At 33.5% G+C, this 118,710-nt stretch overlaps 7 protein-coding genes, 2 long non-coding RNA genes and 1 pseudogene across 13 annotated transcripts; 3 read left to right on the top strand and 7 right to left on the bottom strand.

The window, feature by feature from the left end:
• Positions 1-11,250: 11,250 nt before the first annotated feature.
• On the bottom strand, positions 11,251-13,997 carry LOC134251774 (uncharacterized). Its single transcript, XM_062734188.1, has 3 exons — positions 13,293-13,997; positions 12,938-13,066; positions 11,251-11,837 (listed from the first exon to the last, which is right to left on the bottom strand). Exons 1-3 carry the CDS (start codon positions 13,957-13,959, stop codon positions 11,440-11,442), a joined length of 1,194 nt encoding a protein of 397 aa, XP_062590172.1. The 5' UTR covers positions 13,960-13,997; the 3' UTR covers positions 11,251-11,439.
• Positions 13,998-16,518: 2,521 nt separating this feature from the next.
• Positions 16,519-24,788, bottom strand: LOC134251789 (serine/threonine-protein kinase Nek4-like). Its single transcript, XM_062734205.1, has 10 exons — positions 24,538-24,788; positions 21,507-21,785; positions 21,136-21,239; positions 20,754-20,847; positions 20,528-20,635; positions 20,116-20,257; positions 17,976-18,044; positions 17,257-17,323; positions 17,059-17,155; positions 16,519-16,734 (listed from the first exon to the last, which is right to left on the bottom strand). The coding sequence occupies exons 1-10, from the start codon at positions 24,655-24,657 to the stop codon at positions 16,576-16,578; spliced, it is 1,239 nt and encodes a 412-aa protein (XP_062590189.1). The 5' UTR covers positions 24,658-24,788; the 3' UTR covers positions 16,519-16,575.
• Positions 24,789-27,791: 3,003 nt separating this feature from the next.
• LOC134251811 (pyruvate dehydrogenase E1 component subunit beta, mitochondrial-like) lies at positions 27,792-96,108 on the bottom strand. 2 transcript variants are annotated; one of them, XM_062734230.1, is made up of 12 exons: positions 96,104-96,108; positions 36,463-36,519; positions 34,122-34,229; positions 33,766-33,828; positions 33,413-33,448; positions 33,058-33,120; positions 32,616-32,660; positions 31,936-32,113; positions 31,508-31,618; positions 31,176-31,267; positions 29,943-30,084; positions 27,792-28,228 (listed from the first exon to the last, which is right to left on the bottom strand). In XM_062734230.1, the coding sequence occupies exons 3-12, from the start codon at positions 34,227-34,229 to the stop codon at positions 28,080-28,082; spliced, it is 987 nt and encodes a 328-aa protein (XP_062590214.1). In that variant the 5' UTR covers positions 36,463-36,519; positions 96,104-96,108; the 3' UTR covers positions 27,792-28,079. The 2 variants fall into 2 exon arrangements, with proteins under 2 accessions (XP_062590214.1, XP_062590213.1); XM_062734229.1 differs by lacking the exon at positions 96,104-96,108 and adding an exon at positions 36,631-36,747 and having other exon boundaries at positions 36,463-36,525.
• LOC134251824 (solute carrier family 25 member 3-like) lies at positions 40,818-47,923 on the top strand. The gene is made up of 7 exons (XM_062734242.1): positions 40,818-40,885; positions 41,008-41,137; positions 41,512-41,825; positions 43,133-43,314; positions 46,263-46,435; positions 46,888-46,998; positions 47,722-47,923. The coding sequence occupies exons 2-7, from the start codon at positions 41,014-41,016 to the stop codon at positions 47,877-47,879; spliced, it is 1,062 nt and encodes a 353-aa protein (XP_062590226.1). The 5' UTR covers positions 40,818-40,885; positions 41,008-41,013; the 3' UTR covers positions 47,880-47,923.
• Positions 49,265-55,365, bottom strand: LOC134251786 (E3 ubiquitin-protein ligase TRIM45-like). Of its 2 annotated transcripts, none has more exons than XM_062734202.1 (7): positions 55,119-55,365; positions 53,360-53,585; positions 52,745-52,957; positions 51,429-52,399; positions 50,985-51,288; positions 50,563-50,712; positions 49,265-49,480 (listed from the first exon to the last, which is right to left on the bottom strand). In XM_062734202.1, the coding sequence occupies exons 1-7, from the start codon at positions 55,329-55,331 to the stop codon at positions 49,404-49,406; spliced, it is 2,154 nt and encodes a 717-aa protein (XP_062590186.1). In that variant the 5' UTR covers positions 55,332-55,365; the 3' UTR covers positions 49,265-49,403. The 2 variants fall into 2 exon arrangements, with proteins under 2 accessions (XP_062590186.1, XP_062590187.1); XM_062734203.1 differs by lacking the exon at positions 49,265-49,480 and adding an exon at positions 50,425-50,467.
• Positions 59,905-72,161, top strand: LOC134251799 (proteinase-activated receptor 2-like). Of its 3 annotated transcripts, none has more exons than XM_062734220.1 (2): positions 59,905-60,078; positions 70,182-72,161. In XM_062734220.1, exon 2 carries the CDS (start codon positions 70,217-70,219, stop codon positions 71,648-71,650), a length of 1,434 nt encoding a protein of 477 aa, XP_062590204.1. In that variant the 5' UTR covers positions 59,905-60,078; positions 70,182-70,216; the 3' UTR covers positions 71,651-72,161. The 3 variants fall into 3 exon arrangements, with proteins under 3 accessions (XP_062590204.1, XP_062590202.1, XP_062590205.1); XM_062734218.1 differs by lacking the exon at positions 59,905-60,078 and adding an exon at positions 67,898-68,037; XM_062734221.1 differs by lacking the exon at positions 59,905-60,078 and adding an exon at positions 68,543-68,713.
• Positions 69,204-86,589, bottom strand: LOC134251801 (uncharacterized). Its single transcript, XR_009988820.1, has 4 exons — positions 86,516-86,589; positions 85,973-86,141; positions 69,445-69,485; positions 69,204-69,301 (listed from the first exon to the last, which is right to left on the bottom strand). It is a non-coding gene; the product is annotated as an uncharacterized LOC134251801 (long non-coding RNA).
• Positions 73,083-74,234, top strand: LOC134251800 (uncharacterized). The gene is made up of 2 exons (XR_009988819.1): positions 73,083-73,986; positions 74,018-74,234. It is a non-coding gene; the product is annotated as an uncharacterized LOC134251800 (long non-coding RNA).
• Positions 96,109-105,408: 9,300 nt separating the features above from the next.
• Positions 105,409-109,197, bottom strand: LOC134251822 (kelch-like protein 30). The gene is made up of 2 exons (XM_062734241.1): positions 108,897-109,197; positions 105,409-107,055 (listed from the first exon to the last, which is right to left on the bottom strand). The coding sequence occupies exons 1-2, from the start codon at positions 109,101-109,103 to the stop codon at positions 105,523-105,525; spliced, it is 1,740 nt and encodes a 579-aa protein (XP_062590225.1). The 5' UTR covers positions 109,104-109,197; the 3' UTR covers positions 105,409-105,522.
• Positions 109,198-110,825: 1,628 nt separating this feature from the next.
• LOC134251823 (kelch-like protein 24) lies at positions 110,826-115,961 on the bottom strand (annotated as a pseudogene).
• Between the last annotated feature and the right edge of the window lie 2,749 nt (positions 115,962-118,710).

The raw sequence follows: 118,710 nt of genomic DNA, 5'->3' as shown, positions 1-118,710 counted from the left end.
AAAGGCGTTATCAATGTGTTGAAGGGAAAGCTGAAGTCTGTTCATTCAGTGATACACAAAGTCATTTCTTTTTTCTGAAGTATGAGTGTATACGCTCATAATGCTATCGTTAATCATTTAAGTTGAGAGCTCTTCAAAAGTACTTCATATAAACCTTAAATTAATTGCAACATTTCCGATTTAAAATCTGGCGCATTTTAATATAGATAGCAATAATTTAAAATACGTTGATTTTTAAATTCTTTCCACATTGTTTGAGTTTATTGAGAGGGAAAAAAAGCATACAACTTCTCTCTGTATTTTATTGAAATCGTGTCACGCTGTTGGTTACTTTTCCAACGTCACAGGATAACATTATTTTCAATCAATAGAAATTGAATTTACGGGTTACATGCTTTATTTTGATTGAATTGTTGATTTATTCCTACCCGGGTTTTTTTCTGGTCACGTAAGCATGCAAAAATATTTACATTTCCATTTATGTGTCTTTAACATTCCTTACAAATTAGAATTTTGTTCATTTTCTCATTAGGCTGTCACTACTCCATGATTATTTTTGTCGCGCTCAATACGGTTTTATTCATTGGGATTTTGACTGGAAAAATTGCCATATCTGCTGAGTCTTTGAAAATAGGGAAGAATGTTCGGACATCAAAATTTAGAGACAGGGAAATTTCTTTGGCAAAAACGCTCATAGCCATTGTTATCACGGATATGTTTTGTTGGATGCCAGTAAGAATTATTGGTGTATTTTGCCTAAGATTATGTTTTATTGCAATAAAACTAAAACTAAGAATTATTGTTAGAACTTTGATGAATATAACTTAAATTTGAATTTGCAGAACATATAAAAAGTAAATAATATGTAAACGAATGATTACAATGAAGATAAATTCATTTTGTCTTTAAAATGTTAAGTTTTTTATGAACTTTTCGTTTTTCAGGCACATCACTTTCTTTGGAACTGACGTTACCATTGAGGTACTGTACAGCAGGAAATTAACTCGCGGAGTTAATGTTCGCTATATTCGCGGAAAAAGAAATTCCGCGAATTCAACATACAGTGAATAATTCTTTAAAAGTTTTATAAGGATAAATTGAAATTTATAATTTTCTGTGATTAGCTGTAGACTGTCTTTATAATAATGCCAGTGTATGAATCAATTACAAACACGTATAGTTGTTGCTGTTTTTAAAGCTTATTAATTGTTTAATTTATTTCTATAGCTAACGATAAGTTTTGCCATCTATTAGACGGGCGATGTAATCATTTAATAAAACATGCTTGTTTAATCTCACCCGTGCGTATCACTCAGTCATTACCTTTAATCAGGGCATTTACGTTGTAAACAGGGTAACGACAATTATTTCAATTATTAATTTTCAATTATATGAATTAAAATTCAACATTTTGACTACGGTATAAATTTTTTTCTGATTTGGACCTGAAAATAAAAAAAAATAATTTAAATGCGTAACATTAGTTTGACTTCAAATAGGGATCAGTGTCGTGTTTCGATCAAAATCGACTTTTTTGTCCGATATGCGAGATATACTTGTGCAGACTTTCGTAAGATAGAGACGGGAAATATCATTTCAAACAATATATACATACAGAAAAATGATTGCAAGTACTGATTAAGAAATGTTTACGAAATTTATCCTTTCTGCGAATTCAAACGACCGCGATTTGCTGAAAACTGAACAAATCGCGATCTTTTCCGACCGCGATTTTAACCTGCTATACAGTATATGCGTGGATGATTGTTCTCGTATTACCCATTAACTAAGCTCTCAATTCCATTCTTTTAACATTGACATCTGTAGTCAGACGAAAGGCATGCTAAATGAAAATTAACAAAAACCAAAAAAAAAAACTAATAGTTTCTATGAATTTATCCCCTTCAAAATTATTAATGGTCTTTAAAACCTGAAGCGAATATTTGCCCTCTTATCATTGGTATAGAATTTGTTGAAAAGCCTATTCTATTTTACTTTCATACTTGTCATACTTAACTTTAAGCAAATTAATAGTCAATATAGTGGGGGAAAAACAGTGATTTATAGTCTTTTGAACATCAGTGTATAACAACTGTACAAATATGTTTTAGATTTAATTTTAAAAAGATTACACGCCTATATATCATATATAGTTCATGACAATATATTTGTTTTATTTTTTGCTTAATTTCCGATTACATAAGCATTGTTGATTTTAACAAGCTAATTCAGAGAATTCGTGTCCCCCGCTTAGGGAAAAAGTCGGCTCCCCCTGACTGAATTTGTAGAATTATTAAATGTAATGATGATTTTATAACCTCATAAATTTTTCATTTCACATGCTGAATACTATCATTTAGTAAAAAAAAAAGTATTTAAAAAAAAAAAAAAAAAAAAAAAGAACGGTCCGACCGAGATTCGATCCCTGGACCTCTCACATTTGAAGCGAGAGACATAACCATTAGACCACGGAGTCGCTTTATACAGACAGAAGTATATGCAGAACTGAAGTCACATACACGTATACATGTATATTCATGTTTTCATGTTCGGTTTTCTCAAAATTTTACACAATCCATGGTGTTTGATTTATTTAGCCTTTATTAAACAGTTCTAATAGATGTAATAAGAACATAAAGTCCGCCGAGAACCTGTTTTATACGCAATAACTCTCCTCATGCCCCTGCGCTAAAAATAGCGACATGTAATAGTATAAATACTAATAAAACAAACGGGGCGGGGCACTTTGAGAGGGGCGAGAGACGTCCTAGGGAGTTTTGGTATAAAATTACATTGCATCAGCTCAAAATCTTCTTGAAATATCGCCCGGAAATGATAGTGTTACACACAGACAGAATGTATAAATTTACGACCTTAAACTTTGACCTTTTGACCTCAAGATCAATAGGGGTCTTCTTTAGGCCACAGAGAGGTGTTATATAAAATTTCATTGCAATAGCTCAAATGGTTCTAGAGATATCGTGTGGAAACGAAAGTGTTTTAACAGACAGAATTTGCTTATTTATGACCTTGACCTTTGACCTTTTGACCTCAAAATCAATAGGGGTCTTCTTTAGTCCATAGGGAGTTGCTATGCTAAATTTCATAGCAAAAGCTCAAAGGGTTCTCGAGATATCGTGTGGAAATGAAAGCGTTACAGACAGACTGAAAGACGGACGGACGGACGGACAGACGGACGGACGGACGGACGGACAAACCCAAATTAATATCCCCCACTTTTCAAGCGGGGGACAAAAAATATTTTCTTTGTTCTACACGGTGATTTAAGAATGAAAATGATATTCAACAATGCAGGTAATGTCGTCTATATACTGCCATACATATTCTAGGGACAACTTCATATGAAACGATTAACACAGGAAAATATGGTTTTGAGAAAGCAATTGGACACCTTGAAAGTAAGAACAGCTGTACCTAGTTAAACACTGTTGTATGTAACTCCAATATTTCTTGAAAATTGATATTAATTGATGTATTTTTGCATTTTGTTTGTAATTTAAGGAAAAAATCTCTAATATAATAAATTTCTACGTTTTATATGAGAAATTAGACCATTGAAATCTTTTTACAGTAGTATTTTGATTAAAAAAAAAACCTTTTTTAAATTATGTTTCTTTTTATCGTTTTCTTCAATTTAGTTTTTGTTACTTTAATTTTATATACCGTTAATCTTTTATTAGACCTCTTTTGAGATATTTTAAAGGTTAAAATTCGTACGATTGGTAACCGTGATACAGTGCTGTAAAATTTGGAAATAAACTTTGAATATACGATCAATAGTTTCACTTAAAAATGTGCATGTATGAATTGGAGTGTATAAAAATACATGAATCTGAAACCAACAGTAAAGTCTCATATTGTAATTTTGTTAGGGAAAGTCCACATTTCATAGGTACATTATAAATATAACCTATTCACTAAGTTAAACGCATTATCAACATTCCTTGAGAATATGAATTTCAATGACTACGAGCTATTTAAACCTTTAAGAGGAGTTAAATTCTTAAACCTCCAGATTATCAAAACAAGAATAAGATCTGATAATAATAAAAATTTGCACACTTAGGTAATTTTTATATCCTTCTATTGAGCAATGGCGATAATTTTGAAATGAATTCCTGTAGTACATATGAATATGTAATTAAATATTTCAATAATTAACTCTCTTGAAACCGTCAAGTAAGGTTGCTCCTTAATTTTAATTAAATATACATTAATCATTTGCAAAAGCAAAACGAAATCTTACTTTATATAAAAAGTTTTGAAATCTTAATTGATACAGCTACATGTACAATGTATAACCCTCATGCACTATGTATCAATATTTAATAAGCTTTAAATTATCTCAAAAGTTAGAATCGGTTAAATGGGGAAACCAGAGAAAGTGATGATCAGAACACTGTCTGAATGATATCCGCTACGGCGCTACCCCCTTGTCTTTTGACCAACATGATATCAGCTCATTCGTTTTTCATTTTCGCGGAGTTTAGTTAGGGGCCACTCGCACTTTCGCACTCTCACCTTTGCGGTGGAGATGCGAGAGTGCGAAGTTTCAGAGGTAATTGGAGTTAAGATATGACGATGCGACAGTGGAGAAGGCGAAAGTGTGAAGATGCAAAGGCGAAAGTGTGGTAAACTAGTAAACTTATACATACGTTACACTTAACACCATACATGTACTTTTTAAACAAAGGAAAAGATAAAGTTAGAAATTTATAAAATGCAGACAAAATAAATAAACTTCAATACTTCTGCTGCTGTGTGCAACCACTATTTAAATAACGACCACTATTGAAATAATTATATCAATAGTGGTTGAGAGTGCATTTCAATAGCAAACATAGTTAGTAACCACTATTGAAATAATTATTTCAATAGTGGTTGAGAGTGCATTTCAATAGCAAACATAGTTAGTAACCCCTATTGAAATACGACCACTATTGAAATAATTAATTCAATAGTGGGTGAGAGTGCATTTCTATGTAATAACCATAGGTTTCAACCACTATTAAAATAAAAGCACTACTGAAAAAATTATTCTATAGTGGGTGAGAGTGCATTTCAATATGGTAACCATAGGTTTCAACCACTATTAAAATACTAGATGCTGTCATGAAACAGTAATACCCGCACTAAGGTGTTTGCCTCTAAAACACGCTCCTACATATTGGCCGGCTTTCCAAGGAAAAAGTCAAAATAATTCTATAATTTACATAGGCGTCAGAAGCGGGGGGGGGGGGGGGGGCTTGGGCCGGTGCTTTTTTTCCAAACATATACTTAGTATAGATATTTAACATTGCTTCATAGGTTTAGCCCCCCACTTTCCACAGACACATGGCAGTATAGGTAAAAAAAATGGGAAAAAGGTAGTGTATAGAAAACAAAATTTTGGTACTGAAGTTCGAATTCAACCCCCAACCCCCCCCCCCCCCCCCCCCCCCCCCCCCCCCCCCCCCCCCCCCCCCCCCCCCCCCCCCCACCCCCACCCCCCCGAAATAGGATTTTCGTGTTTGGGAAATTGATGTTTTCGTTTTCTTTTCTTTTTTTTTGCTTGTCAGGTTTTTTTTAGAAGGTATAAAAATTTTTTTTTTACACCTAGCCCCCCCACTTTGAATTTGCTTCCGACAACAATGATTTACATGTATTCATCAAACTGAGTATGAAATTCTCAGACCGGCCCTGTGACCTATAACTCAGAACCTCTTATATTTATTTTACATGCTTAATTCATTATATACCAGTTTGAATTCTATTAATGATGTAAATTAGATTTTGATAAATGTTTTGCTCATAATAGGACCTTTTTAAATTTATTACCCCCCCCCCCCCCCGTCGACACCACAATCACACAGCACATACTGTTTGGAATAGGCTAGATGGAAAAGTTTTGTTAAAAAATCGTTTGTTATGAATTAATTTAAAATTTGTTCTTGTACTATACATGTTAACATGTAAATTTCTACATCACATCACGTTGCGTCACCCATTATCATATTTTTAGATTAAACACCATTTGGCACACCTCGGCCGATTCCCACTTCATCTGATAAGGTGACGGAATCGACGAAGGTTTGTCGAATGGAATTAGCACAAATGGCTGCAGTCTGGTGTGCATTGGATTAATTCATTTTGTGTTATAATTGGATTTATATTTCATGAAGTTGACGAGACAAGCATGTATGGCAGTCGGTAAGTACAAGTTTAAGTATAATGGGGAGTAAAATAAACCCAAACGATTAGGTTAAAGTTCAAAAAGGGTCAAAGATCATCGCATGCCACACTAGACGAATTTCATATTGTGAAGTTATCTGCCATTGTCGATGTGACATTCAGTTACTGCCAATACTGGTGCGGATCCAGAATTTTTTTTTCGGGAGTAGGGAGAGGGGTTCACATCTCAGTCAAAAAATTTCCAGCCCAGAATTTCCTGACAAGCAGGAGAAAAAAAAATGAAAACAAATAAACAAAATAAAAACAATGATAGTGTGGTCAATGTTTTCTCAGTTAGGGGGAGGATGTCCAAAGTCATTTTTTATTTGCTTCAGTATATAGTCTTGTTTAAATAACAAAGCAAATTCCAGGGGGGGGGGGGGGGATGGGGGGGGATTCCAATCTCCCTACCCACTCCCTGTCCCTGAAATAACAATCTATTTTGTGATTCCAATTAAATAGTATATTTTTTTCCATTTGACTAATTATACATATTTTGTTTCTTGTGTTTATATTATGTCTGTCTATTTGTCTGCAGAAATTATAACCTTGCCCATAAGTTTTAAGTGGGATGGGCTATACAAATGGCTTCTACATTTTATAGGTTTACTTCTTGTGACAATTAAGACCTTTTATTTGGGTACCATTAATTTTTACCTGAAATCGCTTGACCTAGGATACACATTTTTACAAGAAAAATACCAAACTTTAAACTTGGCCTAAATTTTGATCAACAGGTGCTAGGGCTTTCATGCTTAACATGTGTATTCATTGTGAACTGTCAACAGGTATAAATATGTTTGACCTTGACCCTAGAGTTTGAACCACTTAAGAAAAAATTAACCTTGGCAATTAACTTTTGAACAGGAATTACTAGGGATTTCTTTATTTCACATGTGCATTCCTTGTGACAAGACTTTCTTCTGATACTAACAATTTGAACCCTTTGACCTTGAACTTTGAGTTTGACATATATTTGAGAAACTTCAACCTTCGCCATAGGCTTCCATACAGGGACATCAGTGTTTCACAAACACATCTTGTCTTCATTATTATTTGGTGGTGTCTCCATATGAGGGAAAAATTCCCAAGAGAGATGTATTCACAACAAACAAACAAATTACTAAAGAAAATATAAAACATGAATATGTTGGTCATGCATATCTCTGCATGAAAAAAACAGCTTTTCAAATACTGCAACCATATTCTAACCCTTTCAAAACACTCATTTGAGCTTTTCTGGTTTCCTTAACATGTAACGTCTGTCGTGACGTGTCGTCCATCTGTTTGTCTGAAAACTTTTTACATTTTTAACTTCTCTAGAACCACTGGGCCAATTTTACCCAATTCATATAGAAATATGTATATTTGTAAATGTCAGACTGTCCATCTGTCTCAATAAATTTAACCTTGGTCATCACGGTCATATCTACTGAATATTAAACTTATGTATTAGTATTTACCTGTGAGAATGGCATGGTTTTTTATGCGCCCGGATCGATAGATCCCGGGCGTATATTGTTTTTGTCCTGTCTGTTTGTCTTTTTGTCTGTTTGTCTGTTTATCTGTTTGTCTGTCTGTCTGTTGTCAACTTTAACCTTGGCCATAACTTTTGAACAATAAGAGATAGAGACTTCATATTTGGTATGCATACTCCAGTAATAAAGTCCTTTCAAATGACATCAAGGTCAATGACCTTGTGACCTTGACTGTGACCTATATGCTAAAAATAGCTTTTTCCACTGTTTGTCATAACTTTTTAACCATAGGAGATAAGGACTTCATATTTGGTATGCATACTCCACAAATAGAATCCTTTCAAACAACATCAAGGTCAATGATCTTGCGACCTTGACTGTGACCTATATGCTAAAAATAGCTTTTTACACTTTTTGCCATAACTTTTTAACCATAGGAGATAGGAACTTCATATTTGGTATGCCTACGATATCGATAAAGTCCTTTCAAATGACGGCAAGGTCAATGATCTTGTGATCTTGACTGTGACCTATATGCTAAAAATAGCTCTTTACACTTTTTGCCATAACTTTTGAACCATAGGAGATAGGGACTTCATATTTAGTATGCATACTCCACTGATTAAGTTCTTTCGAATGACACCATGGTCAATGACCTTGTGACCTTGACTGTGATCAATATGCTAAAAATAGATTTTTTGAACTTTGTTGCTGCCGGGCGCATAGTGTTTCACAAACAAATCTTGTTTTTTTTACCTGTGACCTAGAAGTTTGACCTACTTGCAAAAAAATTAAATTGTTATAAATTCATCATTTTGAAAGAGAAAAGTTAGGGCATTCATATCATAATGCAAGTATATTATTACCTGTGATAAGACCTTTCCAAATAAATCATGACTTTTACTCTGTGACCTTGACCTTGAAGAGGTCAAGCCTCTACTTTTCAAAAATGTTGCATTTGCTTATAACTTTTGATTGAGATGAGATATGACTCTCACATTTGACATATACATTAATTACTCATAAGAATTCAAGGTGTTTCCCAGCATGTGATGCTTTTTTTACCCCTTGACGTTCATGTTTTACTTAATTTTCAAAATATTTAACTCTCCTAAAAGATGATTAGGCTTCTGAGTAACATTAAGGAAGACTTCAGGGAAGACAGGGCTTTTTGCACAAAAAACGTCATTTTTTGACCCATATTTGACCCCCCAGGGCAAAATCTTAATTCCAAAACCTTACTGCACATCTACCTGACACCACCAACCATCTCCCAACAGATGATTAGGCTACTGTGTAAAATGTAGGGGAAGTTCAGGGAAGACGGGGCTTTTTGCATAAAAAATGTCATTTTTTTACCCCCATTTGACCCCCCAGGGCAAAATCAAAATTCCGAAACCTTACTGCATATCTACATGACCCCACCAACCATCTCTCAAAAGATGAATAGGCTGCTTAGTAAAATGTAAGAGGAGTTCAGGGAAAACAGGGCTTTTTGTATAAAAAACGTTATTTTTCCACCCCAATTTGACCCCCCGGGGCAAAATCTAAATTCAGAAACCTTACTGCACATCTACAAGACACCACCAACCATCTCCCAAAAGATGATTAGGCTACTGTGTAAAATGTAGAAGGAGTTCAGGGAAGACGGGGCTTTTTGCATAAAAAACATCATTTTTCGACCCCCATTTGACCCCCCGGGGCAAAATCAAAATTCCGAATCCTTACTGCACATCTACGTGACAACACCAATCATCCCCCAAAAGATGATAAGGCTGCTGAGTAAAATGTAAGAGGAGTTCAGGGAAGATGGGGCTTTTTGCATAAAAAACGTCATTTTTCGACCCCCATTTCACCCCCTGGGGCAAAATCAAAATTCCAAAACCTTGCACATCTACATGACACCACCAATCATCCCCCAAAAGGTGATTAGGCTGCTGAGTAAAATGTAGAAGGAGTTCAGGGAAGACGGGACTTTTTGCACAAAAAACGTCATTTTTCGACCCCCATTTGACCCCCGGGGCAAAATCTAAATTCCGAAACCTTACTGCACTTCTACGTGACAACACCAATCATCCCCCAAAAAATGATAAGGCTGCTGAGTAAAATGTAAGAGAAGTTCAGAGAAGACGGGGCTTTTAGCATAAAAAACGTCATTTTTCGACCCCCATTTGACCCCCCAGGGCAAAATCAAAATTCCAAAACCTTACTGCACATCTACATGACCCAACCAACCATCTCCCAAAAGATGATTAGGCTACTGTGTAAAATGTAGAAGGAGTTCAGGGAAGACGGGGCTTTTTGCATAAAAAACATCATTTTTCGACCCCCATTTGACCCCCCGGGGCAAAATCAAAATTCCGAAACCTTACTGCACTTCTACGTGACACCACCAATCATCCCCCAAAAGATGATAAGGCTGCTGAGTAAAATGTAAGAGAAGTTCAGGGAAGATGGGGCTTTTTGCATAAAAAACGTCATTTTTCGACCCCTATTTGACCCCCCGGGGCAAAATCAAAATTCCGAAACCTTATTGCACATCTACATGACACCACCAATCATCCCCCAAAAGGTGATTAGGCTGCTGAGTAAAATGTAGAAGGAGTTCAGGGAAGACGGGACTTTTTGCACAAAAAACGTCATTTTTCGACCCCCATTTGACCCCCCGGGGCAAAATCAAAATTCCGAAACCTTACTGCACATCTACATGACACCACCAACCATCTCCCAAAAGATGATTAAGCTACTGTTTAAAATGTAGGAGGAGTTCAGGGAAGAAAAGTGTGACAGACGGACGGACGGACGGACGGACGGACGGACATGAGTAACAACAATATACCCGAACTTTCTTTAGAAAGTGCGGGTATAACTATCAGTATTCAGAGAAAAGTTTTATTGCATCAGCAACTTTTGAAATAATTATTTCGATATATTTATTGGATTCATTTTTCAAAGCACTATTTAAATCAATGATTTTATCCATTAATAAATCTTTATTTCAAAAGTGAACACTATTTCTATAGTGGTTGCAACCTATGTTTGTTATTGAAATGAATGTCATCAACTATTGAAATAATTATTTCAATAGTGGTCGTATTTTAATAGTGGTTATTACCTATGTTTGTTATTGAAATGCACTCTCAACCACCATTGATATAATTACTGCAATAGTGGTTGTATTTCAATAGTTGTTACTAACTATGTTTGTTATTGAAATGCACTCTCAACCACTATTGATATAATTATTTTAATAGTGGTCGTTATTTCAAAAGTGGTTGCAACACTGCTGTGTCTGGGTTAAGAAATCACATATTTCACTTTCAAAACTCTGATAAATAATAGTTGAATTCTCCTTTCAACATAAAGTATATATCCAACTTTTTAAAACTAATACTAGCGTTTCTCATTAAATTTTTAATCAGAATTGTGACGCCGGAACGGAAAAATTGATTATGATCGAGCAAATTGTTTGTATTTTTAGCAAACACATATTAGTTTACATTTATGAATCATCTTCAATATATAATTTAATTGTTTAAAAAGTTTTATTATAAAAAGGAAAATTTTACAATAGTTGATAAAGAAATATGAAGAATATTATTAGAAACCTTTTTTCCCGCAAGCAAAAAAGACTATTCCCTCATAACTTATATACATTTATACATGTATGGGTACACAAATCAACTATTATAAGAAAAATGTACAATGTATAAAAATTATTTAAAGACAATTACAAAAGAACACCAGAGAAAGTAGTGATTGGTGTATTGTCCGAATAGTATCCAGTGCCAGTGTATCGTTTAATCCACACTGTATCGCCTTGATTGAGATTTACCAGTAACATATTGGTCCCTGTTTGATAAGTCGAGGAACTTTTGGCTTCAGCAGCCGCTGTCACCTTGGTGTTTCCATTTACTGCGATATACAGGTATATATCTTGAGAACCATAACTAATTACGGTTACAAAAAATTGGTACATCCCCGCGACAGGAGCCGTGAAGATCCCGGTGTTCGCATTATAACCTCCTCCACTGTTGGTGATCACTTTTGAGAAGACCAGTACATCACTGGACCAGGAAGAGGATGACGAAGGCATTCCAACAGTAAATCCTACTTTTTTCTTCAAATCTAATCGCATATTAACATATTTTATAGTTCGTTAATAGTATGAAACTTTGGAAGTCTCGTTACATCAAGATTAATGAAGCAAGATTTGGTTAAATAAAATACATATATTATTTATTGGCAGTATAGGTGCAAAATATAGGAATCATCTAAACACAAGAAGTCCTTTTATTTTATTCATTTATCATAAATATACTGATAACTTTGTTAATGATAACTAACTCTGTATTTAACTCACATGAATTCTAATTTAGCGCTGTGTTCTTTCTTTTTCTTTCGATTGTTTTGATTTTTAATGTGATATTAATCCGCATGATGTTAGTGATATAAATTTCCATCTACTTTTTTTGTTTGTAAATATGTCGCCTGCGTTGCGCAGTGGGTAGAGCGCCGCTCTAGAGTCGTGAAGTAAGGAGTCAATCTTGAATAATTACGTCGCGGGTTCGAATCCACTGTGGGGCGTGGAGACCGGTCCTTCGGATGATGCCGTATATAAACCAAGGTCCCGTGTCGCAGTAGGTGCTGACAAGAAAAAGATCCCCCACTGCTCAATGGCCCTAGGTGCCGATAATAGGACAAAATTTGCTGCTCTCCACGGGGAAGTGGTTGTGTCTCCATATGAGTGAAAAATTCTCGAGAGGGACGTTAAACAACACACAAACAAACAAACTAATATTATGTTTTTCTTGAGATTAGTTTACATATTTTTAGAAATATAACTTTTTGGCTATTGTTCATTATCAAATACCGAAACGTCTCCAAAAACTAAATTAAGGATTTCTAGCAAACACGAGGTGATGGTCAAGGACGAAGTGACATCAAATTGTAGGGAAGGCAAATTGGGATTGAAAAATTTGATGAGCAATTCATACAACGCCGAGGTATTGCTCTCAATATAGTCTACCATTGTAATAATGGTCTATTGTAGACAAAAAAGTAAGCTTGACTGAATTTTGTTTTATTTTCCTTACGTAAATTATTTAAGAATTCCGTGACATAATTTTTGGATCATCTTATAATTTTGTATGTTCTCAATGACATCAGTGAAGAAAAACTAAATCTTTTGCAATAAATTTGTTGTTTACTTTTATTTTGATACTCACCACAATGATTGTTTGTCATATTCATTCGGAATACCTCAAGAGAAGACACAGCAGAAGAAAGCTTAAGATTCTCCATCTTTGACTGCATGACATCAGTTCTTAAGGCATTTATTGTTCTGTTTATGTCATCTACAGAAACAAAAACGTAGGATATATAGCATGTATAATGCAATGAAATATAATTTATACTGTTTCCTAATTAAACCGTTATAAATTAGCCAAAATTAATGTTTTAGAGATTGGTTTTCAGTTTGCAAGCAAGTAAGAGGAAGCTTTTCATCATATTATATAGTGAATGAGTACAGACAATAAACAGAGGAAGTGATATTGCTTTGAAATTACTTCAGATTTTTACCTGTCGCCATGATTCTTCCATTTGTAGTCATCAAATCTGCATTCAGATTGGTGATAGATTCATTCAATTTCTCATAATCTTTAGCAGTTTTCTCCTCTATGGCTTTGGTCAAGGTTTTGTCCATTTCAAGTGTGTGTTTGTTCAAATCCAACAAAGTGACAGATAGATAACGAACCTCAGTTTTCATATCTCCTAAAACAGTGGTAATATTTGATTCAAATGTCTGTCTTTTCACCTCCATATTTCTGTCTACAGTTCGCTGAATCTCGAATAATTCTGTCAAATTTTCTTGGACAATTCCGGCGTTTTCTTTTAAGCTGATAATGTCATTGTTTAATTTCTTGTTTTGTTCTTTTAGCGAAGCAACTTCTGTTCTTAGATCCGATATCAAAGATGAGCTTTCTTTTTGAGACTCCTGCAAGGAGATTATAACTTGCTTCATGTCCACCATATCCTTCATCAATGCATGGACGTTTTTCACCAAAGAAATTCGAATAAGAGTTTCTTGGTTAAGCAGTTGTCGGAACACGTCTGTATTTTTGGCATCGACTCTTAATTCTTCCATACTGGTCAAGGTTTGGTTATCGTTGCCCGTGACCACAGATAGACCCTTTACATATACTAATGACATAAAAAGCACAAACGCTGACAAAGTCCTGCAGTCCATGTCGATGTTCAATTGCAAACTAATGTTTGTTGCGTGATGAGAAAACTTTATATTTTGGAGAAGTATGCTCGGATTTTCGTCTTAAAGTGTATGTAATTCAAACTAATCGTGAACCCATTACTCTAAGGTGTACCACAAGAATTTGAAAAACTGTTGGCAAACACTATGTTTTAGAGCAGTTATAGCATCCACTTGCGGTTTATACACTTTTGTTGAAATCTTATCTGTTAAGAAAACATTTTATAAGATCCTTTTTGACAACCTTGTCAATTTTCAAATATTTTACAAGCTTTTTGAAAAACATGGACCGTAAGTAGAATACTCGATTTTTTTTTCTTTATAACATTCCTTTTCAATAATTGAGACCAACATGAAAAACTTTACATTTATCCTGTAGCATTAAGTAGAAATTTTCTATTTTCTACATGTATTAAAAATCCTATTAGTTGCAATACATTTACTTACCAACGATTGGTTGCATTTGATCTCTATAAGATATAATTATAGATTATAATATGTTCTTATCTTGTGCCAAAGGAGCATATGTTCTTAAATAGCTTCTGCTTATAATTAGTATAATCATGAATCTACGAACATGAGAAAGTTTGTAAATGTAAAGTAAAGGAAGAAACCATCTATTAGGAAAAGGTTTCACAATTACCCCCTCTTACCCATGGCAAAGGTTTTTGTCATTGTTGAATTTGCAATACAGGAGCATTGCATTCTAAAAATTGCAAACAATTGTTCATGCTTATTTTATCGATGAAAACATAATTACGTTTAATTTGGGATTGAGAAACGACAAAAGAACCAGCATATATTTAAACTCTCAGATAAGATGAAGCCATTCTGAAATCTAGAGTAAAATTTGAGCAGATGATTTAGGCCCGTGTTGCATTTTCTACAATGCTACTTGGAGGTAACTTTGTAAATATGGTATATTACCAATTCCTAAGGAAAATCTTTATGAATGCACAGATAAACTCTTTGTTACCCATTGCTAGGGAAAATCTTTATAAAGGCACACATAATCTCTTATAGTGTGAGTACACAAATTTTATTGAAACATTTTTCGATGTATCAAGTGAGATACAGGTAAAGATAATAATAGTGTCCATATTTATTTCATAAAAAAACTTAAAAGTGCATAGGAGCGCGTGATAAAACACATATTATGCGAAGCCATTTGCGAAAAAACATCATTTAGTGCAACAATCTGTCATTATCTTCATACGCATCAAAATGAATAATAGATACATTACTTATTATCTTATATTCTTACTTCATTATTACGATTTTTTGATATCTGGATCAAATTTGACACACATATTTTGATATGCATATTTCATATAAAGTATACTGGAATGAATCATTCTCTTATTTCGGGTTCCTTCTGCTGGCCTCTACTCATTGTTATACTCTACATATAAACCATATCTTCTGACATAAAATTACCATGAACATATGAAAAGTAAAAATAGTTAAGAGGTCAAAAGAATTGACTTTATCGTAATCGTTTACATAAAAAGTCAACATGTTAACATAAAAATGTAGTGAATGTATAACCTCGAAGTTAACTGGTGTGGTTATTAATGAGAAATCGTTTCGTCAAAAACAGTGCTATCCATTATAGCTAGACAAAAGATATGATGCTTACATTGTACTTTGAAAGTCGACAGATTGTTAATAAAAAAACTTATGAAACAGATCAACGATAATCTTTTTGAGTTCTAAATAGGTCCTATATAAGGCAAAAGCTGTCCATAGTTATATGTAATTGAAAATATCTTTTATCGCATGCGTGCATAAATTGCTTTTTTAAAAAAAAGTTACAAAAACGATTTTTTTTCAATTAAGGACGAATATTACAACGTCATAATGGCTGCTTTTCCGGTGAAAATTTTATTTGGGCCCTACCATATTAAGAAAGATAACTCTTCAAACCAGATCTTCTGAACCAACATTTTTGAGAATATTTTTTGTAGATTTCTTAATCAAATTTCATTTCAATTTTTCATTTGCATATCATTGATAATCATGTGCATTTTATATCTATAGATTTTGGTACAGTTTTATCTACCAGTTTTCAGGAAATTGAACATGAATGTTAAAAAACACTTTTTTTCAGAAATAATAAAAAATGTATGATGATAAATTTATTTTGTTGTATTTTAATTCTTACATAGTCAACAGGATTGTTTCAAATGAATTGAAAAAGAAATTAAAGATAATAAATTAAAAATAAATTCAAATTAATTTTTAAAAAATTTAAGAATTCGTACATTCTTTACATGAAAGAGGCATTTATATTACAAATATCACTAGATGTGTTATTCTACCTTAAATTTAAGAAAATAGCACATTATTTTGTACCGTGCATGCTCTATCTTTTTTTTTAATAATTTCACCGCATTATGTAGCTCTGGTATTGAATTGTTGATTCTCATCAACTGTATTCAATTATTCTTCAAATGGCGATTTCAATTAGTTAATTAATGATGCCTTGGTCTATTTGAGTTCTCTCCCTTTATGATTTTTTTCACAAAATCATAAATGGAGGTCCATATAATTACATGATCCGATCCTCAGATACTATCACAAATATTTGTCTTCTTTCTAATCCTTTGGAATAATACTTAAGGTTCCAGAAAGTGACATATCAAATTCTGTTGGTCCTTGTGTCTCTCTGATTCCTTTTTCAAAACAGTCCATGGCCGCTATCAAAGGATAAAGCTTAACACATGTAGCATTATCAAAAAGGCGAATTATCTCCTTCTGCAGTAAATTAAACATGTTAAAGGAATTGAATAATGAATTGAATAATAATAAAAAACTGATGATAAAGATAAGTGGTGCAAAGGTTATCTAATCTTAAATTATGGGAATACTATTTTTCTGTGCTCATATGATTGTTGGCAAAAATTTTGATGCAACTCTAAATAGATTGAAAATTTTATAAATGTGGCCTTTTCTCTTCACTTTCAAAAGAAATCAACTAGAAGGACTTAAATGAAAAATCAAGTAGAAAAATAAATAAAGGCTTTCATTTAAAATATAAATGTAGAATCAATAGACTGTTGAATAAAATATTAACAGCACCTGAATATCTTTCTTCTCCGTGCCTTTTCTTTGCATTTTCTTTATTTTTACAAGAATTTCGGGAGCTTGATAGTGGTCAAGATTTTTAATCAGTGTTCTGAAAGATTAAATAATTTCGATGTAAAAGGATTCGAAAAAGGAAATTAAAAAAGTTCATATTTGTGAAATATTTCAGTATGAAATTCCCAAATTCCTTACTTCTGTAGTTTTTCTGACTCCTTTTCCCAAAATTTTCTGTTTTTCTTCTTCATTTTTTCCTCCATTCCTGCAATGAAACAAGATGTGTTTGTGAAACATTGATACCCTCGTTTGAGAGCATACATCGAGAGGTGAACTCTAGAGTCAATGTCAAAATTGTTGGTATAAAAGGGTCTTAATTGTCGCAAGGAATACACCTGTGAAATATAAAAGCCCTAGTACTAACTGTTTTGGCCCAAATTAATCGTTTTAAAACGTGCGTCAAACTCCAAGGTCAAGATTTCAATTTGGTGGTACCTGAAAAAAGGTCTTGTCACAGGAAATACACATGTGAAATATGAAAGCCTTAGCAAAACCAAAGGGTTAATTTTGTATTTTAAAAAAATAAAGTGGTCCTTCGAAACTTAAATAAGTGGTAAATCACAATGTCAGTTTATTTCTTCAATCACAAAATTAAATTTATATGAACACCTGGATTATCCCTCAAATCATGCAATTTTGAGGCCACACAAATACGTAGTTTTACAGTGTTTGCTCGCAGCATTTATGAGCCTTTGTAAATCAGAAGTACACTACTTAATCATATCTTAACAATATTGACTGCTTTTATAATCATTTTTTAAATGAATAAAATTAAAAAAAGACATATACGCTTTTTATACTTTTATAACATAAGATTAAATCAAACAAATATTTTAAAACGAATCTTAATTAGGTACCTTTATAACAGTAAACATTTGAATCCGGAGAAACATTTCCTGTAACCTTCAGAGAAGATGGCTCATTTCCTATAAAAATCATGAAAATTTTATTTAACATAAAAAACAACATTTCATAAGATTCCTAGCTATGAAATATATGCTATTAAGTCTTATTTTAGATAGTACAAATAACTTGTTTTGAAAATTGCTTAGCTTAGTTTATGATTCTTGGCTTACAACTACATTTGTATCAGTTTTCGATACTTATGTTAAACGGTTGTGGAAATAAATTAAGTAATGAACAATTAAATAAGCTGCATTGTCGAAAAAAAATCTTTAATATGCTGCTTAGTTTTGGATATGTACATGTAACTAAGCTACGTTCATTAAGTATATAAGACTGTGGATCAGCAAGAGTATGTTTGTGGCATTGTAAGTTATATTTTTAATAACTTAAGACAGTTCAATTTAGACAATTAGGTAATCTTTAATATGTTTAATTTTTATTTATTACAAATCACAAATACATATTGTAATCCTCCGGTTTATACGCCTGATAGTTACAGTTCTTTTCGTTTTGCATGTCTGTTTATATTGTGTGACGAATATTTTTTTTGTAAGATGTATACTTTTGTAGCGTATGTATGACTATGGGACATAAGGGGTATAGAGCTTATTACGTTTTGATTTGTGTGTATGACTTACGTAGCTAGATTTTTTTGTTTCTATGTGCGCAACTTCATATAAAACATTGTTTTTTTTTTTTAATAATAACGAAAACATATTTAATTTGTCCTCTGTCGTTGTCGTTGTTGGCGTCGTTGTCGTTGTCGTTGTTGTAAACGTGTCACATTTTTATCTTCTTCTCAAGAACCACTGTTCTTTGCTACAAAGTTTTGCATGTCTTATGAATTGGAAAACAATTAATGGCAATATAAAAAAATCTTCTTCTCAAGAACCACTGGGCCAGGAGAGATGAAATTCATGTGGAATCATCCTCATGTAGTGTAGATATTTTTTATGACCCCTGGGGGTGGTGCATTTTACATAGGAATATATAGGAAAAATCTTTAAAAATCTTCTTCTCAAGAACCACTGGGCCAGGAGAGATGATGTGGAATCATCCTTAGGTAGTGTAGATTCAAGTTTGTTCAAATCATGACCCCTGTAGGGTGGGGCCAAAATGGCAGATCAAAGTTTTACATAGGAATATATAGGAAAAATCTTTACAAATCTTCTTCTCAAGAACCACTGGAGACTGGATCAGGAAAGATGAAACTCATATGGAATCATCAACAAGATGTGTAGATTCAATTTTGTTCAAATCATGACCCCCGGGGACAGGGCGGGGCAATAAAGGGCCGATCAAATTTTTACATAGGAATATATAGGAAAAATCTTCTTCCTTGAGACACAATATTTCTTTTAAGTTTGTTCATGTATTTTTTTTTACATAGGAATATCTACTTATAGAATCTTCTTATCAAGTACTTTAATGTCATGCTTAGTGATATTTATAGGGAATCATCCTCAGGTATATATTTTTGTTTAAATTAATTTTTTTTTCTGATCTGATGTGTGCTTTTTCCTAGCCAATTGCTCAGGTGAGTGATGTGGCCCCTGGGCCTCATGTTTTGTCTACATCTGTTGACGGTTTTTTTTTGGTATATACTTTGCCTAAATTAATTACATTTTTGGTAATTAGGTCTGTAACCTATACATTTTTTTTGGATTGTATGTCTTTGATCCAAATTACATTTGATTTGTATGAGTGTGAGTATAAGTAAATTAAATTATCGGTCTGTAAAGTGCATTGCCTCTTACAATGTCCTCGTTTGTTTGTGATGAATATTACATGTAGTTATATTACCTTTTGAATTGTATGTTTGAGACCTATGTTAGTTTTGGGTTTGCATGTCTGTCTGTGTCCTACTTAATTTAATTTTGGCTTGTGTGTTTTTGATATAGATTTTTTCTGGTTTGCATGTTTGTCTACATGTAACTTATACAATTATTACTTTTTGGTTTGTGCGTTTTTTGATATAAATTACCTTTTGGTATGTCTGTCTGTAATCTCCTATTACATTTTATTCATTATGCCTGTGACCTATATTTCTATTACATTTTGTTTTTTATATTTGTGACCTTATAATATTACTTTTTGGTCTATATGTCTGTGGCTCCTGGAGAAACTTGAGGATTTGTTTTATAGTTGGTCGATCTGCGCTCACTTTAGACAGCATCTGCTTGATCAGATTTTCGATGTCTTCATTGTATGAAATAGGCGGACTCTCCGGGAGCTATTCCAATAAATCAAGCATCTGTACAGCAATTTACATCATACCAGTATTTCTAATTTATGGTTTATTGCAATACTTGTCATTAACTCTTCAAGATCTTTTAATTGACTCTCCTCCCTAACTTCTCGTGAAAAACACTCTCATTTTTTGACATGATAAACAGTGAACAATTTATAGAATGCGACCTTACGCTTTTAAAGTATCACACCAGAATAAATAAATAACTGTCAAAGAATGTTAAGGTTTTGACGGTGAGAACTTTCTTTTTACCTTCCCGTTGCATACAGCCTCTTTTAAGGCTTCCATTGTATCGAGATGAAATGCATAATTCCCTGTCGCCATTTCGTAACAGGAGCACCCAAGACTCCAAATGTCTGTCTGTTTAATTTAAATTAATCCATGCTAATTTTTTTTTCTCAAAAACTTATTATACGTTTTCATTTCAAATATTTTTCTTTAAATTACGATATACATGTATTTAAAAACAATGCCACACCTTTTCATCATACGGTTTTTCTTCGAGAATCTCCGGGCTCAGATAATACGGTGTTCCGACTAAAACCGACATCTCAGGACTGTTGCTTATAAGCCTACATAAGTACAAGAATACGGAATTTTCAAATTAGTACAATCCATCTGATAATCCTAAATCTTTCTACATGTACATGAAACGTTGCTCGTTCAAACTTTATTTTCCTTAGCATTTAATTGAAGCTAAATAGTACATCATTCTCGTAGGAGGCCAAAAAATGAAATAATTCATTATTCTCTGTAAACTCTGCTGATTAAATAAATTCCTTTGGAAGTTCATTTTTTTTGTTGGTAGATTTAGCTTTTAATTGCGGTTTCTGACCGTATAGTTTATACGTGTAACTTACTTGGCTACCCCGAAGTCTCCGATTTTGATCACTTTCCTGTCGTCTGTGTACAGCATGTTTTTGGTCTTCAGATCTCGGTGTATGACAGCGTTGTCATGAAGAAACTGTGACATAGAGAAATGGGAGGATAAAGACGTACATATTTTCGAAGGTGCTTGTGATTAAAGCATATTTTTCCTTTCTTTTAAATTCCTTTAATTTAATACTTGAAAGAATATATAACAAACAGGAATTTTCAGTGGCATATAAGCAATCAATGGCATGTATTAATGACATGCACAAAAATACCACCGGCCTGTCGTGCCTGTTTTGAGGGTGCATTCTTCGAAATTAACTACTGTCATAGTTCGATACCTAACCGGTATACGTACCTCTACGCCTTTGGAGATTTGTACTAATGTACTAACGAACTCCTCCTCGTCCATAACCTTGTTATCTTTCTTAAGATTCTGTATGTGTTGATACAAGGTACCCCCGCCGCAGTACTCCATTACTATACATGCTATCTTGTCCACCACTATGTGGTAGTGATAATGTACCACATTTGGGTGGTCCACTTGCTGTAAAATCTCTATTTCTCTGTTGACAAGTTCTCGATGACGGTCTGTGGCATTTTCTAGGCTTAAAAGCTTGGCGGCATAAATTTCGCTCTGTAGTTAAAAAAACAAGATGTGTTTGCGAAACACTGGTGCCCCCGTATTAGATATATATTTTTCAAAGGAAGTTCCTCAAATGTGAGTCTATCAAGGTCAAGGAATGAAAAGCTGTTACTTAAGAGACAGGACTTGTCCTCTATGAATGTACCTGCGAAATATGAAAGTCCTGGCCCAACAGTTCAAAACTTATGGGCAAGGTTAAAGTTTCTCAAAATTTGGTCAATATCAAGGTATAGCAAAAGATCAAAAGGTCAAAATTTTTGGTATCCAAAAGAAGGCCTTAACGCTTGTCACATGGTATATAACTGTGAAATATAAATGCCCAAGTTATGTCAAAAATATCCGAGGAAAGTCTTATCACATTGAATACACATAGAAAAGTTTAAAAGCTCTAGCACCTACTGTTCAAAAAAATACAGGATTTTAAAGTAATGGGTATTTTTTCTAAATTGAATCAAACTCCAAGTTCAAGATCAAAGGGTCAAATATGCTGATACCCCAATAAAGGTCTTTTCCAAGGAATAAACGTTTAGAATATGCGAGCCATAGCTCTAACCAATCAAAGGTTTATTTAACTTAATAAGATTTTTGCAATGTTAATTTTTTACCGAACAAAAAGATAAACAGACAGACAAACAGACAGCAAGAGAGAAAGATGGACAGGGCAAAAATTATATACCCCAAAGTCCCGGATTTCGGGGCATACAAATGCTTTTTATCAAAAGTGGACAACAATGAATCAGATTAGAACTAGCTAACGGAAGATGAGTTATGATATATAGTGCTCATACACGAAAACAAGAGGCCCATGGGCCTTATAGGTCACCTGAGCATCATGCAACAACTTTCCAGTGATTGAATTTGGTTCATGTTTTAAGCTACATGCTATGGCATTCAAAATTTTGAAAGAGGCACCATTGCTCCTCATAAATATACACTTAGCAATTGCTAAGTTTTGTTATTTAATACCCATAGGCAGGGTAGGGAAACAAAAATGCATTTCAATTAATCAGTAATATTCAGCAATAATCAGTAGTGCCCCTACCACACATAAACCCCTGACCCTTGGTCCACACATTGCACAATTTTTAAAAAGGCACCCTTGCTTATCAAATTATTGTTTGATTAATACCAAGGAGCAAATTTCAAACAATTTATTCATTTTCAGTCTATAAGTAGAGCCCCCCATAGTACCCCTGACCCTGGGGCCTTGAAATTCACAATTCTGGAAGAAGGATCCTTGCTCATCATAACTATATGGATAGTTCATCCGCTTAATACCCAGCAGCAGAGAAGAAAATTTTCCAATATTCCAGGTATATTCACTATATAATCATTATACAGCCCCGCCCTAACACCAGAACACCTGAAGGTGGAGCAATGAAATTCAAAACTTTGGTAGAGGCTTTCTTGCTCATTATAACTATGTACTTCGTTAGTTTATTTAATACTTAGGAGCAGCTAGAGAAGAAGATTTTTAAAGAATTAATGTATTTTTCACTATATGATCAATAGAGCCCCGCCCTAACACCAGAACCCCTGACCCTGGGGACATAAAAATTCACAATTTTGGAAGAGGCACTCTTGCTCATAATAACTATGTACTTAGTTAGTTTATTTAATACCTAGGAGCAGAGAAGAAGACTTTCAAAGAATTAATGTATTTTCACTATATGATCAATAGAGCCCTGCCCTAACACCAGAACCCTGATCCTGGGGCCATAAAATTCACAATTTTGGAAGAGGCACTCTTGCTCATCATAACTATGTACTAAGTTTATTTGATACCTAGGAGCAGAGAAGAAGACTTTCAAAGAAATAATGCATTTTCACTATATAATCTATATGGCCCCGCCCTAGCATTAGAACCCCTGACCCTGGGGCAATGAAATTCACAATTTTGGAAGAGACAGCCTTATTCAACATTACTATGCACTTGGTTTGTTTATTTAATGCCCATGAATTTATGATTTTCACTATATAATCTATATGGCCCCGCCCTAAGAATTTCAAATAACTATGAATTTATTTAAAACCCATTCAAAGAAATTATTCATTTTCACTACATAATCTATATAATAGCCCCGCCCTAGCACTATAGCCCCTGACCCTGGGGCCATGAATTTCACAATTTTGGTAGAGACTCAATACTGATTGAAATCATGCCCACAGTTTGACTGCTTGATGTCCAGGAGTAAAGAAGATTTTTAAAGATTGCACTAACTTTAGTGGTTTTGATCCCACCCCCAGGCCCCAGGGGGACATGGACCATGAAATTCACAATTTGTGATCCCCTTCACCAATAGATGCTATGTGTCAAAATTGTTGGAAATTGGTTCAGAGGTTTCAGAGAAGAAGCTGAAAATGTTCAAATGTTAACGCACGACGACGGACGAAAACAGATAACAATAGGTCACCTGAGTTTACTCAGGTGACCTAAAAATTTACGCTTAGATTAAAATATTTAAATAAACCTTCTCAAAATTCTGTAAACAATACACAACCGTTGTGAAATGTGATACACATTGCACAATTATGCTGTGCGTTTCAAAACATAGTTGTTAGAAAGGGTGAACATTCAAGTGTAAAATTAAATGTTTCAGTCCGGTACGTAGTCTGGTTTTCGCCTCCAACACTGCTTTTTTCACAAAACAAAGTGAAAAACGCAGTGGCGGGGCAGGAAACTAGATTATCCAGTAACAGTCCTATTAATCTACACAAACCCATCGTTTTTTTCTGCACTGACCTTGAACCCCGTGGTACCTGCCTCCTTCAGTCGGGCTTTATACACAAACCCAAAACTCCCCTTGCTCACAAACTCAGTAAGTGCACAGTCACCCAACTCCTTCCCTGCTAAGTTTTCCATTATTTTTCAATCTTCACACAAAAAATTGTAATTTTCAAAATCTGGCAAAAAATGATGCAGCTCATTTTCTGATTAAAGTAATTATCTGTTTATTGGGGTACACTTTAAACTTCCTCTTTCGGATTCCTCCTACAGACTACAGACCTTCCAAGTTTAAAATTCTGGTTCGATCTCTATCAATCGTTCTACACAGTATTTTAAATATTTCTTTTAAAAATGTTATAATGGGTTTTGTTTACTATTGTCAAAATGCCAAAAATCACCTGTGGGTTAGAAAGTACATTCAAAAGGAAAAAAACAGGTAACAATTATACAGTATCTCTCTACAAAGTCATCAATACATATTTCACAACGTATCAGATATATTATTTTAGGATTTTAATTTCTGACTGTCTATTTTCCCTTTTTTTTCATATTAGATGGAAAATATTACTTTCATGCTAATTATTTTCAAATATATATATTTATTTATTTATCTCTCATAAATTTTATTTTTCCTACTGGTACTTAATTTTTCTCAGGGGAATTTCCTTTTCAAAAGTGTTAATCTCACCTGAAAGAAATAAAGGTAGAATTTAACTCTATAGGTGGTGGTCTACCATTTGGTATACATGGGTTTGAGCAGTGATCAGGGTTCCTGATCGTGCCGACACCTGTAGTGAAAAGGTGTTTCGTTTTTTTCTGAAGGACCTGCAACTTTCACTTCAACGTGCTGAGCGCTTTGTGAAGGAAAAGTTGCTACTTACTTTTTATCAACTTAGGTCAGTCGCGACGTGATTCGCACAACCGACCTTCGGATCACGGAGAGGGCGCTCAAACCGACTGCGCTACATTGGTTAAAATGTGAAGTGGTTTTGTAATAATGTATGGAAAGATTGATTGTATGTTGTTTAACGTCCCTCTCGAGAATTTTTCACTCATATGGAAACACCTCCAGTTGCCGGTGGGGAGCTACAAATTTTGTTCTATACTCGGCACTTAGGGTCATTGAGCAGTGAGGGATTTTTTTCTTGCCAGCACCTACTGCGACACGGTATCTCGGTTTATACGGTCTCATAGGAAGGACTGGTCTCCACGTCCCACAGTGGGATTCGAACCCGCGACGTAAGGATCAACTCCTTACTTCGCGACTCTAGACGCTCTAACCACTGCGCCACGCAGGCGACTTAATATGAAAAGAAGACAGACAGCTTTGAACACTTTGAACAGAAAATCTCATTTTTTGAACTTTAGTCCTTAACTGAGCTATAAATAAGTCCCTTGTAATTATTTGTTACCGTTTATTATTCCATAAAATGTTGTTTGGTTGTCATTAAAATACAAGCAATTGAAGGAATATACTGTACTCAATAAAGTAACTTAATAAAGTTATAACTATGAAGATTATGCATGTAGTATTATTCTGATAAAAGAATGTGTCCAGCAATTAACATTTATATACTGTAGATAAAGCAAATTTTAGACATCAAAATTAAAAGTGCAGTTCTTGGTTGTTAGAAAACAAAGCACACTATAAATTTAATACTTCTAAATACTAGTAGATTTTGACATGCATGAGGCTACTAGGTAAGATTTTATAAACAAAAAATAAAAAATTTCACCGACAAATTAATGTTGATTACATGTATGCACTTGTCTGAAGATATTTCAGTTGTTCAGTGCAATGATTAAAAATCAAAAGTCAAGCAGAACATGATATTACGTACAGTTACAATAAAACATTTTTACAACTTTAACCTGTTTTCTTGGTTGTTAATTTCTTGTATGCCAAATTTTGGTCTCTGACTTTATGATAATAATACATTGTACATGTACTACTGTGCACATACACTACACACTCAACATTTGCAGAATCTTCATTTTCAACTGATTACTTAATGCAATTATAAACCGAGTCTTGAAAACAACTAATGGTTTCAATAATGTATTATTGTGTACATAAATTAGCAGACATGAAGCAGCTCGATACACACTATAATATGATCACCACTAAAATAAGTACATTAACAGTCAGTCATTCAAACACTTAGATATAAAGTGTTGTTGGTTTCCTTGTGTCAACATATATGTATATATCATATACACAGCAGATCTATCAGCTAATAAAATACAGAGTAGAACTCCTTCATAACAAAACAAATATCCTTGCCCAATATAAATTACATTTTAACCATTTTCCATCACTGACATCTCTATTACCAGGGTTTCATTGAAGTGATCTGACCAGTGACAGTCTACTCCCTTTTTCTTTCATGGTTTTTTTATTATTATTATTGCCTTCTTGGATATCTAAAAGTTTAATCTCGTCATATAAGTTCAAGATAGTGAGATTTGACTATATAGATATACTTTTGCATAGGGATCAAAAGCAAATTGAAAGTGGGGTGGCTCATTGAAAGGGGGTGGGCTAAACCAGTGAAAAAAGGTAAGCCCCAAATTTCACTGCTTATATTATGTATATCGTTAGAAAAAAAAGTGGGGGGAAATGTTAATGCCTATGTATTGGATCTTCTATGAATTTACATGTAAATAAAGTTTATTGCTATGCCAAAAGACTGATCTCCAATGTTTTATACACAAGTGTTGGTCATTATCTCTTACTTTTTGTGTTCTGCTAAATATAACATCAAGATATTCAAAAATTTTACATCAAAGTTGAAACTTCAATATACAAAGAGTTAACCCTGATTTTTATTTAGCATATTAAGATACAAAAGTTCACTTTGTTGAAAACCGGTCAATACTATAAATAAACAATTTGGAAGTAAAAAAAATTGCTTATTCATACACATAGATTGATTGTTGAAATTGAGACTACCAGTATACATATGATTGATGTGCATTGTAGTATATTTAACAAAGAAGCATATTACACTGCAAAATTTATATATAAAAATTTAAAGACCAATAATAACCGGAACATGCATGTGTTTAAAATTCCTAAATCTAGTATATAGCTACAGGTTCTTAAATGCTACTACTAAATCCTGAATTTCAATCCATTTTGATATGCATATTAACTTCTCTGTTAAACCCTGTTTTTTTAAGATCATTCATTTAATGGAGCCTTCTTAAAAATTAGGTTATTCTGATCACATTGCTATGTACATTGCACATTTGCAGTGTAGTATGCTAAGTATTATAAACTTTTATTTCTAATGCGACCTTTGTTTAAAGTATACTTCATTTTAAAATTCTTCATGACAAGCCTTAACAACATATCTTACTTTTGGTAACTAAAAAAATAATCCTAATTTTTATTTTACTACAACATGCTTTAAAAAAATACACAATAAAATAACAGATCCAGACAAAATGTCTAAAGGAAACAAATAATTTATAAAACTGCCATAAACAATACTTTCTATCACAATACAATTTTGAACTTTAACTGTTTGTCCTAGGAAGTCCTTTGAGCTCTGTTAGGAAACGTTGAGCGATTGTTTGACGGTGTTAACGATGTTAAAAACCTGAGGGAAAGAGTTATCTTCTAGTGTTTTTGCATACGGAGTAGGTACATCTGCACCTGTGACTCTCATGACCGGAGCATCCAGATAGTTAAAGGCCGGACCTGAAAGTTAAATGCAAACACACTTAAATTTTCTTCATTGAAAGATTTTACATTATTCCAATATGAAACAATGAATAAATTTAATTTAAAATGAGTTTCATGCATTGGATGATAACAAGTCTAAAACAATGCCATAATGCAAGAACCTTAACAAATTTTAACACCCATATTGTTAATAAATTTCCCAAATTAAGGGGGCTCTCTACAACGTCACAACATGGCGTACTTCCGTAAAAACGCCATTTTGATCCCAAATGATCAGATTCAAATTCACTTAACACCGATAAATCACTGAGTATAACACAACATGCGATACTGTGGATGGAATGTACATTATATTATTTAATTATTAAATAATACATTTACAAACTTATTAGAATAAGATTTTTAGATGAGAAAAAAATGATATAAAACATGGCTTGTCCATATGCTAATTCATCATTACGTGTCAAAACGCCATACATTCAAGAAATTTATTTCTCCAGTAAGCATATATGCTTTTCAGCAAAATATATCCCCCCAAAAATGCAAATTTAATAAGATAAGACATATGTATTATCTTCCCATCGACTAGAGGATACTCTGTTCTCGATTTGTATACACCCGAATGAATGGTTATACCCTGTGAAGTTTCGCATGACCCAAACGTTTGATCACCATTGATTGTCAGCTGTTTACAAGTATGGGAAACATGCAGGTTTTAGACGAAGTGTGCATTTGGTTATAGGAATTTCTTTTACCGCTTTTGGCCATTTACCATCTTAACTTGTTTTGTTATATATAGCACTGAATAAGTAAGTAAATCTACCTTTCTCAATACCATGAATTCACTAAATACATGTCTTTGTCATTGACTGGAAACGCGATGATTTTCGCTTAAACTCATTGAAAAACAATACATGTACAATACGAACTTCTTTCAATGTCCTTGCGTGACATTTGTTTAATACTTGTGCAAGTAGAGTTTATTTGAAGTTTATATAAAAAAAACAGTACCAAGATATTTGAGTCCACTCTTAAAGCGGATCTCTCACACCTGAATTTTTGTGATGTTTATAAATTTTTGACAGTTTTTCAATTTTTTTCAATTTCTTTTTTTCATTGTTTTTACCCTTTGATATTATATATCTTTTCAGATATTGAAGGGGATCCAACCAGCTATTCTCAAGAAAATGCTGTTTTAGTTTTTCTTTTGTCTATTTTTGTAAATTTAAATAAAAATTATGTTGATTTTTTTTTATCTTTGCTGGTTATTATTTCAATATTTTATAACACTAAACTTTGAAGAGAAATTTAAAGCACTGGACTTTTAAAAATATAGATAGGAGGGATTTTAATAAAATAAATAAAATATTTCTAAAAATAAATTGAAGTACTTTGGAACCTTATTTTATCGGATATGGGGCCTATTATTAGAAACAAATGCATGCAACAAAAATCAGTTATACTTTATAGGTGTAGAGAGCCCCCTTAAGCATGATATTAAAGGCATATTGACAGTAAAACATGTTAATAGCAAAGTGAAAGGCACATGCAACTTTGTCCGCTATGAATGAAATTCAATAGATCGTTGAAGATTACAATAGGTTTTAAAAGCACAGGATTGAAAATCACTTTGCTGTTACATTGAATTCAGTATGTGTTTGCTTTAACCGTGTTTTACTGTAAATGTGTCGGAGCATGCCCTAGCAATCTTGAAATTCATTGTCCTTACTTTCTATAATTCTGGCACAGACTTCCGCCCCTATCCCACACTGCGGCCAGCCCCCCTCCACTGTCACCAGGTGGTTGGTTTTGATGACTGACTGGATAATGGGGGCATCATCCATTGGTCTCAGAGTTCTTAGGTTAATTACCTTAAAAAGAAATGTACTTAAAGGTACTTGGACACAGATTTGAAGTTAATTTTTTCTCTATAATATTACCACTTATATATTTTAATAACGTTTCACACAAAAATTAATTAAAAATCTTATTTCATTTATAAGTTAATAAAATTTTTATTTTTTTGGCGGGTTCCATTGACACGTCCTTGTACTTTCACAAATTTTAACTTTATTCTTAATCCTTTGGAAAAATGGCAATCTTGTTGTGTATTAATGAAAAATATTAATACTATAATACAGAAAATTCAGAGTAGACATGTTCGAAAGCAAAACAAACACACAATATATTGTCAGTCTGTGCAGTTGTGGTGAGCAGATTTTGGCGTTTAAACGCACCCGGTGAATCGTAAACATTAAACAATAACAGGCTCTTGCCTTGTTTACAAAAACTGTGTACATAACACGAGTGTGCTCGATTTGCTAAACTCTGTACACAACGGAATGACGATACTTGTGAAAGAGTTTTGCTTTCTAACATTTCTACTCTGAATAAAATTATTTTTCTGGATTTAAGTTTTAATATTTCTCATTAATACACAACAAGATTGCTACTTTTCCTAAGGATTAAGAATAAAGTTAAAATTTGTGAAAGTGCAAGGATGTGTCAATCAAACCCACCAAAAAATTAAAAGTTTTAATATCTTTTTAATGAATTGAGATTTTTAATTGATTTTTGTGTGAAATGCTATTAAAATATATTATTCGTGATATTATACAGAAAAAATTAACTTCAAATCTGTGTCCAAGTACCTTTAAAAGATTTTTTTGCAAACAATTCATCTCATATACATGTAATAGCTATGGGCTTCAAATCTGTAGAAATTATATTAATTGAATTTACAAAAATATGACTCATTTTAAAACTTATCAAGAGATGCTGGGAATGTTTCTAAAATTGACAAGCTTGTCAACATTTTTCAATTCTTCACAATTCAAATCAAAATAATACCTATACATTATTAAGCAATTAAAGATAAGGCTAACAAAGATAAAAGAAAACTGGTGGTCAAGATAATTAAGTACAACTAATCAAAACACTGATAATCAATGTTTAGTCTTACTTCAGCTTCTATTCCGATTCCTGCTAATTCATTGGCTGCCTCTAAACAGTGTCCTACGTATCTAGAGTGTGACACTAGGGTTATGTGTTTTCCTGTCAAGATACACAACTCAATAAATATCTTATTTGGAAAAAAATTAAAATACATGTACAGCCTTTTTCTTCAATTGAATAGCATTCACCACACAAGGTTTTACATTACTAATTTTTAATTCCTGAATTCTTTTCAATGTATATGTAATACCTAAGTTAATATAGTTAGATATCAGAGCAGACATTTCAACATCAGCCTCTTCGAGAAATTTATTAACAAACCCTCTTTGTGAAACCTACCTTCTCTTTCTATTTTACTTTTTCCTATGGGGATGAGAAAATCGGGTGAAAGTGCTTCATCTGAGATTTCAAAGGAGGAACCATACATAATCTCATTCTCCAGACATACCACTGAAATGTCACAAAAAGGTAATTAATTCTCAATAAATAATAATTATATATCATGTATTAAACAATTCCAAAACAATATAAAACAGATCATTTTTTGTTTTATTTCTTTATGATTTAAAATATTTATCGAACCTAAGTAGAATATGTCCCAAAATATATAAAATTGGTGGCGTAAATCAAATTCAAGGTTTTTTACAATGCTTGGATCTGTAGCTCTCTGATTTATCTGTCCAAATTTTCTCAAGCAGAGAGCTACAGTTCTGCAGCTATAAAAACCTGGGTTGGGGTCACAGATGACTGACTTCAGCAGCACTTACCCGGATTGGGGTCACGGATGGCTGACTTGAGCAATCCTCGACAATCCTCTGGACTGAAAGGGGAGACAACTTTCAGTCCCGGGCAGTGACTGTACCACGAGGCGAAACACTGGGAGTGCTGGGCCGCTACCCCAGCAGCTGCACCGTTAGGGCCGCGGAACGTGATCGGAACCGGGACCTAGCGTATAAAAAATATACTTATATAATAAGACTATTCCTTAAATGTACATAATACTGACTATTCCTATTGGGTTTATAGCAAGCTTTCCACTAAAACCTACTCTGAGTAAAATCTGAGGCATCAGACAAACAGACCTACAAAACTATATTACCTCACAGAAAACATAAATGGAGACATCTGTAGATCTTAACATGGAATTCAAATGAATAATTTGATAATGTATTAAAATCAAATTTTGCCAAGTGTTAGTTAACTGATATACTGTTTATATGCATAAAATAGTATTTAAATGATTGATTACTGTTTAACACCGAGTCTGCCATTTTTCAGCCATATTTCAGCTGGAGAATCTTTATCATTGGTTTTGAAAAATTTAAGTGTTTCTGGCTGCCCCCATTGAGCCTACTCTTTTTCAAAAACCAGAGAAAAGATCAAATGATACATAATTGTGTGTTAATACATGAAACACTTATTTTCACTATCTACATTACACACTTACCGTCCCTGCTGACATGTAGAAGGTTTTGGCCGCTGAGTTGATAACCTACAAAATTGGAAAAATTATTATCTAAAATTTGGGCATCAACATGAACCAAATCCTGTTGTAGGTCTGCATCCGGTATCAAAGTTTATCATTACCTGTTGTTCTATAATGAAACACTGAATGGAAATTCTGTTTGTTGATGTCACAGATCTAAATTTCTTTCATGCTTAAATCTCACACTTTATTGTTATCATTACACAAACATACATGTATATCATTATTTGTGGAGTGACATGAGTCCACACATTTCTTCCTTTTAAAAGGGTTTATTAAACAAGAACATTTTTTTTCACAACTTATTCATGCTATTTAATTCTGGAAGTGTTGGATTGGTAGAGAAGTTTTAAAATTATCATGCTGCAAAATTGGATATATGTATATATTTTTTAATACTTACTTGGTCTATAGCTTGCATTGAAAAGTTGAAGGTCATGAATTCACAAATTGGTTTTAGTCCTGCCTGCAAAATTGTATACATACATAAACATACATAACTGAAGATATATTCAAATCACTTGGCATTAAATTTAATCTCCTTTAATGCTTAAAATTGTACATATTTGTGACTTTCATGTCACAAATTTCAGATTTCAAAAGCATATCAAACTGCATGCACTAGTATTTGTCATTTTGAAACTCAACAATTGTGATTATTTTGCAAACAAATAATGTTGAAATATAAAATATACTTTATTGCTAAGAGCTAGGTGAGCAAATTAACCATTTGACAAAATAACAAAAACGTAACATACCATAGCTGCACCAACAGCTAGACCCGCAAATCCCATCTGTTTAGAAAGAAAAATAAACATACATGGGATTAATTCTCTCCTTTTTTTAATGTGAAATGGAAAGTTTTCAAACTTTTTTATATAAAAAATATACATCATTTGATTTACCCATACATGTATCAGAATTTCATTTAATTAAAATTTACTAAAATAAGTTAAGAAAAGGGAAATCTATGAGAATGCCAATGTTACAAATCTAATTATTAATTTTTTCAATTTTTTTTCAAAATGAACATGTTACATTGCAAAGCATTTAGAGATAAATAAGTATAAGAGTTGAAACTGCTGTAAATATTAAATTTTATCATACTTACCTCTGTAATTGGGGTATCTATTATTCTTTTGTCGCCATATTTAGCATGCAGTCCTCTGGAAACCTGAGAAAAAAGGCAATAAAAATTTTAAGAAACAATTTGAAATAATTTTATCAAGAACAGCAAGTTGGATCAAAAAGAAATTAGGTAAAAAATTCTCTTGCAATTTCTTTGCAAAATTTTTGATTTTTGTCTAAATATTCTGTTTAATAAAACTTGATGGACCTTTAATAGTTCAAATTTAGCCCAGAATTAAAGATTTTGAGATCATAATCCAATAAATGATTTTTAAAATATGGAGAGAGACAGAAACAATTATTTTTTTAGTTAAAACATTGTCTTTTGCAGGAACTCACCTTATAGGCGCCATCATAGAGAGCTACTTCCTCCCCCATCAAGAAAACCTTCTCATCCCGAGCTATTTCCTCATCCATGGCGGAATTCAGGGCATCTCGCACCGTCATCTGACAATCATGAACACAAAAACATTTTAATAAAGTTAGAATCTGATAAATGAAAGGAAAATATACACAGGTATGAAAATATTTCACACCTTTTAAATAGTTCACCTGGCTATTAAGAAACAAAAAAAAGAGGATAATCATTATTCTATAGATCATCGGGGTCGCATTAGGCATGTTAGGCAGACATTTATTAGGGATACAATCTTGTGGAGTGAATTGTCATTTTTGAAATTGAGTTTTACAATTTGCACTTGGTTCCAAGCATGTTAAAATAAAGTTTGAAAAAAGTATTTAAATATCAAATATTAGGAATAATTTGCATGACATTGTACATGTATATGGAAGGGAATTACTGCCAAAAGTCTATTTATCGTCCTTTTATTCTTATAATATTCTGCCTACTTCTTTATTTTTTGTTAACATGGTTAGCATGGTTAGTATTGTAATTATATGTCACTTTAATTTTATTGTTCTAATATTCCTCTTTATTACATTTCACTTTGCACCTTGGTAAGATTAGGTTAGCAATTCCAGGCCGGGATTATTCAAGATTTTTTAAGTTTTCTGCCTCAATACTTTATCAATCAAACCCCAATTTTCAAATAATGTTTTCTTTAATATGTTCAGGCATGTAACCAGTGCATGTCATTTCCTTGGAAGGCTGGCTAGATTATATAAGACTTCCCCAGGAAGACTGACAATGTACTATTATATAGCAATACATCCCTAGGAAGACTAGCTATATGGTATGACTTCCATCAGGAAGTTTTGAGCATACATACACAATAGACAATAGATATTTAGAGGATGTGAAAACATTCTTGCACTTTATCTTTTACCCAAAGCACATATAAGAATAGAGGCTAAATGAGTAAAATTTCCCAAATACAGTAATTTTTTTTTACTGAAAAGAGGAAAAATTTTGTTTTATTGTAATACATATATTTCATTGAAAACAACATTTCGTAAAATCACTGGCAAATGGTCAATTTTTCTTCCAATTTAATTATTTATTTCAGTATTTAAACTAGAAAATGTGTAGTATCTTTCTTTAAAAGATCATTACAAATTTAATTTTTTGTAAAAGATAGTTCATCACTTCACATCAGTTCTAAAATTCAAGATCGATGTTAACTAAAGAATTCATTGTGAGTATGTGACTTAAAAATTTATGCCATACTTAAATTACAATATTTTAAATTATCAATGCTGCATGATCAGATAAAAATGTTTAATCAACTACAACTATCAGGTCCAGCACAATCTCTTGATTAAGCTATATAGCTTTAAAAAGCTATATAGCTTTATTAAGCTATTCAAAATAGCTTGATAAAGCTATTTATATGCAATTTTTCACAAAAACGTTCTTTGAAAGAAATAAACAAAAAGTCGCAAATATTTGACTATTCATATATGTACTATGAACTATCAAAAATACAACCTAAATCATACAAAGTTCTTACATTGCTGCTGTTGAATACTTTTAAGCAAAATATGAATTTCCATTGTTTGACTAACTGTGTGTGCGGTGAGGCGTGGGTAAGTATGATTGCTTCTCATTGTGCTGAACTGTTACTAATCAATTATCCTGTTGGCCATAACTGGCCTCCTTTATAATTTCATTCAAGAAATAACTGTGTGGTCACTCATCAATAGCCCCAAAACTTTTAAAACTTTGAGTACAAAGTCTCTCAAGGAGACGCAATTTGGTGAGTGATTTTTACATGCATTGTATTCAGAAGAGTACAAATTTTAATATTTCCACTGCACCAAGGTGCACTTTTTGCACATGTTGAAAAAATAACACATTTGAGAAAAAAGTAAAAATAGCTTAATCAAGCTATTCTGAATAGCTTAATAAAGCTATATAGCTAAATCAAGCTATATAGCTTAATCAAGAGATTGTGCCGGACCTGACTATTTCTTGGATTATCTAGAAATTTGTGATAAAATCTGCCAAGAAATGAAGCCATACCAGTGATTTTACAAAATGTTGTTTTCAATGAAATATATATAGAACAAACAAAATTATCTTCACTTTTGGCACACATCTGTACTTCTCCGAAAAAGGAATATTGTGCCCAACCTGTTTACATGCGATTTTTTGTCTTTTTTATATAAAAAGAAAAATTGTGAAAAGTTGCATGGAAATAGCTAAATAAAGCTACCTGAGGTAAGTTCATGAATCTACGTAGGTAATTCTAGCTATGTAGCTAAATCTAGTGGACATTACCTGCGTCGCTGCCCTTGAGACAGTGGTAGAGAAGTTTCTCTGCACAACACCCCATGATGATTTCTATAAATAAACATCATTCGAATCAATAACAATATTTTAAACATATTCAGCGTTTCACACTCTCAAAAACTCAAGTAATTTGTTTTTATAGCTTAGAAGACTTACTCCGAGCAATCGTGCCACTGCTTTCGACGCCATGTTTGTTTTCTGCAGTCACCTTCACATGACGTGATGCACAAGTTCATGATAAATCGTTAATAATGATTATTTTGATGAACCCAAGCCCATTAAAATTTCAGAATATGATAGGGATAACACTTCATCGATAATTAATAGTTTAAATGTTTCCTATATTTTTCTTATGATATCTAGAATGTTTTCGCAGATTCGTCTGCCTTTTAAGGGTTTATCTCAAAACACAAAAATCACACATACTAGTAGTGACGATAGTAGACATAGCGTTACTTAACACGGACAATTTTTCAAGATATAGATATATAACTTTTTTTCATAGATAGCCTATTTGTAGAAAGATGATAAAAACATAAAAATGGCACTCTGAAAATTTTTATTATTTTTCCTGTAGGAGAAACTGCATATATATATGATATAAACTCAACGGGGGAAGGGGGGGGGGCTTGATCCTGAAAAATTATTTTTGAAGTTTTAAATTAGTTATTAGAAGGACTCATAAGCTAAATAAACAAGCCTAATAGCTATAATCAATGTTTAAATTTTACAGATTTAATTTTAATAGATCACGGATATTTATTTTTATTAATATATTTTATAGATCTATCTATCTTTTTATTTTACATATCTTCTTTAAAAAATCAAAGCTTTTTAAGATATTAAATATTATGAAAATTGAGATATGAGTTGCATGGAAAAAAAGAAAATAAAATGTCTTCAGCACATCGCTTAATCTTCCAGTACCCTGTAGAAACATGGCTTAATTATGAGTGAACAATATATCATTTCATGAGCTTAACGTGCCAATGCTTTTGGAATAATAAATATAAAGGATATTGTTAGGCCATAATAAAAATATTCCTAGATTCTCATCCCCGCCCGCCCCGATTTTATACCCCCGTCTCGATTTTTTTAGTTGGCTCGCGTAGCGAGCTACTCCCTGTCGACATAGCCGTTTCAGAGCTGTAAATTTTTTCACGCATTCATCAAGGTGATCCATACGCCAAATATAATAGTTCTAGCAAAAAATGCTTTGGTTTGATTGATTGAATAAACTTAAGAGGTAAAAACTGTATAAAATTTCATACTGTAACATTATTTATGCCTTCATGCTTTTAAAGAAATTTTTGATTAAATACCTGTACGATGTACAATTACTGCGTATGAATATATGTTCAAGCATGTTAGGCAGAAATCTTCCCATCTGAAGTTTATTTATAATTGACGTCACACAAACACCTGCTGCTCTCATTAGCTGCAGCTAGTTGTTGTTGAAAATCTATTTTTAGAATCCAGATTTGCTGTGGGAATCTTTAACCTAATTATTCCATAACACTGACCACTTCAGCTAGTGTGCTGAAATTCATCTCTGAAAATCAAAATTGGCGTCAAATACATTTATTTATGCATGAAAATATAATATTCAATCTCTTAAGATGCAAAATAAACTGAATATATTAAGGGTGCCCAGATGTATGAAAAAGCTCAATTGACTCGAGCGGTATAGCCTTTCAGGCCTTTGATTTAATTTCTTATACATATGGGCAGAAATATATTCAGTTATTTTACCTTTGAACTTTATTATAGTCTGAAACATAAATAAAGAATATTGCTTTTCCTTTATAATAAATCTTTTTATTCTATATTTTCACTAAAAAATCCCGCGAAAGTCTTTTTGACAGCTGAAAAGATGGTAATTGCTGTAATACATGCGTATATAATTTAAACAAGGGTCACTAGTTGAAAAAGATTGGTGATGATGCGAAGTAAGAGATAATCGAACCTTTACCATGACTTTTATTCGGGTATTGTAGATAAAACTAGGGCTAATTGTAACGGGAACCGTTACAGATGTTCCCCAAACGCTCCCCAACTCCCTTTTGGTGCCATACTCCCTTTAAGCTTCATTAAAAACGACAAACTCTATGCATTTTACGCTTTAACAACGTTTCCCTGAAGTATACCAAATATATTCAAATTTTAGCATTTGCACGCGTGCACATGTAAATGCATGTGCGTATAGACCATATTCTCTTGTCTACACTATCTATATACATTAATATAATAAAATAATAAAGCATTTAATCCAAAAGTATTAAAAAATACGCTTCATCAAGTGTAATTTTGATTTTACCCATCTCGCGTGCATGCACGTGCATGCATGTGCATGATGACCTTACCTTTTTGTAGGAATCGACTATGTCTATCTATGTTCTAAATCCCATCCTGTTTGGTTGAAAATCAAAGGAGTTATACCCATTTAAAGTTTTAGCCAATCAGATTGCAGCGCACGTGCATGCGCGTGTTTTCATGATACCTGCTATATATAATATTGTAGTATATCCTAATGCATGACTATGTTTAAAATTTCAAAGCATTTCGTCAAAAAACAAAAGAGATATTGAAATCTTTGTTTTAGCCAATCAGGCGCACGTGCATGCACGTGAGTTTTTAATTTTTGTCATATTATCTAACTATTAATATATCCTTATAGAATGAGTTTCAAAGCATTTCAATAAAAAATGTAAAAGTTATGGCTTTTTATATCAGTCATTTCACTCATTTCACGCGCACGCACGTGCATGCGTATGCGCGCAAAATGACCTTCGTTGTGCACACCTACACTTGACACCTATTAACCCTAAAAAGGTTTTAACTTAGTTGGGTTGGAACACTACAAAAAAATATCCAGAACAAAGAAGAAAAAAAAGAATAATAATAATAATAATAATAATAATAAGAAACCGAGTAAAAACAATATGTTCCCAAACTCCGTTTGGGGAACATAATTACACCGATTGACCAGGTCAATAAAAAATCTGCAAAACTGAAAAAATAAAAAAATATATAATAAAAGCCGGAATTTTTAAAAAAAAATCGGATAAATCTAGCTATTTATTTATTATGGCCTTAATTACAATTTTATCAAGGATGGATGATTTACTGTTCTTAAGTTTTCTTCAATATTCATATAATTATCCACGGTGTAATGGAGAAGTTCGTGGACTGGCACTATAAATCTATACTACCAGTATTGTATGTAAGGTATACAGCAGAGTTTGTACATTTTTAATTAATTGTCAATGTTTTCTTTAAAAAAATAGAATATGGCTTTAATCGGATTGGTAAAATTATCATGCAGTTATATACATACGCCAAGGCGATATTCTGGATCCACCTTGCTGAGGCGTTTTTGAGTAGTGTCGTGTAATATTGTATAACCTTTTTTGACTTTAAATCTAAAAAAAAAAATAATAGATAAACGACAGTATGCATTTGTTAAAAAAAATAGAATCTTTTCGGCTTTTGTATATTATGAAGTAGAAAAGAATTAATTTTGGAATTTTCCCGTAAAAAATATTGATTTAAAAAAAGACTAAACAAAATTCATGGTATTCAGCAAAACAGAAAAACAAACAAAACAAAATATTGTGTTAAAAATAGAGAGAAATAGGGGAAAATACATGTACATGTATGCTAAAAATATATATGGAAGGGTGTTGAATATTGAAATCGTCAAATGAAATTTTAAAATGAAATATACTCTAAAAAAAAATTGGGAAATGTCAAAATTTTAGATGCCCTAGCTACGGTTTATTTAAAAAAGAGATAAAAAATTATTCTCTTAATGAATTAAAAAAAAAGTTTTCGCTGTAAGTGATAGTGGCATGGGCGTCGGAAGCAAATTGAAAGGGGGGCTAATCCAAAGTGTGTGTGTGTGTGGTGGGAAGGGGGGGGCTAAACTAGTAAGAAAAGGTAAATTCCAATTTTCAATGCCTACAATGTCTACTTTTGCAAAAAAGTAAGCCCCCCGGTTCCGACACCTATAAGTGGTGACAGAATGGTCAGGGGCATCTTCGCTAGTTATGATGGTTACATGTAGGTGTAGTAAGTGTCGAGTGCTTAAAAATTAAAGATTTTCAAGTATACGTGTCCAAAGTTTGACTCTGAAACTTTTGATACAGTCCCCAAAAGCCATGCTGGTGTGCATCATACAGATATAGGAAAAATCTGGGAAAATTATTTCCTTTTGCTATGATATATTACAATTTTTTTAAATTATTCTAAAGACTTTATATTGAAGTATATTTTTCAAAACATTTAATAAATGAAACATTCGTTTGTTTTATGTGACGTCATCATATTTTACCCAATGAAATAAAAGAATCAACGATTTCGCCGCAACTGTTATAACCGACCCTTCGTTTCGACACGCCATTGAAGAAAGGTGACTGTTAGCCGGCTTTGCCTTTTTGAATGAAATATAATGAATGTAAACTGATTCTTATAAATCATTGCATCTATTTTAAAGGACAACTGATTTTTAAATCGTATTTTTATACTTTGCAGGGCATCATGTTCCGTTCTTTGATAGAAACTGCTCGGAATAATCCTCTAGCCAAACCATTTTTCAACGAAGCAAACTGTCAAAGCAAAGGTAGCGATGCTAGTGGGACAGGAATGGCAGCAGCCGCGACAGGTACAAAAATTACGTGTTTGATTGAAACCATGGCGTTTATATATGAATTTTAGACTTTAACGATTTTTTCATTCACAGTTTTCGTGTACAATGGCTCGCGGTCATGTCAAGGACGCTTGTTATGTTAAAGTTTTAAAATGAAAAAATAGGATTAGAAACACTGATCACAACCAAATAAAATTCGTCTCTGAAGCCCCAAACGTTATGTTATTATATTTTTATTTTTCATCAGACAAGCATTTATCTTCAACTTGTCAAAAATGTAAACATTGCCCTTGTTGTAATTTTGATACCAATAAGTCATAAATGCTATACATCTGCGAGAAAAATTCTGAATTATATATATATATGATATATATTGTTTAATGTTTTAGGAGCCGATGAAGTGAGCTGTGAATTTGGATCCAACAAATATTACGCCCTGTGCGGTTTTGGCGGTATTCTCAGTTGCGGTATCACACACACAGCCGTGGTACCCCTCGATCTCGTCAAATGCCGCATCCAGGTCAACCCAGAGAAATACGGTGGCATTGTCAATGGTTTTAGGTTAACAGTCCAGGAAGGTGGTGGACTGAAAGAATTAACCAAAGGATGGGCTCCTACTGCCATTGGTTACTCAGCACAGGGACTTTGCAAGTTTGGTTTCTATGAAGTTTTCAAGATTGTATATGGAAACCTACTAGGAGAGGTAAATTTAAATTTCAAATAGACATTTTTCCTCTTTTGATGAGTAAAAAATTCCCCTGACAATGAAAAAAAGGAGAAAAAGCTCAAATAATTTTTTCCTTCATCAAAAGTGGAAATTTAAAGTAAAAATGTTCAGAAGATGTGTAATATGGTTTTACGTTGCTATTCTATGCACTTTAAATGGTCACTGAAATGATATTCAGTTGGGCCTCCAAACTGTGCCTACTCTGCACCCACTGGGGGTATGGAGTATTTCCTAGCCTATTTGGATGTAATTCCTCGGTTATTTTGGCATTCCTCCTAATTAGAGGAGGAACCCCAGAATTCCTTCAACTTTTTAAATGTCACCTTCTATTTCAATGGCTAGGGACAACCTTGTAAATTGATTTATTATTAAACATGTAACAGGGCTCTCACACCACTTTTTTTGGGGCCTTCATCAAAATTATCGTTTTGGGAAAAGTTGGTAAAATAAAAAAATTTTGCTTTTCTAGCATTTTGTCATCTATTTAACTCTGGTTTTGAACAAACAGTTAAACAGAACAAACATGGCTACGTAGGCTATTTATGAAAGTACATTAGCTTTGTCATAACCATCTTAGAGTGTTGATATTACGGTTGGGCCTCGATCACATGGACAACTTTGCTTACCAATACAGCGCGAGACTGAACATGCAGAAGCGTGGGTAAGTTTCTAGGTGCATGCAGCTTACTAATATTTAAAGGAAATGTCTATTTTTGAAACCAAAATGATGTGTTTGTCGAAACTACATGACAAGATACTCTGCACTCATTATAGTCATAGTTAGTACACATTTTTGTAAAAACAATAACCTGGTTCCTAATTAGAGGCATTTGGCGCGAACTAGTAAAATAGTCATACAGTTTCACTTTCATTTGCAAGTGTGTTTAAATTTTTTTGCGATTAAGTTTCATGGACTTTCATCTTTAAATTAATATTTTGCTATGGACATTGGGAAATTTACACCTTTCTAAAAAAGGTTTTTTTGCATTTATTATTAAACATGTAAACATGTAATAATAATTCATCCTTTGGCATCTTTTGGGCTGCTTAATATTGGCAACAGGAAAGGTTCAGTATGCAAACTTAAATTACCTGAAGAAACACCACGGTTATCATGGTTATAATAATTCACTCTAATGAAAAACCGAGTTTTTTTTTTCTTCAAAAATAATGTAAATGTTAATACTTTAACAAGAAAAATAAAATATTTGAGCTTTCCCTCTTAAACTGCATTTAGATTTTTTTTCGAATATTTGCTAATTATTTTTTTTCTCAATTTTCAGGAAAACGCCTTCTTGTGGAGGACATCTCTGTATCTGGCAGCCAGTGCTTCTGCCGAGTTCTTCGCTGATATCGCTCTCTGTCCCATGGAGGCGGTAAAAGTCAGAATCCAGACACAGCCAGGCTGGTCCTCTACCCTCCGAGAGGGGTTCCCCCGAATCCTCAAAGAGGAGGGAATCAATGGGTAGGTGGAGTAGTCATTTACACAGAAAAGAGAGACCAATGATATTTTCTTTTTCAATTGAGATCTGTTAAATGTACTTCCTATTAATTTGAGGGGGTTTTTTGTGTTTTTTTGTTTTTTTTTTGTTTTTTTTTTTTTTTTTACAATTTATTTAGAGTAATCCAAGTTCTTTATGTTATCCTCTTTATTTTTAATTTAAGAATGTGAAAGAAAAATTTTATGTTACATCTGTAATTAACATGTTATTAGATTTAGAATCAGGTTATTAACAGGGGTGTGCAATTAGCATCGCCCGACGCCCAGGGCTACCGTTTTTGGGGTTGGGCTAGTGATTTTCTGCAAGGAGGTAGCCCGTCGGGCTAGTAAAAATTTTAACTACACATGCAATACATGAAAAGCACAACCGGTATTTTCACTGGTTTTTAGCTCACCTGAGCCAAAGGCTCAAGTGAGCTTTTCTGATCACAATCTGTCCGTTGTCTGTCGTCGTCGTCGTCGTTGTCGTTGTTGTCGTCGTTGTCGTCGTCGTCGTCGTAAACTTTTCACATTTTCATCTTCTTCTCAAGAACCACTGGGCCGATTTCAACCAAACTTGGCACAAAGTATCCTTGGGTAAAGGGGATTCAATTTGTTCAAATGAAGGGCCACGCCCTTTTCCAAGGGGAGATAATCATGAATTTGTTAAAAATTAATGGCATTTTAAAAAAATCTTCTTCTCCAGAACCGCTGGGCCAGGAAAGATAAAACTCATATGGAAGCATCCTCAGGTAGTGTAGATTCAAATTTGTTCAAATCATGACCCCAGGGGCAAGGGTTGGCCGATAGGAATATATAGGAAAAATCTTTAAAAATCTTCTTCTCAAGAACCACTGGGCCAGGAAAGATGAAACTCATGTGAAATCATCCTCAGGTAGTGCAGATTCAAGTTTGTTCAAATCATGACCCCCCGGGACAAGGGTGGGGCCAAAATGGCCGACCCAAGTTTTACATAGGAATATATAGGAAAAATCTTTAAAAATCTTCTTCTCAAGAACCACTGGGCCAGGAAAGATGAAACTAATGTGGAATCATCCTCAGGAAGTGTAGATTCAAGTTTGTTCAAATCATGACCCCCGGGGCAAGGTTGGGTCCAAAATGGCCGACCCTAGTTTAACATAGGAATATATAGGAAAAATCTTTAAAAATCTTCTTCTCAAGAACCACTAGGACAGGAAAGATGAAACTCAAGTGGAATCATGTAGTTTTCAAGTTTCTTCAAATCATGACCCCTGGGGCAAGGGTGGGGCCAAAATGGCCGAGCCAAGTTTTACATAGGAATATAAAGGAAAAATATTTAAAAATCTTCTTCTCAAGAACCACTGGGCCAGGAAAGATGAAACTCATGTGAAATCATCCTCAGGTAGTGTAGATTCAAGTTTGTTCAAATCATGACCCCCGGGGCAAGGGTGGGGCCAAAATGGCCGACCCAAGTTTTACATAGGAATATAAAGGAAAAATCTTTAAAAATCTTCTATTCAAGAACCACTGGGCCAGGAAAAAAAAACTCATGTTGAATCATCCTCAGGTAGTGCAGATTCAAGTTTGTTCAAATCATGACCCCCTGGGCAAGGGTGGGGCCAAAATGGCCGAGCCAAGTTTTATATAGGAATACATAGGAAATATCTCTAAAAATCCTTCTCAAGAACCACTGGGCTAGCTAGGAAAGATGAAACTCATGTGGAATCATCCTCAGGTAGTGTAGATTCAAGTTTGTTCAAATCATGACCCCTGGGGCTAGGGTGGGGCCAAAATGGCTGTCCCAAGTTTTACATAGGGATATATAGGGAAACCTTTTAAAATCTTCTTTTCAAGTACTTCAAAGCTATGATTAGTGATATTTATATGGAATCATCCTCAGGTAGTGTGAATTCTAGTTTGTTCAAATGATGAAGGCCTGGAAAGGGGGGGGGGTAAATAAGCCCGATGTGCTCAGGTGAGCGCTGTGGCCCCTGGGCCTCTTGTTTGCAATTTAATTCCCAACCAGTGAATATTTTCCAGACAACATGCTCCAACTGTCAATAAATCTCAATAATCTTATCTGTTTTGCAGTATTACCTGACTTGTTTACTTCCAAAAACGATCGTTTTTTTTTTTTCTTAATCCGAATTTCCTCTATTCCTTCGTTTATGGTAAATACATGTAGATATTTCATTAAAATATTTACGATCACTCAATCAACTGAAAAATAAGTGTTTTGTGACACATAAAATATATTTCTAGTGTATTTAATGATTAAACATGAAAACAAAATGAATTTAATTTCATTCTAAATGAGCTGCTGCTAGTGCAATGCAAGAAAAAGGGAAGGTAATTTATTCAAATTCATTTTAATTTTCTTTCATGATAATTGAAACATGATTTTAAAATTTAATAGTGAGAATTATACATTAATTTTGAAAAGAATTAACTCAGTACCCTGACTTTTTCAACAGTTAATTTCATTTTATTTAAATTTTTGCCCCTATATTTGGGCTAGTAACTTTTTACTTGGGGCTAGTAACTTTATAGCTGCCACTAGCCCGTGGGCTAGTAATAAATTTTTCTAATTGCACACCCCTGATTAATTTATCCCAGCAATAATCAGTTAAACAAAAACAAAAAATACCACATTTAACATGTCTAAAATAAATGTGTTCAAAGTTTTTATTCATTGGTGCTCTGAACAGTGTACTAGAAGCATCATTTTGATGATAAAAATGAAATGACCAATGCTTTTAGGACATTTTTGACCAAAATGTTGAGCAACTCTTCCAGAACAAAACCATTTGTGATTTAAAAATCGATGAAACGTAGCCATTTAAGGCTTGTTAAGATTTTTGGGGTGTGCAGAAGGCTGCCTTAAACTATACCTATACAAAATATGTCCACATGCATAATGGATGATTTTTTTTTTGCTAATCGGCTTGCAGTTTCTACAAGGGACTGGTTCCATTATGGGCACGACAGATTCCATACACAATGATGAAGTTTGCTTGCTTTGAAAGAACGCTAGAAGCCCTGTATAAATACGTCGTACCAAAAGCACGATCAGATTGCTCCAAGGGCGAGCAACTCTTAGTGACATTCTCAGCTGGTTACATTGGTAAGTTTGTATATATATGGTAGAATTAGAGTTGTCCAATCGCAAGGCTGATAGAAAATTGTTTTATGATCCATAACTTACTAGAAAATGTCAGCCCGATTGATGGTAAAAGGGAAAAAAGTCAGATCTGCAGCTTTATGAAGTTTGGGATACACTGGTTAAATGTCTGACAGGTTTAAAGATTTTGACAACTTTTTATCCATAATCAAGCAGTTGTTGTGTCATTTATCTGCAGAATATGTATGCTGTAGCCTGTTGAGTTAAGATTTATATGGACAAGTCAAATTTCTACTAATGATGGATTTATCAGAGTTGCTCAAAATTCTTTCTTCATATATATGTTTCAATACCTTTAACAACTCTTAAGAAACTCTGCTCCACCATTGATTTGAATTTGTACTTTTTTCAGCTGGTGTATTCTGTTCCATTAATTCTTACCCTAACTTTTACAGCTGGTGTATTTTGTGCCATTGTGTCTCACCCTGCTGACACAATCGTTTCTAAACTGAACAATGACAAAGGAAGCACCTTTGTACAGGCAGCAAAACAACTGGGACTTAGAGGTGAGATATTTTTATGCGCCCGGATCGATAGATCCAGGGCATATATTGTTTTTATCCTGTCTGTCTGTCTGTTTGTTTGTTTGTTTGTTTGTTTGTTTGTCCCGAATTTTAACCTTCACCATAACTTTTGAACTGTGAAAGATAGAGACTTCATATTTGGTATGCATACTCCACTAATTAAGCTCTTTCAAATGATACCAAGGTCAATGACCTTGTGGCCTTGACAGTGGCCTATATGCTAAAAAATAGCTTTTTTCTGCAAACTTTAACCTTCGCCATAACTTTTGAACCATGAAAGATAGAGACTTCATTTTTGGTATGCAATCTCCAATAATCAGGTTCTTCCAAATGACACATAGGTCAATGACCTTGTGACCTTGACTGTGACCTTAATGCTAAAAATAGCTTTTTCCTAACTTTGTTGCTGCCGGGCGCATAGTGTTTCACAAACACGTTTTATTCTGTTTTTTGTGAACGACTTTTTTTATTATCTTCTATGATTTATGATTATTTTTCAGAATAAAAAAAATTATTATAACAAACTCAATTATATGGTACTATCCATCCTTTAAAAAAAAAAGAAAAAATAGTGTAAAATTTAAAAATATTAAGGTTACTGTAAAATAAATGAACAATTCAACAAAATTTGTCATGTCTCACGGAGAAATGCTGCTGAATTGAATAATTATGAAAAAAATAATTGAATTTTATTTTGTTTAACAGGAATGTGGAAGGGACTGGGACCTAGGATTATAATGATCGGAACCTTGACGGCCCTGCAGTGGTTCATCTACGACTCAGTCAAGGTCTACTTCCGTCTGCCCCGCCCACCACCCCCCGAGATGCCCGAGTCTCTGAAGCGCAAGCTCAACGTTCAATAATGACAACCAATTCCTAGGATTTAATTCAATTTAAAAACATTCATTTAAAACAAAAAGCCAGTTTAGCTAAATATATTTTTATCTAGTTTTGAAAAAAGGACAATAATTATTAATGGTACCAAGTATTTACATTGAATGTGAACATTTTCTAGCATTGGCATATAAACATTTGATTTAAATGGGGAATATCATCAACATTTTGCTTGTAGTGGGTTTGCTACATTAAAGAACCTTATTTAAAAGACTTTTTAAAAAGATATTATGGGGAAGTGGTAGAAATTGTGATATTGTGTGGAGTTTATTACTGTCTTCCCCAATGCAGTTTTGTTTATACACAGTATTTTGCCTTAACTTATTTTGTAATAACATAACATGGCAGATCTGTTTTGTAAGAATTTCTCACCACATAACTTTGTTGATGTTTGACAGAGAAAAATAATAAACATCAGAGTGAAATAAAATGGCTTTTGTGTCCTTCATTCTTTGAAAATTTTAGAAGTTTTTGAAATACACACTGCACTAGGATGCACAATTCTGTAAATGCAAAAAATATTTTGGGTATATGCAAAAAAAATATTTTAGGTACATGCAAAAATATTTTAGAAGAAAACGGTTACATATCTAGGTAAAATTTTCTCTTCCACAGTTTCTGTAGATTCATTTGTCTTGCATTTGAGAAACTCCATTATATCTTTTAAGCCAAGAGCTCTTTTTTTCTAGCGGTGTGACGGAAAAGGGCAAGGTGATCCGATTGGAGCTGTCCTATTTTAAAAGGAAGAGCTGAGTGTTTCACAAACACGTGCAAGTACTACAAGTTTGAGCTGTATATAAAATGAATTGATTAACTTCATGAATAGGATATACATTATTATTTGTTTAAAGAAAACAAAACTTCATTGACTTTTTATTTATCGATATTTTTGTCCGTTTGTGTGTTATTTATCTACTAGGTACATGTATTTATTTTCCATCCTTTTGGCATTTTCCAATATTATCAATGACTACAGAGTTATCGCCCGTTGCATATAAAAGGATAATAGTAATATTGAGCATTTTGCTTATTTGTTTTCTCGACATATAGTGACTTAATGAAGAGACCAACTGGAACTAAATTCTTACAAGTTAAAACTCACAGTTGCTTACTCCAATCTCTGAAAATAATATATAACTTCATGAATTATTTTTATTATGAGAGATAAACACATTTCAAAATTTAATGTTCTCTCATTAGAAGAGTTTGTTACATACGAATTCTAGCAGAGAGAAAATGCAGAAAGCTCACAAGCTCATCTAAAACTCATTGAAAAGAATTTTAAAGATTGCAAAACAAAAAAAAAATATTTTTGAAATTTTTTTATTATAATTTTATGATTTGGCAAAGAAAAATTCATACATTTTAGTTTTAAAATTTGATCATTTTTGTATATCTTTATATGTAGCTCTTCTTTTAAAGGAGATCAAAATAGTCTGAAAATGGCTGCCACCCCCAGCCTCTTTAAGCATATTTTAAATGAATTAAGGTGTTCAAACGTCTGTTTCTTCTAAATCCAGGGAGATAACTCTTTCGCCCAGTCCTAGCGGGAAAGTAGAGCGAAGGTTAACTGCAAAGAAAATGCAAAGAAGAAGGGTTAAACTCAACTTATTTTAGCGAACTTGACACATTTCAACACAAGCAAAAGTATTGCAAAAAGTTACGCGAAACTTCTTTTAAGATTCATAAACCCTCTGCTCACTCATATAAAATTTTGCATGAAGCTTCATGATTTTCCAAAAGAAATGTTTTTTATGAGTGAAATACAAACAATTATAGCATAACCTGCGGGAAAAAATTGGACAAAAAAGACTCTCCAGCTTGGCATAATAGACACTTATGTCATTAATTTAAGAGTTATCTCTCTTATCAGAGTATCAATGAACTTTAATAAGGTGCACGTACACGAGGACCAGAATTTGGTCCAATATTTTACATTTTTATGCAAACCGTGTTTGTAAAGTATTACAGTTCTTTAGGCACATACAATGTAATTGTAGAACTTTGTAATTGCAAGATATAGATCTAGCAAATGTTATCCCAAATTTACCCTAGCAATCCCAATCGCCGAATGTTATTTTTCTTATAACAAAAAAGAAATCTCCTAATTCCGACATCATATAGGTAGGAGTGCATTTTTTCCTAGATAAAAAAAAATAACGTCAGATGCGCGTGCCACCAATGCAATATTTGAGCTGAAAGCAGAGTAAGCAGATACACTTTTTAGTTTTTTTTCCTTTCTTGGAAATTAAAGCCATTTCTAAGAGCAGAACTGCACTTTTTGATTATTACTGCTATAAAATTATCAAAATACCACATACTTATTCATGGTTATATACATACGACAGCGCTAATATGAGAGATTGAAAAAGGCAATGTACCAAATTTGTTGGGTTTTTTTCCTTAATTCGTAATAAATACATACACAGTGCATAACGCTTAATAAATATATTTTTATATGAGAAATATTTAAACCCATGCTTGGCTTATACAGCAGAAGTCGCAAATCCCCACTTACCCTCTAACAAGCCATGACACTTTACACTTGAATTCTATTCTGTAACACATATATTGTATTCTGAATAGAAACAATTGTGAATTGACACCATGAATGCTCATCTGACGTCTTTTCTTAATTGGATGATTTCTTACCTCGAGTTCGATCAAAAACTGTGGAAGAGACGAGTTTTTCACCCATGTAAATCTTAAGGATGTGTCGCCCAAGGGAGATAATGTTTACTTTGACGTCAACCATCGCATACTCGTCTTCTCTGGGGGTCACTTCTCCATCAAAAACGTTTCCTGAAGTAGCAAATGCTTTACATTTACTGGGTATTTGGATTATAGCTACAGAAAATGTGAAGCGGTCATTTTTGATTGTCTGTCTGCTTCTATATTTTGATGCCTGTTTGCCTATTTTAATTCATAGTTTATAGTTTTGGGGTTTTTTTCTTTTGCTTGCCAATTCTTTTTTTCAGACGTGTTTCCTTCCAAAAAATTGTTTCTCTTCCCTGAAATTGCTTCTTATAGACCTATTATGTTACTGGAAGTAGATGGAAATATTTTACAAATACCTTCGGAATCCTCTACTGTTGCCTTCATTATAACGGCATCAATTTTGATCGGGAGTCCTCTGTAATCTTGAGGCATCATAGTGAAAACCACCGAGTCGTTCTCCATGAAAGTTTCGTCAACAATCGTAATACATTTCTCCGGAAACACCGAAGAGGTCCAAATACAGGCATTTTTTGCAATGACCTGTTCCACATTTATAGCCAAATCGTCTTCATAGAAACCAAAAGTAGACAGTTCGCGTGGGTGTTGGTCTATAACCTCATCTGAAAGTTTTTGAAGTCTGTTTCTTATTGTTTTCTCCAACTGAAATTAAAATTATTCTTTTTAAATATTCTTCATAACCACGATTGTTTTAAAATACAAGTAACAATTTAAACCTTACATTGAATAATTGGAATAAATGATTATGCGTAAAACTGAAAGGGAAGAAATTTTGTACGAACCTGCATGACAGCGACCGAGTTTGGAGAAATTAAAACAAGGTCCGTTACTTCTTCTGCTTCTTCTATCTGTTTCTTTAACGTACCTAGTTCCAGCTTCTGTTTTTCCAATACCTCTAGCTTTGTACTCACTGCTGTCCTTAATTCAGTTTTTAATTCTTCTTTCATCATTTCAATCATTTTTATCAAACTGTCGAATTTCGAATCAATGTTTTCAACAACTTGATCAGCGTTATCTTCTATATTCTTTTTCTCGGAATCAATTCGTTCGATCGTTGCTACGACGTCATGTCCAATGCTTTCCACATGGTCCATCAGAGCTGCAATATCTTGCCGCTTTTCTTTGACAATATTTTCAACCTTTACGGTTTTGTGCACATCTAGCTCCTCGCACATTTCCAAAGCACACGTTGCACACATCGGTTCTTGGCAAGATTCTGTTGTGCAGTAAAATTTCAAATAATTTTCCGAATGACGTTTACACGTAACATTTCTTTTGAACCCATCTAGATTTTTGGCAAGTTTCATGTCTTCTGTTGATAGTAAAATGTGCTTCTTTGTAGCAGTAACTCTTTTGTGTGCCTCTTCGCATTCAGAGCACAGCCATTCCGCACAATTTGTGCATCTGTGCGTTGCAACCTTATTTGGGCATATGCTACAATACAAATCATGGTTTTCGTCTTTGAGTTTATAATATTCCATCAAATCAAACCTCGTGTCATCTCTTGGACAATCTTTGTCCATGTCCATTACGTCATGTGTTACGTCACAAACTGTACATCTTACTTTATTGCCTATTTTTGTATTTTTTAAACAACGAAAACAAAATGTATGGAGACAAGGTAGAAATCGAGGTTGTTTATTTTCCAGATCGAAGGACTCGGAACATTTTTGACATCGGAGGTACTGCTGAGATTTTTCTGACGTCTGTATATTGTCAAGGACTTTGAAGGACGGATGATGATGAGGTATATCTAAAAATGTAACACATTTCAAGAACTAATTTAAATCTAAAATTAAAAATTAAAGTTATCTCTTTTTTATAATTCTTAACAGTTTAAGAACTAATGATTTCAAATTCTTTATCCAAAAGGAACAGATTCGGGACAGTACTTAAATACTTATCGGCTGTTACAATGTACATGTAGGAACCAGAATGGTAATAAACTATTAAGATCCAGGTAGAATAGTAATAGACTGTTAAGAACCATGCAGAATCTTAAATAGATTTTTTGGGTGTTTATGTGAGTGAAGGTGAAAGGGAGGGTATGTGTGAGGGGGTCGTTAGAAGAGAAGAATATTAACAAATTCATACGAACCTTTACTAGGAATGGTGCTCTTTCGTTTAGGCTTCCAGTTGGGAGAAATAATGTGGGTAAAAACAGCGTGTTCATCCTCCCAGTGTCTTTGACGTCTGTCTACGTTCGTTTCCAAAACGCATTGAAATGGTAAATCAAAATCTATTTCTTTTAGGCTTGACGTCTTAGGAACAAAGATTTTCCCAGTAGTTTCGTATGCAATGAGACGATAATCTTAAATGTAAAAGATAATCCATTGACGTGATTTGTAGGGGGAAATGCATATGGATATAACTTATATAGACTTTTCGATAAAACAAGATACATTTTTTTTTAATAATTTAATTTTAAAATAAAACAAATTGATCATCAATCAAAATCTGATAAATATCAACTGAAAAATAAACTTTATACACTGTATGTAGGTTTCTCATAAGAAAGCTCTGTATACTAATGATAATAATTTGATAACCTTTGTTCTTTTGCAAGTCAAGAGAATTTAATCCAATTGTAACTGAAACCAGTGAGTGTGTACTGAAGAATCGTTGACTATCTTTTGATTCAGATGGTGAAAAACTGTTAAGATTCTATGTTTCTTTGATTTTACTGGATTTTGCCTCAGTAAGTTGTGCTCACCGTTTTCTGGTTGTATATGGCGATGTCTGCAGTCCTCCAGAGTTCTGAAGGAGATTTGTAACAACTCTAAGAACTTTTCACACTGTTCGTCCTCCCTACAGAAATGGACGGTGACGAAGCGCTCCTTAGAGCCGTACCGCCTGGAGAACTCGTACCAGTACTGGTCCTTCCTCGTGTAATGGAGGTTGTCCTCGACTATGTTGTTCAGGTTCAAATCCATCCTGATCTGTAGAGCAAACACACAGAGATGTTCAAGTTTGTTATGATCTGTAGAGCAAATATATACAGAGATGTTCTCAAGTTTGTTCTGATCTGTAGAGCAAATATATACAGAGATGTTCTCAAGTTTGTTCTGACCTGTAGAGCAAATATAGAATGATCAGAGATGTTCAAGTTTGTTCTGACCTGTAGAGCAAATATACAGAGATGTTCAAGTTTGTTCTGATCTGTATAGCGCAAACACAATGAGATCAGATGTTCAAGTTTGTTCTGATCTGTAGATCGAAAATTCAATGAGATGTTCAAGATTGTTGTGGTCTATATAGCAAAAATACAGTGAGATGAGATGTTCAAGATTGTTCTGATTTGTAAAGCAAAAAGTGCAATTCTCAGAGATATTCAAATTGTTCTTATCTTCTGCAAAATTACATTGTTCGGAGATGTTCAAATGTGTTCTATTCTGTATAGCAAAAGTACAATACTCAGAGATGTTCAAGATTGTTCTGATCTGTACTTTCAAAAATACATGGAGAGGTTCAGATACATCGATTTTTATCGGTATTGCAAATACAATGAAATGTTCAATTCATACTAACCTCCTGTAAAAATATAACGAGATTTTCAAGTCCATTTTATCCTTACTGAGCATCATGTAAAATAGGTTTAAATTTATTGTGCATTTATATATGTGGAAAAGCTTTTCGGGGCCCTTGAAATAAAAATATATTTGTATCTTGTACATGTACCTATTTTAAATTGCAGGAACACACTGTGAACCCTTGATCAAGTCTATCCGTATGTATTGCAAAAAATATACATTATGGCAGTCTAACTTCGATATGCAATTCTTATCTACTGGTATCATCGGGAAAAAAATATACTCAGTAATTCTCAAGCCCTATACTCAAGCCCCTATAGTCAATCATGATCTATTAACTGAAATTAACTTTTTATTATACATATGTACATGCACCGTAAATGTAATAGAATACTAGTAAATTACAACAGACGAAATTAACATCTTATCAAATTAAAATCACCTGACTATGTATAAAAGTGGTGTAAACAATTATGACAATATCTATTATCTAAATTACAGAATTTCAATATCTGCATTGATGATAAACAAATTGACGTGAAATGTTTATCATCAGCAACAAAGTGTAAATGTATATACATGTATAAGAACGTATTTATTATTGACAAAATCGGACGTCAACATATTTTTTCGGGTTGAAGAAACTTGATAAAATTTACAGTGCATACTGAAAAGTGTGAAGAAATTGGACACAATTTCACAAATTATTCAAATTCTAGCATATATATCGCATTACGTGTTCTTCATTTCAATAAAGCAGGAAAAAGAATAATTTGTGCACTGAATGTGAAATTTTATACCTGTGTCTTTTATGTATGACACAACAAATAAATATGCAATTTAGAAATATGCACAAATATATAGCATATATGCGAATATTATATTAGATACACGTCGAAATTGGCGTCATTCATTATACATATGAGAAATAATGGACTTGACCTTTTGTTGTCCTGGTAAGTCTAAAATTGACCCTGCTGTTGTGTCCGAACTTCTGGTAGTTTGAATCAGGTAAATGTCACAGTGTCCAAACGAATGCAACTCACATTTGAGTACAGAAACACTCGATTCTGGGAGCGAGGCAGGGATGTAGATTTCACAAGTTGTGGAACAGACGACATTTTCATCTTTGTACACGCCTCCAAATCGGTTCATATCTGACTTGGTAAAGAAAACTACAAAACTATCTACATTACATATATATATGAATTACACATGCATTACATTTTAAAATGATTATCATAGTATATTTTAATATTATTGTCAATGAGTCACAGTACGCTAAAAAGCGCGTGTCAATTGCTCAAAACTGAAACAGTTTATTCTTACCTTAAATATGTTTATGAAACCTTTATGCAGCTAGCTCTGTCCCATGATTTACAGAATCACGCGTGAATGATTTAGCGCTTAGTTGACAAAAACAACGCTGGTGTATTGTTAAAAAATGAACTTTCTCAGATATATTCAGTTCTGATATTCATGACAATGGTTTAGTGATCTAATTTCTTCTCAATTTACTACAGCAAATCAATTTTTGTTGCATGTGTTTTTTAATGCATTTTCCTTATGCTTATTAATCATTATATATTTATACGTGCTGTAATTTTTTAAAATTGTTTTTCCTTATGCTTATTAATTACTGGTATTATTAATTATATGCGACTGAAAAATATGCACATGTGCTTTTTTAAAATGTCGCATGTCAGGTTATGCAATTGAATGTAATGTAACAAGATTCCAGAATAAACGAGGCGGATCAAAGTTTTCATGCTAAGAATTGGAATGTCAATTTTGTTCTCATTAATGTGTATCTATTCCACCCAAATGCTTCTTATAATTGAGCAAATTCAGTTCTTGAATAAAAAAATTACAACTGGACCCGTCCTTCCCCCTTTCATATGAAAATGAGACAACCAAAATTTTTCAGTTTTTCGTTAATTTTAAAGTTTATGTTGAAGCATGATTAGCCTAATTTTTGTTATTTTCGACACATTTTAAAACAAGAGGCCCATGGGCCACATCGCTCACCTGAGAAGCTTTGACCATTCTGTTCTTTACCAGATTTCCCCCTTGTTATACATAATGCATCTCCACCCTACCCCACTGATCTTAATTTAGACATTTTGAATTCTACACTACCCCATGATCCTTCCATGGGCACATATGTTTCAGCTTTTTTGGCCCAGTGGTTCTGGAGAAGAAGATTTTCAAAGATTTTTCCTATATATTTCTATGTAAAACTTTGATTCCCCTATAATGGCCCCGCCCTTCCCCCGGGGGTCATGATTCCTACAATTTAGAATTTACACTACCCTAGAATGCTTCCACATAAGCTTCACTTTTTCTGGCCCAGTGGTTATTGAGAAGAAGATTTTCAAAGATTTTTCCTATATACTTCTATGTAAAAATTTGATACCCCATTGTGGCCCCGCCCTTCCCCCGGGGGTCATGATTCCTACAATTTAGAATTTACACTACCCAAGAATGCTTCCACATAAGCTTCACTTTTTCTGGCCCAGTGGTTCTTGAGAAGAAGATTTTCAAAGATTTTTCCTATATACTTCTATATAAAACTTGGATTCCCCATTGTGGCCCCGCCCTTCCCCCGGGGGTCATTATTTGAACAATTTAGAATCTACATGATACCAGGATGCTTCCACATAAGTTTCAGCATTTCTGGCCCAGTGGTTCTTGAGAAGAAGATTTTCAAAGATTTTTCCTATATATTTCTATGTAAAACTTTGATACCCCATTGTGGCCCCGCCCTTCCCCCGGGGGTCATGATTCCTACAATTTAGAATTTACACTACCCCAAAATGCTTCCACATAAGCTTCACTTTTTCTGGCCCAGTGGTTCTTGATTTTCAAAGATTTTTCCTATATATTTCTATATAAAACTTGATTCCCCATTGTGGCCCCGCCCTTCCCCCGGGGGTCATTATTTGAACAATTTAGAATCTACATTATACCAGGATGCTTCCACATAAGTTTCAGCTTTTCTGGCTAGTGGTTCTTGAGAAGAAGATTTCAAAGATTTTTCCTATATATTTCTATGTAAAAATTTGATACCCCATTGTGGCCCCGCCCTTCCCCCGGGGGTCATGATTCCTACAATTTAGAATTTACACTACACCAGAATGCTTCCACATAAGCTTCACTTTTTCTGGCCCAGTGGTTCTTGAGAAGAAGATTTTCAAAGATTTTTCCTATATACTTCTATATAAAACTTGGATTCCCCATTGTGGCCCCGCCCTTCCCCCGGGGGTCATTATTTGAACAATTTAGAATCTACATGATACCAGGATGCTTCCACATAAGTTTCAGCATTTCTGGCCCAGTGGTTCTTGAGAAGAAGATTTTCAAAGATTTTTCCTATATATTTCTATGTAAAACTTTGATACCCCATTGTGGCCCCGCCCTTCCCCCGGGGGTCATGATTCCTACAATTTAGAATTTACACTACCCCAAAATGCTTCCACATAAGCTTCACTTTTTCTGGCCCAGTGGTTTTTGAGAAGAAGATTTTCAAAGATTTTTCCTATATATTTCTATATAAAACTTGGATTCCCCATTGTGGCCCCGCCCTTCCCCCGGGGGTCATTATTTGAACAATTTAGAATCTACATTATACCAGGATGCTTCCACATAAGTTTCAGCTTTTCTGGCTAGTGGTTCTTGAGAAGAAGATTTCAAAGATTTTTCCTATATATTTCTATGTAAAAATTTGATACCCCATTGTGGCCCCGCCCTTCCCCCGGGGGTCATGATTCCTACAATTTAGAATTTACACTACACCAGAATGCTTCCACATAAGCTTCACTTTTTCTGGCCCAGTGGTTCTTGAGAAAAAGATTTTCAAAGATTTTTCCTATATATTTCTATATAAAACTTGGATTCCCCATTGTGGCCCCGCCCTTCTCCCGGGGGTCATGATGTGAACAATTTAGAATCTTCACTATACCAGGATGCTTCCACATAAGTTTCAGCTTTTCTGGCCGAGTGGTTCTTGAGAAGAAGATTTTCAAAGATTTTTCCTATATATTTCTATATAAAACTTTGATTCCCCATTGTGGCCCCGCCCTTCCCCCGGGGGTCATGATTTGAACAATTTAGAATCTACACTATCCCAGGATGCTTCCACATAAGTTTCAGCTTTACTGGCCCAGTGGTTCTTGAGAAGAAGATTTTTTAATGACCCAACCCTATTTTTCTCTTTTCTTGATTATCTCCCCTTGCGAGGGGATATGTCCCTTCATTTTAACAATTTAAATTCTCCTTCACCCAAGGATGCTTTGTACCAAGTTTGGTCAAAATTGGCCCAGTGGTTCTTGAGAAGAAGTCGAAAATGTGAAAAGTTTACAGACGGACGGACGGACGACGGACAAAATGTGATCAGAAAAGCTCACTTGAGCCTTCGGCTCAGGTGAGCTAAAAAGAAATTGTGCTTTTATACAATTGATTCAAATGGGGGGAAAATGAAAATCGCTATTTAAAGAAGGTTTATTGTTTTTGAAAACACCGTTATGCTATATATTGTAAATAAAAATATGTACATACTACATACACTGAATACTAATGTCAAGTTCTGAATTTTGAATTTACTGGGTGGGAGTAAGTACAAAATTCAGAACATGACACTTTCCCCTTTATTTGTCTCGATATCAGTCAGTAAACTGCAATAAGAATATCACCTGTACAGATTTCTTTAAGCAGTGGCTGTTCCATCAATGAAACAGAGAAAATCGAAATATTCTTCTTGAAAAGGGTCCATGGACTTGCATTAATTGCCATCAAAATGGTATCCTTTGCTTCAGGGACCTGTGGTTGAACACATAATTATTATCCCGGGGCCTCTCAACGAAATTGGTGAGGATATAGAAACGCGCTCGTGTGTAAGGGTGTGAGAGGGAGGGTGTGTGTGTGAGAGGGTGAGGGTGTGTGTGTAAGAGGGTGAGGATGTGTGTGTGTGTGTGTTAGCTTGTCCTTGTGTGAAACGTGACATAAGCATTGTGATCGATGTCAAATTCCTGCCTTGATTGAAGAATATAATAATGTGCTTTTTGCGAAGGGATGCTCTGCTCTACGGTGCTGTGTTTAATTTTTAAGTTTTACCGGGTGTGTTCGATTTGCTAAAGCACAGCACAAAATAGGAACCACTGGTTTGTGGGTTCTGCTTCTTTCTAATTTCTTTCAAAATTTCTTGATTATGGTCTTAATATCTTTTAATAAATATAAATATTAAATTAATACGGCATAGGTTTCTCGCTTTTCTTTGATATAAAATATACTAGCATATTTTTAGTTCGTGGAAGTACGAATAATAACTAATGTCAATAAAACACTCTCGAATTTTTTTTTTATTTTTAAAATTTTATAAGCTTCAGAAATGCTTCCGCAAAAAAGACATACATGGAATTCGACCGGATCTTAAAGATAACAGTATGATAATACAATGCCCATGATGCTGAAAAGCAATTTTATGTTTGACTGCTTGTCTTATAAATCATTTTATCGCAATCAAAATATTCTGACTCTTAAACTTATGAGGTTTCATATGATTCTGGGGCCCGAATTAATTACCAGAAAGCATCATAAAATGACACGTTGTGTTATGTACATGTAGCAATGCATGCGAAGATTGACACGAAAAGTACTCACGTCACGACCACGTTCCGTATCGCGCTCACTTGGCACGGGGGAGTCTGAACACTATTGGGATGGAATTTTGACCTTGAACCCCTCCTTGTTATTCATAAATTGACCGTATTCAGCGCTAGGCCAAGTTATGACTTTCTTTAACCATGCTTATTCATCCTGCACTTGGTATATGAGTGTTTTTCTGAAATTGGGATATTTTTTTATCAGCTTCTTCTTGAAATGTGAATTTTGTGTTGCTGTTACAGTGAGTATTTTCTACTGAACCAAAATAATTATAGGGATTTGCAATTGTAATTTGAATTTTCTTCAAAGTTAAATTCTCTTTTCTAAAATGTTTTAGTATATCTTAAAACACGAGAAAAAAAAAAACAACTAGAAACAAACTTTGCCTTTGGAGGGTTGATATAATGTTTTTGGAAGCAATTTTTCCGATGGTTTTGTTTGCTGTAAAAATGCAATTTTTGAAATGAGATCCGAATTTAATCTAAAATTCTTGCAATATTATTACATTAAAATGATAGGTCTTTAAAGTCTACATTTTGGAGCTTTTACAGAATATACATGGTAATAAGAGGCCCATGGGCCACATCGCTCACCTGAGAAACTTTGGCCATGCTGTTCTTTAACAGATTTCCCCCTTTGTAATACCAATTGTGACCACGCCTTACACCCAGGGGTCATGATTTGGACACTTTAGAATCTACACTACCCAAGATGCTTTCGCATAAGTTTCAGCTTTTCTGGCCCAGTGGTTCTTGAGAAAAAGATTTTTAAAAGTTTTTTCCTATATATTTCTATGTAAAACTTGGATTCCCTATTGTGGCCCCGCCCTACACCCGGGGGTCATGATTTGAACAATTTAGAATCTACATTACCCCAGGATGCTTCCACATAAGTTTCAGCTTTCTGCCCCAGTGGTTCTTGAGAAGAAGGTTTCTAAAGTTTTTTCCTATACATTTCTACATGTATGTAAAACTTGGATTCCCTATTGTGGCCCCGCCCTACCCTCGGGGGTCATGATTTGAATAATTTAGAATTTATACTACTCCAGGATGCTTTCACATAAGTTTCAGCTTTTCTGGCCCTGTGGTTCTTGAGAAGAAGATTTTTAATGACCCCACCCTATTTTTGTATTTTCTCGATTATCTCCCCTTGGAAGAAGACTTTGCCCTTGAGTTTAATAACTTGAATTCCCCTTCACCCAAGAATGATTTGTACCAAGTTTGGTTAAATTGGCCCAGTGGTTCTTGAGAAGAAGTTGAAAATGTGAAAAGTTTACAGACGGATGGACGACGGACAACGGGTGATCAGAAAGGCTCACTTGATTTCTCTCTCTCTCTCTCTCTCTCTCTCTCTCTCTCTCTCTCTCTCTCTCTCTCTCATCAACATTAATTTTTTTTATTTTTTTACTGTTGATACAAATTTCACTGATGTTCGAAATATATTCCAGATTTGAAATCATTTAATGAGGCTGGGGTGTGGCAGCCATTTTCAGACTATTTTTATCTCCTTTAAAAGAAGAGCTCCATATAAAGATATAAAAAATGATCAAATTTTAAAACTAAAATATATGAATTTTTTCTTTGTCAAATGATAGTTGACAGCTTAAGATACCATATGTAAAAAAATAAGTTAAATCTGGTGGTTAATTTATGATTAATTTGTTGACCCCCCAGCCTCCTTAACAAAAATTCTGACTTGACATAAACGATGAAAACTTATTCAAACAGTGTGAGCATGCGCCCCAACCTTATATACACGTACTAAGCACTAGCGTGTATATACTAGTATTACTACATATACAAGTTGATGTTATTAGTTAATCCGCTACAAAACAACATTCACCTTGACTCCGATTAGGGTCTCCATTCACGGGATTTTGTCATGACTGAGAACCAGTGACGTGGTATGTGCTCAATTAAGAACGACACTCCGCCATAAAAATGTTAAAGACCTTCCGGTCATCCAGGAGCCTTTGTCCATATACGCAAATGTTGCTCGCTCGATATGAACATATGTCATATATATATATGGTCGTGTATTATGACGCTGAATATTGACAAAAGATAATGTTTATTATATACTGGGGCGGATATAAATGTATCTGTACATGTATGAAGTTCACAGTTTACATTTGTTTCTCATACTGTACCTTACAGTACCTTCTCATTCTGTATCTTACAGAAAAAAATGGGCAGATAATATCAATAAAATATACTTCACTTCTATTCTGCACAAGAGATCGACGCTGTACTCTATATACACGTTTGTTTGTTACTTTTTAGCTCACCTGAGCCGAAAGCTCAGGTGAGCTTTTCGGATCAAAATTTTTCCGTTGTCTGTCTTTGTCGTTGTTTTTGTCATCGTCGTCGTAAACTTTTCACATTTTCATCTTCTTCTCAAGAACCACTGGGCCAATTAATTTCAAACAAACTTGCCACAAAGTATCTTTGGGTAAAGGGATTCAAGTTTGTTCAAGTGAAGGGCCACGCCCTCTTCCAAGGGGATATAATTATGAATAAGTGAAAAATAAGTGGCATCTTTTAAAAATATTTCTCTCAAGAACCACTGGGCCAGGAAAGGTGAAACTTATGTGGAAACTACCTCTGATAATGTAGATTCAAGTTTGTTCAAATCATGACCCCCAGGGGTAGAGTGGGGCCACATTGTGGGATCAAAGTTGAACATGGGAATACATAGGAAACTTTCTTTAAAAATTTTCTTCTAAAGAACCACTGGGCCAGGAAAGATGAAACTCACGTGGAAGCATCCTCAGGTAGTGTAAATACAAATTTGTTCAAATCAAAACCCCAGGGTAGGGTGGGGCCACAATGGGGGTATCAAAGTTAAACATAGGAAAATCTTTAAAAATCTTCTCGAGAACCACTGGGTCAGTAAAGATGAAACTCATGTGGAAGCATCCTCAGGTAGTGTAGATTCAGATTTGTTCAAATCATGACTCCCTAGGGTAGGGTGGGGCCTAAGTTGGGTATCAAAGTTTAACATAGGAAACATAGGAAAAATATTTAAAATCTTCTCAAGAACAGCGAAGCCATGATTGGTCATAGTAATATGGAAGCATCCACTTGTAGTGAAGATTCATGTTTGTTTAAATCATGACCCCACAATGTGGGATCAAAGTTATACATAGAAATACATAGACAAACAAGCTAATTCAGAGAATTCGTGTCCCCCGCTTAGGGAAAAAGTCGGCTCCCCCTGACTGAATTTGTAGAATTATTAAATGTATACATGTATACTGAAGGAAATAAAATACATGTATGTCAATATGCATATAAAGATTTGATTGCTTATTCTTTATTATGTGTATAGAAGATTTTTTCATATGGAATATTTATCACACTGTAATGATGATTTTATAACCTCATACATTTTTCATTTCACATGCTGAATACTATCATTTAGTAAAAAAAAAAGTATTTAAAAAAAAAAAAAAAAAAAAAAAAGAACGATTCAACCGAGACTCGATCCTGGGACCTCTCACACTTGAAGCGAGAGACATAACCACTAGACCACGGAGTCGCTTTACTCGGAGTGAAGTATATGCAGAACTGAAGTCACATACATGTATATATTCATGTTTTCATGTTCGGTATTCTCAAAATTTTACACAATCCATGGTGTTTGATTTATTTAGCCTTTATTAAACAGTTCTAATAGATGTAATAAGAACATAAAGTCCGCCGAGAACCTGTTTTATACGCAATAACTCTCCTCATGCTCCTGCGCTAAAAATAGCGACATGTAATACTATAAATACTAATAAAACAAACGGGGCGGGGCACTTTGAGAGGGCGAGAGACGTCCTAGGGAGTTTTGGTATAAAATTACATTGCATAAGCTCAAAATCTTCTTGAAATATCGCCCGGAAATGATAGTGTTACACACAGACAGAATGTATAAATTTACGACCTTGAACTTTGACCTTTTGACCTCAAAATCAATAGGGGTCTTCTTTAGGCCACAGGGAGTTGTTATGTAAAATTTCATTGCAATAGCTCAAATGGTTCTAGAGATATCGTGTGGAAACGAAAGTGTTTTAACAGACAGAATTTGCTTATTTATGACCTTGACCTTTGACCTTTTGACCTCAAAATCAATAGGGGTCTTCTTTAGTCCATAGAGAGTTGCTATGCTAAATTTCATTGCAAAAGCTCAAAGGGTTCTTGAGATATCGTGTGGAAACGAAAGCGTTACAGACAGACAGAAAGACGGACGGACGGACGGACGGACCCACGAAATGCAGGTTATGTGACTGACAAATTTATGTGACTTTTTCCAAAAAAATTATGTGGCGCAAAACGTGATACATGGGGTAAGGGAGGTAAATCTCAAAACCTTTTGACGGACGTCCATATACGGACAATATTGTCCGTATTTTTTTATGTGACACTTCTTTAGAATGATTTTTTAAGTCACATAACACTCATTTCTACTAAAAAAAATCAAATTTGTATGTGACAGTCACATAAAACAAAAGAGTCACATAAATCTTAAATGGGCACAAAAACTGTCACTTAACCATTATTTCGTGAGAACGGACGGACGGACAGACGGACGGACGGACGGACGGACAAACCCAAATTAATATCCCCCACTTTTCAAGCGGGGGACAATAATACTAGTAAGTTTGTTCAAATACCCCCTCCTTCCCTGAACCCACTTTTATATTTAAACTTTACAATACTGAAATGATTTTTGCTTTTACCTAGCTATAGTTGCTCAGGTGAGCGATGTGGCCCCTTTGCCTCTTGTTTTAATTTCAAGTGAATTTTTTCGAGAAACTCATGAAACCCCGCCATAAATGGAATAAAATATTGAACGGTGTTGAATAGGCCTATGCCAGATATTTTGCTGATCAGGCCGTGATACGACTAGTATTTTCTGAGAATGGTTAGTCCTTTCGTTAGATGCAGTTTCGTTACATTATAAGCTGCTTCCCCATCTTTGCTTGTTTTACGTTCGATCACTGGCAACTTCTGCCATTTTAAAAAAAATCCATTGAAAAGTAAGAGGAATAGAAAAAGTGCACCCACCCCCCTTACGAAATAGTGTACCTAGGACATAGTATTTTCAAATTTGGTTAGCCCCCCCCCCCCATTCTTTTGTCTTTGTCAAATTCTTTTGAGACCTCACCCCTTCTCCCACATTTTTGAAAAAAGAAGAGTTATTTACAGGCATTTCACTTGTACCATAGATGAAGAGAAATCTGTCCTAATGTCTTGTTCTCCATTTTAACCTTGAAACAAAGTGATAAGGATATCGAACGCGTGCGTGTCTATTCACGAAGAATACTAAATGAAGTAAATACACTGTAAATGCATGCATTATAGATATTGAACTCGTTCATTCATCTTCATGCTTCGGTTTGTATGTTCACCTGTAGAGTAAAAAATAGAACACATAATTTGAGGTTCGCAGGACGAGTACAGGACACAGGAAAAAGATAACACTGTTTAACAAATAGTATACTGCTTATTCGATTATTTGACTATAATATAAACTCGATCACTGCCCCCCCCCCCATTTTTTTTAAGATTTTGATTAAAAAAAAATTATTTTAAACTTTCATTTTTTGTTCTCGTTTCGTTATCTCCGATTTCACATGAATGATTCGTATTAAAATCCCGGAACTAAAATTGGATTAAAAAATTATGTCTAATTGGTCACGTCGGCATAAACTTGTTGTATAGAAACATAAAAAAACACGACCCCGCATAAACAATGTGAGTACTAAAATGAATATCATACAACATCAAAACATACATTCCATCCCCCTTTTTGCTCAGGTTCGCACGTTTGTTTGTTTGTCCCAGCTGTTTATGTGTAATATAATATAATGTTAGTAAACTATTGTTCTTTTGATTCTAATTTGTTTTCAACAGGATATATACACGTCTTGTGTTATTCTATAAACAATCCGATGTTTTATTTTTCCTACGTTTTGGTGACCTTGACGTGTGTTTTTGCTTTCGACCTCTAAGTTTTAGGGATGAATACAGCTTCATAAAAAAAGCTTTGAGTGGGATAGGAAAGGGTCTTCCTATATTAATTGACATCTAGATCTTGGACTGGATTTATCTTGAAATTTGTAACATATTTATTACAAGAAAAAAAAATTAAAAAATTAAATAAAAAAAGAGAAACAAACAAAAAAAAAATACAAAACAAACAAACAAAAACTTCAACATGTATATATTTCCACCATAAAGGCGTAATTAATTTTGGATGTTGATGAGGGGTGGGGGTGGGGGTGGGGGCATAAAGACTCGTGCAACCAGCCTTTATTATTCCAATTATGTTTTTTAAAGAAGGATAAGTGATATTCCCCTTGTATGTCAAGGAATTTTTGATTGGTAATGCCAACCAAAACTGAAAATGTCTGGTTGCCCACCACCACCACACCACCCCAGGTGAATTTGATTCTTATGAGCCTGTTGTCCTAACTTCAGTGGAAAGGCCATTTCCCGAGGAGGGTAATTTATTTGGTCTGTTTGTTTGGTTGTTTTCTATTGGTTTATTACTATCAGACCATACAGTGTTGTGCATGAACACATTTACCGTAAATGTAAATTTATATACGTAAATTTTACATAATATACAGAGTCAAGTTAGGAGTAGTATGTATATAAAATAAAAATATAAAATTAAAAAGTTTTTAACAAACAAAGACTGCAGCTTTATCAGTGAGTCTACATCTAATTTGATGGACATAGGATTATCATATTGATAAGTATTTACATGAAAAAAAACTTTATCAATAAATATGAGGGAAAAAAATGGACAACCATTACATAATGAAAGTCATCTAGAGTTATTTTTTAAAATAATTATTATATAAATTATATATTCATAAAGATCTGTTGATATAAGTTCCATCTAAGTGTACCGGCTTTAAATTAAAGTCTGATTAAAAATTCTAAATTTTCGCTAAAATAATTTTTAAATATTTTGGTAGTTTACTTATAGCTATAAGATACATTATTTTATGGATTTTCTATGATCCTACCAGAATGCTGCACTATCTCTAATTTGAAGGTAAATCATATGGCAAAATATTTTTTTAAATAAATATATGTAGTTTCTTTCCGTTTCAAATGGATATCTACATGTACAAGTTTTTATAATGTTTCTTATCAATAATTCTGAAATGTAAAATTTTTATGCTTTGGCAAACCAACCACCAAAAGCATCATAGGAATTGTCAACATGTACAGTTGTAGATCATTAAATGATTTTATATAATTTATAACTTTTCTATCTATTATAATGGTATCTTATACAGACATGCATTTATTTGATTAGAATATCATATGCATGTGGATTTTTTTTGTGTGTGTTAGTTTTAGTGTGTAATAATTTAAGGCCGTCGGAACAGGGGTGCATGGGGCCGAATGCGATCACACCTTCTGTAAAAGAAATGAATAATTATTGAAAATATAATGTTTGAACATATAGTTTATCATTTAAAGAATTATGTGCCGTTTTATTCTGTTTTATTTTATATTTGAAGTATCATGATAAATAAAATATCGAGCGACGGTCCTAAATGTTACTCGTATATCACATGTTTATCATGTATGTCAGTATAAATTTAAATCTATTTAAAACTGGGTCAACTGGTATATAATAAATACACATAGCAGCTCTGCGTTGGTCTTGCGTCATTCTACAAAAACCGAAACTATTTAGATCTATTCGTTGGTTTAAAGAAAATAAGGAGACATCTTAAATCCATGATTAAGATGCAAAAAGAAAGTACTCTGCTGAATGTTGAAAAGAAAAAGAAAATCTTTAGTATGATCCGCCACCAATGAAAACAAAAGGAAACATGTGGTACTTGGACAAGTGCCAAAACCTCTGCCAACACCAAATACATCCAGTTATTTTATGCCCTTTTTAAATTGATAAATTTAATTTAATGCGTTTTCCTGATGTATTCTTTAATCTTTCTAAACACCAAAGCCTTCAACCAAAAATGTTTTGTTGTTGTTTTTTCAATGTTCATTCATGAAATTTTACGCGCTCCGTCATACGAATAATTTATTTACATGCGCATGCGCATTGCCATGTAGGTCACTATTCCAGCTCAGTATAGTGATGAAAACCTCATTGGGAGTGTAAACATGTTTTTGATCATTTTGGGAATATCATAGGATATTGAGGGAAATTCTGCAGTTATGTAAGTTGCAAACATACATTAGTTATCAGAAACAGTTAAAAGTCCGCGTGGAAACGCGAGGTTTTTCGTATTTTTGTAAAACTATGTACTGTTGTCATGTGTAGTGGATTAAAGGAAAAATAACAACAGTCGTGACCGAGTATTGACCTCGATATGTTTTGTAATCTCATGTTTTACAGGAATTTTCATATGTAACCATAATTTTGTTATTGAAAATCGTTAGCTATGATAAGTAAGGAGTAGTTATGACCATTTTAACATATATTTGCAGAGATTAAAGTTATGTGTATGTGTATATGTATTAATTTTTAAGGTCGCCTAGGATAAACATATTTCGTCTAAATTTGTTTTGTAAAAAAGCTTTCTCTGTCATTAATAAATTAGTTCATGAAAACACCTCAGTAAAGAAGAGACATTGTAAATTTGAGAATAAGAATAGTCTACTTTACCACGCCATACTTTCCTTACGAGAAAAATGTAAACAAAACGGTGACCGACATTCCAGCCTGGAGCTAAACGCATGTAAACAAGCCGTGAGAGGTCTGTTTATTTGGATAGCTTGCGAAATGTCACCACTTGGCTGTGCAAAATATTGTTTTGAATGATTAAGAGTGTTTAACTGTTTAATGGACGTTTAATGGATACTGTGATCGCGGAAGACGCGTTGTGGCTTTTAGTAGGTCGATTTATTAAACCGCATTATTTATAACATTGTAAATATTGTGCATCAGAAGCTATGCATGACGCAGGTGATGTACAATATTATTGATATTTCAAAAATTCATGGGGATAAAGTTTTCAATGAATGTTTTTAAAAAGTATTTTCAACTATATAATAACGACTGAAGAAGGAATGCGCAGCAAGACGAGTTATCTCGGCACATTTCCAGAAAACGTTCCAAATCATATATAGGTCACATGTTTGGGCGGCAACGCAGGCATGTGACGCACTAGTCTGGTACGCGTCTGGATTTCAAGAAGAAAATAGATCAACGAATTAACAATAAATAAATAATAAAAAATGCTTTTTTTCCCATAAATGAAAAAAAAAAAATGAAGTGCGCAAAGGATTTGAAACGAATTACAATATCCGCATATGATCCGGGAGCCCCCCTCCTTTTCAAAACTTAATTCCTCTTTTGTAATCCAAACACTGACCCGTAATTCATATTATTTGAGGTAATTTATTTTTATATTATAGAAAATAAGAAAGTTCAGCATGTTTTTTTTTACGTGGATAACATGTTCAAAATTGTTCCAGCAGCTGAAAAAAAAAATTTTTTATATATATACAAAAAATAAAAATTGTTTTGTTATAAAATAGCTCAACTTGAATAACAGAGATCTGGAAGAAAGCAGGTTAATGTTTTACATATTACAGAAATATAATTAAATACTAATATTTACCATAAATTCTCGAAGTTGTACAACGCAGTTAAAAAGCAAGCCTAAATGAATAAATAAATGAGCATGATGAATAAAATAAATAAATGAATAACAAAATATTAAAAATAATAAAGACTTGTAAATGAATTTATATTTGGGAGAGGCGGGGGGGGGGGGGGGGATAAGTAAGGGTACAAAAGAATTTTGAAAAATATTAACACCACGTAAATAAATAAATTAATAATTGAATGAATACGATGAATAAAATAAATCAATGGATAAAATAAGTAAGTAAATCCTTTAAGATACATGTACATATAAAGGAATAAAAGATATATTTTTTTAATTAGCTCAAAAAAAAAAGAGGGAGATACATATTTGAATCCAAAGTTAGCATTGCTAATCAAGACCGGGTATATCAGTTTAGTAAGAAATTAAAATTGAAAACGAAAAACATAAAAAATTAAGACCGTTTAGAAAATTGAATTGTAACTTAGATATGTCGACTATACGGAAACACTAGCAGTTTGTCAGCACAATTTTGAGAAAGTTTATTAAATACTATGTACAGTGTTAGTATGTAGGGCTTAGAGCCAAGGTAAAAAAAAAATTCCCTCTGGTTTTTAATTTGATTTTTTTTCTGCATATACATTATTTTCTGGACATGTGTTAAGAACATTTTTTTTTGTTTTTTTTTTTGTTTTTTTTTTTACTTTTGCTTGAAATATATATATATTTTACTTTCCTACATTTTTTAGATGAACAGTTTGAAAGAAAAATAAAAACAAAGAAAATGGATGACGAGGATAAGCCGTCTAAAATCACCGTCATTGTCCGGTGTGTCGTCATAGTAATTGCCGCAGTTGTCTGTATCGTTGGTAACGGCATGGTATTAGGAACACTTGTTTTTGTGAAATACCCTAAAATCCCGTTATTTGTGGTCATTGGCTGCTTAGCTCTTGCAGACATTCTGCGCATGGTGTCGGAGGTTCCATTTTACGTCATTCAGTGGACTGATAATGGCGATTTAGTCACCACGGAATATTGTAAAGTTAGTGTGTATGTGAGCGAAGTGAGTATATTTGTGGCAGCTTTCGGGATAGCCTTGTTGAGTATATCACGTCTTCTACTCCTCACCGACAGGGGACATTCTAGGAAGTTTGTCAATCTTACGTACGTAGTCTGTATAGCGCTCTGGATCCTCACATTTCTTGCAAATATTCCAAACATCTTCTCATCGAAAAAAGACGAACTAACGCAAAACTGCGTCGAAGCAAATTCGGACATCGGCGTGAGCGAGGAGGTGAAACTATGGCTGTATGTGACCTTTTCGTTCTTTTTCCAGCTGTTGTTGATATCTTTTATGTACCTCCTCACGTTCTTTTGGTCCAAAAAGTACTTCACCGAGAGTTACTCGAGGAAAGAACGGCGCTTGTCCATGATGGTCAATATCCTGATAGTGACTTTTGCGGTGTTTAAGTTTCCCTTGATCGTTGTGAAGCTCTATGAATTTTACAAGAGCAGAAAAGTCAAGGATTTGATTGACAGGTTTAACAATGGTGAAGTGACTTACGAGGAATTTGAAAAGCATCATGACATTCAAAGCTTTGTCCAAGTGGACGAGGTTACGAGAATTACAGAATGTGTGTCGCTTATAGACTTGGCCATTCGGCCATTCATTTATTACAAACTCTCCTACTATTTCAGTAATAGCTTTGATAAAGTGATCAATTGTAACAAGTACAATCATAATAATGATATTAGGATAGTAGCGCGCAGGCGTCGTAATGACACGGAGAATACAACGTGTACAACGGTTACTATAGATACTGCCCGAACACCGCTCAATGACGATGTTAGCGAGGGCGGGAGTTCGGACAACGCCAGCATTAATAGAAGTCAATTCGATGGCAGCATTACGGAATACCGCTTCGACGGCAGCGTGTTAAACGACGAACTTTATGACGGTAGCAGTTTTTGTGATGAAAGACTATACGACCTAGACACAGAAAAAAGGAAATTCGGTGGTAGCTTTTGTAAGAATGACGTAAGAGTGCAAGAAACCAATTTTCTGTGCAACGACTTTGAAGACGTAAGACAAGTCCACAGTGCTCTAGTTTTATGTATGAATAGACAAGGCGGGACCCAGAATTGTGGTAGTGCCTCTGATGATTTTCAAACAGATTCAGGATCCGCCACAACGGAAAAAGTTGTTTTTGAGTTTTGAAAAAAAAAACATCGATGAAATAGTATTCCTTGCTACATGTTGCTAGAGAAAATTGCATTGTGCATTTAATTTTATATATAGAAACAAGATATTTATGCCAAAATTCTTTCATTTTCAGCTATAGATTTTATGGGTATGTAGTTGTCAATGGAAGTAGTTTGTATTGTAAATACATGTAGGAGGTATAGTCAAAAGGTTAGATTGATGTGGACTATAGATAGTAGAAGTAGGTATAATAAGGCACCATGATGTCGAAAACGGTTATGTGTTGATGGGATTTATATTGTTCAATTATATAATTTATAGTTCACTATTACTGCCTCTGCAATGGTATCTTTGTATATTGTAAAATAAAAATACAAATGTCAAAAAGTTAGAATTTACAGAATTGGAAAAAAAAATCCTGAGGTATTGTTGAATTTTACTTCTTTGAATAATTGAGTGCTGTGGACAATTCATTGAACTATAAAGATCTACATGCCATTTACCAAATACAACAAACTCTTGGATACATTTTTTGGGAGGTGGGGGGGGGGGCATTCAAAACAGGTTAAGGATTTTGATTTATTCCATATTAGAAATGCACAAAACATTCTCCATTGTGAAAAATATCATTTATCTTGACATAAATTTTAAGACTTGAGAGGTTTGTGTATTTTAAGTGTAGAGGGGCATTTCTTATAACACAAGATATTTTTTCCCCTAATGTAAATTTTATGCAAAGAAAATAAACTTAATTCGCTCATTTGGAAGAGGTTGTTTTGATCAATTAAATCATTTCAGAAATATAAAAAAAAAATCAGCTGTTGTAATTTTTTTTTATTTTCAATGTTTTTAACTTATTTTTCTACTGACATCACCTGCTGCTTTTGACGCGATAAAAATTTATTTATTTGCTTTGTGGAGTGTCTACGGGTATACTGTCAAATGAACACGTAGTCATCTGCCTTATTAGTTCAGTGCTGTTAATTAATAAATATAATTATTGTTTAGAAGACAGTAGATTGCATTTGTTTATGTTTTTGTTGTACAGGATCGTGTTATGATATCAATGAAAATGCATTTATCGGGTAACAATTATATTGTCAAATGTTATTGATTTATTATTATGATTATTTGTTAATTATGTCCCATACTGTTTGTGGAGAGAGAGAGAGAGAGAGAGAGAGAGATTTGACTGGTTTGAAACGGTTTTAAATGCAAAATGTTAAAAGTTGTATTCGTTACACATGTATCAGTATAATGCATAAATATAGTTTCCACTAAGGCAACATTTGTTTGAAGGGCATAAGAGGCTAAAATACAAAATATTGATAATATAGAAATGGGTTTGAAAAAAAAACAGGTGGCTTTCATGCAAAAAATTGCATCCCTGGGCATTTTATTAAGGGCATTCACATGGCTATCAAATATTAAATTGCTTGAATTCTGTTATAAGGATTTTATCATAATACAATATATGAGGGATTTTATTTATCACCCTCAAAAGTTTTGAAAATATTTTCAGTGAAATAGAAAAAAAATGATACTTGTTTTTACCAAAATTCATGTCTACAAAATTCTTTTCTACCTCCTTTCTTTTAAAAAGGGAATTCATTATTTACTTTTAACGAATTTTCTGAAAATTGAGAGAAAAGCTATATATTCTATTTTTTCCACCAAAGTGCTCATCACAAGGCATTCGCTACTTTCAGCTTTGTAAATTATTTTTTGTCAGTTGCCCATTATGGGTTCATGACATTTAAATATAAACTAAAGCAGAAACAAGAACATGTTGATTATAACCTGTTATTTTCATTGTGTTACATTTTATTCATACATTGTGTTTATAAAGTTAATCCGTGTTTAAACTGTTCTAAGCATTTTCTGACATCTGAATTTTTAAATAATTATTTCATTTTTGAGGAAAAGAAATGAAGAATGGGATTTACTTAAAGTAAAAGAAATTTTTAGATACTTTTGGATCGTAAATACATAAATGCATATTTATCATGTTTATGTTAAATGTTTTACTTTACTTGAGAATAAGTAATATGAAGAATTTTTGTAGAGCGCACTGGCAATTATACATAAGATTTTCTTAATTTTCCTTTACACTTTGATTTCAAAAAGTAGGTTAAGGAATATTTGAACTCTGTAAATATGTTTATGTCATTAATACTCTTCCCAATCCTTAATTTCCGGCCCAAGGGATAATCCCATAACAAAAGCCAAAGTTGTTTTGAAGGTTGATGTGTTATGTACACACGCATGCGTACTGAAGCTTTCTTTTTTTTCGTATTCCAGTTGAATGACGAATTCGAAGACCTCTGATTATAATTATTTAAAGCTGTTTTGTTTTTAAAAAAAGAGATATATAATGTCTAGTGCTGAATGTATATCATAAATACATGCTTTACCCGTGAAAATTGGTGCCCCTTCCTAAAAATTCATTTTTTTTTCTGTGTAAATAGTATATATACTAGTAATTATGTAATTATTAAAGAAATGTAATTTTTGTCCTAATTGTGGCAATGTTTCGTTAATTTGTATCGTATTTGCTCATCATGCTCATTGTTAAAAATAAATTATTTGTTACCCTCTACATGTGTGTTATTGATTTTTCTGGGTCAAGAAGCGTTTATTACATGTATCAGGTGGATATCTTTTGACTTGTGAACTTTTATCCATTCATATTTGAACGACATAAATACCCGGTATAGGAAAAATTCTTGTATGTATGAAAACTATGTCATTGATCTATTATGTAATATCACGGGAAGAGCCAAAGAAGTAATAATGATATCTGGAGATGATTAAGATGATTTTCTCCCGATGGTTCATGAAATCTCGAATGAAAAAAGGTTTATTTTTGGTACCTTGATTTACTTTACAGTACTATACACTGTATACGTATCCATGAGCATACATCCCTAACTACATTAATTAGGTTAATCTCGTAAGCTTGTGTCTATAATCCTTAATTTTAGTCTTGACTTTTAAAACATCACTTTTTCATCATCGTAATCGAAAACGTGAACTAAAATCCGATCTACACGTATTCTTCTGTAAATTAAAAGTACCGGTTTACATAAGTATCCAGTTTACATAAAGCAAGGATTTTTTTTTGTATTTTTTAGAATCTCAAAATGTGGGAAGAAACTTAATAATAAATTGTCAGTCTTACAAATTACGTCGTATTTGAATCTACTAAACTTTAGGCTCGTATTTTCTTTAAGTAGCAGTGAAACCTCGATCATTAATTTTACGCGGGCTGTTCAATTAATAATGTCCTGAGCTCTATGACACATAATATAGAAATCATATGACATTAAGCTTGACTTCTTTCATGATTGAATCTTTTATGAATTGATAAAAGTTTATTTGACCACTTTTCATCATATAGGCTCACTCTGAGAAGCTGGAAAACAAGGGCTATTCGAGACACTGCATTAAAAATAGAGGTAAAGAATCGGTAAACAAGAGTGAAATTAAACGCTTTATGAAAGCTGCTGTAAAACTCGTTAAGAATCCCAAAGAAATATTCCAAAAAATATGTGAAATTTACAGCAACTAATGTCTGTTTTATAGACACCTAAGCAGGTGGATTTCAATGAACAAAAATGATATAATGGGCATAAAAAAATCAATGGGTACCGTCCTTAGCGACAAATACCAATGTAATGTTTGCGAACATTCAACAAATAATCTCTAATGATGTTTCATTGAATTTAAGATACATAGTAGCGAAATTGATAGGCATCATTTTGGAGGTAGTTTACAAAATTTTAAAGAAACATTTGACATTTAAAAAAAACTTAAAACTCAATGGTCACCCTATTTTTTGAAAAATGGGAGAAAACAACAGCGTGTAAGAATATCTAAACAATTATTTTTAAAAATCCAAAACTGAAGTTATCCATTTTGTTTGAACTTCAAAACAGATAGTGAAACTTGATTTCATTGCTTTAAACCCTCAAAACAAATTTACAATAAGATGCACTTGACAAAAAACAGCCAAGGTCGGAAAAAAGCAAAGAATTTTAAAAGCACAAAAATAGTTTTCTATGTCATTTTCTTAAATATTAGTAGTCGTGTTGTACAAATTCTTATTCGGGGAGGCAGTTCAATTTCTGGAGTCTAGAAAGCAAATTTTTGCCAAAAAAATTAAAGTTTTATGAGAGGTTGGAACCAGAATCAGGAATCCGCTATATAAATTTCGTCATGACAGCATCAAAACCCACAAGCCGTGAAGATTAAAGTAGTTTTGGGGATAATAAGAAAGTTGATGTTTTGTCAAACCAACAATTTTCGCCAGATTTTCATCCTTTTACTAGTTTCTTTTCCAAACTTGAAAAAAAACACCTCTCAGAAAGATTGATTGATTGTATGTTGTTTAACGTCCCTCTCGAGAATTTTTCACTCATATGGAGACGCCACCACTTGCCGGTGGAGGGCTACAAATTTTGTCCTATGCTCGGCACTCAGGGCCTTTGAGCAGTGAGGGATCTTTTTCGTGCCAACACCTACTGCGACACGGGGCCTCGGTTTATACGGTCTCATCCGAAAGACCGGTCTCCACGTCCCGCAGTGGGATTCGAACCCGCGACGTAAGGATTGATTCCTCACTTCACGAATCTCAGAAAGAAGAAACAAGTCAAGAAATTCATAGGGCCAGCCATATTCCACTATACGAAGGACAATACTCAAAAATGTGTTTTAAAAACAATCAGAAAGTGTATAAAAATGTTACGGACATATGTTTCAATTAAAAGGAAATATTTAGGTAAAATCATTAAGGCTAAATTCTTAAAAAAGTGCTTTTTGTTCTTTTCCGAGCACCGAAGACATTATTTATTGAACAGCCCTCGTAGTTTTTAAATACTCTGAAAATTCAATTTAAGGAAAGTGAATTTGATTTAATACTGCATCTATTTTGGATTTCAAACCCTCGTAAAATTCCTCACAAAGATACATTGCAGGATCCAGTAAAGGTCATATCAATATTTACATGTAAGCTCCAACAATAATAGAAACTGCTGTGAACAAGAGACTTAGACATATGCGACATTTCCAAGAGGTCCTTAGTCTAAATCAAGATTTCATTCTCACAAACTAAAAAAAATGTCAATTTAAAATCATACAAAAAATATCCCCAAAAAGAATGACTTTTTGACATTTAACCCAATCACTCCGCACGATAAATTAAAAGAAAAAAGATGCGAGTTTTCTTAACATCACAGTCAGTTGCTTTCTTCAATAAAAATGGAAACCAGAAAAAAAGTTCGTAACTTGTGATTAATTATCCATGATATATATAATTGATGAATTCATAAACAAGTACTCCGGGGTTAGTTTTAATATATTCTCTTCACTGACAATATCTTCTATCATGTATAGATCTTTGTCTTTGTGACAAGATCTGATTCGGAAAATTAAGAGTTGTAACTAGAAGAAACAATTTCTAAATCGGAGCAGGCTACTGAAAATAAGCGGATTTTAAATTTCAACCTGATGCACAATACAAAATAGGAGCAGAGCAAACACGGACCTCCGAAACATCAGGGTTGGGATCAGGTGCCATGGAGGAGTGAGCATCCCCTGCTGACCGGTCACACCCGCCGTGTGCTCCTTGTCATGATCGGGAAATAATGGAAAAAATCCTTCGTCAATTCAATGTATAAATAATTGACTAACAATTAGTGTGAAAAACGACAGTCAGCATTTGACTTAATGATAAATTGTATTTGCTGACAAGGTCATTGTATCGACCATAGAACATACAAAATGATGACTTTAAACGAGACTGCTGATATTCTTGTTTCATCAACTTGCTTGTCAATAATTTACCTCGTTTTAGAAATTGTTCATACGTAAAGCATGCTCTTGCGTATCGAAGAGATATATACACTCCGTAAGTATGCAGTTGATGAAGGTATATTGCTGCATAAGTAAGGGAAGTTGACGATAGAAAAGTTAAAGTCATCACGTTTATCATATAGCTTGGTTGTTAGATTGCCATTAACGTCTTTTTCAAAATATCCAAGTATGAAACAGACTCTGTGGTACATGTATCTTTTATCTCAAGCTCTCCAGGATATATCGTATCGACGTAGGAATGGAAGTTACCATTCTTAATTGGCAATACGTTGTCGATACATCTAAATGTCGAGTTGACCGTCTCGTAATCGATATTTATTAATATCTATTATTATGACCAGAAACAAGATCAAACACCTTAACCCTGCATGAGTCAAAAGGTAAGGAATTTTATTTAAATCAAACACAAAGTTCCAAGGAATGAGAACAAAGAGGGCATTTTCCAAAGTGCAAGTTTCAAATTGATTCATATTAAGAATTTTGTCCAATTTCTCTCAGTATGAGTGAAAAAATAGTTACACGAACAAACAATTTAATGGTATATATCAGTCATGTGTATGCAAATACACAAGTATTTATCCTTTCATCATATTTTACTATATTGGCTCAGTCCGAGGAAACGATGTGATTTTCTTTCCATGTTGCAATACAAAATACGTGTACAGGACATTTTAATTCTTCTAACTGTACTTGAAAAAAAAAACCCAGAAGATTGAGATGATTTCATTTGATTTTCATCCTTCCAACCAAATTAGAAATTTAGAACATACGAGTATATGATTATGTATTTGGTATTCTAATCTTACTTGAAGAATTGTTTTAATTAAGAAAGAATTTTGTGCTTGGTATCAAAAATCACATGACTTGAAGAGACAACGAAATTTACCAAAATTATGAAGAACTGAAACATGTTTATTACTTACAAGATAAACAGGTCAAACTATGTAACCTAATAATAATATCTCACTAAGTGCACTATTTCGATTTCAGAATTTAAAACAGAATACTAATAACCACAGCCTATATTACCGGCAACTGGGACTGTTGATGCAACTGTGACGACAGATTGCAAAGGTGTTTTTCGCTATGACAGAGACCTAATTGATATCATATTTATAACATCCATTCACTTTTGTTTGAAGGTTTTCCGTTTTGATCTTACCTTAAACTATTTTTCTGTTGAATATAAAACTATGAGAACTGAGCTGATTAAATCAAAACTGCTACTCCACGGTCACTTTTTTGTTATGTATATAATATATTTAGGCTATATATCTATGGCATAACTGCAAAATGTGGATAGTCATTGTTGTTTAATAAAAATGCCAAAAGCGCTTGATTTTGGTGGGTCAAATTATTTTGGCTGTCATGTATGACAGTCGAGGCAAACAATGATAGCAAATTTAAAACGAAATATGGCATGCAATCAGAAACAATGGATACAAAGTTCGTTAAAATAAAAATTTGCTGTATCTTAATAAACTTCAAATTTCGGGAAACCTGTTTTTGACAGTTAATATTGGTCGTATGTATAATAGTTGCTATACGACAGCTACTGAAGCAAACTTTTATTCGATTACCAACATGAACGTGTTTTCAATATTAAGACTATCCATTTGTGAATAGTCGGAATTTTTTTTTCCAGCGATAAAAACGAAACGAACTGCAGATTTCACCATACAAAATTGTACGAAGGAAGAAGTGTTTTGCAGGTTGTTGCCGCTAGCTGCGATGTTGCTGCCAACAAAAAACTATTGTTATAAGCTTGCAGCAATTTTACAGGAACTCAAAATCTTTGCAGGAACATTGCAAGAAACATACATGTCAATCTGTTGTTCGCAGCAATAAGTTCGTTGGAAACATTGACAAACTGAAGGTTTGCAGGAAGTTTACAAGAAAGTAAACAAGTCAAACCAGCCAATGAAATATAGACTGTAACTAGGTCAGAACAGAATTTGCCGTTTTGAAATATCTGAATTGAAGTTGTAGATATCTCAGTATTTTGGTAGGAATATATACCATATGGGTTGGCATATATACATTGGGGACACCATGCTCATGGTTTTGTTTTATTTTTATGAATATCCTTTTTAATAGTCCATGCATGGGACTTGTGCCCACTTCTGATGTTTTATAGTTTCTGCAAATACAATTATCATTGATTCAAATGCCATTTTTGTATTGTATAACAGGAGTTTTTCCTCATGACATGGAGCATACGGTTGGTGTGACCGCAGCGTACGTGACTAGTATTACCATATCTTTAATAGGAATATCCAATCTTTAATAGGAATATCCAATATTCACAGCAAACTAGCAGTAAACCTCTATTGCATAGTAAACTGTTTGCTGAAAGTTTGCCCATACTTTCTGCAAACTTGCTTCAAACACAAAGGTTTTTAAGTCTGTCATGGGTTTCTTTAGCTTTGTTGCAACAAATTTACAGCAACTTCTCTAGCATGCCTGCAGCAATGTCTACTGCATACTTGCAGCAACTTTTTGCAGAAAGACTATATTTTTTAAGGCATTTATCTTCTGAAATAATAAATCATACAATTAAGAGATATCTAACACCTAGAGACATTTTTGTCAATGAATTTGATATTTTAAAAAAATAATTTAAAAAGTTGAAATCTAGATTAAATTAAGGGTTTCACCGATTGCCGTCCTATGTCGTCAGTGTTAACTATTATCAGCTGTTCCAGACAGCCAAAATAATCTTACCCACTAAAATCAAGCGCTTGCAGCACACTTATTAAATAACGAAGACTATCCATATTATGCAGTTGTGTTTTAGAAAGCCTATATTTATTATATAAAACAACAAGAAATGTGACTGTGGAGTAACAGTTTTAATTCTATAAGCTCAGTTTGATCAATTATTATTTGACAAGTATTGAAATTTAACTTTATTCTGGTCTTATTTTGTTTTTATAAGAAATCATACTTTTATAATTAACAGAAAAATAGTTTAAGGAAGGATCGAAACGGGAATTAACCAAACGAAAGTAAATGAACGTTAGAAATAGTGAAAAATATTATATCAGTTAGGTTTCTGTCATAGCGAAAAACAACTATGCCGTCTGTTGTACCAGTTGCTCGGCTGTCCCAGTTGTCGGTAATAGGGTGTAATAATATTGATACTGTTCTCAAAAACGATAAAAATGAGAAAAAAGAAAATAAAATTACAAATAGATAAATTTAAAAATATATATATTTACATTTTTATGAACGTCGTGCGAGTGAAAGGATAGCATTTAGTTACTAGATAAACATGTGTTCAGTTTTGTGGAATGTCTTTCTCCAAAAGAAACTTCTTTAAAATGCTCACTATTAGATATAAATGTCTTGTTTTTACCTGTTTTAAATTAGTGAGTCCGGTCATATTCATGTCGTATAGAGTTGTTTAGAATTAAAACTATAAATATATTTTATTTTTTAATTTTTAAACGTATATAAACAATCCATAAAATTGGCTTTAAACACATGCAGGTTTTACGCTTTATTACGTAAAAATCATGTGAAATGAAGTAGGGAAATATTACTTTAGATAGCATTATTTCAGTAACGAAAATATAAATATACATCCATTTGCCTTTTTAAACTTTACCCAAAATTTTCCACAGAAGAGGACCGAGATTGTTTTTGCAAATGAGTCAAGTGAGTAAGCATTATCATGTTGGATAAAGTCTATATTACTAAAATTTATTTTCCCTTTCAATGAAAATTGATGACGACTAAAGTGTATTGCGATACTTGCATATGTAAACATGACTGTTTAAACTATGTTCACACTATGTTTACTGAATTTTTTTTTTTTTTGCGCTTTTATGATATCGATTCGAAAGTTGTTATCCTGCAATTCTTTTCAAGATTATAAAATTAACAAAGATTCCCACGTACAATTACAGTGGTATAATTTTATCTTTAATTACATTTCACGGTTATTTTTATATTACAGTAACCAATTGTGGTATTTGGGTTTCTAGGTTACTCTAGAATAAAGCTAAGTGTATCTGTTGTTCTTTGGACTTCATACATTTGGAGATAAAGTTTTAAAATTTAACTATATGGGTCAATAAAGTACACAGTGCATGTATTTCAAAGCTGATAATTATTGGCCTATATTTCCCAATTCATGCCTGGTATGAGGAAAAACAAAGCGTCTGATAAGCGTGTATTATGGTTTATCAGCAAAACGAATGACCCAAAAGTGTGTCACTTACAATGTTTGATGAACATTTGAGCTTGACTTCTGTTCGTTATCTCCATATATTTCATTCTTTTTTTTTAATTGTTTTGTGGACAATTCTAGTAGTAAAATCAATGCATGATTAAAAATGAAGAAAACAAACGGTGATCAATCTAACAATACACATCTATAATTAAGGCATAAAAACGGGCCTCAAGAAATCCGGAGAAGGGATCCAGTGCCTAGGAGGAGTAAACATCCTTTATTAAAGGTCACATCTTCTGTGAACCTTAATCGTTGATCTGGTAGGCGGAACTTTCGTAGCCAAACAAAGGTTTGTCTATTGGGATGAATCAAGTCTGCAAAATACGACCCAGAGATAAGATGTGTATAACAAAGTCACAATATCAACAAAAAAAGTACGAAATGCTACAATGAAGCGCATTGATTTGACTTTTTGAGCTATCTTTAGAGGTTGATTGTCATATAATGAAAAACCCATTTTTGTAAAAAGGAAAAACTCGGACAAATGGCTTATCAAAATACCTGTAGTACAGAAATTCCACAAATATAATAGCCAATCAAATTAAAAGTCTACATTAACATAGAGCAAGCACATGTTCGACCGATAGCTGTGTTATGGTAACTCCAATTAACATGATAAATTCATAATTATGTACACAATTGTTGCAATACGTGTTTTTCTGAAGCTGGAAATCTCTAAATCTCTCTTATAACTTTAAAAATCTCCATTTCGATGTAACTCCTGATGCTTGTCGCGAAAACTGGGGTGTCCTAAAACATTACGACGAATATTTCTTCTTCTTTTCTAAAGAAATTGGCGTGCCATTATGTTGTAATTGGCGTTCAAAGCATGACTCACAAAGTTTCATCCAAACGAAAAATCTTACCAATTCAATGCGCTTTATTGTAACTTTAACCAAGGTTGTTGAAACACTGTAACATCAACTTATGTATCAGTTGATTGATTTTCATTGTTTAAAGCTGAGTCGGCAATATTTCAGCGAACCTTCGTCGGTTTAAAAAATAATCCTTTAAGGACCAAAGGATTAGGAACACCTAATATGCGAAGACTGCATAAATGCTATCAATGAGGAACTACAGAGTCCTTTTACATGTAATATCCTATTTATCTTAATATGATATATAGTTCTTGTTTTTAGAATCAAAGTAAGATTTTTTTTTATAAACTTAAGTACGTAATTTTATTCAAAACCAATAACAGGTTACAAACATTTCCTTGTATTATTTTTTTTAAAGTTGTTGTCTATGATGCCAATTTAAGACATGACGATGTTAATACGCAAAAAAAGAAAAGGTGAGCGAAACAGGGGAAATGTATATTTTGGACAAATGGCATCTTCGCTAGCCAAGGGTTTCTGATACGCTACTCTCCTCATCAGGAGAGTAGCGTATCAGAAACCCTTGGCTAGCGAAGATCGGCAAATAGTTAAAAAAATACTATATTTTCTGCTTAATATATATAGTGATGACCTCAAAACCAGTTGCATGGGATTTTCAAACCTCTTATTTTTCTCTTTTGCTAATGAATGAACAGATACGTGTGCCTGAACTTTTCTTAAAACATAGTCACAGTCAGTGTCAATAACGGCAATGGCAATAATGATGCGTATAATGATGCGTATGTTTTTGAATATTTCTAATGAGAAGAACGTTTATATTAGATAATCGAGATATTCTCGTTAGAACTTTTTAATGCCACTTATGTCAAGCCATCACAAGAAGTAGTCAGATACCAGCGGCGGATTCAGGAATCTTAAAAAAAGGGGGGGCGACCAGAATGGGTTTGGGGTAGGGGCCCACGGCCACACCAAAAAGTATTAATTTGTTAAATCTTATGTATAATTGGGACATAAAGGGGACCCGGGCCCCCTGCCCCCTCTAAACCCGTCAGTGGGTACCAGGAACGAAAAGTATGGGGGAAGGGGTAGCAAAATCAACAAATTTACATCTTAAACTAGTTTTTCAAAGTGAATTAATTTTTTTTAAAAAAGAATATTGCAATACCCAGGTCTTTGGGATCCCTTTAATTCTGCACATAATGGTTTTTTTTCTCACTGATTTGATTACCTACGTTTTTAAATTAAAAAAATAATTCAAAAACAAATTTTAATTTGATTGAAAATAATAGGCAAATAACTGTAATTTTATTTTAAAAAATAAAATAAAATAAAAAAAGCATGACTATGATCTCATAAAATGATTTATCTATATATAAATCACCAATCAGCTGAAGATTAACAGCATATATTTTTTAGCAAAACGAAGAAAAACGAAGGCACTGCTTTAGATCTATTGCTGAAGTCTTGGGTAAATAAGCACCATCATCTTACGATTGTATATCACAAACAATCTAGCTGTAGCGTGTATATTGTATTCATTATCACTAATTAATTTACATCTCATGCTGAGGGGATTAAATATAGCAACTCACATGTTTATCTAATTGCTCGGATATTGTACGTCTTTACTGACTAGTAAGATAGACAAAAGAACTATACACAGTGCAAGTCTTATTTATGATAAATATCAGGAAGCTATTTTTTATTAAATAATATTGTCATTGGTAGTATTATGAGCCAATCAAAAACAAGCTCAATGTAGTACGAAGAGTAGGTTGACTTTTAGTGAAATTTAAACATAATTCATTATCGATATGTGGCTTCTCAAGATGAATGAAATATTCTCCTAGGGATGTTAAACAGAATAAAAAAACAACGAAAAGAAACGAAACTAGTTAGGATGTCCTCTGCTTATATATTAGGATTTTAAAACGAACTGAAAAAATTATCATTTATAAGCTATACCAAATCCTTTTTCTTTTTTCTGAGAACACAAAGAAATGTTTAGGCATACATATTATTTATTGTAAAGAACAATGAAGAAGGGCTTATGAACGAAATGGTCCCTTAATAATTACAAAACTTAATACACGGTTATATAAATATATAAAGCAGGAGAAACAGTGATAAACAAACAAGTGAAAAACATAATGATTGTTTGACTTTCATATAACTGATCTGGGTTTGATATAATACAACAGACAAACAACACAAAATTATATGTATTCGTGCGCCTTGGAATATGTTTCCGCTGTTTGCGTGTTACATAAAGTGCTCTTGTACTGTTATGTTTACTTCCTATTTCTTGACCTTCATTTAATCCTCTGTAAACCAGGACATTTTAAACTATGTTTTACATGAGCACACTTGTTATCATATGCGGATGACCGATTTACTGCCTGTGCAGATGAAGACACGACCTACGTCATAAATCAGAACTTGTTTAAGTGTCATGAAGAGTATCTCGGATAGATAGCATATGAAATAGGAAATAAAATATATGAATATAATTTGACATGCTATAAAAAAGGTATGATCTACTTTAGAAAAGGAATACATATCATGTATATATGTATACATGTCTTTATCCAAATAGAAAGACAACTTGTACTTCTTAAGACAGTCAATAATTTAAAAAAGAAAAGCCTTAATATAATTGTTTGACATACGTATGATGTAGAGATCAATGATGAACGATGAAATACTCTAATTTATCCGTTCAAAAAAACCAAATTTTTTTATTGATTTGTACGTGATATTCTCAGTGAAAATAACCAAAGGGCAAACTAACCTTCCTGTCAAAGAAAGAAAAAAGGAAGAACAGTGCAAATAAATAATATCAATTCTAACTTTGAGTGTTGTTCAATAGATATTTGCAAAATGCAATTTTAAGGTACACCCCCCCCCCCCTCTCCAAGCACTTTCCTTATATTTTACATTACTTAAAGTATAACCTTTTCACATTTGTACATGAAGGATATGGAGATAACAAAAGCAGAGCAATCATGGACCTCTAAAAAAATCAGAGATGGGATCAGGTGCCATGGAGGAGTGAGCATCCCCTACTGACCGGTCGCACACGCCGTGTGTTCCTTGTCGTAATCAGAAAATAACGGAAAAATCCGTCGTCAATTCAGTGTATAAATAATCGAGTAACAATAATGAAAAACGTCAGTCAGCATTTGACTTAATGTTAATTTTTATTTGCTGACAAGGTCATTGTAACGACCTAAGAATTTACGAAATGATGACTTTAAACGAGACTGGTGATATTTGTTTGTGAATAATTTACCTCGTTTTAAAAAGTGTTCATACGTAGAGCATGCTCTTGCATATCGAATCAACTTAGATATATAAACAACTTACATGTATCACAATGTATCTCACCTTGAAATACATGGAGATAGGAAAGAGTATTTAAAGATCCCAGAAGTCCATTAAACAATACAAAAGTTTGGACAAGAGCAAAAATGGAACTCTAAAACATCAGAAATGGGATCAGGTGCCATGGATGAGTGAGCATCTCCTGCCGACTGGTCACACCCGCTATGTGCTCCTTGTCATAATCGAAAAAAGGGAAAAAAATCGAAAATTTAGTATGGACATAATGACCTTACAAAAAGAATTAAGAAAGACGCCGGTCAGAATTTGATTAAATAACAGATTAATGATACCGTATATAATGGAGTCTCAACTAAATTTTGATTTGTCTCAACTATTTTTTTATTCAAATATCAATTTGTTAAGGTTTGTTTATAAATGGCTCGTGCGTCACCTTACAAAAACCTATTCTGAAGCAAACATTTAAATTGACAAAATTTTACTTTTCAAAGTTGAGTAAAATAAAGTTAAATTGGTAAAAGGAAAATACTGAAATTCCCGATGGAGTTGTTTTCATTAGAATTATTTTTCCATTTTAAATCTCCTTACCTGCATTGTTGCAATGCTATTTCATTTGTACAACTATATGCGAATGCAGATAATTTATATGTCTCAATTCCTCAATGCAGGACTTCCATTACTATGCAGTATGAATGCAGGCTCAGTCAGGTATTGTGCATTATAATGTCTATATCAATGTCAGGCAAGGGCTGACTCCAAAGTAAGTTAATGCAGGCATTGGCTGACTTCAAAGTCAGTCAGTCAATGCAGGCATTGGCCGACTACACATCAGTCAGTCAATGCAGGCATTAGCTGACTGAATATCAGTCAGTCAACGCAGGCATTAGCTGACTGAACATCAGTCAGTCAATGCAGGCATTAGCTGACTGAACATCAGGCATTGGCCGACTGGACATCAGTCAGTAAATGCAGGCATTGGCCCACTAATATAATAATACAGTATACATAATTAGATTTATTTCAGTTGCAATGTAGATGGTGTACAAATAATAAAGAATGGAAATATATGGCATGTCATCCATCGTTGCAATCTTCGATCTCTTCCATTTGTACTATATAATGTTTATTTGTATTTCATAATTTTTCATTTGTATTCTAGAATTTTTATTTGTATTGTATATTTTTTATTTGTTTTCCATAATTTCATAATGTGTAGTAAAATTTCGTATTATATACTGTGCTACCATTATTCCAGAAGTGGTGTAAATTATATTTGATATAATAGACAACTGCATCTTTAATAAGAACAAAACTTGGAGATTTTCACATCTTGTGATCGGTCTTCAGCGAAATCACCAGCTTCGCTGAAAACACAATATATTGCACACACAAGTGCCCTTAAGTTCATATGACAAGGATGCCAGATCTCCTCATTATCGAAATCCTATGGGAAATAATTGTGATTTTTTCAAAGATCGCTCACTGTTCGATATCTTCACCTAGCTTCAACATAATGATGTTTTACTTGAAAAAAGATCATTGAATCGTCATTAAAAGCTAACAAATATAAGCCAAGCAAATGTTACAAAACCAATAGCTGAAATTATTTTTGAGTAAATATTAATATTCCTTACATGGGCAAGATTTTTATATTACCATATCTGTTCAATTTAATTTATTAGGAAAGTATAATTGACTTTAGGTTATTGTCAAATAAATATAAGTATTTTTCTTCTTAAAATAAGTTTGAATAAAATTTGGCGATGTAAACTCATGTACGTGTTATAAATTTTTATACTCCGAATATAGAGAAAAAATTCTTTTGATTTAACCTTTGTATATGTACTTTTAGAATCATCAATGAAATAATCCTGTACATATTGCATGATTTTATTTTTTGATGGCTCTTGACCTAGAATGATAATCAATATCAACTCAGAGATAAACTTATGAATAAATAGCTAAATGAGATTGCCATTGTTGTTTCCAAATTAAGAGAAACAGAAAATACAAGTCATCGCCGATTTTTTTTAAGCATAAATGTCAATAATTAAATATTTCAGAATGATTTCCTGTATTTTTTAAATTAATTCTCAATTTTCATTATATATTTCATGAAACATGTAACAGGGATAACATTTTATTAAGGTATTAATGAATATTGCGTTTATACACACAGTAAAAATTCTATTTCTTCAAACTTCTTTTTAGTACTGGAAGTATACACTCATTAGATACTAGTAGATACTTTGTTTGCACTTTGAAAAATATTGATGTACTGTTTTTGAAAAAAAATCTTTATGACATATGTTGGTATATTTTATAGTAACTTACTATTTATATGCGATAGATAATAAATTCTGGACACTAAGTATCTTGATATATGCTAAAGACAATGTATAAAAACGTAGTTGAATAAGTTGAAACAAGTTGAAATAAATTTTTAGACAAGAAAATACTGTATAATGTAAAACACATATTTTCGTGGAGTTTGAGCTTGAAGACCACAGCAAATAATTTCCTTTTCTCGGCATTTGATTTTGTTGTTGGAGAAGTGTTGAGCAGTATATTTCATTTTAAATTTTAGATTTCGAGGTGGTCATAAATTTGAGGGTTTCTCCATAATTCGAAAACAACGAACATCAAATCCCCACGAAAAGTATTGTTTTTCATAGCATAATATATGTTGATGTTCCCTTCCTATGCTTTTAATTCCCACCTCTAGAATTGTATGGGTCGGGGTTTTATGCCCTGTTCACTGGTTTGTTTTGTTTATAACTTTTTTTAAATTGATCTCTGATCGTTGTCTTCACATTATCCAATAAATTACTGTATATATTTAGTATATGCTGATTTATGTTATAGTGTGTCATATGTATATGCTATGGAGATAAATTACTGTGTTCCTGTGATATCTAAATAACGATAAACATGCTGTATTTTATAGTTACTAAATGTGTATGATTTATGTAAGTATATGTAATATACAATTAATTATGATATATGATGCGGTATATGATACAACAATATATTGCCAGAAATTTTAGAGTGTAATATATTAGTGAAACAAGAGGCCCATGGGCCACATCGCTCACCTGAGAAGCTTTGACCATGCTATTCTTAACCAGATTTTTCCCTTGTGACCTATTGTGACCCATCGTATCCCACAGGTCATAATTTGGACAATTTAAAATCTACACTATCCCATTATGCTTCCACATAAGTTTCAGCCATTCTGGCCCAGTGGTTCTTGGGAAGGAGAATTTTAAAGTTTTTCCCCATATATTTCTATGTTAAACTTTGATTTCCTACTGTGGCCCCGCCCAACCCCCAGGTGCCATGATTTGTACAATATAGAATCTACACTACCCCAGGATACTTCCACGTAAGTTTCAGCTTTTCTGGCCCAGTGGGTCTAGAGAAGAAGATTTTTCCTATATATTTCTATTTAAAACTGATTCCCTATTGTGGCCCCGCCCAACCCCCGAGGGTCATGATTTGAACAATTTAAAAATTACAATACCCCAGGATGCTTCCACATAAGTTTCAGCATTTCTGGCCTAGTGAATCTTGAGAAGAACATTTTTAAAATTTTCCTATATATTTCAATGTAAATCTTTAATTCCCTATTGTAGCCCCCCCAACCCCCTGGGGTCATGATTTGAACAATTTAGAATCTACAGTACCCCAGGATACTTCCACATAAGTTTCAGCTTTTCTGGCCTAGTGGTTCTTGAGAAGATTTTTTAAAGGCCCTTGTTTTTGTCTTTTCTTGATTATCTCCCCTTGTGAGAGGACCTGGCCCTTAATTTTAACATTTAAATTTCCCTTCACCCAAGGATGCTTTGTACCAAGTTTGGTTAAAATTGGCCGAGTGGTTTTTGAGAAGAAGTCGAAAATGTGAAAAGTTTACAGACGGACGGATAACTAGACAGCTAGACGGACGGACGACGGACAAAAAAGAAATCAGTGAAAGTGATCAGAAAAGCACACTTGAGCCTTCGGTTCAGGTGAGCTAGAAAGGAAAATGATGAGCAGGGATCTATATATCTAAAATATGTAAATAAATAATCAAACAGCCTCCTATCAATCTAAGTTATATAACCTCTACGAGTGTGTAATCCGTTGTTTGACAACTCGGTTCCTTTCTCTTAAGGTGTCATAAGACATGCTACTTGTTGATATTATTTACAAAATGTCATCTACTGAAGACTTTGAAGATCTTATGACATTCATTATGCGTTCAAGACCTTTATATTTAATAGATCAATGTACTTTAAATATAAATTAGTACATGTACAGGTGTTGTATCCTTTAAATGAACCTTAATCGTAATTTTATTGCTATTTGAGGGCATTGACATTGTAGATTTGTGACCAATCATTTAGCTAACAGGGGTGCTGAATAACACCAGATTGACAAAATAAAACATGCTTTGATCAAAGTTCAAATTTTTGACTGAAATGACAAATAAAAAGTTCAACATTGACACACTGTTACGAACACTAGGTTATATGAAACCATTATCTATATTTTTATATTTTTCTATAAGTTTACTGTGATATTTACAATTATACAGTGTTTAATTTCTTTTAGAAAAAAGTTACACTTTATTTCGAATGTTTTAAATGTTAAATTTTATACTTTTTTTCTAACATGAACTTCGTTAGTGTTGTCATTTTTGCTCAGAAGAAATTAGTAATATTCTTGTGATTTCTGCTTCCTCATTCTGATTGATACGTAAACTGAACTTAGTAAGAATTTACATAAAATTATTCTTTATTTAATTCATATGTATTAAAGTGAAATGTCGTCAAATGATTGATTGGCAAGATATTGATTTTAACACAGCAAATTAAATTGAAAATAACTTAGCTCGTGATCAAAGAAAATCAACAATTGGACATAAGTTGCCAATACGACGTAAGTGAAATAAAATTACTTTTTCAACTGACAGATAAGCAAACGATACGGATATTTCAACAACTTCATTTTCAGTCAGCATTTTATAAGGCCATATGACCTTAATAATTAAAATATTATTTAACATTGTGTAATATTTTGACTGACATGTTTCGTCACAGTTGTTAGGCCTAAGTGTGACTAAGAACTGTTCTGTCTACATCGAAAGTTCATCAGGATCATAGCAGACGTGACCAATCAACAGGGGGATGCTTACTTCTCTTAGGCTCCTGATGTGACCCATTGGAATCGTAAGAGATTGGTATTTTTCGCTCTGATAACAAATAGGTATTATTCAGAGCTTAATTAAGGTCTCCCGTTTCCAACGGAAGACCTTCTACTGATTCTGAAGATTAAGATTATTCTTATTATTCTTTTTTTTGTTTTCTTCCTAGACTCCAACTTTGAGGCCTCATATCTCACTTAATTCTCAATGGATTTTGCTCAAATTTTAAGACATTATAGAAGGTAATAAATTCTATCAGAATGCTGTCGATAATTTCAAAAAGTCACTTCCGGTTTTGAGTTATTTCCCTTTAAACGAAAAATTATAGGCTTTCATTTCCAGACAAAGGCTCAGAGACCACTAGAGCTGGAGCAGCAATTTTACTGGTTTTAGATAACAGAAGGATTTAAGTTGTGCACATCGGTTTTTGTTTTTCGATTTCTCCATTCAAAATGGCGTTATACAGGGGTCAAAAAATAGAACGCCTAAAAGAGCAAAAATTTACACATGTTTTCCTTTTTATCTTGAAAACTAAAAATATTTTGTTAAGACATGTTGAACAAAAGTTGTGAATAAATGAAAGGGCTTTCATACCATACTATTCAAAAGGGGCTGGCCCCTATGATTAGGGATTTAGGGAGCTTGAAAGTTTTTGCTTTATAACTCAAAAACGGTAAATATTTCGATCTGGATTATACGAACAAAATTGTTCTTTGACACCTTTTTAATCTGATGAAATGTTTTGTGTTCGATTATGCCGGGGGTATTGCATAATACGTAGTTGAAAGCAGGCCGGTAAACAGGTAGCGTTTTTCATTCGGAAAGGATATCAGATCTCTTCATGTGTATAATTTACACAAACTTCCTATCAGTAATAAATCCTATGGTATTTAATTTTCTTCTAAATAGGGCTTTATACGTGCTTTACGGTTCACTATTAAATTATTTATAACGATTAGTCTTTCTTTTTTATTTATTATTAATTAGTTTTAAAGTGAACACGTCTTCATAAACGGAATATATTAAATCTATCTTTCTACATTGATTATTATAACAATTATAAGTTATTTTAACTCTATGCATCGAATAATTCACGATTCATTAGTTGTATACATTTGGCGATCTCCAAGATCGCCTAGATGTTTGTAACAGTTATGTAATCCAACACCCGAATCCCACGCTGTCGATCGAGGTCACTAGTGTACCAGCCACCTGTCGTAAACAATGCAAGTGTCTGTGATCGTGTTTAAAATCCACTGTGTACAAAGACCTATCAATTTATAGAAAGTCATGTTTTTAATTAATCGAATCAATAAAAATACTTCACCGATCTTTCATTTAATCGTAATTCGAAACACTGGTGCATAAATCATTTTGAATTGTGATCGTTTTCTTTGGCCTGTTCACGCAAAAATTATTTCTCTATTCCGTGTTAATGTATTTTATTTAAATTGTAATTGAAAAGGGGCTTCGGCAAATAATTATAATTAGTGATGGAAGTCTTGTGATACGTAATGTACTATTATGTACCTTTTATTTTTACCATCACTCTTTTGTTTCTCCATTATTTTTTTTTTATATTAATAAACATTGAACGTTAAAAAGATACTTTAAAATATACTATTATTCACGTATTTGTAATAAACAGTTTACATCCAGCTTTGTCGCTTTGTGTCTAAAATTTTGTAGCCCAGTCCTCATTTACAAGCACGTGTCCGCAGATAGCAGCGGGTATGTCGATTTGAATATCAGTTGTGTACTCCGATAGTTACAAATGGAAAATTGGGTTTGAAATCATCATGATCATGTCGACTCCTTTCATATCATTCAATTTCACTCTATTTCAGCTTGTTTTAATCAATCGTAATCGCTTGTGTATTTATTCATTTCAAGTTTTATGCTTTTTGATAGCCGAAAAAAAAAGCACAAGCTAGGTTTACACCATTTTTTCCTGTATTTATCGAAGTGGTAATTGTTTTATGAATCTTAAACTATATGTACGCATGCATGATAATTGTAAGTGGATTTAACGTTTCTAATTCACAGGGGGAAATCCAACATGAAATTAAGCACTTTTGAGTTTGCAGTTATTTGCTACTAAACTTAAAATGATATTGTACAGAATGGTATACTATTTCGTGCAATAAATAGAATATTTTATATGCCTGTACATGTACAATGTCAGTACGAATTTAAATGATGCAAAGCATCAAATTGGCTGCAAAGCAAAAAAATTCTTTCACATGCAGGAAAGCACGTCAAGATATTCAAAGCTGAAATAGTTTTTCAATTCTATTTGAGGCTGTTTTCAAAGGAAAATAAAAAATAATTTTACCGCATTTGCTCATAAATAGATTTATCGATGTTAAATAAAAATCATGTTCATTGATGTATAAGAAGAATTTATTATCATCAAAATGAAGGTGTAGGCCTGTCCGAGCCTCGATACCCTGGATCTTGATTACGTGATAATGCTCATGGTTTCTGCAGAGCAGGCTATGCTGCAAACCGCAGTGCAAAATTAAAAAAAAAAATCTTCATGATCTTTGTGTCATTTGTAGATGTAGAGCAAATTCAAAACAATTTTTACTAGAAGTTGAAAAACTCCTCATTTTTTTTTTCCACCATGCACTTTAACCACTTCATCATTATCCGGAAAATCAAGAGATTTCTTTTCAAATCTTACACACCCTCAGGCTGGGGAGTATCTGATGTAAACTCTTTTTATATGACCATAAATTATCGATGATCATGAGATGTTAATGACAATGAAATTGAAATATATTTCAATATTTAATATTAAGTTTAAGCAAGTTTTTAAAATATTTTACGCATGATTTTTACTTGTTATAATTTACGAATTATTTTATTGAAGTAATAAAAAAAAAGTCTCACTTCCCCATGTGCACTCTCTAACACAATGACATAAAAATTGGCCGCTACCGCAGCCGATAATAATTACATGTTTTATATGTATGAACTTTTACATAGAAGAGCGGCTAAACATACACATCCAGAGCTTTCAGAATACGATTTTACAAAATTAGAAAATTCGTTATTGCCTATTTATCATAAAATATAAATTAAATTCTTTCCTTAATTATTGAATTCCTATGTATTTAACTAGGTACTTAAATTATCGATTCGCTCTGATATTTGGTTGTATAATGATTACAATGTATATAAACGTCCATCTGGTCAGTCATTGTTGCTTGACGACGTCTTGTTTTCTCCTCTCACATTGGTAGCGCGTATGAACAGCGGTATGAACACAAGCTTGTAAACAAAATAAACGGCAATTCACAAAAAAGGAAAACCAGAAGAAAAAAAGTGTCTGTGTAGGTGAAAAACAACTCACTAATTTGTTTTTGAACGACCCCAACGTTTTTTTCTTTCTCCCATGCATTTCGACTATACGGAAAAAAGATCACTAGAACCTTTGGTTATATTAAAAGAAAGGTGTTGGACCTTCAAACGGCACTATATCCGAACAGCTATTATACAGCCTATCAAATATATCACGGCGTCAATAAAAGAATTATTTAGATATTTCAAAAAATACTAATTTCATTCTAAGAAAAGCCACGCAGCTGTATACAGACATTCCAAAATAATGTTTCATGGACCGACAGGTTGTTAAATTCCTCTCATCACTATAAGTACCCCATCCCTTAAAATGAATACAATGTCTTCCTTCTAAGCAGAGAATGTCAGTCGGTTGATTTGTTTTATATATACATGTAGTTTAGGGGTTGAATTCCGAGACTGAAAGTTACGACCTATTTTTATGTAAACCAATAATCATACATGACATGTAATGCCCTGCCATGAATATGGCCAAGGCATTTGGTGTTTGTTGGACGTCTTCCATCCTTCCTACTTTCTGTCCTTCCTTCTCTCCTTCTGTCACACTTTGCCCTTAGCTCAGTTCAAAGCTCAGTTTCAAAAAACTATCCAAGATATTTTTATCAATCTTTATATACTGATAGTAATTAATTAGAGTTATGCAATTGCATTAACATTTTTTTTAAACTTGACTTTATATACATGTATATACCTCACTTTTCTTAAATTAGTGTTTAGCTCAGTTTTAAACATACCATTCAAAATGGTGTTATCAAACTTCACATGTTGATGCATACTGATGAGAGCTATTTAATGGCATCACCATTTTTGAACTTGGCCTTTCTTTTGACCTTGACCTAACTCTATTTATCTCAATTTTAGCTCTAACGAGAGTTAGTTATTGCTTAGCACAAGGTCATTTGGAAAGATCAAGGTCACACGTACTAGTATTCCTTTACAGTCTTTTTCCTAGCGAAACATTGTAAGTTGCTTCTCTTACAAGGTTTTTTACTTGTATATCTTTAGTATGTGGCTTTTGACCTCGACTCAAGGTTACGTCTTCTAGTCCGTAGCCCCAACGGAAGACCTATTCGTTGCTTTGCAACGAGCTCGGCTCTAGTTTTTGAACTATCTTTGTATATCTTTCTATAACTTCAACATTACCATTTAGATCGTTAGAAATCAACGTTAACTTTAAGTTTGGGCTTAATAAATGTTCTTTTATTTCTTAAATGGTTGTTGCTCTGCTTTTTATTGGTTTTAATTTTTCTCCATTGGGTTAGAAGGATTGTTTTAGAAATGTTTTTCAAAAGTTTCTTTTTCTGAAGAATAAAGACCTGTACTTCTTGCAGCATCAATTAACAAACCTCTGACATTAGTTAATATCGGTATTTTTATAGATTATAAATAACATAGTTCAAAGTCAATATCAATTGAATAATAAAAAAAAGAACATATTTGGTTTTTCATTAAAATTTATTTACTAATGGTGAAAAAGATCATGATTCAATTAGCATTAGAAGTATCCTGTTCACAGAACAATTATTTTGAACAATTTGTAAGAATTATAACAGTATACTGGAAAAAAAGAATACAAATGATCGCACCTTTGTACAAAAATAATCAAAATGCTTGTAGGAAACCGATTTTCCGACAAATTTCTCTCAGCAAAACGTACCTACGTAAAGGAAATTATAGATTGTTTAAAGTAGGGTGATCAGATTTATGATCATTTAGTATTAAAAGTTTAAATTCTTCCAAGCCAAGGAGTTGGCGATCTTAACTTTTCCACTTCATTTCAACTAGTCGATATCACATTTTCCCAGGAGGCGTATGAGGAGGGTTGTTTTTCTTACACAAACAGCATATTTGTTTAATTTCTGATCGAAATTTGACGTCAAAATATCCATAGATAAATGGATTCACGATGTGATTCAGCAGTAAGAAACGCGCAAAAAATATCCAAACGTTCATCCAGCTCTCCGAAAGTTGGAGGTAGTAAAAGCCTTCTATCGTGTAAGTGAGAATGAGGATCACAATGGACGGAAGATAGGAAAGTACATAAAATATAGCGATAATCATGAACATCACATTGATTTTCGTTCGGATATTTAATCGATGTTCCGGATTTGTTGTTTCACTGGAATGCCTCTCCAAACTGGTTTTCTTAGTCTTTTCGTTTGTATCAAAATGTTCCTTATATATATTGAATATCTCGCTCTTTCCACTGATATGAAACTTATTGTTTTTTAGATTTTTAAACAGATTTTTCATCAATATCTTTTTCTCATATAGTGTTTTATATATCGTTCGTATAATGAAAATATAGAGGACGGTTATCAGTATGAGATTGGCGGTTGTGAGAAGTAGGAAGGATCCAAAATATACAATGGAAAGTAAACAAGGATTCACATCGAACACGCAAATATTGGTCAAGAACGTTTTATTTTGGAATGTCTTCTCGGAGGTTTTGATGCCACTGATCAACAGAAGCGGAGTGCCATAAATAATGCAAGCAAATGTTATCACAATTATTGCCAAGCGTCTTCGAAACAAGGACAATTGTTTTTTGTATGGACGACAAATGAGGAGGTATCTTTGCAGAGCTATGGCACCCAGAACATGACCAGAGAAGCCAGAGGCAAAAGTCAAAGCAAATAAGAACACACGGCACATAACTTCACTGGGAAAACTGAAGATAAATAGGTTGTCAATCACATAGAATAATCCGTTAGAGAGGCTTCCAATACAGTCTATAAACGCCAAAATAGGAATGAAGTATCTATCTCCTGTTTTATCCTTTATGCGAGCTAAATAAATAATGAGCACGGTTATATTCCCAATCACTCCAGCGAGGATTCCACATGACAGCAGCACCGTATTTGGAAGCACAGTGGTAGAGTATCTTTCATTCAGTGCAGAAATATTATCCATGGCATGAGTTAGTATGCTTGAAGACTGTCCCTCATTCAATACTGAAGTATTGGTATCAATAACAAAATGGTGCATCTCTGGAGAATAAGATAATAATCCGAAAAATAAGGAAATGTTTGATTTCTGATCTCATTCGACAACTCCTGACAATGCTTCTGATTAAAGATATTATTCCCTTCCTTGTTAATGCCTTTCATCAAATATACTGTCAATTCTAATACAATCGCAATTGTTTTGCACTGCACTTTCAATTCATATATAGTCATGTGCTCCAAGCTATTAGTGTGCAGCAGAGCGAATCATATTTTAAATTGCTGATGTTAATATTAATATTTTATTTTAAATACAGCATAAAGTGGCAACTTTTTATTATTAATAATGTTATTTTATAGTTCTTGTGGTTTGCTTATTACAAATCTTCAAAATTGTTAACCGAATTATCTAATGTAAGTCATTCTCTGACATTTCTGTAGAATCTAGACATGTTTTCTCTAAAGTTCACGACTAAAATGATTAACCTTTATAGCTTTTCAGACTTTTTTCAAAGAAAAAAGTTTTTGGTTATATCTTTTTTTTTCATATTCCATTTTTAAATGATTAAACAATAAAGTAAATAAGACACAATGAAGAGAGGTACTAGTATTCGTATCAAGCTCAAATGTCAATCGGAACTGTACAAATTGAGGGCAGAGCGAACGGGGGTATGCAATTAAAGATAATTTAAGTTGAAACAGGTGTCATTGAGGAGAAAGCATCCCCTGTCGACCTTTCATAACCGCAATGTGCCCTTTGCCCTGATCAGGCAAACGGAAAAAATTATAGACGATTCAGTGGAAATATGGTTAAACAATCTGTATGAAAAACGTTCGACAACATTCGACTTTAATACTAGATTTTATTTACTTATTACAAAATATAGAGTCTTAAACGAGTTCATTGATAGTCTTACATCATCAACTCATTTGTCAATATCCTGTTTCGCTTTAGATTTACAGTATGTGTTGCTGTTATTGATGGAAACTGATATAAAATGAAACAGACATAATGCATAAATATGATATAAAAAACATGATATTCGGAATATAACCACTACATATTGTACATCTTGAAGTTGCTACGAAATGAGGTCAATTAAAAGCGTGTAACGTGTGCCAAAGTTATATAAAGAACTGATATGGCTTTATTTTAAAGGTATGAGGTTTACAAAAATGACTTGCATCGACCTTTACTACGAACGTCTACTGAACAAAAAGGTGAATGAACTTAAGGCTGTCCGAATTTGGTAAGATTTTCTGAAAAAGGCGAAGAAAATGAAGAATCTGGATTTTTAAATATCACGGCAATGTAAATATTTAAATTTATGTAAATCAGCATGTTTTGCTTAGGAGATCATGTATTTATAAACACTGCATAAAATAATTTTGAAATTTGAAATTTCGATTTACAGTGTGTCATTTTTTTTTTTTTTTTACAAATAATTAAATACAAGTAAATAATTTTTTTTATTAAGAAACACGATCGAACGAACAAACAAAACAAAACAAATCAAACGAACAAAACATGATAATACATAACAGTATATTCATGAAGTGTCATAGAAGACTTAGTGTCATAGAATTGTCACAATAGATCTTTAAAAAAAACTCTATATTGAAATCACGAAAGATTTGCTGTGATTTCAATATAGAGTGTTTTTTTAAGATCTATTGTGACAATAGAAAGATTTTTCGATTAAAATTAAAATTAAGATACATCTTTAGAAATAAAAAAAAAATTCAACGTGTATCACAACACTGCAAATAAAAATTAAGTTTGCATGTTTTAATACAACATCATACAATTTTGACAAATGGACAAATCTGACCATGTCCTAAAAAGTAAATTTTCCCTCATGCAGCTAGAACTTTTGTCATTTATATACTCAATTTAAAAGTTTCGCATTCCAAATATTGCTCAAAACTAATTTAAGCCTAATTTTGTATTCTTTCGAATGAAATATTTGAAGATAATGAACAGAATTAAAGCTCAAGAGTCCATTCAAACAATACAAATTAGTAGCAGAGCAAACACGGACTTCTAAAACATCAGAGGTGGGATCAGGTGGATGTGTGAGCTTCCCATGCCCTTAATCACCAAAAATTTATTTTTCTTTCCAAATGACTTATCAAAAAGTGTTATCATATCTTCCTCAACTTAGCATTTTAAGTATTTTTCTTCAAAAAGAGTTCAGCAACATGCATTGGAATTATTGTTATGAAGGAATAGTACATTGCATGGATGGAGTTTGAGAACCTTGCAAAACGTTGATTTGACTAATATACTGCAATCCTGCACTAGAAGCCACAGAGGCCTGTCGAAACGCAAATATTTGTTTTTATTCAGATCTTTCCAATATATTACACTTTAGGAACAAATTCAGATTGAAAACAGACAAAAAATTTGGTCATGGTCGTCTTACGAGGGCTGCTCAATAAGTTATGTCCTCGGTGCTCTGAAAGAAACAAAAACGTTTTTCAATGATCTTTTCTTAATGATTTCCTTTAAATATGCTCCTTTAATTGAAACTCCTGTCTGTAACATTTTTTCCAATTCCTAATTGTTTAAAAAACACAATTTTGAGTATGGCCCGTCGTATACTGGAATACGGCAGATCCTATGATTTCCTGGACTTGTTTCTTCTTTCTAAATGGTTTTTCTTTCAAGTTTGGATAATAAAACGAGTCTAAGGGTGAAAGATCTGACAAATTTTGTTGGTAAAACAAAACATTAACTTTGCATTTTTATCCCCAAAACTCCTTTACTGTTCAGGACGTGTGGGTTTTGAACGCTATCATGAAGAAAATTAATGTAATACATTCCTGATTCTGGTTCCTTCTTCTCATAAACCTTTAGATTTTTTGCAAAAATTTAGCTTTCTAGACTCGTCCAGAAATTGAACAGTCTTCCCAAATACTCTTATTGCAGAAAATGGTATATAAAATTATTTTTGTGGTCTTGCAATCCTTTGCTTCTCAGACCTTTGTTGTTTTGGTCACCTGCATCTTGTAAAATTTTTCTTTGGAGGTTTAAGGCAATAGATTCAGGTTTCATTATCTGTTAGAATTTCAGGAAAACGTGAATAACTACAATTTCTGATTTTTTAAAAATAATTGTTTGGATATTCTTACACTTCGTCGTTTTCACTCATTTTTCAAAACATAGGGTGACCATTGAGTACTAAGCTTTTTAACTGTCAAATGTTTCTTTCAAATAGTGTGAACTCCCCCCTAAAATTATAACTACCAAATTTGCTATGCCCCTTAAAGTCAATCAAACGTCATCAATGATAATATGCTGAGTTTTAGGAAATATTGAATTGGTTTTGTAAGTCATTGCCAAGGACAGTACACATTTTTCATGCCCATTTTATCATTTTTGATCATTGAAATCATTGAATGCGTCTGTAAAACGAACATTGGTTGCTTTAAACATATTTCAGTGAATATTTCTTTGGGATTCTGAACAAGTTTTACAGCAGCTTTAATGAGGCTTCTAACTTCTTGTTGTTTGTTGCTTCTTTATCATTCATTTTTAGTGCAATGTCTCGAATAGCCCTTGTTTTCCAGCTTCTCAAAATAAAACTATATGATGAAACATTGTCACATAAATGTATATTAATTAATTAAAAATTATTTCATGAGAGAAAGCCAAGGTAAATGTCATATGATTACTATATTGTATGTCATAGAGTTCAGGACATAATACATGTAAATTGAATAGCCCTCGTATAGAAAAAATAGCATAAAAAGCTTGTGTAAGTAATAGTTTTAAATGCCCTTTTTCTTCTACATTTCTAGGATAAATCCGATGAATCGGCAAACATTTGTCAGATGCAAATACTTATGAAGAACAAATGTACAAAAATTAAGATTAAGTTATAAAAATCTTTCATGTTTGAACACTGTACATGCATTTATGTAAAGGACAAGTGCACTTAAGCAATGCTTAATGGGCCCTTTTTATGTGCTATTTTACTTTAGAATATATTACCAAATCGTTCTCTTTTGGAAATAGTTAGATACTAATGGGTATTTCTAATTAAAAAGCACGATAAGCATTACCTAAATCAGCATGGATTTGAAAAAATTGAATATTTTAAAATGCCTATGGACACCCTACAAATCCGGAAAAGTCGTACCGAACCTTCTTTTAGTTTCGTTTATGTAAATCAAGGCGAATAGGTATTTAAATCGACTCTTGAACAATCTAATGGTGGATCATACTCAGGCGTGTTTGTGGAATTTAACTTTTTTGTACTACATATGTTTAAAAAAAAATGAAGGAAGTTGTGTAGTTGCCTGAAGCCATAATAATCAAACTAAGAAATTGGTACTCTTGCATTTGAAAAAAATACATACAATAAAAGTTTCATTTAATTTGAAATCTACAAGGAGTGTTCAGGTGGCTTTCAATATCTGTTTTATTGTCTTGTATAAATGTTAAAAATGTCTGATACTTTTATGAATGGCGCTAAACTCTCTTTACCCTACCGTAATCTTAAATATAAATACATACAAATATTTCTAAGCGGCGAGACTTTGACTAAATGATAAAAAAAACCTGCCGATGTTATACAGTGAGCACCTTTGAGGAATGTTTACCTGGGTAGAACTCACGTGACTATAAGTATTTTAGATAATTTATGCCACAAGTGAGTTCAACATGGGTCATACAGGTAAATACCTCTCACTTGCTATAGGAAAAACATTGTACTTTTTGTACATTTTTAATATTTTAACTACCAGCCTAATCGTGTACAAATTTCCTACTTTCACACAAGTTTTATAAATGTATTATGCGTCTTTTGTCATTCGCACAAGTTTGTACAAAGTTAGGCTCATAGTAAACAAAAGCTTTGAAATGAATGACCGTTCTCGATTTACTATAGAAAATCACAAATGTCGGCTGACCCCTGCCACATTCTATGGTTTTGATCTTTGTATATTCGTAAATTTCATCGGTAGAATTTGTTGAATCTTATGGTGTAGATATCAATTAATGATTTGGGATGAAAAATTTTGCTTAATATGAATGTTTATTTTTTTCACATTTTACCGGGGCCCATAAGTGCACTCGTTCTTTGTGCACGCAGTCTAAAAACATGCTTGATTTGGCCTGGTACAAAATGGTCCAAGGTCATATTTTAAAAAAGAGTTCGCCGACTTTGATACTGTGAACCTAGTATGTAAATGAAAAAAATATATTTCCATTACGTCTCTAACAGCAGATTTTATGATTTTAAACCACGTTAACCCCGTTTAAAATATCATTAACTGACATTTATCGCGTAAAAACAATTTAAACATGACGAAACCTATAAATTTAGACAACTAAACCTGTTGATTACATGCTAATTGCAAATATGTATTTTGAAATCACATGCCATAACAGAAAAAAGCTGCACCTTCACATTAGGTTGTTCATGTAAATATAACTACAGAGACTGCATGAAGAACTAGAGGTATTGTGAGCACTGAGCTCACTAAATAATACTACCCCCGCCTCTCATACGGTTATAATGGCAAAGTCCATGTTTTCCTCTGCGCGAACCGAAATAAATGTCAGATCAAAAAGTAAATTAGGAAGTGCACAAAGGCATTATGTAATAAAGAAATAAATAAATTTAAATCAATATTATATGTGGAATTCTGGATAAGATATGGCCATGGGTACCCCAAAGCGTAACAGACGGACGGACATCCCGATCACTATATACCGTTTCGCTTTTCAAGCGCGGGGGGGGGGGGGGTTATAAAAAGCCATATCCTCTGCTTCAAATCAAAAGTGGAGGGTACTAGACTAAGTATCTAGTTATCGGGATATCCGTCGGTCTGTTATGCTTTGGGGTATCCATCTCTAATCCGCAATTAACTCCTCTTTTTAAAAATTTAATATGAAGATGGAGGTGGAGATACCGAACAGTGATAGATTTTAAAAAAAATCTATAACAATACAAATATATACAGAGGGCATAAAATACGGACTCTCGGACATTTCAGAGGTGGAGTTTTTTTCAGTCCCACAGGCCAGGAGTCCCATTTATTGCTTAGGTAGATGGAACGTTCCTTATACAGTCAAATTCGGTAAAAACACAAAGGCCTAACAATCGGTATGGAACAAGTCAAACAAAGCATAGAGTTCACGAAATGCCCACTTTAAACGAGAATATTGTAATCTCTGTAACATCAACTTACAGGTGAATAGCATGCCTCGTTTTGAAAATTGGTAACACATAGAGCCAGCTCTTGAGTAAGCAATTAGTTCGGAGGCATAAACGCCATTAGCAGGGGATAGTGGAATATTACATGTACTACATAAATCAGAAAACTTGAAGATGGAAAAAATCTTAATTCATCTCATTTTATCATGCAATCTAGTTATAGATGGCCTTTGTCGTCTTTATTCAGTAACACATCCAAATATTGAAGGGAGTGAAAGACTGTGGTTGGTTTCGTTTATTTCAAATTTACGACAGAGAGAGAGAAAGCATGAATAGTAATTTTATTACAATGAAATTTAATTTCATGTTTTCTTATATGATTTTTTTTGTTGAAAAGATTTATACATTACTAATTTTGAAAAAAAAAAAAAACTACTTGAAAAATCTGAACAGTTTCACACTTGATCTATTAAGAGAGGACAAAACGTGTGGACCACTGATTGTGATAAAACGTAAAAGTCATTTCAGTCGACCATTTACTTTTATAATAAAGTAAGGAAAATAACTCTTATTATACTCCGAAGTCTCTAGCATAGATTTATCCTTCATTCATTGCACAGACACTCAGCCTTCATTATTTTTATTCAAATAATAATTTATATGTTTAATACCTTCTCAATGTACTTTTAAACAAGGTAATAATTAAAATAATACTAATAAAAAATATTTATAACATCAAGAATTGAAGTGTCTTTGACTTTTTGTTCAATAATTACATTGTCCTGTATGATGAAAATAAGTTCTGCAATAATAAATAACAAATGGTAAAAACTTGTTAATTTTTTTTTTATTTTCACTACATATGAAGTTTTAAATAATTGTAAAAATCATTAAAATGTATGCTTTTGTTGGTTTAAAGCTGACATCAGATTTCTTAATATAATTTATAAAAAAGGGGGGAAATTGTATTGTTAAGTTCAATAATAATAGTGTTCTTGGTCACACAGTTTTGATCTCCAAGAATGATCCAAGCTCAATACAGTAAAAGCAAGACTACGCAGACAACTTAAACTAATTAATGAATATTTTCTAAACATTTCTAAAGAAAAACTACAATGGGGCGCATTGAAGTGGTTTAAAATAATTTTTTTCGTTTGAGCAGTGTTGAATGGAAAGTTAGGGTGTTTCTCTCTCTTTTTTTTTTTTTTTTGGAATGTCAATTGCTACAAGTACACGCCTATTTCTTTGAAACGAGAAAGCATTCTCTCTCAACAGGAGTTAAATAGAAATGGAGATATTAGAAAGTTAGTCTTAATATAAAGTGTTAGAGATCAGGCTTCTGTAAAACATGTATTACAACCAATGATGTACATGATTATGAATTTATCCTGTTTATTAGAGTTTATTTAGATTTGCCACAGCACATGTACATCAGTCGAACATGTGTTTACTCGGTGTTTATATTGATTGTCAATTTGATTGGCTATTACGTTTATGGAATATCCATTTTACAGGTATTCGAATGAACATTAATTTTGGTCGCTTTTTTTTGCGTCATTATCATATGACAATCAACGTTCTGAGGGAAGCTCAGAACTTCCCCTTCGAACTTTTACCTCTTCAGGATAAAAGTTTGAAGGAAAAGCGCTTTACTGGAGCACATTTCATTAATCAGAAGAAATTTTGCATATTAAATTTAAAATTTCCTCCATCTTTTCAGTAGTAAATTTTCAAAAATCAATTAAGTTTGCACTATCATAATTGCAAAATTTCTTTTCAACAAACGAAATAATTGTATTACTGTAAAGCCCATCAAACATCTAGAAAAATTTTTTTTTTTTAAATTAGTACATGCATTTCAAAAATTGCAAAACTATACTAAACGCTGTTATTCACTTAACATTGTCTTACAAAAGAACACCCGTTTTCTTAGGTTGCCATTAACTGATTTTCACATTCATTTGTAAGATATTCTCGCTTCACAAACACACGACCGTAGTAGAAATTGCTCATAGACAAGGGCATTTTCTCCTCCATCATAAATGTAAAGTTTTCGTTTGGTTTGTATTGTATCATGTCTTTGGTTTTACAGAAGTCCTTCTCTCCACCCACAATAAGAATTCTTCCTTCCATTTCACAAACACCAAAGCCTTTTCTTGGAAACTGTGAGATGTTTCCTTTTCTATCAAAAGAGTAATCACCCCGATTTCTTGTTAAGTTGAAAACTGTACCGTCCTTAGAGATGATTAATACAGAATTGTTTACTACCACCGCTCGTGCCTGGACTTGGATTTGTTCTGGAATATTACACCATCGATATAATACAGAATAGCAAGAGCGCATATCATAGTACTGAAGTTTTTCTGCTTTTTTGTTACTTGGACAAATTCCTCCAATGAGAAAGATCTTATCTTCTAAGACACAAGAAGCACATGATCTCACTTCTTGATCGAGGGTTGTTCTGGTTTCACTCCAGCTATTGGTTGCAGTATCAAAAACATCGATTTCCTTCATAAATGTCGAGCTGTTTTTAGCATCAGTGCCACCGAGGATAACAATTTTTCCACAAGAAGATGCCATGCAGTGGTACTGTCTTGGAGAGATTAGATTTGGTAGCTGAGTCCATGTATTGCTTTCACCATCATACACGCAAAACCCTGATCCTTTTCCCGCAGAACCTCCCGATACATAAATCTTTGACTCGTGGGTACAAACTGAGAAATAACAACCTGGATCATATGGAATGGGAGGAAGGGTGAACCATTTTTTCTGTCGAAAACCAAAGCAGGTGACATTTCTATTGCTTCCCCCATCACTCCCTCCTAATATCACCAAACATTCTTCTATATCCAGTCTCACTGCGTCCCGATTTCTATCTCCTTTAGATCTGGCATATATCACATCTGTATCCATTGCATTTTTGAAGACGGTACTGTTATGCAGTTGTGGAAAGTTCTCTTCAGTTACCAAGATTTCCAATAAAGAACTTTTTGTCTGCAGTGTTTCGCATATGTAATTGATGTAATCTTCTCTGTGTTCAAAATCGCTTTCGATCCAACTCAGCCCAGCTTTTACGATGGTTTCCTCTTGAGCATTCAAATCTCTTTTGCTCAGTAACTCCACAACAGATTCCATCTGATTTAACAGTAGAAAATCCTTGGTGGCAGACACCATGGCAAATTCTTTGGAAATAATTACACTCGATTTTTCTTCTAAATCTTTCAGTCCTAACAGTTTCGCTACCTCCCACATGCGAATGCAATATTTTTTGTCAATATTTTTCATCAAGTACTGCAGACATTGGTTTTTAAGGGATCGTATTTGGTACATTTGTGATATATGCAGCATGTCTATGGCATCATCCACGGTATCCCAAGTATCCTGCCCGGTGTAAATAAAATCCAAGAGATTCCCGCATTGCTTTGGACTTAACTCAATATCTATCTCTCTTTCTTTTTCTTCCTAAAAATTGATGAGATAAGCAATACTACATGTAAATCTCATGGATGCAGAAGACATATTCCTTTATATGCAACAGTAAAATATTGTTAATTCATTTAGGATTGAATGAATTGACATTTTGTCACAGTTTTTAAAAGAACATCAAAGTGGTATTTTATCAAGGGATAACAGCAGAACTGTTGATTTTCCTTCCTTATTAGAATGTTGTTCTTAGCCTATAACGATATAAGATATTGTAAACCAACTTTTATTCACGACGACTTTATTTATCCATTTAACAGGTTTTTGTTTGTGACGATTAATTTTCATGATCAAGCCTTTTTTGGTCTGTTTGTAATAGACACAAACACTTTAAGGACCGTTTCGTGGTAATAAATTTTCGCGATGACAGGGCTCAAGTGAACCTCATGAAAATTTTTGCACACGAATAAAAATTGGTTTACAGTAAAGAAAATAGGCTATCCTGACATAGACTAAAATTTGCCAAAGTTTTTTTTTCAGATTCATGTTAAAATCCATGTTGACAATGATTTATGCCTCAACATTGCTAATCTAGGACATCTTAACTATAATGTCACAATTTAACTTATGCCACCATTTAACAAAAAAAAGAGATGGAAATCATATCAACGGAAAATTCAAAATTTTGTAGAACAAATGGGACTTTTAAAATTAAAATGGAATTTTTTTCAATCATTTCAGTCATATATATTTTTTTCCTCATGAGTAAATTAAAGTACATAAGTGTACATATATAAAATGTATGTAGCGGTCAAACGAATTTGACATATTAATGTTACAGTGACAGTAAACTAGAGTACAGAATGAAGCATTTAACAGGCCCAGTCCAAAGACTATTTCTACTTACGTAGCTATTAATAGCTACATAGGTTTTCTGCAAAGTAGCTATATTCCTACTTTTTGATATTTGGTGACCAAAAGACGGTGCAACATTTCTGAATAGATATATTTATGACTTCACACTTGATTTATAAAAATTTCATTGTAAAAAATGATTACTTCCTAAATGTGAATTTTAGAGAATTTCTTATACAAAATTGTTAATTTATAAAATTTTTTTAGTCAAATTTTTGTCATATCCATCATCAGTGTGATGCTATGGCCAGAAATATTATACTTTCATGTATATAACTTGAATCTGACAGAGAAGAGCATTTTAAAAAACACTTTTACCCGTGAATAATGAAGCCACGCCCTGGATCACAGTCAACATTGCTTGAGCACCTGACTGGGATATTAAAAAAATAGGCTGGGTTTGAATCTATGCGCGCAATCAGTTGCATTTATATTTGTATTTGTATAAAACATTATGTATCAATATAAAAAAGTGTGCATGTAGTCAGGAACATTGAAAATTTTCACCCATGATTGCACGAATCATGTGCTCTATACCCATTGAACTACCCGGACCAATATCCATGGCACATACTATTACACTTACATGTATATTAATAGTAAACCTTGTCCCACTGATGCAAGAAATAAATTCCATATCCAAAATGTCCACATTGCAAAAGATTGAATATCCTTTGTTTAATTGTCATATTCATTAGCATAAATTTGACATATTAATGTTACAATGACAGTAAACTAGAGTACAGGAGGAAGCATTCAAGCGTCTGTAATAAGTGTTACGCCAGTACAATTCATGCATGTATGTGGATGTTAATGGTTTGAAAATTGAAAGGTTGGTAATAACTAAATAAGCTGTCGATCAACAATGTTAAACAGATTGAAACAATTTAATATATGAAAATAAAGATTAAGAATATCTATAATTTCTATTGATTACTGGTACATCATTATAACTTTAATTATACCTTAAACCGGCTCTCAAACATCGTTTCGAAGTATTCCGACAGTGCGGCCAGAACAACTTTGTGACAGGGAAATTTCACCTTCTCTGGCACCTTCATTGACTCGTCCATGTCATCGGTGTAATCTTCTGTCACCAACACAAGATCACAAAACTTTTCACTCACTCTCATCTTCTGCAGGCCATCTGCAAAGTCGTCACTGTACGCCATTATTTCAATAATTTTACTCAGTACACAGTCCAGATGAAACGAAAGTTATATGTAAAATAGTAAAAACGAAAGTAGGTTTACAAATTTTGCCATGAAATATAAATTTCAGGAAATATCGCCCCCAAATAAAACCGCTCCGGTCAAAGCGTCCCTTAATTTTGATCAAAGCTCTCCCTATAGAATTTGTTACCAATCTGATTAAAATCAGATCCTTTGATCCGCTCACATAGATCGCTACACTTGTGTAGCGATCTATGTGAGCATAGACCTAAAACGCGCTTGGGTCAAGGATACTGTATTTTTTCTATATAATGTATTGTCGAGGAAATTCGAACTATACTCGTAACATTTTTTTTCAGTGTGTAGTGTTAATTTTTAGTTTTTTGAAAACCTTTCTGCTTTATACACTAGAATGTCACGGAAAATCGATTTTATGCACGCTTTAAAAATGACATATCCCACTGTACATACTAAAAAGAAACTATACAGTGGGATATGTCATTTTTAAAGCGTGCATAGAATCGAATTTCCGTGACATTCTAGTGTATATGAAGCAGAAAGTTTTACAAAAAACTGAAAATTAATACTGCACACTGAAAGAAATGTTACGAGTATAGTTCGAATTTCCTCGACAATACATTATATAGAGAATATACAGTATCCTTGACCCAAGCGCCTATGATAAATATAAGTAAATATAAGTAATAAGGTATAATTTATAAAGTAACATCTATCGGGCTATAACTATGGGTTGGTACAAGATCAAATTCATCATAAAGAAAATGTTTCTTGACGAATAAGATTCAACAAATTTACATGAAAGTATGATATTAAAACATAATACATGGTAAGATCTGGTTATTTTTTTTTTACTTTTGCTACATTTGAAGTTTTAAACAATAGTAAAAATCATTTAAATGCGCTAAAATGTTTTGTTTGTTTAAATCTGACATCAGATTATTTATTTAATATAATTATTAAAAAGGGAAAAATTTTATAGTTATGTTCATATAGTGTTCATGGTCACACAATTTTGATCTCCAAAAATGGTCCACGTTAAATAAGGAAAGAGCAAGACTCTGAGAAAACCCAAACCATACAATTAGTGAAACTTTTCTATAAACACACACTTGCAAAAAATAACTATAATGACTGAATGAAGGGCACTGGAGTGGAAAGTTTAGGGTGTTTCTTATTGGATATCAATTGTTACACGCCTATTTCTTTCAAACAAGAAAACATCCCCTCTCTGCGATTATAGCATCAAGAATAACATTAAAATGGAGATTTTAGAAAGATGGTATTAGAGTAAAGAGTTAGAGACCAGCTCCTGTAAAACAAGTATTGTTAGGAATATATCGTACATAACTATGAATTAACCAAGTTTATAAGACTTTATTTAGATTGCCACAACACACGTATATATATCAGTAAATAAGTCGAACACGTGTTTACTCGGTGTTAATGTAGACTGTCAATTTGATTGGCTATTATATTTAATATCCGTCTTACAGGTTTTATTAATTGGTCGCTTTTTTCCTTTCTGAAGCAATAGGCGTGTCATTTTATGACAATCAACGTTCTAAAGGAAGCTCAGAAAGTTCCATTCAAACGGGAAATTTTATCTTTTCTTCCGATGGTAAATATTAAAAAATAAGTTACAATTTGTGCCGTTATATATGCAAAAAATCTTCAAAAAGAAACGACATAATTGTATTACTGACACTGTATTGCATGTCAAAAGCTGCAAGTCTATAAGGCTGTTATAAATTCGACATTGTCTTTCAAAAGGAGAACTTAATGTTCCATCTTCCGATTGTAAATCTTAAAAAATTAGTTACAATTTGTACCGTTATATATGCAAAAAATCTTGAAAAAGAAACGACATAATTGTATTACTGACACTGTACTGCATGTCAAACGCTGCAAATCTATAAGGCTGTTATAAATTCGACATTGTCTTTCAAAAGAAGCACTTAATTCATCAAATTATCATCAACTGATTTCTAAATTCGTTTGCTAGAAATTCTCGCTTCACAGACACACGACCGTAGTAGAAATTGCTCATAGAAAAAGGCATTTTCTCCTCCATTGTAAACGTGAAGTTTTCGTCTGGCTTGTATTGTATCATGTCATTGGTGCTCGATAAATTCTTCTCCCCACCAACGATAAGAATTCTTCCATCAAATTCACAAACGCCATAACCACTTCTGGGAAACTGCGATATGTTTCCTTTTCTTTCGAATTTGTATTCACTCTGACATTTTTTAGGCTGAAAATCATACCGTCTTTAGAAATAACAAATATTGTGCTGTTCACTACTACTGCTCGGGCCTGGACCCTAATTTGTTCTGGAATTGTACACCACTGAAATAGTGCAGAGTATCCAGTGCTCATGTCATAGCACTGAAGTTTTTCTGCTTTTTGGTTATTTGGACGCCATCCTCCGATGAGAAAGATCTTATCCTCTAAGACACAAGAAGCACAGGATCTCACTTCTTGATCGAGAGTTGTTCTGGTTTCACTCCAGCAATTTGTGGCAGTATCAAAAACATCGATTTCCTTCATAAATGTCGAGCTATTTTTAGCCTCATTGCCACCAAGGATAATAATTTTTCCACATGAAGATGCCATACAGTGGTACTGTCTCGGAGATATTAGATTTGGTAGCTGAATCCATGTATTGCTTTCACCATCATACATGCAAAACCCTGATCCTTTTCTAGAACCTCCCGATACATAAATCTTCGACTCGTGGGTGCAAACTGAGAAATTACAACCTGGATCATATGGAATGGGAGGAAGGGTGAACCATTTTTTCTGTCGAAAACCAAAGCAGGTGACATTTCTATTGCTTCCCCCATCACTCCCTCCTAATATCACCAAACACTCTTCTATATCCAGTCTCACTGTTTCCCAATTTCTATCTCCTTTAGTCCTGGCATATATTACAGTTGTAGTCATAGCATTTCTAAAGACGGTACTCTTATGCAGTTGTGGAAGCTTTCCAATAAAGAACGTTTTATCTGCAGTGCTTGGCATATGTCATTGATATAATCCTCTCTGTTTTTGAAATCCCTTTCGATCCAGCAGAGCCCAGCTTTTACAATAGTTTCTTCTTGAGCATTCAAATCTCTTTTGTTCAGTAACTCAACAACGAATCCCACCTGATTTAACAGTAGAAAATCCTCGGTGGCAGATACCATGGCAAATTCTTTGGAAATAACTACACCAGATTTTTCTTCTAAATCTTTCAGTCCTAACAGTTTCGCTACCTCCCACATGCGAATGCAGTATTTTTTGTCTATATTTTTCATCAAGTACTGCAGGCATTGGTTTTTAAGGGATTGTATTTGTAACATTTGAGATATATGCAGCATGTCTATGGCATCATCAATGGTATCCCAAACATCCTGCCCGGTGTAGATAAAATCCAAGAGATTTCCGCATTGCTTGGGGCTTAAATCAATCTTAATCTCTCTTTCATGTTCTTCCTAAAAAATTATGAGATTAACAACAATGAAAATCATGAATGCAGAAGATATATTTTTATACTCAAAAATAAAATACTGTGATTTAATGTAGGATTGAATGAATGGACAGTTTGTCACAGTGTGAAAGAGCATCAAAGTGATACTTTATCACAGTGTGAAAGGATAAAAGCAGAAAAATTAATTTTCTTTCCTTATCCCTCTTGAATGAATGTTGTCCAAAACCTTCTTGGCCTATTTTATATGGTATAAGATAAAGTAAATATTAATACGCTATCCTGAAAATTTAAAATGTTTCAGACAAACAGGACTTAGCAACTGACTGGAGATTCAGGGGGCCCAGATTCGAATCCCTGTCTGGTTCGTTGCAAATTTTCTTCTCCACTTACATTTGGTGCCATGACCAGGATTTCTGAATAGAAACCATGACTTTGCTTTAATACTTAGAAAGTGTAGAAAAAGGTAGATTATCCCCTAGATGTGATAGATTGAGTTCTAATTTCAAGGCTAGAGACTTTAACAGTTTGTTTTAATAAAGAATTTAACTTATGGTTTTTGGGTCACCTGAGTCACTCAGGTGACCTATTGCTATCTGCTTTCGTCCGTCGTCGTACGGCGTTCGTCGTTTGTCGTCAATCGGTCGTAAACTTTTAAACATTTTCAGCTTCTTCTCTGCAACCACTGAACCAATTTCAACCAAATTTGGCACAAAACATCTACGGGTGAAGGGAAACAAAAATTGTGAATTTCATGATCACTGCCCCCCTGGGGCCTGGGGGGTGGGGCCAAAACCACTTAGATTAATGCAATCTTTAAAAATCTTTTTCTTTACTCCTGGACATCAAGCAGTCAAACTGTTTGCATGATTGTAATCAACATTGAGTCCTCTACCAAATTTTTGAAATTCATGTCCCCGGGGTCAGGGGTTCTTGTGCTAGGGCGGGGCAAAATAAGTATATAGTGAAAATGCATTATTTCTTTGAAAATCTTCTTCTCTACTCCTGGGTATTAAATAAACTAACTAAGTACATAGTTATGATGAGCAAGAGTGCCTCTACCAAATGTGTGAATTTTATGGCCCCAGGGTCAGGGGTTCTGGTGTTAGGGTGGGGCTTTATTGATTATATAGTGAAAATACACGAATTCTTTGAAAGTCTTCTTCTCTGCTCTTAGGTATTAAATAAATTAACTAAGTGCATAGTTATGATGAGCAAGAGTGCCTCTACCAAAATTGTGAATTTTATGGCCCCAGGGTCAGGGGTTATGGTGTTAAAGGGGGGGGGGGGTTATATTGATTATATAGTGAAAATGCATTATTTCTTTGAAAATCTTCTTCTCTGCTCTTATGTATTATATAAACTTTACTAAGTACATTGATATGATGAGCAAGAGTGCCTCTTCTAAAATTGTGAATTTTATGGCCCCAGGGTCAGGGGTTCTGGTGTTAGGACGGGGCTCTTTTGATTATATAGTGAAAATACATGAATTCTTTGAAAATCTTCTTCTCTGCTCCAAAGTATTAAATAAACTAATTAAGATCATAGTTATGATGAACAAGAATGCCTCTACCAAATTTTGAATTTATGGCCCCAGGGTCAGGGGTTCTGGTGTTAGGGCGGGGCTCTATTGATTATATAGTGAAAAAAGCTCCTGGGTATTAAGCATATGAACTACCTAGTTATGAGCAAGGGCCCTAATCTTCCAGAATTGTGAATTTCAAGGCCCCAGGGTCAGTAGTACCATAGAGGGGGGGGGGGGGGGCTGTACTTATATACTGAAAAATAATGAACTGCTCCTTGGTATTAATCAAATACTTTTGAAAAGCAAGGATGCCTTTTCAAAAATTGTGCAATGTGTGGATCTAGGCCTAAGAGTCAAGGTTTCATGTGTGGGAGTGGCACTACAAATTCAATCACTGGAAAGTTATTGCATAATGCTCAGGTGACCTAAGGCCCATGGGCCTCTTGTTGATGTTGTGGCCAGAATTTAGTTAGTTGCAGTATATACTATATAAGACCTGACAGGGAAGAGCCTGTGTTAGACAGCCACGTAGCATCGTGGTGAAAGTGGGGGGGGGGGGGGGGGGGGCAGCCAGAGAAAAAAATTTTGACTGACCTGAAAAAGTTGACAAGGAAATAAAAGAAGGAAGATTGCCCAAACTGGAAAATACTGTATCGTGGGGGGGGGGGGGGGGGGGGGGGTGTAAAGGCCAACTTTTTTCAATGCCAACTTCTTTCGGTACCAGTTTTCCTGCTTTCTATACTACATTTTCCTTGATATTAATTTAGTTTTTTTTTCAAAGCCAACTTCTTTCGGTACCAATTTCCCTGCTTTCTATACTACATTTTCCTTGATATTAATTTAGTGTACTTTAAATGGGGGGGGGGGGGCAACCAGCCTTTCAATGAACATTTCCAATAGTAAAAGTAATGTTGGTAAAAAAGAAAGTGGGAGGGGGCCACCCCCCCCCCACTCCCCCGCTCCCCCTCCCCCCGTTGCTACATGACTGTTAGACCTTTTAGGTGGAAGCCTTCAAGGAAGATGGTTTGGATCACTTTTGGAAAGGAAGTTCAGTTGGTAGAGCACCTGACTGAAGATTCAGGGGAGCCTGTGTTTGAATCTCTGGCTTGTCAGTTGCATTTATCTCCTCTTCAGTAATATAACTATGTAACAGGAAAGAGTAAAAAGTATATGGCTTGACTAGGATTTGTATCTGGGACCCCTGCATCACTAAATTAAAATTGCTCAACTCATTGAAATACCCAGGCCAATATCCATGGTACATACTTTTATACTTGCATGTTTATAATAAACTTTGTCCAATTCATACAAGAAATAAATTCCATATCAAAAATGTCCAATTGCAAAACATTGAGTTAATTAATATCCTTCGTTTAATTGTCATATATTCCTTATCATAAATTTGAAATATTAATGCTACAGTGACAGTAAACTAGCGTACAGAATGAAACATTTAAGCGTCTGTGATACATGTACCACCAGTACATGTATGTGGATGTTTATGTAGATTTAAAATTTAAAGGAGTAATAACGAAAAAAAAAACTTTTAAAAATGTTAAACAGATTGAAACAATTTAAAATATCAAAATAAAGAAAATTCCTAATTTCAACTGATTACCGGTACATCAGTATAACTTAAATCATACCCTGAACTGGCTCTCAAACATCGTTTCGAAGTATTCCGACAGAGCGGCTAGAACAACTTTGTGACACGGGAATTTCACCTTCATTGGTACCTTCTTTGATTCGTCCATGTCATCTTCTGTCACCAGCACAAGATCGCAGAACTTTTCACTCCCCCTCATCTTCTGCAGGCCATCTGCAAAGTCGTCACTGTACGACATTATTTCAAGCAAAGTAGTGAAAACGAAAGTAGGTTTCCAAGTTCGCAATGAATTCCAGTCAAAGCGTCCCCATATAAAACCGCCTCGATTTAAGCGTCTCTTGATTTTGGTCAAAGCTCCCCACAGCCACGCAGCATCGATTTTGAAAGTGGGGGGGGGGGGCAGAGAATTTTTTTTACCTACCTCAGTGAAAATATGTTCAAAACAAGGAAGTTGCACAAAGTCGAAAATGGTGGTGGTAGGGGTGGGTGGCTGGGGGGGGGGGGTGTGTGTGTGTTAGAATCAAATTTTTTCAATGCTAATTTCTTTCGGTACCATGTTTTATAATTAAACTTTCATGTTAAATACTACAATCTGGTTGGTTTAGACGCAGTTGACAATCCGTTCTATTACCCTCAGCCGTAGCAACACACGTGGCAACGGGTTACACAACGGTAATGTCACATGCGTGGAAATTATGGGCGTACGGTTCACCGTAGAATTCTCAAAACGTCAGTTGCGCGTTTGAAAGAACCGGAATAAACTTGACGTCAATAAAAGCTTGTCTCCGATGTAGCTTACTTGAAAACAACAAACGACAGACGAAACATGCTTGCGAGTGCAAGAAATAAACGACCCTTTAGATGAAAACGGACTCTTACATTATCAGATTAACAATAAAGAGGTCAGTAAATCTTTTTCGAAGTAGCGGGGAGTTTGAAAGCTTTCTAAACGTGAACGTAAAGACGATCGACGATTTTTTTTGCTGACATCTTAAATCAAGAAGACATTCAGTATAATAAAATAAATGGTGCCTGTTTTGGAGGGTAACAGTTGAAATTGACACCCCTCGGAAAACCATTGTCAACCTCCGCTGACGCGTCGGTTGACAATGGTTTTCCTTGGGGTGCCAACTGTTACCCTCCAAAACAGGCACCATTTATATAATACTATATACATATTCCTTACATCACAAATGTTGGAGGGGCCAACCAGCCTTTCAATGAACATTTCCTATACTATATAAGTAATGTTGGGGAAAAAAGGGGTCAGCCCCCCCCCGCCCCCCCCCACCCCTTCATGTTGCTACGTGCCTGCCCCATATAGAATTTTACAGTAAAATGATGTTACAACCCCCCCCCCCCCATTTATTGGTCAAGCCCCCCCCCCCCCGATTTTGGTCAAAGGGCCCATGTAGAATTTTACAGAAATAATGTTACAAAAAGTGCCCCCCCCCCTCAAAAATAAATAAATAAACTATATGGTATCAAAGTTAAATCATTAATCTGTTTTAATACCTGACAGTGTGAATTTGTGTAAAGGACTATAGTCTTTATAGTAACGTAAACATGGTAAATATTGGAATTTTCCGTGGTCATACTTTGTGAATATGTCATAGAAAAAAAAATTGTTTAAAATAAACGGAATCGGCATTCTTTTTTTAAGGAGGGTTGTCAATTGCACGATAATCACGAACATTCTCATGAGATTAATACTCAATATTAAAAGTTATCTATGAAATATTTCATAGGACACTCTAAACAAACAAAAATCACTATATTTTTCGGGATATCACATAAATAGCATAAATTAGAAATGGGACGCTTTGACCAATTTTCGATGCTTTAGGAAAAATTGCAAACGAAAATTCTATAAAAATATGTTATCAATGGGCCGCTTTGATCAAAATCAGGGGGCTTTTGAGAATGTCAAGGCAAAAATCCAGGATAAGGAGAACAGATTTTCAAGTAACACAGGTAGCAGCCTAGTCCGAAATATCTGACGTTTTCCAGGCTTTTTTTACGATTTTGATATTTTACGTGCCAGGAAAACGTTTTCTTGGCACGTAAAATATCATAATCGTAAAAAAAGCCTGGAAAACGTTAGATATTAATTTCGGACTAGTAGCAGCCCTGTCAATCAAATCAGAAGCTATTGTTTTTTGTTTTTTTTTAACGATGGACAGGCGGAATATAATTAATCCCCCCATCCGTTCCTACGGCCATAGAAACTATCAAAAACTTCAGTTTTGTATTCAATTATGTTCAAAAGTTATTACAAATAAAATCAAATCGCATTTTTAAAAAAATACAATTGAAGAAAATATCATTCTCTTTTTGTTAACATGGTTAATTTCATTATTTTCTATATTTTAAATAAGTAAAACCTGAGAATACGATATATTATAATATAATTTATATATTTTAAATTCCATTTGGGTCCATTTGAGTTTCCATGTGGGTGCATTTGTTTCCATTTGGGTAAATCGACGCACCCCTAAATAACTAGTAAAATTAATGTTCATTGGATTCACTTATATAATAAATTAAATTCAAAATATATCTGTTTTAGGTTTCCTGTTTTATAATCTTTGATCCGATTATTTAAGGAATAACTGTCTTATTTTTCGATTTCATGAAGTGATCAATCGATTGGCTTGCGTGATAATTTGCATAAACGCCGAAGGCGTTTATGCATAAAATTATCAAGCAAGCCAATCGATTGATCATCTTCATGAAATTGAAAAATCTGACAGTTATTCCTTATATTTACATGCTTTGAATCCGCCAATCCACGCGCTCAAAGCCCTGCTTCTGTCTAGCTGTTAATTGATTTGAACATATTTTATTGTTTTGATGTTATAACAAAAGGATTGGACACAAGTTCTTAAAAACTTAGAACGTCCTCTCCTTTAAAACAATTTGTAACACAAAGTACATTGTTCAAAACTAGTGCTAATTGTAACGGGGACCGTTACAGATGTTCCCCAAA

The sequence above is a fragment of the Saccostrea cucullata genome, unplaced genomic scaffold (genome assembly GCF_032062105.1).
Source record: "Saccostrea cucullata isolate Sc308-1 unplaced genomic scaffold, CSIRO_AGI_Scuc_v1 ctg118, whole genome shotgun sequence".
Taxonomy (NCBI): domain Eukaryota; kingdom Metazoa; phylum Mollusca; class Bivalvia; order Ostreida; family Ostreidae; genus Saccostrea; species Saccostrea cuccullata.
Note: the sequence above shows the minus strand (reverse complement) of the source record. Positions and strands in the feature narration are given on the sequence as shown.

What these genes read in the sequence shown, in the direction of transcription:
- LOC134251774 (XM_062734188.1), bottom strand. Translation starts at nt 13,959, where the DNA reads ATGGACTGCAGGACTTTGTCAGCGTTTGTGCTTTTTATGTCATTAGTA. An exon ending in TGGAAGAATCATGGCGACAG is followed by an intron (nt 13,067 to 13,292) that starts GTAAAAATCTGA and finishes TTGTTTCTGTAG; the next exon opens with ATGACATAAACAGAACAATA. An exon ending in TATGACAAACAATCATTGTG is followed by an intron (nt 11,838 to 12,937) that starts GTGAGTATCAAA and finishes ATATGCGATTAG; the next exon opens with ATTTGAAGAAAAAAGTAGGA.
- LOC134251811 (XM_062734229.1), bottom strand. Translation starts at nt 36,663, where the DNA reads ATGGCGTCGAAAGCAGTGGCACGATTGCTCGGA. An exon ending in CAGTGGCACGATTGCTCGGA is followed by an intron (nt 36,526 to 36,630) that starts GTAAGTCTTCTA and finishes GTTTATTTATAG; the next exon opens with AAATCATCATGGGGTGTTGT. An exon ending in TAGATACCCCAATTACAGAG is followed by an intron (nt 33,449 to 33,765) that starts GTAAGTATGATA and finishes CTTTCTAAACAG; the next exon opens with ATGGGATTTGCGGGTCTAGC.
- LOC134251822 (XM_062734241.1), bottom strand. Translation starts at nt 109,103, where the DNA reads ATGGCGTACAGTGACGACTTTGCAGATGGCCTGCAGAAGATGAGAGTG. An exon ending in TGTTTGAGAGCCGGTTTAAG is followed by an intron (nt 107,056 to 108,896) that starts GTATAATTAAAG and finishes ATCAATTTTTAG; the next exon opens with GAAGAAAAAGAAAGAGAGAT.
- LOC134251786 (XM_062734202.1), bottom strand. Translation starts at nt 55,331, where the DNA reads ATGAACCGATTTGGAGGCGTGTACAAAGATGAAAATGTCGTCTGTTCC. An exon ending in CCATATACAACCAGAAAACG is followed by an intron (nt 52,958 to 53,359) that starts GTGAGCACAACT and finishes TTTACATTTAAG; the next exon opens with ATTATCGTCTCATTGCATAC. An exon ending in GAGCACCATTCCTAGTAAAG is followed by an intron (nt 52,400 to 52,744) that starts GTTCGTATGAAT and finishes TTACATTTTTAG; the next exon opens with ATATACCTCATCATCATCCG.
- LOC134251799 (XM_062734220.1), top strand. Translation starts at nt 70,217, where the DNA reads ATGGATGACGAGGATAAGCCGTCTAAAATCACCGTCATTGTCCGGTGT.
- LOC134251789 (XM_062734205.1), bottom strand. Translation starts at nt 24,657, where the DNA reads ATGGAAAACTTAGCAGGGAAGGAGTTGGGTGACTGTGCACTTACTGAG. An exon ending in CAGGTACCACGGGGTTCAAG is followed by an intron (nt 21,786 to 24,537) that starts GTCAGTGCAGAA and finishes TTTTAACTACAG; the next exon opens with AGCGAAATTTATGCCGCCAA. An exon ending in GAGTCAGAAAAACTACAGAA is followed by an intron (nt 17,156 to 17,256) that starts GTAAGGAATTTG and finishes TTAATCTTTCAG; the next exon opens with AACACTGATTAAAAATCTTG.
- LOC134251824 (XM_062734242.1), top strand. Translation starts at nt 41,014, where the DNA reads ATGTTCCGTTCTTTGATAGAAACTGCTCGGAATAATCCTCTAGCCAAA. An exon ending in AATGGCAGCAGCCGCGACAG is followed by an intron (nt 41,138 to 41,511) that starts GTACAAAAATTA and finishes TTAATGTTTTAG; the next exon opens with GAGCCGATGAAGTGAGCTGT. An exon ending in AAAGAGGAGGGAATCAATGG is followed by an intron (nt 43,315 to 46,262) that starts GTAGGTGGAGTA and finishes ATCGGCTTGCAG; the next exon opens with TTTCTACAAGGGACTGGTTC.